The sequence below is a fragment of the Vigna unguiculata genome, chromosome 3 (assembly GCF_037176805.1).
Source record: "Vigna unguiculata cultivar grain cowpea cultivar isolate G323 ecotype 2 chromosome 3, ASM3717680v1, whole genome shotgun sequence".
In the NCBI taxonomy this organism is placed as follows: Eukaryota; Viridiplantae; Streptophyta; class Magnoliopsida; order Fabales; family Fabaceae; genus Vigna; species Vigna unguiculata.
In genome coordinates, this window is record NC_140794.1 from 62,855,880 (window position 1) to 62,999,292 (window position 143,413).

At 31.6% G+C, this 143,413-nt stretch overlaps 14 protein-coding genes and 1 non-coding gene across 19 annotated transcripts; 7 read left to right on the forward strand and 8 right to left on the reverse strand.

Annotated features, from left to right (window-relative positions):
• The first annotated feature begins 799 nt into the window (after positions 1-799).
• LOC114176141 (uncharacterized) lies at positions 800-3,700 on the forward strand. Its single transcript, XM_028061077.2, has 6 exons — positions 800-1,082; positions 1,159-1,283; positions 1,353-1,449; positions 1,549-1,658; positions 2,736-2,810; positions 3,429-3,700. The coding sequence occupies exons 1-6, from the start codon at positions 845-847 to the stop codon at positions 3,477-3,479; spliced, it is 696 nt and encodes a 231-aa protein (XP_027916878.1). The 5' UTR covers positions 800-844; the 3' UTR covers positions 3,480-3,700.
• A 2,500-nt stretch (positions 3,701-6,200) lies between these two features.
• LOC114177210 (uncharacterized) lies at positions 6,201-9,268 on the forward strand. Of its 4 annotated transcripts, XM_028062474.2 has the most exons (4): positions 6,625-6,845; positions 6,967-7,019; positions 7,187-8,580; positions 8,974-9,268. In XM_028062474.2, the coding sequence occupies exons 3-4, from the start codon at positions 7,234-7,236 to the stop codon at positions 8,995-8,997; spliced, it is 1,371 nt and encodes a 456-aa protein (XP_027918275.1). In that variant the 5' UTR covers positions 6,625-6,845; positions 6,967-7,019; positions 7,187-7,233; the 3' UTR covers positions 8,998-9,268. The 4 variants fall into 4 exon arrangements, with proteins under 4 accessions (XP_027918274.1, XP_027918275.1, XP_027918277.1 ...); XM_028062473.2 differs by lacking the exons at positions 6,625-6,845; positions 6,967-7,019 and adding an exon at positions 6,201-6,608; XM_028062476.2 differs by lacking the exon at positions 6,967-7,019.
• A 6,073-nt stretch (positions 9,269-15,341) lies between these two features.
• On the reverse strand, positions 15,342-19,130 carry LOC114176920 (Leucine-rich receptor-like protein kinase family protein). The gene is made up of 2 exons (XM_028062123.2): positions 16,226-19,130; positions 15,342-16,011 (listed from the first exon to the last, which is right to left on the reverse strand). The coding sequence occupies exons 1-2, from the start codon at positions 18,750-18,752 to the stop codon at positions 15,614-15,616; spliced, it is 2,925 nt and encodes a 974-aa protein (XP_027917924.1). The 5' UTR covers positions 18,753-19,130; the 3' UTR covers positions 15,342-15,613.
• Positions 19,131-24,765: 5,635 nt separating this feature from the next.
• Positions 24,766-29,673, reverse strand: LOC146888001 (uncharacterized). Its single transcript, XM_085670240.1, has 5 exons — positions 29,377-29,673; positions 29,232-29,294; positions 25,770-26,048; positions 25,588-25,692; positions 24,766-25,508 (listed from the first exon to the last, which is right to left on the reverse strand). Exons 3-5 carry the CDS (start codon positions 25,965-25,967, stop codon positions 24,987-24,989), a joined length of 825 nt encoding a protein of 274 aa, XP_085526366.1. The 5' UTR covers positions 25,968-26,048; positions 29,232-29,294; positions 29,377-29,673; the 3' UTR covers positions 24,766-24,986.
• Positions 29,674-32,142: 2,469 nt separating this feature from the next.
• On the forward strand, positions 32,143-62,195 carry SCA3 (DNA/RNA polymerases superfamily protein). Of its 2 annotated transcripts, none has more exons than XM_028063348.2 (19): positions 32,143-32,881; positions 34,712-34,915; positions 34,998-35,131; positions 35,538-35,607; positions 36,148-36,206; positions 42,099-42,216; positions 44,719-44,832; positions 45,078-45,209; positions 45,440-45,856; positions 49,291-49,341; positions 50,453-50,523; positions 50,864-50,948; positions 51,030-51,182; positions 52,254-52,328; positions 52,462-52,551; positions 53,482-53,529; positions 53,606-53,693; positions 61,286-61,389; positions 61,580-62,195. In XM_028063348.2, the coding sequence occupies exons 1-19, from the start codon at positions 32,207-32,209 to the stop codon at positions 61,688-61,690; spliced, it is 2,799 nt and encodes a 932-aa protein (XP_027919149.1). In that variant the 5' UTR covers positions 32,143-32,206; the 3' UTR covers positions 61,691-62,195. The 2 variants fall into 2 exon arrangements, with proteins under 2 accessions (XP_027919149.1, XP_027919148.1); XM_028063347.2 differs by having other exon boundaries at positions 32,144-32,881; positions 53,606-53,720.
• Positions 62,196-79,341: 17,146 nt separating this feature from the next.
• Positions 79,342-85,992, forward strand: LOC114178294 (autophagy-like protein). Its single transcript, XM_028064115.2, has 5 exons — positions 79,342-81,334; positions 81,758-83,423; positions 84,210-84,430; positions 85,075-85,288; positions 85,386-85,992. The coding sequence occupies exons 1-5, from the start codon at positions 80,391-80,393 to the stop codon at positions 85,770-85,772; spliced, it is 3,432 nt and encodes a 1,143-aa protein (XP_027919916.1). The 5' UTR covers positions 79,342-80,390; the 3' UTR covers positions 85,773-85,992.
• A 666-nt stretch (positions 85,993-86,658) lies between these two features.
• Positions 86,659-89,475, reverse strand: LOC114178295 (ATP-dependent DNA helicase). Its single transcript, XM_028064116.2, has 5 exons — positions 89,164-89,475; positions 88,535-88,816; positions 88,266-88,439; positions 88,029-88,135; positions 86,659-87,496 (listed from the first exon to the last, which is right to left on the reverse strand). The coding sequence occupies exons 1-5, from the start codon at positions 89,299-89,301 to the stop codon at positions 86,779-86,781; spliced, it is 1,419 nt and encodes a 472-aa protein (XP_027919917.1). The 5' UTR covers positions 89,302-89,475; the 3' UTR covers positions 86,659-86,778.
• A 1,906-nt stretch (positions 89,476-91,381) lies between these two features.
• Positions 91,382-94,664, reverse strand: PRPL35 (Ribosomal protein L35). The gene is made up of 3 exons (XM_028061105.2): positions 94,299-94,664; positions 94,094-94,210; positions 91,382-91,862 (listed from the first exon to the last, which is right to left on the reverse strand). Exons 1-3 carry the CDS (start codon positions 94,539-94,541, stop codon positions 91,785-91,787), a joined length of 438 nt encoding a protein of 145 aa, XP_027916906.1. The 5' UTR covers positions 94,542-94,664; the 3' UTR covers positions 91,382-91,784.
• A 99-nt stretch (positions 94,665-94,763) lies between these two features.
• Positions 94,764-94,847, forward strand: TRNAL-CAA (transfer RNA leucine (anticodon CAA)). The gene has a single exon. It is a non-coding gene; the product is annotated as a tRNA-Leu (tRNA).
• A 1,223-nt stretch (positions 94,848-96,070) lies between these two features.
• Positions 96,071-97,877, reverse strand: LOC114179117 (ribonuclease H2 subunit C-like protein). The gene is made up of 3 exons (XM_028065338.2): positions 97,502-97,877; positions 97,214-97,380; positions 96,071-96,335 (listed from the first exon to the last, which is right to left on the reverse strand). Exons 1-3 carry the CDS (start codon positions 97,836-97,838, stop codon positions 96,282-96,284), a joined length of 558 nt encoding a protein of 185 aa, XP_027921139.1. The 5' UTR covers positions 97,839-97,877; the 3' UTR covers positions 96,071-96,281.
• A 966-nt stretch (positions 97,878-98,843) lies between these two features.
• On the reverse strand, positions 98,844-101,513 carry LOC114176303 (Transducin/WD40 repeat-like superfamily protein). Its single transcript, XM_028061289.2, has 5 exons — positions 100,820-101,513; positions 100,600-100,669; positions 99,851-100,088; positions 99,458-99,531; positions 98,844-99,153 (listed from the first exon to the last, which is right to left on the reverse strand). The coding sequence occupies exons 1-5, from the start codon at positions 101,428-101,430 to the stop codon at positions 99,100-99,102; spliced, it is 1,047 nt and encodes a 348-aa protein (XP_027917090.1). The 5' UTR covers positions 101,431-101,513; the 3' UTR covers positions 98,844-99,099.
• Positions 101,514-104,462: 2,949 nt separating this feature from the next.
• Positions 104,463-105,168, forward strand: LOC114179217 (DNA-directed RNA polymerase subunit beta). Its single transcript, XM_028065477.2, has 2 exons — positions 104,463-104,709; positions 104,795-105,168. The coding sequence occupies exons 1-2, from the start codon at positions 104,492-104,494 to the stop codon at positions 104,925-104,927; spliced, it is 351 nt and encodes a 116-aa protein (XP_027921278.1). The 5' UTR covers positions 104,463-104,491; the 3' UTR covers positions 104,928-105,168.
• Positions 105,169-107,069: 1,901 nt separating this feature from the next.
• Positions 107,070-109,946, reverse strand: HHP2 (heptahelical transmembrane protein2). Its single transcript, XM_028065377.2, has 4 exons — positions 109,578-109,946; positions 109,399-109,473; positions 109,210-109,279; positions 107,070-108,008 (listed from the first exon to the last, which is right to left on the reverse strand). Exons 1-4 carry the CDS (start codon positions 109,790-109,792, stop codon positions 107,331-107,333), a joined length of 1,038 nt encoding a protein of 345 aa, XP_027921178.1. The 5' UTR covers positions 109,793-109,946; the 3' UTR covers positions 107,070-107,330.
• Positions 109,947-119,761: 9,815 nt separating this feature from the next.
• On the forward strand, positions 119,762-122,655 carry LOC114177374 (AP2-like ethylene-responsive transcription factor At1g16060). Its single transcript, XM_028062692.2, has 8 exons — positions 119,762-120,227; positions 120,307-120,389; positions 120,530-120,538; positions 120,622-120,710; positions 120,830-120,903; positions 120,981-121,031; positions 121,161-121,237; positions 121,864-122,655. The coding sequence occupies exons 1-8, from the start codon at positions 120,055-120,057 to the stop codon at positions 122,421-122,423; spliced, it is 1,116 nt and encodes a 371-aa protein (XP_027918493.1). The 5' UTR covers positions 119,762-120,054; the 3' UTR covers positions 122,424-122,655.
• Positions 122,656-126,931: 4,276 nt separating this feature from the next.
• LOC114175230 (gamma-glutamyl peptidase 3-like) lies at positions 126,932-128,155 on the reverse strand. The gene is made up of 3 exons (XM_085670465.1): positions 127,715-128,155; positions 127,236-127,568; positions 126,932-127,145 (listed from the first exon to the last, which is right to left on the reverse strand). Exons 1-3 carry the CDS (start codon positions 128,153-128,155, stop codon positions 127,047-127,049), a joined length of 873 nt encoding a protein of 290 aa, XP_085526591.1. The 3' UTR covers positions 126,932-127,046.
• Positions 128,156-143,413: the final 15,258 nt, after the last annotated feature.

A 143,413-nucleotide genomic window follows, 5' to 3' on the forward strand; every position in this document is an offset into this window, starting at 1 on the left:
ATTAAGGGACAAATTTAAGAATAGATGAGGTTTAAAAGGATGAACGTAAAAAGTCAATAAGAAACAATTATATCTCTGCACACATTAAACAATATAATATGATCATTTGTGCATAAGTAACATCGTTTAAGTGCATAACTAATTACACTTACTATAATATTATCATGCAATTTTTGTTTACCATAAATGTAAAATAATTTTATATATCAATGTAAAATAAATGTAAAATAAAAAAACTAATTAAACTAATTTTTGCACGAAAACTAATTTTATATATCAATGTAAAATAAATGTTTTTCACAAATGAATATGCTGATATATATACTAATAAAAAAAAGTAAATAGTGATTATTTGAATTAGCTAATTTAACTACAAAATAATATAATATGTAAGATTTAAAAGAGAAAATAGTTCATCGAATACCATGTTAATCCACTCAACCAACTCATTCATTTTGGGGTTAAATATACCGAGTCAAATAAGCGTGAGTTTAAAATAATTGATACTTTAATTTATCTTAACATGCTTAATTTAAAAAAAAAAAGTTAAATAAATGATGAAGAAGGTCGAAACCTAAATACTGAACCATAGACCTAACTGTGCGTTAGATCACCTATTCACATCCCTCTCTAATTAAAATAATTGTGTGGGAAAATATAGCGACAAATTATTTTCAGAGAACATTATCATTATTACTATTTTAAAATTTTCAAAAATAAAACCAAATATAAAAAATAAAAAATTTGATTCTGAAAAATCTAATAAGAATTGATCGTAAGAAAGACCTGGTAAGATTTAAGTGAATAAAGGTGGAGTTTGATACAGTGGAGAAAAAGGGAGAAAATGTTGAGTGTGGAGGTGTTAGGCTTCCACATGGCGAAAATAGACCTTTTCAAATTCATTGATGCGTCGCAGAAGAAAGTAGTTGGGAGCAGTTGGGAAATGACGATGCAGTGCTCATTTCTTCTCTCTTTCTCTCTCTCACAGACACACGTTTTTTCGCAAGAAGCCATGGGCAACACATCTTCCATGCTCACCCAATACGACATCGAAGAGGTTCAGCAACACTGCCAACACGCTTGTAACTAACTACCTCCAAATCCTTCAATTTTTTAATTTCATTTACGTGTCTTTGATTTTCGCGTGTGCGTGTGTAGTTACGCAGCAGGAGATTGTTTCTCTGTACCAACGTTTCTGTCAACTCGATCGCAACAACTGCGGTTTCATCTCTTCCGATGAATTCCTCTCCATTCCCGAATTCGCCGTTAATCCTCTCTCTCAGGTCTCTCTCTTTCTCTCGATTCAATTTCCATTCAATTCAATTGAGGTCTTGACATTGATAACATTGCAGAGTTTGTTGAGGATGCTGGACGGATTGAACTTCAAGGAATTCGTGGCCTTCTTGTCTGCCTTCAGTCCCCGCGCCACTCTTCACCAAAAAATTTTATGTAAGTTATAATATGAAAATTATCGATTTATTTTCTCTTTGTTCAATCGAAGACAGATAAATCGCATCATTGTTTTAATTTTGCTTCTTCATTTCGCAGTCATTTTCAAGGTGTATGATACCGATTGCAATGGAAAAGTGACCTTCCATGACATGCTCAGGGCTTTGAGGGATTTGTCAGGATCCTTCATGTTCGAGCAACAGAGAGAGGTCACTTTATTCTTTTGCTGCCTTTTGCTGATGCTGTTCGGTTTTTCTTTTCTTCTTTCCATGTAGTACACTGCAATTTATTGCTTGGTTTGTTTGACAAAAACTTGGTTTTACCAGTAATTACGAAGTTGCTTTCACTTTAGTTTTTATGCACTTAGAGTATAGAAAGTGCTTTACTACCAATTACAAATTCTTATTCATATGACTTTTTAAAATAGTATTAGGGAGTGTTGATTGAGTTATAAACTTTTCAGGGCTTGTTTTGCATTCTTATAAACAAAAAAACCTTTTAAATGTACAAATCAATAAATTTATTATGTATGACCGTTTGTAATATAAATAACACAGCAAAATGTCCCTAAAGATGATGCTATTTGCTCTTTTATTTTCCAGTGTTAAAGATTGTATAGGAAATCAAAAACAAAACGTCATACTTCTGTAATTGTGTGTATTAATGTGTCGTGAAAACATTTCGCAAATCATAGAGGTATTGGCCTTTCACTGTCAACTTTCTGGTTATCTATCAAACCAATGTTTTTGTTCGATTATTATTCTGGCCCACATAACATCAGGGGAAACACATTACCGGTTACTTCTCACCTTTGTTCCTTTGAAATAAAGTTTTGGAATTGGATGTTTCAAGTAATTAGAATTTAGAAGTACCAATGACAGTATTCCTTGTATATAAGAGTATGAGCCACGTAAGCCGGAAACTAAGCAAAAGACAATATGTAACTAAGAGATGAGATAAACCTGTCTTTGAAAACTTGTTATCTTTTACAAGGCTCTCAACTTGTAGCTCTAATTGCACTTTTAATCCTTTTAAGATGAAATGAGAAGAGTGTTTCCTAGCTTCCATGTTGTATCTGTCTATATGTTACCAGGTGAAAACATCTTTATCATTCTTTTATAAAAAACATAGAAGCACAATCCTTTATTAACCAAGAAAAGTATTTATATGAAGTGTATAATCCATGTATGTTCTGTAATATCTCAGTTGCCAAATATATAAAAGGATGATGTGATCTGCTTATAATATAACAGCATAATGCATCCTCTTTCCTTTTGTATATGCAGGAAGTTCTGACACAGGTCCTTGAGGAAGCTGGGTATGCAAAGGATTCTTCATTAGTCTTGTCTGACTTCGTGAAGGTACTGAAATTTGCATGACTTGCTTCTCTAGAAATCTTAAGTTTAGTTTATACAATCTTTTTAAAAGGAAAGTACACACTAAGTGATAGTGCATTGAGTCTTCTATTATTTTTGGTGTTTCTCCTTCATATCTATTATGATCTTACCATTAACTTCCAAGATACGGAAAGTTTACCAGAATATGATTTTAACGCTGGATAGGGCCTGAACATAGATGTAAAGAAGGAAATAAAGTAACAATGCAATGATGAATTGATAATGTCAAATGAGAGTTCTATTTTATTGATTTATCTGTAAATTAGAAGGCACAGTTGCCCATATGATGCATATATATTAGCTTGCAGTGGTAAAGGTCTCTTACTTTCACCTGCCAATATGTTAAACCAACGTAATTATCTTCATTTGGTTCATAGGTTGCGATTAATATTGCATTTTCATACTCATGACTCTCTAAGGGTCATACAACAGAATTCTAGCTCATGATTGCTTGAGGATCTTAAATCCTCATAACCATTCTGGTTTTACACCGTGCATACTGAAAACTTCTCTTAGTTTGACATTTGTTACTGTGCTACCTTTCTTATGGAAATGCTTGACCATCATCCCTTTTGCTGATAGATTCTTGGCAATTCGGGTTTGAAGATGGAAGTAGAGATTCCGGTGGATTAGAGAGAGGATAGCACTATTGCCTAGCATAATTTATATATATATATATATATATATATATATATATATATATATATATATATATATATATATATATATATATATATATATATATACACAACTAGCTATCATGAGTACTTTATGAGTTTGATATCGGACATTATTGGTTCTGGTATTTTGATCTTTATCTTAATGGGTAATTAGATTATTTATTGAGTGTTTAATTACTCCGAAGCAAAATTATAGATAATACAATTTTTAACAAAATGCTTTCAGGAATCAGAATTGAGTTTCTCCATTGTTTTTAATGTTTGGAAATTTTATTTTGTTACGAACGACTTAGGTTTTTAAAATAAGTTCCTCTGTCAATTTATATATACATTAACTTTCAAGTTTCAAATTTCTAATAAATATTATTAAATTCTTTAGGACTTAATATTATTTTATGTTAATCATAAAACTTTATATTTTTTATACATAAAGACAAGTCATCAAAATAATGAAATAATTAACGTAAAAAATAAACAATAGAAAATCAATTATAAATTATAAAATTTTTAAATATTAAATAAAAAAATTTAGTAAAATTCTAAGGAAAAATAGAAACTTAAAATTTAATTAATTCTTCATTATAGACACTTTCTTCGTACTCTTTTTCTATTTCTAATTTTCTTAACAGTAGATGTCTCAAGGATTTCTATCTCTTAATTAGTATTTTTCAAATCCACGACACTAATTATACTAGTATTTTTAAAATACACGACACTAATTATATTTTTATCACTTATATCATTCACATAATGTTTAATTATTTGTTGTAATATAGAAATAAAAAGTAAAATAAGAAATCTTATATATACTTTATTGAAATAAAAGTATTGCATTTGCATAAAATATCCTTAAAACACTTAAAAAAGAAAATACGGAATAAATTTAACGGTGCAAGTCTTCACTATATAATCAATGTCGTAGTTGCAAACATGCAGAGCTCGTAAAATAAGAACATAGTTAAAGCTACATAATTTTCGACAGCTTCACAATATTAACAGGGTAGTTATTTTTATCGGTGTGCTTTTAACGAATTCCTAACAATAACAAAAGCATTAATAGGTATAATATTTTATGAATTAAATACAAAGTAAATGCATTAAACATTTTGATTTCCGAATATGTGTAACTCCTGTTTCCTTTCTATTAAGGAAGGAAAAATGTTCCAAAGAAGTCCTGTTTGTCTGGTATATATATAAATCGTTGGTTGAAATTTATTATCAAATTAACACTACAAAGCGCAGCGGAAGTAAATACTAAAGTTTAAAATGATCCAATCTATCTAAAATTTGGCAACTGTTTACTATTGTTCATTGTCGTTTATTGGTATTATTATTTAGCTTTTTCTTTAATCTCCTTCGCCTCCTACTTTATATTATTATTCTTCTGTTTTTGAACAAGTAGTCCTTCAATATTGACAAAAATCCCTTTTTCCTTCTTCACGGGACAACGCTGTTTTTGGCTTAATATATTTTTAGTCAAATAAGTAATAACACCAAATTATTTCTTATTATAACTTGGCTTAATAAAAAATATCAAACTATTTAAAAGAATTTTTTATTCAATCCGTGCATATGAGGGAAGAAGCTCTTTCTTTTTTTCATCGTCACTCTTCAGTTGCTTGGGTTTGAAGGGTCTGCAAGGCCTGAGGGTAAATAATATTTCTCTCAATATATTTGACTCTGAAAAAATGACAAACTATGAGTAGTGATTTGTGAAAAATAAAGAACCAAAAATATTGGTAATACGTCCTGACCAGAAAAAAATAAAAATATACGTATATATTGATATTTATAAAATGAACATACAGAAATATAATGGACCAAAACAAAATTGGTAAGATATTTATTTATCATAACTAAAAAAAAAGATACTTATTTAATGGGTATACTGAAAATGAAAATTTTAGAAAATTTAACTCCAAAATGTAATATAAATATCTTTATCTCGTGAGTTCGTCCATCTTTAGAGAAAAGAGCAATTGTCATTATAACACTACTTACAACTTTAAGCACATAGAATAGAATAAAATGATTTTTTGATTACTAAATTTTGACAACTTTCTCTTACAATCTTAGGTGGCATCTTTTAAGTGGTTAACTAGTTTTTCATTTTTTCATTCTCAATATGCCAAAATTACTTAAAAAATTGTAAGAGAAAGTTGTTAAAATTTAGTAGTTAAAATATCAGTGTTCAATAAATAAACCTTTTTTTAATAATTTTCATAATACCTTTTCAAAAGTAGTAGGTTAGTTTATAAGTCCAGTACATAAATCTAAACCTAATCATGCATTATTTAGTTATTAATTATTAAAAGATTAGCTATTTAAACATGATTTGTTTTGTGATCTAATCATTTATAATATCATTCTTTGCCTTCTTTAATGCACCGTAGTTACATTCTACACCTAGATTTCATTAATCACACAAAGTTTATGATTCGTAAAGTTTAACCTATACGTATTGAAGTAAAAACTTAGTTGTTATATACCAATACTTTACGCAACTAACTTAACCGTTTAACTAAGATCTCACCGTAATTGAATAATCACAGTAATTTATTATCAGATTTAGCTGTTAAAATAAAAGCAGATAAAACATAAAAGTCTAATTTAATGTAATAATTTGCCATTAAATTTAACAGTTAAAATAGAAACAAATGATTTTGTTTGATGCATGAGGAGGAGGCAAGCAGGGAAGCGCGTGTTGGAACATTTGATTATGCAAAACATCATCATAAGGTGGTCGTGGCTGTGGTTCATTGTAGCCGTTGGAAAGCATGAAGAAACGACTTTTTGAAACACCAAACAGAAAATAAATAAAGAAAGAAAGAATCGAAAAGAAGGGACTACCTATGAAAAGAAAACAAGAAGGGACCTACGACGAGACGACGATGCAATGCAATGCAACAACACAATGATGTCAAGACAAAAACGTTAACGAACCTCCATTTTGTCTGTAATGTAACTGTTGTACATCATAAGGAAACTCACTCTCTGTTTTTTTCCCACCGTATTAGGGTTCCTCTTTTTACTGCATCATTTTCCTCTGCAAAACTCAAACAAACCCCCAAGACACACACAGGTTTCATTCTTTTCTTTTTCTTCAGCCTTTCCTTTTCAATCTTTATACAAGAAATACAGGGTTTGAAAATAAATAAATAAATAAATGAAATTGTTAGGTGCATGCTGGTTTCGGAATATATAAATATGTTAGAAGCGTGGTGGTGATTTTTACGGTTGTGCAATATGTCCCTGTGTAAACCTCGCTTTCTCAAGAATTTTTGTCGAAAGAAAATATTGAAAAGCTCCGATTGTTAAGGTTTTCTACTTTGCCTAGTTTTAGATAGATTTTATATGCCTCAATTTGTTGCGATCGTCTGATATATAACCTTGTTTTGCTTTCTGATCAATGTTGTGTTCTTTTGCATGAGGGTAAATAGTTCCGAGCGACAAACTCGTGGATTGGACTCTGAAAGCTTGATTTTAATTTTAGGTTATGTGTTTATGATATTTTGCCTTGCTTGCGTACCTTAGAGCCATCATGTTAATTTAATTATGAAATTGATGACTTAGGAAAGAAATAGAATTTTATTCTATCCAAGCATTGTTTTCTCGTACTGTGTTTGCAGTGAAATTGAAATTGCTATGTTGTGTGTTCAGGAAAAAGTGATTGGTGATTGGTGATTGCTTCAAGATTTAAGCATCAAATGGTAGAAAGCAGCATGGCTGAGAGTGATATAACAGTCATGAAGGAGACGCTTCGTGCCCAGCAGCAACTTCTGCAGAAGCTGTATGCAGAGTTGGATAAGGAAAGAGAAGCGTCTGCAACTGCAGCCAGTGAAGCCATGGACATGATACTGCGGTTGCAGGGAGAGAAGGCTGCGGTGAAGATGGAGGCGAGTCACTACAAGAGAGTGGCAGAGGAGAAGATAGGTCATGCTGAGGCCACTCTTGAAGTTTTTGAAGAGCTTATGTATCAGAAGGAATTGGAAATTGCTTCTCTTGAGTTTCAGATATTGGCTTACAGAAACAAACTTCTCACCCTGGGATATGATTTCAGTACCAGTGATCTTGAATTCACTGAAGAACTGTTGTTGAGTAGAAGTGCATCAAATGAACAAGGAGAAAATGATCGAGCTAGTAGTAGCACGGTAAGAAGGCTAACTTCATTGCCCCCTATTCCGTTTAAGAATAACTTGAAATCTGCTCGGAAAAGAGAAAGATCACCTAGCCCTGTTCCAGATATGTTTCCTAGAATAGGGGACAGTGATGGCCAAGAAGCCACTTCTCCAAGCTTGGATTTGCCAAGAAAAACAGAAGATTATTCAGATGGAAGTCTTGATGCGTACTGGAACCAGATTATGAAGTTAGATGAAAAGGTGAAAGTAATTTCAGATTGTAAAGAGTCAGAAGGAGAACCATGTACCACGTTGAGGAGCAGAAGAGGGAGATCGGGTTTAATACTTTCACAGGCAAACATTAAGGTAACCTCAGACCAAACAGATACTAGTTGCTCAGGTAAAGAAAATCAAACACAGGACAGAGAGGATGTTGTTAATCCCTCGTGCGCGAGTAATATCCATGATGTGTTTGAAGTTCCACAAACATGTGCACCTGAGAAAAGAAGACTTGAGAAATGGATTTCAGATGCAGATAACAGGTTAACAAAACCAGACCTGGTGTCTGAGGAAATCATTGGATCGCATGTTAAACATGATTTCGACAAGCTAAAGAGCATGCTGAGTGCAAATCTTGAGAGCAGAATGCACAGTCCGAAAGACATGAAGGCCATTATTTGGCAGAAAAGGGAAGGGGCGGATGTGGAATGCAATGCTCTAGCTGAGTTTCAAAAGTTGAATCAGAGAATTGATCAGCTTGAGAGGGAAACAGTCAATACAATGAAAGAGATTATGAATAAAGTGAAAGGGGAAGAGCATTTGAGGTTGTTGAAAGATATATGCAGTCAACTCAAATCAATGGAATCAGAGATGAGAAGAGCAAAAACCCCAAAACCCTCACCTAAGAGGGATAATCCTTTGGATCCTATTCAAGAGGTAATCTATACTCTAATGCTTTTACCTTTTCTTGTTGAGAAAAAATAACTTTCTGTTGCTTGTTGCCCGCAAAATGGAGTCCAAATTCTCTGATAAGTTTTTTGGGTGTTATCTTCCGTTGAACATTATAAATATACAGATGTTGGTGTTTTGAAAATCTTTTTAATATATTTTAAAACATAAAAAATCAGTACCTATTAGTGTATTTTGAAGACACAGCATAAGCATATGAACAACATAGAAAAACTCAGCAAAGAATCCAAATTGGTGTAAAATGTCTCCTTTCTTTGATTCTCTTATGCTGAGAGGGTATTTGATAATGTTTTACATTTGATGATTTTGTTCTTGAATTATTTGTGTTCTTCTTGACCTTTGAAAACATTATATGAACAGGCAATGGTGTACTTCTGGCTTTGATCTAGTAAATGCAGAATGGCCATCTCAGAGAACCACTTAACTGGATGCAAATTAGGTGTAAGTATGGTTTGTCCAGAGAGAGGATAGGTAGAACAGATATTCTAAGCTGAATATTAGTTATGAGAAATGTAAATACACTTTCCTAATTCCTTATTTTACAATTGGGACTGGTGTGATGGTGACTTGACACTCTTCTGTTGTTAAGTATGGTGTCTTATGTTTTTCCCCAAACAATATACATGACTTAGTTAAATATACAAGTGCTTTGATAGATTCTTTGATTAGAAAACACATTACATTGCATTTTTTTATTCAATTAGAAAGAAAACTATTATCATACTAATGTTTCTGACCTTGTGCTGAACTTTTTAGCATATAGCTACGAATTCATATGTTGAAATATAAGCACAACTATAATTCACTAATTAATATATATATATATATATATATATATATATATATATATATATATCTTGTATCATATGCTAGTTATTCTTATGTCTTGCTTCGTTTTAAATTTATGTCAACCAATGTTTTTGCATTATATTTATTTGCCTCACAATGAGAGGTTTTAGGAATGTCTCTGTAGCAAGATAGCTTGATGGAGTTTTTGAATGTGAAATTATATTTATGATTGATTTTTTTTTATCGACTTTCACTAGTTTGTTTTTTTTTTTTTTACTTTTTTCTCATAATTTGGGAGGATAACCCCTTAAGATGGGTTATTTTTCTTCTTCAAACGATCTTTGATTAAAAGGATACTTATAAAAGCAGAGATGCTGAAGGAAAGTATACCAAAATAAACATAACATCATGCTTAAATATGGTAGAAGTTTTGATACTATAAACTAAAAAAAAAAACACAAGATTCCCATTCTCGTGTCACAATGGTAACCTGATAGAGTCTTGTTCTATAGTTTTCTCCTTTGTTATCTTCTCCATAGCTTAAAGTGATTATCCAAATCAACCTACAACAAATTTTGTACTAAAGATTTAAATTTTTTTTGCAAATAATTGAATTGAAAAATATGTATTATCTTGTTTGGATTCATTGATGTACTCTTGAAGAAGTTGATTGACTATATTCACAACAAAAATAATATCTGATCTAATGTAAGATAGATAAATAAGTCTAATATTTTGTACTTCTCAACTTTGTATTTGGATCAAGCATGTATACTTGGTGGTATGCAAATTGTTTTACCTATTTCATGTAGCAAGTATAATGTATTTTTACTGAGATATGAAGATTTTTGTTTTTTAATGAATTATTTCAATTCTTAGTAAATATTTCAATTCTTTGTTGCTCATTTTCAGTTTGAGTGAACCTCAGCCTAATCTTATACCTTCTAATAATCCCATCAGTCCTATATTTTGTTATGTGAACCCACTTGCACCCAATAGTTTTTTTTTCTTTTAAGTGTGGTAGGGTGACTAATTTTCAAGTATTGTTCTTCTCTGATGTTTCCATTTCAAAATCCTTGACTTGTTTCCATTTTTTTAATTAATGTCTCAAACACAAAAGAATATATATTTAAACTTGCGAGAAAGGTTCTCTGAGTAAGCAAAATTTTGTAAAGGATAATTTGCTAAAGTGAGGTGATTTAGTAGATTTTGATTCATTTTCTAAAAGTAAAACAAAATATTTTATCAATTAACAAATGATGAATATTTATTTACTATTTCTCAAAATCCAATATGTTATTTCATTAATTTATAACAATATATAAAGAGATTCTCTCTTCTGTGTCCACATTTCATAATACCAGTTTTATCCTTAATTATTTAAAAATTAATTATTTTAAAAATAATATACTTTTAACCATTATTCTAAAAACCTCTTTTGTTTTAAACTATTATTTTAAAAACTTTTTTTGTACATATCTTATTTTTTTAATTTTACATTTAACAACTATTTTAAAAATTAATTATATATTTATTATTGATCTTAACTTAAATTTTTTAAAAATTAAAAAATATGTGTTCGCTAGTATTTATGAATAAAAATTAGTCTAGTTAATTTTTCATAGTCAAATACCTTATCAACTTTTTAAAAAATTAAGAAATATATGTTTAAATCTATTTTATGAATTTTAATTTTAATTTTTTTCTCAAAATTTAGTTTTAATTTTTAAATGTTGTTTTTATTTATAGATTAAATATCTCCACGAAAGCAATGTTTAATGATATCTCCTTATATTTATTTAGATTTTTTTAATAAGTGACATAATTTATCTTCGTGTTTCACGAAATGTAATTTCTATATTTCTCATGTTTTACTTTTTTTTATTTTAATAAATTTTTGTATGATGATAAATGATTAATAAATTTTAAAGTGTCAACATATGTCCTAGTGTGATCCCATCGAAATAAATCGAATTATATTTTTGTAAAACAAATAAAATTTTTCATTAGATTTTAATGGATGAAAATAAATTAACTTTTTTTTATCTTACATGTGACTGTTCGTAAACGGATAATTTTTTAAAAATAAAATAAAATGTATGTACATGAATAGTGTCTATAACATATGATTTTAAAAGTGTTTAATCATTATTAATTTCAACCCATTAGTTTCAACAGATTAAAATTAAAATCTGACTAATGATGGTTTCAACACTTAAACAAATTAAGTTGACAGTACACTAGTACTTTAATTAACTTTGGTAGTTGTGGTGTGGTGTTAGATAATAGTTTTACATAAATTAATGATGTGCATAGATGCCTAACTTAAGTCTAATCTATTGATAAGATTTTGCAGTGGCATAAACAACAGGACCACTCAGGGCCTATATGTACTGGTGCATGAACCTACCCCTCTATATTTATTTTATCCAACTTCACAATCAAAGGGCTCTGCACTATTTTATAAATTTTTAAATTCACTTTATTGGATATTCTGTATCAATTAATTATGGAATGTTTATTGATTATTGGGAATTAAAATATGAGTAAGAGTCTTTATGGGTACCGAGAAAGACAGTGTATAAAGAAGAAAAAAAAGATTAAATATATTTTATTAAAAATTAAAATTAGTTAAACGATATAAAAAATCTAAATGATATTACAAAAGCATTTGAGACGTCAAGTAAATTTAATAAATTTTGATTAAAATGATTAAATTCATATATTTCAAAAATTAAAGATTAAATTAAATAAAAATTACGTTGAAGGATTAATTTTAATTTTTATTAAATGTTAAGAAATCAAAAATATATAAAAGAAATTATAAATCTATTATTTGATGGTTGTGGGTTAAAGTTGTTATTTTTTTATGTAAATTTAGCTCAAGTTTTATTGTTATTAAATATTTCTAGTAAATCTTTTTCAGACAATTATACTGAAGTGCAGATCTAATTTATAAGTTTATTTATTCTGTAAGAAATAAATTGTGAAAAAAAGCTTAATGATGAAGTGAATAAAGGGAAATCTCATTGGCAATTTTCCTTTTGGGAGGTGGTGTTACAAACCACTGAAATGGCCATGGAAGAAGCATGCGTGAGCGTGATACGCATCGATTACAAATAGATTACATGTAGAGAAAGTTACGTTGTATTTTGTATAATTTTATTATATAAATTTTTTTTTATTTTGTTATTATCATGTAAATTTTTTTTTTTTGTTTAGAATCAATTATATTGTACATAAACATTAATTTTGTGGATGATATATAAATTTGAATTTTTTTATGAACGGTCTGAAGGATTAGATTAGTTAATAAATGATTTGTGATGGATTTAAATATTCACTTATTTATCAAAAGGTTTCTGAATCTGTCGATAAGAATATAAAATTGATTATTCTTATAAAATTTAGGACAATAATATTATGACTCTCATCTTTTGACTTTCATCTTTTATCTCATTTAATGTGAGTCATTGATTAATGTATCATTATCTTCTCTATTTTTTTTAAAGAATTAATGATCCACACTGAATCACCTCATGATAGAAATTAAAAAATATAATCAAAATATAATTTTCCTAAAACTTATATCCCATTATAGAATACAAGACGTAAAAATATATCTGTGAAATACATTTTTCAGAATAACCAAGCAATATTATCTTATAGATTTTTCCAAACTTTTTCAAATAGATCATTCATTGATTTCAAGTATACAATTCTTTTTGAATATCCCTGAACATCTATCTTTTATCGTATATTATTTTTACATTAAGTTATACAATGAAGTGTAATACTGGTCTTTCTCTAAACCTAATGTGACTTTTTTAATAAGACAATTAATAGGACTCATTAAGAGGATTAATAGTGGTATTTTACCAAATGCAGGAATATATTATGTATATGTGAGTACGTATTACATACGGAACTGTCCTTGTGAGTTGGACTTTCTCTTACTGAATATATAAGAAAAAATCTATTTTTTTATGATTTATATGTCAGTTACACATGTTACAATTAAATCACCACGAAGGACAGTTACACTTTCAAGTAGAAATAATGATTGTTTATTATACTTTTTAGTCTATTCATAATTGCTTGATCCAGTAATTGATACCGGAATTAATATCAGATGTTTAACTTCCAGTAATTTTTTTTTTTAAGCAAGTTAGACTTTCCAAAATCTTTATGCTTCAAATTAAGGAGATCTATTACCCTTAACTATAAATATCATAGAAATATCATGAGTCTAGCAATATCATACTATTAATTGTATATGTCTTATATAAATATATAAGAAAACACTTAGTTTAAAAAGATTTTATAAGTGAACAAATGGATATAGATATTTGAATTAGGTTACTAGTTTATGTTATTACTCTTCTTTATACTAAATGCTTTTATAATTTATTGTTTAGGGATTATTTTTGATGTTTTAATAATTTTAAAAAACATTTTTATTAATATTATAGTTCCAAAAATTAATTGATTTCTTATCAATATAAAAAAGAAATATTTATCAATTTTAATCATCAATATAATTGATTATTAGAAAAATAATTTTTTAACTCTTGGAAATCCCACATCGACTAGAGATAACCGTTGGAAAGTATATAAGTGAGGTGCAAACTCACCTTATAAGCCGATTTTGTGGGGTTGAGTTAGGCTTAAAACCTACTTCTAACATGATATCAGAGTTAGAGTCATCCTAGTGAACTTTGTTGGATATTCTGTTCCATCCGCTATCGAACCGCTAACGGACCACCTACTAATTTCTAGTCCTACGCACGAAATGTATATACATCGACGTGAGGGGATGTGTTGATAAGACAAATTCATAATATATAAGTGAGGTACAAACTTTCTCACATAAATTTTTTAAGCAATTTTTCATTTTTTTATTTTCTTGTTTCTCTATATTTCAAAATCATTCAATAATAATATCTCAAATTGTAAAGAAAAAATTATCAAAATATTATTATTCTAATAAAATTTCAAAAGCTAAATTAATAATTGATTCCAAGAAATTGAGACGGGTGTGACGTAATGGAAGGGTTGACAAATAGCACACAACCTCTTCGAAGACCCCACATTCTGTTCTAAAAGTGGAGTAGTAGCCGGCCAAACATAAACTTTTTCGAACACAACCACTTATACATTGAGGAATGAAATTATGGTGAATATATATATATAGATGATGTTTCAACTTATACAATGATGTTTTTTCGCTTCATGTTAACTTTTTGTGACTGATCAATGGTTTGAACAACAGTTTTGGGATCAAAATAAAAATCTTAAATTAAGTATTTCTTAATATTTAATCTTTATGCAAAGTTGTTAGAATTCATTTTTCAATATAGAAGATAATATGAGGCAAGTTTTCCTTCTTTCTACACATATACTTCACCCCATCTTCATTTTATAGGTGAATAAAAGATACCAAAAGTTTTTATTTTCTTCACAATCAACAATGCTGACTCGTTCTTGGAGAAAAAGGTTTTAGAAGCTATAAATTCGAGATCGGAAAAACCAAGACTATTTCATCCTTATTAAAATGATAATGATATTTTGATATAAAAAAATCTGATACTATCCTTCTTTTTTTTTTTTTACGAATACAAAAATTCATTTTTATTAGAACCATTTTATCTTTGTAGTAAATTGTTAGTTATCGGTATCAAAGAATTTTTTCCTTATTAAAATCAACCATGGGAAGGACAACTTGACCTACCGACGTAAACAATCATGGCAAAGTGATTTTCTAGTGTTAAATCATATCTGCAATCTGAATAGGATTCATGTATAGTTCTTTTCTTTTCTTTTCTTTATCAATGTCCACTTCATAACTAATTAACTACATAAAAAATAGCCAGAAAGATAAATGCATATATAATTAATATCAACTTGATAATCTAAAAGAATAGAAATATTGACCCGCGTGTTTCACTCAACTTTACATCACCAAGTAGAACAAAACTTGCCTTCACAAATTGTAGGAACAATCATGTAGCGAGAAACTTCATGATCAATTTCCGCAATATACAAAAACTCACTGAATTAATGGCAATCACAATAGTTTGAATGGGATTAACCTAGAACTAAAAAGAAAAAACAAGTGTGTTAGGAGAAATAACAACACACATTAAAGAACATTTTATGTTTGAACTACTTAATCTTTTGTGCTTTTGTTTTATCTTCGATGCAAAAAGAATTAATGTTGGGATTGACTTGAATGACGGGTGAAGGTTGGCTTAGCGAGGTAGTCCTTTAACCTCTCCATCTCTTGTGCTATATCGTGCATGCTTGGTCTAGTTGAAGGGTTGTGCTGAGTGCAGATTAGTCCCAGCTCAATGAGTTCCAGAATAACATCGCTCCACACTTTGTTCTGAGGATTTGGCACACCAAAAGGATAACACCTTTGAAGTGTTTGTTGAACAAAGCTTTGAAGGTGGTGCGGTTGTGTGTATAGTTTCTTAAGCCACTCACTCAAGCTTGACCCTTCATGGCTCACCACTTCTGTGGGGCGTCTTCCTGAAACCATCTCCAACACAAGCACTCCAAAACTGTAAACATCGCCCTCACTTGAAGCATCTTTTCCCATTCCGTACTCTGTGTAATGGAATACAAAACATTTTCTAACATTAAATAGACATAAAAGTACTAAAAAGTAAACTTTAAACCAAACTTAACCCTGTAATACGATTTGTAGGGTAAGGTTTCTATTTCACTTGTATACTATAAAATTGTTTTATCTAATGTGTAACTTCAAACAAAAAGATATTATCATACTTATTTTTAAGTACAGAAAAATTTAAGTACATACCTGGAGCTATGTAACCAACAGACCCACATAGCAAAGCATGTGTTGAACTGAAAGATGAGGTAGTGGTGGATGTGTTCTCGTCACTTTGTACAAGCCTTGAAATTCCAAAATCAGTGACCAAAGCTGTCATATCTTGATCAAGGAGTATATTGCTTGGCTTGAGATCACAATGCACTACTTTCACTGGAGAGTAATGGTGCAGATAGGCCATTCCCTCAGCTACATCACTGCAGATTCTTACTAGTTGAACCACATTCAATCTTTGGCTTGGATATAGGTGACTCTCGAGGCTACCATTTGGCATCAAGGGAAAAACAAGAGCATTAAATTCTGGCCTGCAACAGATTGTTATGATCCTTATTAAATTTCTGTGCCTTATCTTTTTCAGTATTTGACATTCCCTTCTAAAGCTCCTTGAAATCTCACCATGTGTTGTGTCCAACACCTTCACAGCTACCCTTGTATTATCTTGGAGCATTCCTTCGTAGACTTGTCCAAACCGGCCTGAACCAATTAAGCTTGTAGCACTGAACCCTCCAGTGGCTTCTTTAAGTTGTTCATACGTGATTCTTGGGTACTTTACCTCTTTTGCTCCCTCTTCTACATCCTCAAAATCACCTCTGCTAACAATTGAAATTCGTTTTTTCACTCTTGACTTCATTACTATTGGGTACCTAAAAAGTATGCATAGGAGAGGGGTGCCAAATAGTGACACGGGAATTAACAAGAACACCAAATGATAACTACATTTCTTGTGACATTGTTGCATGCCTTTAAACGGGCCACAGAGAGCACCGTTTCCCAGGAAAGAGTCTATGGTGAGATTTGAAAATGCTCCCTTGTTTGACACTTTCCCTGAGAATCTGTTGAAAGAGAAATTAAGTTCCTTCAGAGAGGGAGACAACTGCATGGACTGTGGTATTGCCCCAGTTAACTGATTTGAAGACACGTCAAGTGCTCTAATATAAAGCAATTGGCCTAATGAATAAGGGAGAGGGCCTTCAAAGGAGTTACCAGAGAGGTTGAGATACTCCAGTGCTATGCAACTTTCCAACTGTGGAGGGATGCTGCCAGAGAGGTTATTCATGGATAAATCAATAGCTAGAACCATGTCCATTTTGCTGAGTTTTAGTGGTAAAGACCCATGCAAGTTATTGTTTGATAAATTCAGGTATAGTTTCAAGCTACTCAAGGCTGCAACTTCTGCAGGAATCAACCCAGTTATGTTGTTGTGAGACAAGTCTAAAATCTCCAAATTGACACATTTTCCCAGACTTGGTGGGATTGTTCCAGAAAGCTGGTTGTCATAAAGTAAAAGCCTTCTCAACTGGGGGAGATTTGCAAAACTGTCTGGTATTGGACCAGAAAGCTTGTTTCTTGACAAGTCTAGAAGCCCCAGATGCTGAATGCCACCAAGGGTTGAAGGAATCTCACCAGAAAGTGAATTATTTGACAAGTAAATTCTTTCTAGCCTATTCATATGGCCGAGGCTGGGAGGGATTGATCCATTTAACAGGTTACTAGACATCTTCAAGAAATTCAGGTTGACAAGGTTGGCAATTTGAGGAGGTATAGGGCCATATATGAGATTCTTTTCAAGGTGGAGTTGTTGCAGGCTGGTAGGAAGATCACCAATACTGTGAGGAAGCTTTCCACCAAGATTATTTCCCGCCAATTCAAGTTCTTGAAAGTGAGATAAATTCACCAAGGAGGCAAAGAAAGGTTCAAGGTTGGTATTACCATCATGGCTTGTAAAATTGTTGTATGACAGGTAGAGGAATTGTAGTTGTGGCCAATTACTTACAATCTCAGAAGGAAGCTCTCCACTCAGCATATTCAACCCCAGATCAAGCCATTTTAGCTTGGTGGAGTTTGAAAGAGCTAAAGGAACTTTTCCGACAAGTTTGTTAGACCAGAGTAACAGGAACTTTAGTTCTTTAAGGATGCAATCTTTGTTCAAAGGGATTTGGCCAACTAAGGAATTGTTAGAGAGGTCTACATAACCAAGTGAAGTACTATTGCAGAAGAGAGATGAGGGTATCTCTCCCTCAAGATGATTGCTTCCTAAGTTAAGGTAATCCAAGTTGTGAAGTGAACCAAACTCGGATGGAATGCGACCCTCAAGAAAATTCCCAGACAAACTGAGTTGTCTGAGATGAACCAAATGGCCTATTTCTTTTGGAATCTGACCCACCAAAAAGTTCCCAGAAAGATCAAGAATTTGCAAGGAAGAGATGTTAGCAAGAGCAGGGGAAATAGTGCCTCCTAGAGACCTTCCACTGAGATCAACCTCTACGATCATGTCACTTGCATTGTTGCATCTCACACCCGACCAATCACAAACATGAACACCGGGTGATTTCCAACTATCTAGAGCGTTTTGAGGGTCTGAAACAATGCTTGACATGAACGAAATAAGTGATTTTTTTCCATTCACGATGCCGGCATTTTCTCTCCCAAGAACTGTAGAATGAACAGTGCCCAGAAAGAAAAATAGGAACACTGCTAATCTAAAGAAACCCATCATGAATCAAAGTACTATCTTGTCGTGTCTCTGTCTTAACAGGGAAAAACAATGAAGAAAACGTTGAAAACCAAAGAAAGATATTTGGGGTGACAAACTAGGCTCAACGTGTCTGAATAAAATGGGAGCACTTAATTTAAAGTGAGGATTAGTGATGGAAAAATTGTGACACCATGTGCCTAATTGCCGTTGAAGTAGCAAACGAACGTTTGGTGCCTACGATGTTTGACTTTGAAACTGACGTATAAAGAAATGACACGCCAGCAACGTTAGGGGGTGTCTTGCAATAGTGATGTACATGTGAGCAGAAGAAGCCTAACATTGATATTTTAGTACCGAAGATATGATATGATATAAAAATGCTGTTATGCAGCTTTGGTTGCTAGATTGAGTTGAAGTAGTGGATTATGTGCTGTTTAAAAGGATAAGCTAGGTTAATAGCACGCCATGTGGGGACTGTGCTGACAATGTTGATTTGGTGTTTTTTGGCTGCAGTTATACATCGATACGTCGTTGGATTTCACTGTTATTTGTTTATTTGTTGCGATGGTTGAAGAGTTCCCATGGCAATGCCAATTAACTGGTAAAGGTGGCGGGACGCGGCGACTTGCCTCTCTTCATTACTCTCATGTTAATAATATCTCTTCAAAAAAATATTTAATATTAATAATTATTTAATTGATAATTTGATCTTTGTATTTATATTTGTAAGTATTTTTATTTGTATATTTATTTTTTACTCAATTGAGTCACAATTTCTGATAAATAGAGTCAATTTTGGTCTTTTCTTTAAATTAGCATTGAGGTGATTATACGGTCTAATACAAAGTGATCATGTAATATAATAAAATGCTTAATTAGTAATTTGTTCTTGTATTTTTTTTTCAATTTTTCTTTTGAGTCAATTGAGTTTATATATTCTTTACATGGATCATGGGACAGAATTCAAAAGTCACAATAAGATTCATATGTCCACCTCTTACAATCTTGAATATGTGATGTTGGATCTAAAAAAAGTGATCTTTGATTCGAACGAGGTGAACTTGATGAGATTTTGTTGCAAAAAAAAAAGGAATGAACATGGAAAAGAAGAGGTTTGGACTCATTCACAATCACTTCCTAAGAATGATAACACAAAAAAGACTATATTGTTCCTGTTTAAAAATATAGAAAAAATTAATCATGAACTAAAATATAACGATAACATTATTAATTAAATATTTTATTAGATTAAGACTTGGTCACCTTTCAAATTATTTATTTAATAAATATTAAGATTGGATCGAGTAAAAAACAAATATAATGAAAAAAATAAATCAAACTTCTAAACATAAAAAGTTAAACTACTAATTAAACATTATAATAATTAAATTATTTTTTATAAAAACATATCAATAAAATGTTATAAAAATTTATTTTCACACCATTTTAGAGCAAAACTTCCTACTATTGTGTAAAATATGTAATAAACTTCAAAACAAAAGCTAATAGGAAATATAAATATGAGAAAATAAAAAGCATAAAGTAAGAATTAAGCTTAACCAGATGGCGTGATAAATACTATAAAAATATGAATTAGTGGAAGATGCAAATATTTTCAAAGACCACAAAATTAAATTTAAACAATATATTTATAAATTGGTAGTGATACATAAACATCCCATTTTCTATTCAACACAAGCAAAATACTATTTTTACTTTATAACATAAAATAATTTAAAATGAATCAATTAGAAAATTAAAAAGAAAAACATTTTTTTTATTTGATATTAAAAAGGATATGAAATTGAGAGGTGTATTTGAAAAAGTTTCCTTATAAATATTAGAAGATATTTGTAAAACAGTGCAAAAGCGAAGAAATAAAGTATCAAAGTGTAATGAAATACTTAAAGGAGCGGAACCAATCGTGCGCCTCATTGATATTAAAAGGGTAAAGTTTCCAATTGGATTTGAATCCAGATATAATCACAATACAGTACTCCAATTAATCTTTTTTTTTATGAAATGAATGAAAATATATATATTTTGGTTTAATTTTTAATATAAAATTATAAATTAAACATTTTAATTTATTGATAATAAGTGTGACGCATTTAATTTTCATATTATATCTTACACATATATTGTATTTATTTAAAATAATGTGTTTAAAGTACTAATATATCATAATAATTAGTTCGAATTTTATAACATTACTTTGGATCAATTTTGAAGAATTGATTGGAATAGGTTAAATTTAACAAGCACATGCATCACAAGGATTCAAACCAATTAAAAAAATCTAAAAGCTATAAACTGGGTGGAGGAAACCCATTATTATGCTACTTCAAAAACATTCATCAAATTGTATTTTTAAATTGAAAAAAGAGAGCCGTAGTTGTGTAACTAATATTTGTTTGCGTGTTTTTTTACTCTGACTTTTGGAATTGTTTTTGGCTATAATTTAGGAATTGACTTCGAAAACAACTGAATTTCAGCTAATTTGGAAAAGTATAAGAGAATATATTGTTTTAAAATCAAATTATTCCAATTAGCCTAAAAGTTGGGAATGAAATTAAGAATAGTGTACGAATACTCTCATATATTCTTGTATACAATATTTCAAACTTTTTTACTCTAATTATTATTTACTTTAGGAGAAAAAAATCAGATATAAGATAATTTTTTATAGGAACTTATAAGAAATAAAATAAATATAAATTAATATATAACTAATTTGTATAAACTTCCAATCTAGTTTATTTCGATGGATATTTTATCTTATGCATAAATTAATTTTAGATTATAAAGAAACTCAATTTTTTTTTTACAAGTAGGGGTGGCAAAACGGACCAGCATGGCCCGTCTGTAGTCTGTAAAAAAAGAGTCGGGTCAGGCTGGCCCGTCAAACAGAAATGGCCCAACAATCATAATTTGTCTCATGTAAGACGGGCTAACGGATCGGACTGGCCCGTCTACTTTTTTTCTTTTTTTTCTAATTTTTTTAAAACTTTTTTAATTTGTTTTTAATTTTTTTATTTTTAAAATCTATTTATATTTATATATAAATTATTATTAAATGCATATTTAATCAAATAAAATATTTTAAAATATTTTAATTGATTAGTTAATGTTTTTAATTAGATAAATTAAAATAATTATTAAATTTACACATTAAATTATTGAATTATAACTAATAATTGAAACTTAATTTGTAGGTGTTAATGATTTAAATTATAATACTATTATATATTTACATATTTAAAAAATATAATATAAAAAATTAATCTTTTTAATTACTTTTATTTTATTTAAAATTTTTAAAAACAGGTTAACGGGTTGACTTGTACTTTGGCTCGTCAAGTTGACAAACTGGACGGGACGGACCAAAACGGGTTGACGAGCGGGTTGACGAGTTGAAATCTTCAATCCAATCCGTCCCTTTTAACACAAATTGATGGACTGACTTGTTGGACCTAACCCGTTTTACGAGTATCTAGAAAAAAAGATATCAAAAGATTGTACGAAAGAAATTTTCAATATTATTATTATGGTTAATTTTTTAGGGACTGAATTCCAATATTTTGATTCAGAGTAATGTAGTTCATCCAAAAATTGAGATATTTTCAAAAGTTGGTTTCTAAACATAGGTGATGGTGAGCATTACTTCAAAATAATGTAAATAAATTTATGTAGATTTTAAATTCATATTGAAAAAAAAAAGTAATTTTACTTGAATGGGTAGAAGAATTTGATTAGGAAAAGAGAAAAAAAATTGTGAATGGAGTGGTCAAAAGTAGCAAAGAAAGTAACAGCAGAAATAGCAAAGCAATGTGATCCATTTGAGCCTGTTCATATATGATGTTAGTAAAAATAGCGCAGCTACACCACGTGTTCTTTTTCATGCATTTTCTTTTGCAAACACTTGCATATTTAATTAAAAGAGGAACTCTACCAAACTAAAATACTTATTTTACCGTCCTATGTTTTCAATATATGATCAGGCCATGATCTATTTTCAAATAAAATATATAAAGTCTGTTTTGAATGTCATTTGCAAAGTATTGTTTGAGAAACTCGACAAATCAAAAGACGATTAACTAACATATTACTTGATATTAATTTTTGTATTCGAGAGAGGGTATTCTTTTAAGTTGTATTTATATAGGTACTTTATAGAATTAATTCCTCTTCTAGTTGCTATTTTGATTGAATTTTTTCGTTTCTATTTTAATTGAAAAGTTATAAGTAGGGTTCTATTTTTATTTTTGTTTCGATGAAGTCATAATTGTTTTTTAAAAAGGATTCAAATGGATATTTTTAGTAGCATCTTACGAACGATGTTACAAATATGTTATATATCAGTTTATAATTTTTATTTTTTTTTTAAATATTTGTTATTATCCTTGTGTCAGGTATGTGATACTGATAGTGTTACATATCAATATAATATTAATGTTAAATGTAACATCTCAAATTTATAATATAATATTTTTATTATATAATATATTAAAATTATATCATTCATATTTATATATATATATATATATATATATTACAACAATAAATTACTTACAAATTAAAAATTAATCAATCAATTAACTAAATATATATAATAATAATAATGTTAATAAATAATAATATTATTATTATAGTAATATTAATTAAAATTTATGAATAAAAAATATATAGTAATATTATTTTTATAAAATAAAATTTTATTGAGTTGACAAGTTGTCTCACTCTTTTCGTTTTTATTTTAATTGAAAAATTACAAGTAGGTTTCACTTTTATTTTTGATTCAATGAAATATAAATTTTTGATGAATCGATTCAATTGGGTATTTTCTATTATTACCTTACAATAAACATGACACATGCTACTTTGTAATTTTTTTGATTTTTTTTTTTTGAAATGTTTTATTATTCTCATATCAGGTTTGATAATGTAACATGTGACACATGTTAATGTTAGTGTCAAGTGTCACCTATCAAATTTATAATAAATTTTTTTTAATATATAATATATTAGAAGTGTATCATATTATATATATATATATATATATATATTAAAATAATAAATTATATATAATTAAAAACAAAACAACCAATTAATTAAAAATATACAATAATAATAGTGATAATAAATAAAAATGTTATTATTACAATAATATTAATTAAAATTTATGAATAAAAAATATACGGTAGTATCATTATTATTATAAAATCAGACGAAGAAATAAATAAAAGAAAAAAAAAAGGAAATGAAAGAAACATTAACAAGATAAAAACTAAGTAGTACATTAAGGAGATACATGGAGAAAAAAAAATCTAACCATGTAATGGTTACCATATTTAAAATAAAGAAAAGTAAACAGAAATTTAAACTATATATCTAATTCTTAATTTCAACTAAAAAATATGTTAAACATCTATAATAATAATATATAGAGGAGATTCTCCTTTATGTGTCCACTTTTTAAAATACCGATTTTACCCTTTAAATATAATAATTTATTAAATTTTTAAAAATTGACCGTTATTTTTACAAACTTCTTATAAAATCAGATGTCTCTGCTTCTTCTCTTCTTTCTTATTTATCAAAGGTTATTCTTTTATTTCACTACAAGAAAAACTTGATTTACCTACAGCCAAAATCCGTATGTAACTAACAAAATCCGTAGGTAAAAGAGTATTACCTACGGATTACATACGGACAAAAATCCGTATATAATATGTCGTAGCTAAATTTACATACGGATTTGTCCGTATGTAATTACTTACGAATTATTCTGTAGGTAATTACATACGGATATATCCATATGTAATTACATACGGATATATCCGTATGTAATTACATACGGATCTATCCGTATGTAATTACCTACGGAATAATCCGTATGTAATTACATACGGATATATCTGTATGTAATTACATACAGATATATCTGTATGTAATTACCTACGAAAGAATCGGTATGTAATTACCTGATTGCTACTAAATTGCACAACTTTCATCTTGTATTAGTTTTAATGAAACTGTTTTGTAGAACACTTGTACAAACCTGGACATAATAGTTTATCATAAAAATTCAAAGTATAACTACATAGCAGGGAATATATATAACATCAAAGTTGTTAAATACAATATTCGTACCTAGGTTTTAACAAACAAAGTCAAAGATCCAAAGACAATAAAATACAAAAATCTGAATACAAAAACATGCAGTGATAATATATAATATAAAAAGAAAGTCTACTAATAATCATGATAAGGACGAGGTGAAGTAGGGGCTTCTTCATGATCTTGTTCCACTTGTTGATGTTGCACTTGATTTTCTTGTTCAGCCTGATTCCCTTGCTCAGTATTTGGCTGCTGGAAAATAGTTTGTGCAACCGCTGCTGCTGGAGGTGGCAAATACTGGATGATCGCACCAATAAAATTTTGTATCGTATCAAATTGGGTTTGAAATTGGGAACTCATTTGACGAATGCGCTCTTCACTAGTTGCTAGTCGCGTTTGAAGTTGAATAATCTGCTCTGGATTTACTTGCTGACTAGAAGATGCTTGTGTCTGTTGTATGTAACTATCAACACAATCATCATTAGAATCAACATGTCCAACCCCATACACTCGTCCCTTGTACCTTCCACCTACCGCTTCTAACCAACATATGTTCCTTAGTCTCTCCTCCTCAGCAGGGTCCATGGGTGTGGATTGTGAGACACCAACAGATGCAGTCTCAGATAATGCTTGAGAAAATCTATTTTGAAATTCTTCCTGTTCAAATAAGAAATGCTTGTATTAAAATAGTAAATAATTGAGGTGTCAAACTGTAAAAAACATGGTAGAAACTAACATGTGTCCGCCTAGATCTCTCATCGACAAAATCCCCTGTAGACTTTCGTATGTGCGTTTGTTCAAAGATTTCATCAACATGGACTGCACGACCAAGCTCCTCTGTCTGAAACAAAAAAGTTTATAAATGAAACAATTCTTATTACGTCATACATGAATAGGACATATATAAAGATGTCATACCAAACGAATAGCATGGTCATGCACGCTGATAGATCCCCCCGTGTGCAAACTCCCACCTTTCTCAGATAATCGGTTTTTCTTAGCTGTATCACATTTCTCTCGATACATAGGCATGTTCCATTTCTCCAACAAACTGTTCCAAATAGAATCTCCAATCCAATTAGGCCTCTTACCTTCTCTTCGAGCCTCTTTAAACATCTCTGAAAGTCTATGAGATGCTTTGGAGTGAAAATTTTTTAGAATTCTATCCTCGTCCTCAACCCTCCATGACACCTTTCTCTAAGATTGCAATGAATATAGGTTAAAATTGTATAATAATAAAGTAGAATAGAAATATCAATATGATAAATGAGTATTGAAATTCAAGAGTTTTATACAAGTTTGAAGAAATATTGAAAGTGTAAGAAGAAAAATGGAGCTTCAACTATAAATGATGAGACAAATAAAATCAAGACGTTGCATCTGTGAAATGAATGACATCTTTATGAATGTAAGATCTATTTCAAATGGAGCAAAGTGCATGGAAAATGGAACATGGATGACAAGTACACAAGAAAGGATTTTCACTATCAATCGCATATCATTATTTATTTTTCAAAAATAGGAGACTCACTATTTAATTTGTTGTATCTATTCTCAGATTTTAGTTTTATTTTAGTAAATTATTCACTTTTAGTTGAATCTGAGACTGAAGAATAAATTTGGCATTGTGTTAATTACTCTTTTTACCAAGAAATTGTTCCATTAAAAAAAGGAATCATGATAAAATCACATGCCAATTCACCTTAATAATTTATTCAAAAAAATATTACCAAATCAATGATCGAAACACAAATTTCATTATATTCTATTGTACTTATAAACATTTTTAAAACTGAACTAGTTTTAAAATTTAGCTGATTTAAAACTAGCTATAACATTTAACTAGTTTCAAAACAAAAACTTTTAGATTAAATTGGTCCCTGTCTTAAGATTAAATTGCTTTAAAAGTTTAAAACATATATAATATTTAACTTACAAGTCACTCCATTATTTCTCATATGAACAATATAATGTTAATGACATATACAAATATCTTAACCTAACAATTATTTTGACTATCTACGAAGTTAGCCAATGGGAGATAATTATGAGAGATATTCCAATGTAGACATAAGGTGGTTTTGTAAAATTCAATTAACTTAAAGTTCACTTTTACTTCTGTATAAACTCATTTTTACATCAAATAAAAATATGTAGTACTTGAAAGTTATATTGATCTTTGAAACTAAGATAATTGCTTAAATTTGTAATCCCTTTAATTCCAAAGAACTCAAATATGTAAGATTTGTAAGTTTGAACATGGATGGGGATGATTCTTGTGTTGTGGGTGTGAAGAGTATGTGATGAAGGAAACTATATATCAAGAACCATTAGTAGATAACTGGATTATCTACAACTGTTTTAAGGAAAGAATACTCCTAATTATTTTTCATAAGAAACTTGAGATTTACTCAAATATAAATAAATAAATAAACAAAAAGTAAGAGAATAAAAAATGATTTATTTTTATGTGAAAAAGTGGCCTAAGCACCCAAAATGCCAAAACATTTTGTAAAAGACGAACCTTGCAGGTTCGTAATTTATGTCTTATAATTAACTAAATCAATTGGAATAATTTGGTCACAACAAACTTTTACTTTAAACATGTTAGATAATCATTTTCAATGGCATAAACTATTGATATAGGATATTTATTGATTTTAAACTATTATTTTTAATAGGAAAATTTAGAAAGCCTCTTTAATCACATTTAGCGAATTCTTTCTTTTCTTTCACAATGTTTTAATGACATTATATTAATACTTTTTCTTTCAAGAACTAAAAATATCCAAACATGAATTGCTTTGAAATTCATACGTACTTTTTATCTTCTTATACATTTTCTTATAATCAACTTTCCAAAGGAGAAGTAAAAGTAAAAATATATAATTCTGCTATGGTTTTAAACTGATGTAACCACACCTTAAAAAACCTTTAACCAAAATCAGTTTTTTCAACACTCTTCTAAACTGACAATTGGATCAGTGTCCCAGTAGTTAAACTAACATGTTGAACAAATTTTGAAAACATGGGAAGGAATAGTTACAAGGAAAACATAATAGGTACTAAAGTTGACAGTTACTAACTATCCTAAAAACTTTGAAACTGTCTTTTTGTTTGTCCTTTTACCTTCTGAATTCAAACCACAGAGACAACAAACAAATTTTTTCATATGCACACACACACACACACTCTTCTAACTCAACTCCACACGTGCAAATACAACAATTCTTTTTCGTTTCTTTTATTTTCTCATTCTTGTTCTTGTTCTCTCTCTAAATCATGTTTGATTCTCTCTACAATCCACCCCTTCTTATTATTCTCCTCATCTGCAGATTCCCTCCTCACCCACCCCACAACCCATCTTTTTGCCTTTCTCTTCATTGCTTTCGAAGCCAAGAATCTCTTTGATTCCTCTCTTTCATTTACAAAATGGGTTTATGCAGAAGTAAAAGTGAACTTTAAGTTAATGCACTTTTGACTTGAAGTCACGTTTTAGTGCTAAAATCCTTTTAATAAATGTGTGTGTGAATACTTTCGTGCACATGTTTTATGTATCATTATGTGTTTATAATGAATCTTTATAATCCCAACATGTCCTTAAAGTACTGTGACCTAACCTAATAGAAGAAAGAAAAGAGGTATAGCTCTTAAAGAAATCCATTTAAGTCAGGTTCGTGTCATTGCCTATGAACTGTAAGGTACAACTCTATCTCTTCCATCCATAAACAAATATGATTGCGTGGTTTATATTTCACAAAACTAGAACACAGTCTCAGGAATTTCGAAAAGAAAAAATAGAGATTAAGTTGAAGGAGAATTAGAATGTTGCGTGTTGAAGGGGTGAGGATTGAAGGACCTGAAACCAATAAGCTACAGTGTAGAACTATTGTGTTTAGTTGGAAAAATTGACAAAACCCCTAATACTTTGCACCAGGCACCCCTGTTTTTAAGGGGCAATTAAGAAGTCGAGAACCAGCCTATGACTCGCTGGTTAGCAGAACCAAGGGTAGCCCCTCAAGGGTCCCACCGCCACCAAAACAAGATTACTTACTTCATCACTAACCAAAAACCAAAATAAACCAGTGTGGGTCAACACACAAATAAACTAATAACTTCAGAGATGGAAAACAAACACCCCATGGCATAAAAGTGTGGAAGACAAGGCACAAAATACTTCTTCTTCACCTCAGTTTCTCGTCTATCTCTCACCCCACACTTCCACTAAATCCTAACCCATTTTCTCGTCACAGATTTTTTATTCCTAAACCATTTCAGCTTCCTCCCATAATTCTTATCGAGGGTTTTGAACAAATTAACAATTTTCTTTGCAACTAACATAGACAAATAAAAAGGAAACACTGAAATTATGAAACATACCTTTAGAGCATTGTGAATCTTCCCAAAACGCAGCAACTCGCCTCAATCCCACGGTAGTGCGCTCTATGCCAATTGTAAGAAAGAAAAAAGGGATTTAGGGTTTTAAGAATTTAGGGATTTACGTAGGAATGCAAATTATACTTACCCGTTGAAAGAAGAAGAACGAAATCCAAAAGAAAGGAGACTGAGTGAGTGTTGGAAGTTGGAAGAACAAGCTTCTTCTTCTTTTTTTAGTGAAAGCGGGGTAGTGAGCGTGAGAGAGAGTGGTGATCGTGAGAAAGAGTGGTGACAGTGAGAGTAGTGAATGAAGAAGATTGAATGAAGAAGAAAGATGAAGAGTGGTGAGCGAAAATGAGCAAGGGAGATTAACGAGCGCAAGAGATTTCTTTCTCTGTGGGTGAGTCAGTTCCAATTTTGTAGGGAGGGAGAGTAGTGAGCGCGAGATAGGGTACAAGCATATTTTGGATTTTAATTTTTATTAATTAATTATTTCCAGATCCGTATGTATGATCAGTAGGTAAAAGTTTTTAAAAATTATCTACCACTCTTATACCGTTACATACGGATAATATCCTTCGCAAAATTTCCCGCTCTCACGCGCCAAAATTTCATACGGATTTTACATACGGCAAATCGAGACGAAATTTATTTAGCATTACATACGGAAAAATCCGTATGTAAATGATTTTTCAGATCCATATGTAAAATCTGTATGTAACAACTAACTTACGTACGGATCCATATCCGTATGTAATTATCTGTAGGTAATTCACATTTTTCTTGTAGTGTTTGTTCTGATATATTTCACTTTATTTTTAATAAATATAATTTTAATATATATATATATATATATATATATATATATATATATTTAAAAAATACATACACAAATGTGCGATAACGCCTTTGTTACGCTAGTGTTTATTAATTGCATTTCATTAAATAAAATAAATTTATCAACTTTCAACTCTTTTAAAATCTGAATTTTGCATCAAAGTTTGTTTATATTGATTTTTGTTACATATACTTTAATATTGTTATTTTATTTGAATTTATATTTTAAATAATTTTATAATAATTTAAAACAAATATTTAAAATTTAAAAACAATTTTAAATAAAGTTGTATATGAAATATAAATTAATATAACTTTAATTTTGTTAAAAATATCAATTTGAATAAAATATTAGTATAATATTATAAAAATTAAATTTTGTTTTAATTTAGAGAGAGACAAAATTGTTAAATTAAAACTAGATTTAAATAAAATTAAAACAAAGAGATCGAATTTAGACAAAAATTTGATATGTGTCGTGAAAGTGATATGTAATACGTGACACTGTCACTGTCACATGATACGATATCAGTTTGACATAAATAACAAAATTTTAAAATTTTCTAAACATAAATAAAAAACAAAAAAATGAAAAATCACAACACGTGACGTATATTTTAACATCATTAGTATAATACTAAAAAGAAAGATCTGATTGCAACCAAATTTTCAAAATAAAAACTAAATTAAGATAAATTAAAAAAACAAATTGATATTTCCCAACAAACATATAATTTAACTTATTATAAAATTATTAAATAATTTTAAAATATAAAATATATAATATTTTTTTATAACTATTAACAGAAAGACGGAAGAAAATATAAAATATTTAAAATATTGAAATAAAATAATGAAATATGATTTTGTAAGTAAATAAATGTGATCTTGGAGACATAAAAATAAATTTTTATTTTATTTTATTGAGTAATAGAGAGTTAGTAAAAGAAATGTTAGTTATAACACATTATTAATGGGTCCTATAAATTTTAATACATTGCCGTAAAATTTAAGCATCATCATATTTAAAAGGTATAAATATATATTTGGTATCCAAACTTTTTCGGAAAGTTCAATGTGGTACCCGAACTTTAGGAATGTTCAATTTGGTACCCAAATTTTCTAAAGAGGTTCAATTTGGTCCTCTCCGTTAAGTTGGAGTTAACACCGTGTCCGTACAGGACACGTGTCAAGCCATGAAATTTTTATTTTTTTTTAATTTTTTTTTCAAAAAATTAATTTTTTTTTTCAAAAAATTTTAAAAACTGCCACGTGTCAGTTTATCATCGTGCCACGTGGCAGCTTACAAGCATGACACGTGGCAGTGTAATAGTTGTTTTCAATTTAGTACCCAATTTTTTAAAATCATTCAATTTCGTCATCTTCCATTTGAGACCAAATTAGTAAATAAGCTTAATTACAACCTATATATACATGTTATAATAACTTTTTATAATATATATACATCAAATCATTTCACCTAAATACTTAAATTATTTTATTTTTTTCATTTTAACCTTTGTAATTTTTTATACATGAAATTTTTTACACTTGTAAAAAATAAAATAATTTGAATATTTAGGTGTAGTGATCTGATGTATAAATTCAAAACAATTATTTTAACATGTTTATATAAATTATAATTAAGTTTATTTACTAATTTGGTCTAAAATAGGAAAGGACAAAATTAGATCATTTTAAAAAATTTGGGTACTAAATTGAACCAAAAATTTAAATTGGGATACTAAATTGAAAACAACTATTATACTGTCACATGTCATGCTTGTAAGCTGCCACGTGGCACGATGATAAACTGACACGTGGCAGTTTTTAAAATTTTTTGAAAAAAAAAAATAATTTTTTGAGAAAAAAAATTATTTTTTTGAGAAAAAATTAGAAAAAAAATAAAAATTTCATGGCTTGACACGGTGTTAACTCCAACTTAACGGAGAGGAACAAATTGAACCTCTTAAGAAAATTAGGTACCAAATGTGTATTTATACCTATTTAAAAGGAAACAAAAGAAAATCTTGAAAAAGGCAAAAAAAAAAAAAATAGAACACAAAGGGAAGGGTTTAAGAAAGGTTTGATGTTCTTGCCATTCTTGTAACATTGTCTGCACTATTCAGACATTGGCTTCAATGGGGTTTGCAACTTTCTTTCCCACCCCTCTCCCTCACAGGGGAACCCCACCAACAAAATCTCAATCACTTAACCCCTTTTTTCCTTCCTCTTTTATTCCAGTAACAATCAAACCCTCAAGATCTCAATTTCATATTCTCTTTGATTCATTCAACCACAATTTCGTCCAAGAACTCGAAAATTGTCACGAACCAGTTAATGGGGTTTATCAAACCGAGTCCCCTGACCCACCCCAGAGGGTATTCATCCAAGACTCACCTTGGATTTTGAACGACTTGTTGATGAAGGATATTGAGGAGGAGAAGCACAATTTGCTGAGGAGGAGGCAGATTCAAATGGAGACCGAAGCGTTGGAGAATATGGTGGAGGAGTACAGAGAGATAGAGAGACAAATGCGTGAGAAGAATCTGATTCCCAATTTGCCTCACGTAAAGGCTCTATTTTTGGGGTGGTTTGACCCTCTCAAAGAGGCCATAGAGGCAGAGCAGAAGTCAAAAAGGACGAAGAAGCACAAAGCGGCATTTGCACCCCACATTGATTCATTGCCTGCGGCAAAATTGGCTGTAATTGTCATGCACAAGCTGATGGCTTTGGTGAGTATGGAGTATCATCATGCTGGTTGTGTTCTCCTTGTGGATGCTGCTGTTCAGATTGGTATGGCTGTGGAACAGGAGGTACATCATATGACAACTTCCTCTTTATTGGTTTATCAATTGAAGGGAGGTGTTATTTCTGGCCAAGAAAGCGGTAAAGAGTGTGTTGGATTGAGATTTGAATTTTTAAAAGACTATTTTGGCATTTTTTTTTTTAGGATTTTATGTAAAAATGCAACTGTTTTGTAAGAATTGTTTTGAATGACTGTTATAATCAATACTTGGTAGTTAATATTTTAATGGACTTTATCATAACAATTGGCAAGATTTTAAAATGAATTTTATGGCTATTAATATCAAACAGACAATCTATATGTTATAAGAAAAAAAATATTAATAAGGGTTGTTATATAAAAAAGAATACAAAATAGTGGGTGATTATAAAATATATGTGTGATTTTTAATGTTTTCTACTGTTGAAGTGTGTGAGTTACTTTTAGCATTAATAGTTTGTTTCTGTTTATTTTTAATTTTAAAATATAACTAAAGGTACGATAGAAATATGAAATGTGTAATGTGTTGTGATGTTGTGATGATTTATTATGCGTTTGTGATGTTGAAGTGTGAGGAGTTACTTTTAACATTTAGATAGTTGATTTCCATTCTTCTTCTTTTCTCCTTTTTTATTTTTTATTTTTTATTTTTAAAGTATATTTAACGTTAGAATAAAAGTATAAAATGTGTACAGTTAAAGGAAGAATCTTGTTATAGATTATAGATTATAGATAGTGTTGTTAGTAGGATATTAAGTGTACTACTATAAGCTGTTAGAAGTTGTTTTTCAAGTAATAGTATTTGAGAAGACTTCTTATATCTTTAAATAAACATTCAAAATTAAAATCATTTCAACCCCATTTTTGCAGAACATGTTTTGGCTTTGAACATTGTATCTAAGTCAAAAAAGCTCACCACCACCCCGAACAGGACCTTTGTTTCTGCTGGTTTTGTGGTCCGCGTGTAAGTTTTAGGGGACCCTAACGAGTTTTGCTTTAACATTAAAATTTAATTTATTTGGGTTTATTTTAGTGTGTTGATTTTTTTTTATCACCTAGTGAGATAATAAGGCTTTGTTGTTGTTATATTATTGCTATTGCTTGTATCGTTTTTAAATTGAAAATGGGGAAATGGGTGAGTTTTACTTCATCATGGGTGCCAAACTTTATGACTACTTGCCTCCGGTTAGGACATAGAATAGTGAAATGATATGTGGCGAGGGACTTCCAAATGGCCAATTGGCACGTTTACAACCTGTTGCAATATCTTAGTAGTTAATCAGTGGTTTTTCTGTTGCATTTTGTATGGTACCGTGCACTGAAGTTTCCAGTAAAGTTGTCTGGACCCTTAGTCTCTGATTGCGTGTTTTGTGACTTTTTTGTTACTGTTTTCACTTGAAGTTTCTGGCATTGGGAATAAAAGTGAAATGAGTTGTTCTGATGATCCAACACTTTACCCTTTGTTTGGGTTGCCGCTCTAAGTACTTTTGCTAAAGGAAAGCATGTGTGTGTATCTCTTTGCTTTTTAGAAGCTTCCCACCAGAAATCCCAACATGCTATTAGTAATATGTGATAGTGATTGAGGTTCAATCCTTTAATTACTACTTTTGGATTGTACCTAGTCCAGGGAGCTCTTTGTCAAGGAATTCTCACATCCAATTTTACTGTTGGGGGAGGGAAGGTACTAGTGGGAGTTTTGTGTCATTGAAGTTTCCTTCTGTGCTCATGCCACTTTTATTGGTTGTTGTTGCTGTAATATAGCATTAATAGCAATGTGAGATAATTGCACTCTTTCTACTTGTTCACTTCGGTTATAAATTACATATTTGTTTTGGTTATCTTATTGGTTGAACTTTAGGTTAGGATTCATAACTTCCTGGAAAAGACTAGAACTCGCAAGAGTAAGAAAACAGAGGCTGACCGTGAAGACTGTACGGATAATGATACACAAAAATTAAGGAAACATGTAAATGGTTTGATTAAAAGAAGAAGACTTAAACAGGTTCAGATGCTATTGAAAGAGGAAGAATGTGGCCCTTGGGGGCGTGATACCCAAGCTAAGGTTCGTTTTAATGTTTGAGTGTAATTATCTTTGACTTTATTGTTTTAATTGGAACTAATGTGAACTCTATGAATCTCTGCAGCTGGGATGTCGATTAATAGATTTATTAATTCAAACAGCATTTGTACACTCTCCAATTAATCAGTCTGCTGACACTCCACCTGATATTCGACCAGCATTCAGGCATAGATTTAAAGTTATATCAAGGAATCCAGAGTGAGGCTTCACCCTTTTCTAGAGAAATTAAATCAATACAATGATTGGTTTAACAGTTTAATCCTTAGTAACTAAATACTCTATCAGATCAGAGAAAGTAGCGATTGGCTGCTTTTTTGAATATTGTGCTGCTTTTAATCAATAATTATTAGTTTAGGATTCTCACTGACAAGCAGAAACTATAAGGTATTGTGATAGAGTAGGATTGTTTCTTTACTTAAGGAAAATGAGAGGATAAAAATCTCATATTTTGAAGAGGGACTCATATTTCACGTGTATGTCAATGATAGATCTTTTAAAGTGTGAACAACAAAATATCTCTAAAGATAGTTTAATGATTTGATGAAAATAGCTTTATCCGTGTGTTTTTATTGTTATATTTTGAATATCTGTTTGATATTTGTAGGCAAAAGATTTTGAAGAATTATGGTGTTATAGAATGTGATCCCTTAATCCTTGCTGGGATGGATAAATCTGTAAGTTGAGAGATCTATCCCCCACCCTCCTGATCTGTTTTAACAATAACTTGAAGATGAATTTGTCCTACTGAGCTGTAAAGGTTTTCATTTTACTGAGCATGAAAGCAAAGCAAATTAATAATTGTGTATAACAATATTTCACTATCCTGCTGTACATTAGTTTTTGAACTTGTTATTAGCCTAGAGAACTTTGTATTCAGATGGAGGTACAGAAGGGCCTTAACACCTGGATTCTTATTGCATTGTGTAAACTTCATGGTGAAGATTTTTGTGCTTTAAAGGACTTTATCTTTTCCTGTTACTCCTAGATAAAAGCATGAAGTTTGTTTTTTTTTTTTTCGTGAAATCATTGAACATTTACATTACTTCTAACATGTTCTTCTGTGTGTTATTTGTAAATCTATTTTCTTTTAAGCATGTTAGTAAGGGGTTATTCTTTCAAAAAGAAGAGGACAGCTCATGAGCATACTGTATTTTAATCTGTTTTTTTTTTTTTTTATTTATTTATTTATTAATCTATGCATTTGTTTTGTGCAGGTTAAGCATATGTTAATGCCTTACATGCCAATGCTAGTACCTCCAAAAAAGTGGAAAGGGTATGGCACATGGAATGGCTCATACTAGTATTTCGTGTTGAAATATCTGATTGGTTAGATTTAATGAGACTTGGCTTGAGTTATTGTGCCATGTTTAAACCCTTCTCAAAGCTGGAGAGAGGTGGACGTTGAGCCTAAGAACACAACATAATATGTTTCCAATGATGAGTACATGGAGTTCTTGCACTTCAGGGCATCATCCTTAGCCACAGTTTCTCATACTTGTAATTCTGTGCTGTCTCTCTCAATCCTCGTTTCTTGACCATTTGATTATGGATTCTTGTGCTTCTAATCTTGTACTTGGTAATCCTTTTCTTAACTCTAAATCATCCCAACTTAAAACTCCTCATCATATTACTTTGTAGGTTGTCAAAAGCTAAAGCTAGTGACATTGGTCATTCACTCTTCTATCTTTATCTCCTGATTATGTTCTTGTCTCTAGTTACATTTTTAATTTGATTTCTGCTAGTCCTCCAACTCGTAGTCAAAATTATTATATAGCCTTCACTTCTGATTCTATTTTTATATGGAATAGGCATATAAGTCGACAATTGGTACATAATATGAATCACGTGGGATTTATTACCTCCAGTCTTCATCATCAGTTGGATGCACCAGTACAAGGTCTCCTAATCTTCTTTGTTGTTGGTTGAGTCAGTCTAAAAAATTTAAAGAAAAGGATTCCTCATCAATCTTATTTGTAGTACTATCTTGTCAGCTAGAAAAACATGTATGTTCTTGTTATCCTTGCAGTGTCTAGTCACAAACTATGCTCCTTTTGCTGTTATTCACTCTAATGTACGATGTCAAGGTTCTGTCACTTGTTTTAAGACAGGTTTTTTGTAACCATTATTGGTGACTTTTCCATTTGTATGTGGATTTTTATCACAATTATATGGTATAATTAAAAATTTCTTTAAAATAATTCTAAATCGGTTTGATTGTTCTCTTTATATTCTACGTAGTGATAATGCAAAAAAAAATCTTCAGCTCCTTGTATTTCTTGTATGGTCAATAGTGGATTAATACTTGTGTCCCTGTCACCTCAGTAAAATGGTATTATTAATATAAACAGTTATATTATGGAAATTGCATGTACTCTACTTATGATTACTATTTCGCCTTTGAAGTTTTGGGCAATATTGTCCTTATTTCATTTTTTAATAAGCAAAATGTTATTTCCCCTAATCAAGACAAGGTGCATCATTCTGTATTGTTTCCTGATGAATCCCTGGTTTATATTCCTCCTCATGATTTTGGCTCCACTTGCTCTGTTCTTGATCTTAGTCTAAGACTTGACAAACTATTTTGCTTGTGTTGTGAAGCATGTTTTCCTTGGCTATTCTAGAGTTTAGAAGAGGTATCAATGTCAGTGTCCTTCTGCGCATCATTTTTTCATGTTAGAAAATATCAATTCCTTTGAAGGTATTCCTTTTCTGCTTCTCAAGCACTACTTATTATTTGTCTCACTTCAATTGTCCATCTACTTTTGTCTTGGATAGGTCAACTCCATTATATTCATAAAGGCCTCCTACTTAGAGGTGTCAATTTGGCCCCTAACCCATGAGCTAGCCCTGGCCCACTCTTCATAAAGCTACCTTTTAGGGGGCCCTCAAATGAGGGGGCCAAAAAAAAGCCTCAGCCCCCAAAGCCCCTCTCTAGTGAGTTAGGGCTAGGGCTAAGGTGGGTTAGGCCCCCCAAATGACATTAAGCCAGAGTCAAAGATCAAGTTGAGCGACCCGGACGAGTCTGAAGACCCAAACAGTCCCGACGAGCCAAACATGTACAATCACCCGGACGAGATCGACTACCTGGACGGGCCTAACGGTTTGGACAAGACAAATGATCTGGACGGGCTCGACAATCCAGACAGGTACGACGACCTGAATAGGCCCAACGATCAGACGGGCTCGACGAACGGGACGGGCCCGATGACCTGAACAGGCACGACGACCCGAACTTGCCCGACAACTCGGACGGGACCGACGACCCGAATAGGCTCGACGACCTGGACGTGCTCGAAGACCAGGACGAGCCCGATAACCTAGACGAAACCGACTACCCGGACGAGCCCGACGGTTTGGACAGGCTGTTGATCCGGACGGGTCCGACGACCCAAATGGGCCCAACGATCCAAATGGCCTGACGACCAGGATGGGCCTGATGACCTGAACAGGCCAGACAACCTCGACGATCCAGATAGACTTGATGACCCGGACGGGCCTGACGATCCAGATAGGCTCGACGACCAGGACTGACATGACCACCCAGACGGGCCCGACGACCTGGACGTGATCGACGACAAGGACGAGACCGACGACCCAAATGTGCTCGACGACCCGAACATGTTCGACAACCCAGACGAGTCAGCTACACGAATGGGCCCGACGACCCGGATGGACCCGATGTCCCGAACAGACACGATGACCTTTTCGTGCTCGACGATCTAGACGGACCCGACCCAACGACCCGGATGGATCCGATGACCTGGACGGACCCGAAGACCCGGACGTGCTTGACGATCCAGACGGTCCTTACGACCCGAACATGCTCGACGACTTGGATGGGTTTGCGACACCGGTGGGCCCAATGACCCAGACAGGCCCAACGACTCGAACGGTCTCGACGACCTGGACAGGTTTGACGACTCGAACAGGCCCGACGGGCCCGACGATCCAAACGGATCATTGGACCCGTTGGGTTCGGCTGGGTCGTCGGTCCCGTCCGGATCATTGGGCCCGTCCGGGTCGTCGGGCTTGTCTGGGTCGTAAGGCCCGTACGGGTCCTCGGTCTCGTCCGAGTCGTAGGGTTAGTCTGTGTTGTCGGGTCCGTCCGGGTCATCAGGCCTATTAGGATTGTCAGACCCGTCCGGGTCGTCAGGCCCGTTCGTGTCATCGGGCCTGTTTGGATCGTCGGGCCTGTCTGGGTCATCGGGCCCTTCTGGTTCGTTTGTTCTGTCCTGATCGTCGGGGCCAACTGTATAGTCGTGCCCAATCAGATCGTCGAGCGTGATCGGGTTGTCTGGCGCATTTGGGTCGTCGGACCCGTTCGGGTCGTTGAACCCGCTTGGGTCGTCGAGCCCATCTGGGTCATTGTGCTTGTTGGGGTCGTCGGGTAGGTCCGGGTCGTTGGGCCTATTCGGATCGTCGTGCTTGCCTCGGTTGTTGGGCCTATTCCACACATAATAATTTATTTTAAAAAATAATATATTTTTCATGTTGAAGATGAAAGTCCATGGGTTGGCCCTGACCCACAGGGCTTTTGTAGGATTTTTGACCCTGTGGGCTTCTTTGATGGGGGCTTTTTTTTTTAATGTAGGCTTTTTTGGCCCTAGCCCACATGGGTCAGGGCCAAGCCCTGTGTGCTGGGCCAAATTGACACCTCTACTCCTACTCCTTGTCTCTTGATAATTCATGAGTGTCGTTTGTGTCATGTCTTTGTTGACACATCTCCCGCAAGAGTTCAGTTGACTTGGCTTTTGTCCCAACCTTCTACTGTGGATTTTCTGGAGTTATTAACTGATCCTTGCATTGCAGTTTATAAAGGTATCCATTTCTCTTCTATTTATGATTTCCCTAGTTCATCACTATTTTTCTCCTCTGCACTATACCTGTGTCTTCATTCTTTCTTATGTCACTGTTCCTAAGTCTCTACTGCTCTTTTTCATCCAGGTTGGCAATAGACTATGATTGATTAGATTACAATTTTAGGCTCCAGCCAAATGTGGACCCTTATTCATTCTCCTCCTGGAATTTGTACCGATTGATGCCACTGGGTCTATGTTGTAAAAGTTGGTCTAGACAGGGTAATTGATAGGATGAAAGCTCATTTGGTGGCTAAAATCTATACCCAAATGTTTTCCCTTGATTATAATGACACTCCATGTGGCTAAAATGACCTGTATTAATTTCTTTCTTTCTATGGAAGCCATGTGACTCTGATAATTGTACCAGTTAGATCTAAAAATGTCTTTAATGGAAACTTAGAATAGGTAATGGAACAGCCTAATGGTTTTGTTGCCCAGGGAAATCCCATGGATGTACATTGTCTTTACAAGGTTTTATAAAATTTAGTCCAGTTGTCTAGCATTTTGCCCTGATTTGGAGGGCAGTAGACTACTCCATTTTTATGTGTGCTCCTCTAACCAATATTTTTATTTGGTTGTTTATGTTCATATAGTCATTTTCAAACTGAAACAATACCGACTGTATCTTTTTCAAACAAAAGATCTAGGTTGGTTGAGGTACTTTCTTGGGATATAGGTAGCTTAGTAAAAGGCAGGAATTGCTATATCTAGTGTACAGTAAATGCATATAAATGTCTTCAAGAATGGGCTTGAATTGATGGTACTTTAAACGTGAAAAACTTTTACCCCTAGATCTTTTTGAAAAGGGAAAACTTTGTAAAACGTCCTTTATTTCTCAAATGAATTGATTTACAAGTTTGAATTGAGTAGCCAAGGAACCTTTAAAGATCTCTTCAAGAATTTAAGCGAATCTCCAGTTAATCGAATAAAAATTAAAAAAATGAAAAATATTAGACAAGAGAGACCACACAACCCTTTTTATATTGATTCACTTTCAACTCTTAAACTACATCAGTCTTGAACAATCAATCCTTGATTGTAGGATTCCACAATAAGTAATATTATGTGTACACTTACAACCTGATCCATTCCAAATCACTTAGACACCTTATCTATAGTACCCCTTGAGTGACTACCTATCTCAAGAACACAATCCACTTAGCTGGAACACAAAATTTGGCTCCTGACTCTTTACACGAATTTGTAAGTAAAAATAGGAAGGATTAAACATACAGAAGCATGCACATCAATATAATCTCTCCAAACATTCTATCTCTCTTTTTAAGTGTAAAACAAGCTTTTTTCAGAGTATTTGAATGATTTTGAGATTTCTCTCTCTTTTTAAGTATGGGCTTGTGTATCATGTGAGGTAGAACTAATATTTATTTATGAGAACACATGTTGTGACGGATGTAATTGGTTACATTATTCTAACTGTTCATACCAGTTTTCCAGAAACTATTCTAAGATTATGTAATCAATTACAATAGAGAACACGTTAATTCTGACTTAAAAAAAATTTATGTAAAATTATCTCGCTTGTATCGATTACAACTTAGAGCTCATGTGTACTTAACTGAGTTATGTTTTACCTTATGCATCGCTTACCATTGTTCATGGTTTTACCTTTGTAACTGATTTTCTTGCTTGTAACTGGATATGATTATTTTGTAATCTATCATTCCAAGGAGCATGTTTTCCGTGACATTCAAGATTCTAATCAATTGTATAATAGAACCTTGTTTTCCAGGATTTTAGGACTTACTCTCTAATCACTATCATCTAGGTCCTATGCTAGCTTGCCATCTTCAATGTTTGTAGCTTACAAAAAGCAAAAACTATCTTCAAAACTTCTATGGCTTTTTCTTTTTTGCTTCAAACATTTGACTTCCTCTTCTTTTATATCTAACACAGATGGTCCACATTAGATATTATGTTTTCATAGGAAGTATTTAAGATTATATAATTTGATTTGTATATATGCAATTAGCCTGTTTATAGGAAATTTGTTGTACATTTATAATTAGGATAGATTTTGCTTCATTCCCCCCTTATTTTTTGGCTTCTTGTATCTATATATTCATGCATCTTTGTACGGTTTAATCCATTAGAAATATGTGTATTTTTAATCTTTTCATCAGGTCTCAATTGAGAATAACAAATTCGAATTGAACAGCGAACTTAACAACTTATAGCCATTTCTTTTTAAATGCAATTTTTCATCATCTTTACAACCTTAAATTCTTAGGTGCTTCTCTCTCCTCTCGTAAGACTGCATGTCTAGCTTCTGACAACAGTCTTTCCAGGTATGAAAATGGTGGCTATTTGTTCTTGACATCTTATATCATGCGCACTCATGGATCCAAGAAGCAGCAAGATGTAATGAAAAATGTTGGAAGGAAACAATTGCGAAAAGTTTTTGAGGTACTTTATATAAATTTTTATTACCCTTTTTCATTACCATGAAAGATCTTAGAATGTAATTATTCATTGTTACAAATTATAGGAAATTAATCATTGATTCCTGATTATCAGGTAAGAATTTATTGTTTTTCATTTTTTAAATTGATATAAATACATACCATGTTGCCTGCATTTGTCACATTTCAATAACATTTTTTTAATATTATGGTACCAGTAGTTTTGGTTTGTTGATTTGCAGAAGGCTCCTGGTTTTTGTTTTGTTTTCTTTTTTTTCTTGGGTAAACAGTACCTGCGGTCACTGTGTGCCCTTTTCCTCCATCACCTAGTGTCATTTTCCTTTGGTGACTGTTAGCGACCAGAATCACCCTCCCTTGGCAGCCACCAAGCTTTGTTCATCACTCCATTCCACTGTCTCACATGCCCACTCAAGCAGCTTCTTCCAAGCGTGTGTTTCACGTGCTTGTATACGCCCTCTGCCTCCTTCCTCACACCTAGTCACATCCATGTGTCCCTTTTGGGTTCATTCCCATGACTTCCAACAGTGCCCTTTAAAGTACCGCATCTCTCCTGCAATGACTTTTACCGCTGTTTCGCCGATTCGTAGTGCAAAACTGGCCAGGATAAACAACTACAGCTCTTGGGCTGCTGCTGTTAAGTTGTGGTTCTGGGGTCAAGGTCATGCCAACCACTTCACCAAAAAGACCAAAGATATACAAACCCATCACTAAACAAACTAGACGGTAGCTTTGCATAGTGTTCTCTGGTTCTCCATTGATGTTAAATTGCAGCCCAATACCAAGTTTTTACTATCTATTATGATGTTTGGAACAAAGCCAAAGAGAGTTTACTCCAATGATGCTCATTGCCTAACAGCTTTGTCTCCAAGCTTGTTTCTATAAAGCTGAAAACAATGATATACAAACCTATCTTGGTAAGCTCCATCGATTAATTTTTGATTTTGATGTAGTCATTCCTTTCACTAATGACACCGACAAACATGATAAACATCGTGGAAAGTTTTTTTATGGTTCGTTCTCTTGCTGAACTTCCTCTTGAGTTTGATTTTGTTTACAATCAAATATTATCCAACACTGTTATTCCATCTTATGACAATGTTAGTCAACAATTAATTCGCCTTGCAGTTTCTCACATGTTTGGGCAATCTCTTGAACTTTCAATAAATTCATTTGCCTTTTACTCCCACTTTACCTACTGGGTGGATGAAGTGGAAATCATGGTGACTATCGTGGTCAACATCGTCATTGCAACTTTTGTCAATTGTATGGCCATATTGAGGCAAATTGACATACAAAGGCCCGATAACAACTCAAGAAAACTAATATTGCTCAAGTCGTTTCGCCAGGAGCATTTGGTGAGGTCTTAATTTTTGTTGATGCCTACAATTAGTATCTCCAATGCGAGGCAGCCATGAAACATAGACAACCTCTTGCCACCGTTGCTCGATCTAGTAATCATGTAGCCTTTGTTTCTTAGTCTTCCTCCCTTGGACCTTAGATGCTTGACTCTAATGCCTTTGATCATATATTTGGTAACAAGTCCCTTTTCTATGATCTATCTTATTTGGAGTCTTTGCCTGTTTCCCAATGTACTTGGTTATTCTTAGTGAAAAATCGTTTTGATGATTTTTCTGTATTCCAAAGTTTGTCAATTGAAATTCAAAATCAATTTGGCACTTCTATTAAAATTTTTATGCATTGACAATGCTTATAAATATGTCTTGCTAGTTTCAGTCTATTTTGAGTGTACAAAGTATTCTTCATCAAACATCTTGTTCTCACATTACACAATTGAATGGTGTCACTGAAAGAAGGAATTGACACTCAGTTGAAATTGCTTGTATACTTCTTTGCCACAATGTTCATCTTTGCTTCTAGGGTGATGCGATTCTCATAACTTGTTATTTACCGCATGCTTTCCTCTACCTTTAATAATTAGGTTCCACATTCTCTCTTGTATCCAACTAGAGGTCTTTACTATATTCCTCTTCGTGTCTTTGGTTGCACATGTTTCCATGACCTTACTCCAAGTAAAGATAAACTTTCTGCCAAATATTTGAAGTGTATTTTTCTTGGTTATTGTCTAAGGGCTATCATTGTTTTTGTCCTCTTCTCCATTGTATTTTATTCTATAAATTGGCATAATACATACTATGGTCTGCATTTGACACACAACATTTAGATAACATTTTCTTTTTATAAAAGTAACATGGGAATATTCCAAATGAGCGGTTCCAATTTTTTTATGAAATACTATTGTTACTTTCTTTTAACTTTCAATTTTTGTAGTCTCCTACATTTAAAGGTGCTTTGGACTTTGCAGTTAATTATATCTTAAAATCTTATTTTGGTACCATTCTTTTTAATTTTCCTTGTACAAAGGCACAATTCTTTTTTACACTATTTCTTTTTTAGTCTCATTTTGATAGTATGCTTTTGGTGTATAAGCTTAACCTATTTTTCTTTTAATGACAAATTTTTGTAGGCCCTGGATACACTTGGCAGCACCAAATGGCGAGTAAATGGAAGATTACTTGGTGTTGTGGAGCACCTCTGGGCTGCAGGAGGTAACGTTGCAGGTTTGATTGACCGCAAAGATGTAAGCATAAACAGTATACAACTTTTAGAGATATCTTTATACGTGTTTTGTCTGTTTTTCAATTTATTTTAAAAATTAGACGACAAAGATAAACAAATGAAAGAAAGTTTAACATAAACTAGTTAAATATATATTCACCTGTATGCTTCCTCCTTTTTTCATCAAATGCTTGAAGTGTGACGAGTTTTCAGCATTACCTATTCTATGTAGTTTGTCTGACCTATATATGCCAAATTCACTTGTAGGTTCCTATACCAGAGAGGCCACCTATAGAGGAATTAAAACAAATTCAGGAATGGAAGTGGAGTGTAAGGAAGGCAGAAAAAATTAATCTAGAGAGACATTCTCTAAGATGTGACACGGAACTCAAGCTTTCTGTAAGACATCTCCTCCAATTGTCAATACTTTTCTATTTTATATTTTGAAGAATTGAAATTTCCAATTTTATATGTTTCATCAGTGACCTATGGTCTTGTCTTGATCTTGCATAGTACAGTGTTGGTTCCATTTAATCATGAGTTTCATAATCTCAACTAAATTTTCAATAATTATTTTCTATTCCATGTTTCACTAACTGGATAATAATTACAATATACATCTGAAACAGGTGGCTCAGAAAATGAAAGAGGAGGAAGGCTTTCATTATCCCCACAATATTGACTTCCGTGGTAGAGCATATCCCATGCACTCTCATTTGAATCATTTAAGTTGTGATCTATGTCGAGGATTGCTTGAGTTTTCTGAAGGGCGCCCATTAGGAAAGTCTGGACTACACTGGCTGAAAATACACTTGGCAAATTTATATGCTGGGGGTATTGAAAAGCTGTCTTATGATGAACGCCTGGCTTTTGTAGAGAATCATCTCCGTGATATATTTGACTCTGCTGATAACCCTATTAATGGAAATCGGTGGTGGTTAAGGGCCGAGGATCCTTTCCAGTGCCTTGCTGCTTGTATTAATCTGTCAGAAGCCTTAAGAAGCTCGTCACCAAATTCTGTTCTCTCACACCTGCCAATTCATCAGGTATATGTTTCATTGGAAGCCTTAGGATTGAAAAATAGATGTTTTAACTTTGTAGACTACTTTTATAAGTTATCAAACCGACTCCAAGCTCCCCCTGTGGGCTTATGATGCATAGAAATTTCTGCCAGATCATTAATAGAAATTATGCTATCTAAATAGTAATACAACCATAAGAAATGTCTGAATATATAAAAAAAAAATGAAATTTTGTACCAAAATTCCTACAATGAATTGCATGGTAGGTTCTTCATATTGGAAATCATTGTCATATGTATCCAGCTTTCGGTTTAATATTTTGATAAAAGGACAGTATCATTTGTTTTGTCAAGTATTGCACTTGCCTATAAAGTGCTTGATGTCAGTACCTTCCTAGTAAAAAAGTAATGTAATTTGCTTGTAGGTTCTAACAAAGCCTGAATGCACCTTGGGGTGATGAGTGAAATTTTGGTAAAATGGTAGGATACCTGGAAAACTTTTCAGGCAACACAATCTATCTTTATGGAATAACAATCCTTTTTAGAGGAGAAATTGGCAAGGGACGTTGTCCACAATGTGACTTGTATAATCAGTCTCGTTCCTTCGTCTGCTTCAGTTTCCTTCTCCCAAACCTCTCATTCAACCAAATTTAACCCTGATAAAGATGCATACATCATATGCTTGGAGAGAACATTGACTGCTCTATTTAAACTTCCTAGTTTGTACTATACTTCAAAGTCAAAAGCGGGAAATTTTGGAAGTTCATTCAAATTGATCCTCCCCAATAACCCTTTAGTCAATAAAAAATTTCAAGCTCCTCTGATCTAATGTTATGGTAAAATGCTGACCAAGAACATAATGTCCCTGTTTCTGCACTGCCATCACAATTGCCATCAACTCTCTTTCATAAGCAGATTGTTATTGGACCCTTGGAGATAACGGTTGCATGAAAAAGGAAACTGGTCTTCCTTATTTTAACAACACTTCCCTCACTCTGGTGTTAGTTTCAACCGTAAATGGTGTGGAGAAATCTGGCAGCCAAAATGGCAAAGTCATGGTATTTTTGAGCTGATTGAAAGCATTTTCAGCCTCATCAGACCAATGAAAGTGGTCTTTCTTGAGCAGGTCTGTAAGAGGTAATGCAATCACCCCGTGCTCTTTTACAAAGTGGCTATAGTAGCCTGCATTCCCAAAAATATCATCAGTCCTTTTAGTACCTTTGTAATTGACTAATTTAGCATTTTTTTCAATTTCTTTGGATCAGCTGATACCCCCAAAATCACACTTTGTTTTATTTACCATCAATTCATTCTTCTGTAATAATTGAAAGACCTTCCTTAGTTGTGTCACATGGACTTTCCTCATCCTTGTTATATTTTAGTATATCAAAAAAAAATTCTGTAAATTTCCTAAGTATCGTTTAAAGATATCATTCATCAAGGCTTGGAATGGAGAAGGTGCATTAGTTAGACCAAAATGCATTATCAAATACTTGTAGTGATTGCCATTCGTCCTAAAAGTTGTTTTAGGTATATCCTCCTCCTTCATTCCCACAAAGCTTGAATCTTTGTGGGAAGAAATCGCAGGAAATCTGGTTTTGGTTCTAGTTGATAACGGGGCAACTCAATTTCATACAAAATTGGTAGAAAGATTAGGGTTACCATTGGCACCTACAGTACCAGAACGTGTGAAGGTGGGAGGAGGGCAGAGAATTAAGACTAGTTGTGCGTGAGAGCTTACAAGGGCAGCTGCGTAAATTGTTTTAATGATGACTTTTATGTGTTGACTTTGGATAGGGAGTACAGTTTTGGGCATGGAGTGGTTAGAAGACATGGGTGATATAAAATCTAATTTCAGAGATTAGACATTGAGAATTTAAAAGGATGGAGTTAAGTGTAGGATTCACAAGTTAGACGCAACAGAAAGGATTGGGATTCTAGCACATGCCAGTGATGTTTTGGAAGAGTTTGAGGAATTTTTCCAAGAAAAACCAATTGTTCCACCAAAAAGGATTCATGACCATGCTATATTGTTGAAAGAAGAAGCAACAATCCCCAATCTCAGGCATTATAGATATCCTCATTTCCAATAATCTGAAATTGAGAAGCTAGTTGTTGATATATTAACTGCTATTATAAGGCCTAGTCCAAACCCTTATTCCAACCCAATTATACTAGTAAAGAAGAAGGATGACAGTTGGCATTTTTGTGTGGATTATAAATAAAGCTTGTAAACAAGGTAACAATTCCTAATAAGTTTCCTATTCCATCTAATTGATGAATTGTTGAATATGTGGGGTGCAGTAATTTTTATCAAGTTGGATCGGAAATCAGACTACGAACCCTGCCATGCTACAAAGATTCAAGCTTTTGAGTTAGCCTTCTGGTATAATCTCCTCTTTGTCTCCGTTCATCAACAAAAAGTGCAAAGACCATCATCTTGTTTAATGAATATGGCCTACGGATCCTTACTTCCACACAAATCTCTTTCTTTAGACTTTTGTGAAAATTTCACAGAAGTAGACCAGCTGGTTGACCTTTGATGAGCTCGCTAAAATCTCAGATTTTAATTTTAAGTAAAATTTTGAACGAGTTTTCCACCATTGTGGGCTGAAACTCCCTCAATTAAGATTCTTTGTGCTAGATTCCCACCACTGTAACCAAGATAGTGATCTCCCCTCCGTGGTTCCCAAGACTGCATGCATCTATTCTTCTTCATTAAGGTTCATTAAGCAAAAATACATTTTAATTCTCCCTAGTGCTTTATCTCCTTCAAAAAGGGATACTTCTGCCTTCCTAAACCGTTCCTCAGTTGCCAAATCTCCTGTTTTGTGATTCAACGAACTGCTGCTTCCCTGGTTTCAATTTTTCCTGTACATTTCTCCTCCCATTTTAAAGTTCCCATTTCGATTCACCCCAAGATTAGAACTCCCTTATCGATTACCCATCATTTCACCAAATTTCTGGATCAACCAATCTTCCATTTGTTTAAGTGGTACCTGTGTCCATTCCTCCACTTTACAAAATTCTCTCTAGATCTTCAATTATTGCATCTATTTTCTTGCAAACCATAAAAAAACACTGTTGGATCATTCTGCTTGGATACCAATTGATTGGATTCAATTGGCAGGATGGAAGATTTTGAAGAAAATAACAAGGAAAGGACCTACATTTTATCAAATGTCTATTTATCAATGTGACCTAGACATACAATAAGGTATTCTAGAAACCTCTTACAACTTCTGAATGAATTCTAACTTCCAACTACACCTCTTATCTTCTATTTATAAACTACAATAAGGTTTTAGGGGGTTGAATTAGGCTTAAAACCCACTTTTTAACAAGTTGTATGTCCCCTCTAATAGCCCTTACATACGCTCTCTTAAACACTGGTCTCCTATCACTTTTACTGGTAACTTTTTTGAAAATTGCTAACAACACTACTTCGATGAATTTTAGGATGGTTCCTGTAATGGCTTACAACACTATGCTGCTTTGGGAAGAGATTCTGTAAGTCTACTTATATCCCGTTTTTTATTCTGAAATCACTCATTACCCTTGAAATAATCCCTTCTTTTTGTGCCCATAAGTTTGTATTTCTTCGATTTTGAAACAATTTTAGTATGATTCATTATTCTATAGCTTTCTTCATCAGTTTCTTTTTGTCACTATATTTTGAAATGTTAGTGTTATTTTGGTGAATTAACATAGCTTGTTCAATGTACAGAAAATGGTATACTTTCTTGTTTTGGGTGCTTTACAATGTTTTTACCTTCTTTATGTTTGGTATTATATTCAATAGTATGACTATGATTTACAACTATGTTGTGGCAATATAATTGATAATCATTAAGACCACCTAGGCCACAGCGACCCACTATTTGGAAAGTTATTCTAGGAAAATTAGGAGCCTGGATACCCTTGGTTGACCTTGACTATTTAGTAGCGTATAATCATGATCTCAAGTAGAGGCTTCCACATGTTTGACCACACCTTTGGAAAATAACTCAGCAAGAAGCTGTAGCCGTAGTTTGATTTACTCACTCTAATTCTTCTCTGAACCTTTCTTAAATTTGACCATTTGAAAGCATGTCCTATGTACCCAAGACCATGTAGGGTACAGTCTACCAATGCCTCTCTGGACACCAATGTCTATTTAATCTATTATAATTGGTGTTTTATCAATAATATTTTATAATCGATAGTTTCTTTCCCATTCTCCCAATTGTTAATCATGAATTTCGATGAGTCAGAGCATCCTTCTGGCTTATTGTGTTATAGAGGTCTAGTCTTTCTTCTTGTTTATTGAATCTAATTAAAGATAGATATGCTTTATACAGATTCTCTATTTCCCTGACACGTGAGTCAGTTGGAACTGTAGTTTTAATACTGAATAACTAATTATATTTCGACAGCAACTAAAGTGTTAGCGAGAAATCAAGCAAAAGTTGCAATCAAAGTGCACAATTAGTGGAGCACATGAATCTCTTTATCTAAGTTATTAAGTTTTTATGTGTTCACTTTAATAAATTATTGCGTTTGATAAGAAGGGAAATTAAACTAATTAATTTTTCTATAATATTTTCTATTCTGACTTTCCGGAATAAAAATTATTTGTCAGCTGGAGGCTGCTGCTGTTAACTTGGTGGCTAGTGAGAGACCAGCTGATGTTTACTCAGAGATTGCTGTTAGGTATGTTAAACCCATTATCAGCAGCTTACACACTTCACATTCAAACCTCCGTTTCAGCCTATATTATTTGAAGCTCAAAATCATTACATTACTACCTTGCTGAAGTCTGAATGCAAAATGCATTTTTTCACAACTGCATTGAAATACCAATACCAGTCATGTAGATTTTTTGGTTAAAATCTGTTACCTCGTGACCTACTTTACTTGAGTATACTTACTATCTTATCATACAAGTAGCAGTTTGTCTACACCCAACAAAGTACTAAGTGCACTGTACAATTGATTTTACCAACTTACTGTGCATAATCAGTATTTAATTTGTACTTGAATATTTGAGCAGGGTTCATGATATTATGAGAAGAGACAGTAACAAAGACCCAGCTGTCTATCCAAATGCTTTGTTGGCAAGAGTTTTAATTGATCAGGTCAATATTGATTAAAATATATGTTCCTCCAATTAGCTATAATCTCTTCTTTTCAGTCACCCAACTTTTGGAAACTTTCAGATTGACAGAAAGCTGGTCAAGCAGACAGTGATGACCTCAGTTTATGGCGTTACTTTTGTTGGGGCACGAGAGCAAATGAAGAGAAGATTACAGGAGAAAGGCCTTATTAATGATGAACAACTTTTATTTACTGCAGCTTGCTATGCTGCTAAAGTAAGTTTCAGCCATGTTATCAGACTTCTGTTAGCTATTAGAAAGTGCAATGTAGCTGATTTATTGTGTTTTTCATATCCTTGCATCATTGGGAGATTATTCCCTACTAGAACACTTACAGTCTATGAAGCATGGACGTGATAAAGACAGTCACAGCGACATTTATAGTCTCTTAAATGTAGAACACGGCGACATGGACACATATATATACATATGTTATGAATGATTTAAATTTTTATTTTCAAATTCATCTAGAAAAAGTTGGTCGAATATAACGACCTAAGCACACTGTTGTCTAATTCAAGAATGAATTTAATCAATCATCTATAATCTAAAAAATGATCTAGTTCATTTAAGACATTTCATCTTCTTGATCATCATTATTGAAAAAGACATCCTCTAACTGACGTTCATCTAAAAATAAATTAACAACTTCAAGAATTCCACAGTATACGGAGATATAATGAGAATAAAATATCTTCCTGCTAATAGATATACAATGTTGACATTTTTTGTTTGTATAGGATTTGCTCCTTGTTTCTATATTGTAGCACAAACTTAAGCAATAATTTTCTGACTTCTGAAAATATCCTTGCTGCGTTGGACCATGTAAAAGCTGTGTCGAAGCTGCAAATTTTTTGTTTTTAAATTTGACATTTCAGCAGAGTAACAGACACAAAGACATGCTATTGAAGAGCCATGTTCGTGTTTCATGGCTTATAGTACACAAAATATTAATTTTTAAACCTGATCAATTTGAAACCTAGATATAGTTTTATCATCAAAATGATTATTTCAGAGAATTTTTTATTTAGTACTATCTGTGTGTTTATTTCTTGATGAGTTTGGTTTTACTAAATCTAACTGTAATATGAGAGGAAATACATGTGAACCAACATGCAAAAACATGCTTATACAAGAAGTCTGCTCTATTCTCTTGTTAGAGATATTAGTTGTTAGAGATATCTCTCTTTGTATTTTTTGGTTAAGTGAATCTTTTAATTTTTCTGTTTTGTTCTTTTTGCTTAGTTGTTACAGATTTGTGTAGTTATATTTTGACTCATTTTATAGGTGACATTAACTGCCCTTGGAGAAATTTTTGGAGCGGCACGTGTCATTATGGGTTGGCTTGGTGATTGCGCAAAGGTTTGGTCTCATAGCCATGTTAAACTTCAAATGATACTAAAATCCTATTGGTTTTGGCACTGTTGTGTGTGTGCCTGCATGTTTTCAAGCTTTCTTTCTATTCCTGAATGGTGGGACCTTAAAATTTTTATAGGTGATTACTTCTGAAAATCATCCTGTTAGTTGGACCACTCCTCTTGGTCTTCCAGTTATACAACCATACTGTAAAACTGAGCGTCATCTGGTAAGCTTTTATATAAAAATGATTCCTGCCGTGCCCCCCTTCCCCTCCTTATTTTGTGTTATAGGCATTAATTTACTCAACAGTGACAAGTTAAAAGCATCATACTAAATATACAATGGAAGATATCCACCTAACTGGTTAAAAGAATGAATTTTGTTAAAAGCCCACTTAAAGTGGTAACTTATGTGACATTATGCAATGGGTTGATGTATTAACAGATTGTCATGGAACTGTAGATCTTTCTTTAACATGTTGCTACCATATGGCTGTAATTGTAGGTGTTTAACTATTTCTTGACCAGTTGTTATGCTAAGATTCATAACCGTTACTCTCTACGAACTACATATTATGTATTACTTGCTTTTTGGTGACTCATCACTTCAGTAACTTTTGAGATTTTTGGTCATTTATTTAACCCAATAGTCTATCAATTGTGAGATGCCTCAACAAAGTCCGGCTATTAGGCAATGCAATGGAGATAGACCATGACCAGTCAGTTACCTGCGGAATATGTAATAAGTTAATCATGGTGGCTGTAAGACTCCACTGCATTTCAAACTATTTTGGTATGACCTTTTGATATTTCCTCATAATGTCTCGGCCATTATAATGCTGTGTGTTTGTCTGCTTCTAAGAGCACAACACAAGTATTAAGAAGCACTTCTTTTAGGCTGTAGAGAGAAATGGTAAATATTCACGTGATATCATCCCCTTATATACAGCTGAGGAATATAAATACATAACGTAAGGCCCAAGCCCGTTTACAGAATATACCTAGCATAAGCTATATAGATTTGCCGGCACTGTGTAATATGCTGTAAAAACCCAAGACAGAACCAGTAATTATACATTTGAATCAAAAAGAATAGTTTAAGGATTTTTTTAACTACCTTAAGGCATGACAGTTATGAATCTCGTCATTGACTGCAGATCAAAACATCTCTTCAATTTTTGGCTTTGAGACGAGAGGGTAACACAGTAAGTGTACACAGTCCTCTTTTTTGCAGCTTTCCTTTCTGTCTGATATTTTCAATTAAAACTATTCACATTCCAGGTAGATGCCAAGAAACAGAGATCTGCATTTCCCCCGAACTTCATACATTCACTAGACAGTTCACACATGATGATGACTGCTCTTGCCTGTAGGGATGCTGGTTTATGTTTTGCAGGTTTTAAGTTCTCCTTTCACTAACAAAATCCTAAAGCATATTAAAAATTTCCATCTAAAGTTGCAAAAATATACAATATTTGTTTAATACTTATCTTTTCTTGTTCCAAGGCAGTGTAAACCTAGGAAGTGATGGAAGTGTATGGCTTCTAGTATTTCTGCTACTCCTATTGCCATGACAACTGGAAAAACTACTTATCTTGGTTTTCCTTTTTTGGAGTTATGGTTCCTTAGTCAAGGATATCATGACCATCTGAAAACAGAAAATCAAATTCTTCACCTATTTTTCCAAATTATCCTTTATTTCATGTCTTCAGGTTTAGGCAAACTTAGCAAAGGATATTAAATGTGTTTTTTGGAATATTCTTGCCTTCAGAGAGGATACAAATGTTATTTTCCAACTATCCAAAGATACTATATGCAAACTTATGTCACCTTTATTATGACATGCCTTTTTTCTCATTCTCCATAGAAGTTCTTGCTTACATTCAACTTGATCTCCCTATTCCAAGCTGTGGTCCATCGATGACTCTAGTTTCTAACTCCAACCCAAATGTTAACCAATCTGGCTCCTCCACCTCCTTACATACCAACACAAGACAAAAATAACTTCTCCCACTCTTCCTAAGGTCTCTGATTATTCAAATCATACTCCAATAGTTTCCCATATCATGGATCCTTCTTGATCAACTCTTTCACATAACACCACCTCAAAGTAACCTGTTGCTCTTAGAATAGGTATTTGGTCTACTTGTAATTCTTATTCAATTGATATTTTTGAGTTATCATTATTTGCCTCCATCTATTCTTCTTTTGTTTCTTCTTCATAAGTCAATATTTTTCTAAAACTATTCATCAGACACTTGACCATCCTGGAAAGTGACAAGCCATGATTGATGGGAGCTTGTTCCTCTTCTCTTTGGATAGATGGGCTTATGTTGTTAAAGTTTGGCTCAGTGGTGAAGTTGATTGCCTTAAAGTTTGGTTGACGGCCAAAGCATATATGCAAATTTATGAATTTGACTAGTGTGATACTTCTTCTCTTGTGGCATAGATTAGCACAATTAGATTTTTCCTTGCTATGGTTACTAATCACCATTGGCCACTTTAACTTAGCATTAAAAGTTCATTTTTCATGATGATTTTGAGGAGGAAATTAACATGGATCACCCTCTTGGATTTTGTTCTAGTGTGTAACTTACACCGCTCTCTTTATAACCTGAAACAATCTCCCCAAGCTTGGTTTGGTAAATTAGGTCATTTTATGCAAGCTTTTGGATTGAAACAAAGTGAGATAGATCATCCAGTTTTTTATTGGAATACTTCTCTTAGAATGTGTGTTTATCTAATGGTTTATGTTGATGATATAATTAGTTTAGGAAATGAGGCCACAAAGATCTCTCAACTAAAGAAGTACATATTCGACCACTTCCGGACCAAAGATCTTGGTTATTTAAAATACTTTTTGGGTATTGAATTGGTTCAATCAGTGGAAAGGTATTGTTATTTGACAATATATATATATATATATATATATATATATATATATATATATATATATTCTTTTGACATTCTTGAGGGGATAGGGTTAGCAAATTGCAAGCCTATTGATATATGGATCCAAATCACAAGTTAATGGTGAATCAAGGTGAAACTTTTTCAGATCTAGAAAGATATAAGAGGCTGGTAGGAAAAACCGTTTATCATACCATTACAAGATTTGATATTTCTTCATGCAATCAATTGGATTTGTTAGCCAATTCATGCAAGATTCTCACATTAATCATTGGAATATTTTAATTTTTGCATTTTAATATTTCAAAAAGGTACTAGGAAGAGGATTATTGTGAGGACAAAGGAAATACTCAAATTATATGGTATTGTGATGCATTGTGTCAGCTCACATTTTCACGAGATCTACCACATCATATGATGTATTCATTGGAGGAAATATTGTCTCCCGGAAGATCAAGAAGCATAATGCTTTTGCCTAACCCAATGCAAAAGTTGAATATAGATCTATGGCTTTGGCCACTTGTGAATTTGTGTGGATTAAACAACTCCTTTAAGAGTAAAAATTTTGTGAAGTTGAGCAAATGAAGTTGTATTGTGATAATCAAACAGCCCTCTATATTGTTTCCAATCTTTTGTTTCATGAAGAGATGGTATACATTAAGATTGATTATCATTTTATTTTATTAGGGAGAAGCTATTGTCCAAAGAACTCTGTAATGGATTTATCAACTCTAATGATCAGCATGCGGACGTTATATTTGAGATTGATTGTCACTTTATTAAGGAGAAGCTATTGTCGAAAGAACTCTATAATGGATTTATCAACTATAACTATTAGCTTGCTGACTAGGGGTGATCATGGATTGGATTTTTAATGATCAAATCCACATTCATTTTGGATTCAAATAATTGGATTAGATTTTCGATCCAAATCCATTTTTTAAGAAAAAAGTAGATTGAATTTTTTAAAAATCCTGATCCAAATATTTAGATCAACTTTAAATCCAGATCTAAATATTTGGATCAAGTTCGAAATCCAAAATCCATTTTTCATAAAATAAATTCAAATTAATTTTTTTAAAACTTGTGTCCATAGGGCTGACACCATAGAATTTGGCAGATTTTTTGTCGGGGCCAATGAGGCCAAATTTCAGCATGGGATGAACTTGGATGACTTTCGAACGAATTTCGGTCGGGGATGACGTGACCAAATTTGGGCCAAGGTTGACTTAACATAATTTCAGTTGAGATCGACTTGACTGGATTCGACTGAATTTCGGCCAGGACCGATTTTGCCTAATACGACCAAATTTTGGCCAGAGTCGACTTGGCCAAATATGGCCACATTTGGGCAACGGCCTGATCAGTCAAATTTCGGTCAGGGTTGACTCCACTAAATTCGTCGACCGAGACCAACTTGATTGAACATGATCAATTTTTTATCACAGCCGACTAAGTTGAATATAGTAAAATTTCGTTCAGGACTTATTCGACCGAATACGGCTAAATTTGGGCTAGTGTCCACTCAACCAAATTTTGGTCATATGACCAACTCGACTGAATTTGGCCAAATTTAGGTCAGGACCGACTCGCCTAAATATGACCAAATTTCGGTCGCGATCGACTCTGTCGAATATGACCAAATTCAAGTCAGGACCAACTCGGTCAAATTTTGGTCGAGGCCAACACGACCGAATTTTGACCGGAGCCGACTCGACTGAATTTGGTCGAATTTCGATCATGGCCGACTCAGTTGAATACGGCCAAATTTCGATCGTGGCCGATTTATTTGAATACAGCCAAATTTCATTGTAGGCCGTCTCAGTCGAATCCGACCAAATTTGGGCCAGGGCCGACTCGGCCAAATCTCAATCGGGGCCAACTCGATTGAATTCGACCGAATTTTGACTAGAGCAGACTAGGCTAAATACAACCAAATTTTGGTCGCGGTTGTCTTGTTCAAATACGATCAAATTTTGTCTAGGTCGACTCAGTCCAATGTAGTCAAATTTGGGTTGGGGTGAACTCAACCGAATACTTCCAAATTTTGTCCAGGGCCAGCTGGGCCAAATTTCGATCGGGATCGACTTGAGAGAATTTGGCCTAATTCAGCCAAATTTTGTATAGGGTCACGCCAACTCAATCAAATACGACTAAATTTGGACTAGTCCGTCTCAATCTTTAGCCTAACCTGACCAAAAATATAAACTGAAAATTTGGATTGGATATTTTGGATTATCCATTTTGAAAATCTAGATTTAGAGTATGGATATACAATCCATAAAATATATAAAATGTTGATCAGATTGATATCCAAATCCAATAAAATGAATTGGATTTTTAACAAAATGAATATTAAATGGATTGGATCATAGCAAACATGGATTTGATCATGAAAATTATATTTTTTTCCCATCCTTAGTTTAACTTTTCAGGATCATTCTTTGCATCCTTCCGCTCATTTAAGAGTTCAATAAATATAAATTATTATTGTTATCCTCATAATTTTTATTTTTATGTGTTAAATACACATTAATTATTACTTTTATCCTCGTATTTTTATTCTTTCAATTCTATATGTATTTAATCTCTTTTTATTAATACATTTTTTTACAAGAGTATAATTTAAATTTGTTAGGACAAATTTATGGATACACTAACAATTCTTTTATTAAACTTCTAAAATTTTCTATTAAATTGTAAGCTTTAAAGTTTATAAATATAAATGTCAAGGTTTAGTGTTTACGGACATCTCACGTCTCACGTCGCACGTCGCACGTCTCACGTCTCACGTCTCACGTCTCACGTCGCACGTCTCACATCTCACGTCTCACGTCGCACGTCGCACGTCGCACGTCGCACGTCTCACGTCTCACGTCTCACGTCTCACGTCTCACGTCGCACGTCTTACGTCGCACGTCTCTCACGTCCCACGTCTCCCACATCTCTCACGTCTCTCACGTCTTTCACATCTCTCACGTCTCTCACGTCTCTCACGTCTCACGTCCCACGTCCCACGTCCAACGTCCTACGTCCCACGTCCCACGTCCCACATCCCACGTCCCACGTCGTCTCATGTCTCACATCTCAGGTCTCATGTCGTCTCACGTCTCACATCTCACATCTTACATCCCAAGTCCCACGTCCCATGTGTCATGTCTCACATTTCACATCGTCTTACGTCCCACGTCTCACGTCTCACGTCCCATGTTGTCTCACGTTCCACGTTGTCTCACGTCTCATGTCCCACGTGTCATGTTTCACGTCTCATTCCCACGTCTTACGTTTCACGTTTCACGTTTCACGTCCCATGTCTCACGTCTGACATCTCACGTCTCACGTTCCATGTTCCACGTCTCACGTTTCATGTCTCACGTCCTACGTCCAACGTTCTACGTCTCACGTCCTACGTTTCACGTTCCACGTCCTACATCCTACGTCTCACGTTCCACATCCTACGTCTCACGTCTCATGTCGCACGTCCCACGTCTCAACTTCCGCATTCCACGTAGCACGTCTCACGTCTTACGTAGCACGTCTCACGTCTCACATTATTGCACTGAAATACTTGATTCTTTCATAAAATAATGGTACTTTGATTTACTGGTTGCAGTATAGCTAAGGTTCTTCTTTACTGTTTATTCTTCTTCAAGTTTCTTATTGATCAAAACAAGAGAAATGACATTATTTCACCGGAAATAGGAAAGCTAACCCTATGCAACAACAAATAATTTGAAGTTTTTGCATATGTCTGCTATCATTACATGAATGATTTTAGAAAATTGTTTAGATGTTGGCAGACAATATTTTTTTATTGGTTTTCTGTTCTGACATTCAATATGCGAAGAGATGTGTCAAAAAATTCTAATCAAGGGTGGGCAAAAAATACATTTTTTATAATCTAATCTATTTTTTCTATGATCTAATCCATTTAATATTTATTTTAGTAAAAATTCAATCCATTTTATTGGATATGGATATCAATCTGATATATATTTTATATATTTTATGAATTGGATATCCATTCTCTAACTCTAGATTTTCAAAATGGATAATCCAATCCAAATTTTCAGTTTATATTTTTAGTTAGGTTAGGCTAAAAGTTGAGACCGAGTAGTCCAAATTTAGTCGTATGTGATTGAGTTGGCGTGACCTTATACAAAATTTGGCCGAATTTTGTCAAGTCAGTCTCGGTCGAAATTTGGCCCAGCTGATCCTGGACAAAATTTGGAAGTATTCGGTTGAGTTCACCCCGACCCAAATTTGACTGCATTGGCCTAAGTCGACCTAGACAAAATTTGACCGTATTCGACCGAGACAACTGCGACCAAAATTTGGCTGTATTCAACCTAGTTGGCTCCAGTCAAAATTTGGTCAAATTCAATCGAGTTGGCTCCGATTGAGATTTGTCCGAGTCGGCCCTGGCCCAAATTTGGCTGAGACGGCCTAGGGTGAAATTTGGCCGTATTCAAATGAGTCGATCACGATCGAAATTTGGCCGTATTCAACTAAGTTGGACCAAAATTCGGCCGAATTTAGTCGAGTTGGCTTCAGTCAAAATTTGGTTGTGTTGGCCTCGACCAAAATTTGATCGAGTTGGTCCTGGCCTGAATTTGGTCGTATTCGGCAGAGTCGATCATGGCCGAAATTTGGTCATATTTAGGCAAGTCGATCCTAACCTAAATTTGACCAAATTCAGTCGAGTTGGTCATGACCAAAATTTGGTCAAGTCGGCACTTGTCCAAATTTAGCCGTATTCGGTCGACTAAATCCCGAACGAAATTTTACTATATTAAACTTAGTCAGCTGTGATTGAAAATTGGTCATGTTCAGTGAAGTCGGTCTCGGCTGACGAATTTAGTGGAGTCAACCCTGACCGAAATTTGACTGATTAGGACTTGACCCAAATGTGGCCATATTTGGCCAAGTCGGCTCTGGCCAAAATTTGGTCGTATTAGGCAAAATCAGCCCTGGCCGAAATTCAGTCGAATCCAGTCAAGTCGATCTTGACTGAAATTTTGTTGAGTCAACCTTAGCCTAAATTTGGTCACGTCGTCCCCGATCGAAAGTCATCCAAGTTCATCCCATGCTGAAATTTGACCTCGTTGGCCTCGACAAAAAATCTGTCAAATTTTATGGTGTCAACTCTATTGAAAATCTAATCCAAATCCATTTTGGATCCAAATAATGGATGTGGATCCAAATTTGTGTTCATAGGGCTGACACCAAAGAATTTGATAGATTTGGCCGAATACTTCCAAATTTTGTCCAGGACCAACTGGGTCAAATCTCGATCGGGACCGACTTGATAGAATTCGGCCAAATTTTGTACAGTGTCACGCCAACTCAATCAAATACGACAAAATTTAGGCTAGTCCGTCTTAACCTTTAGCCTAACCTAACAAAAAATATAAAGTCAAATTTTGGATTGGATATTTTGGATTATCCATTTTGAAAATCTAGATTTCGAGAATGGATATTCAATCCATAAAATATATAAAATATAGATTAAATTGATATCCAGATCTAATAAAATGGATTTTAAATTGATTGGAATTTTAATAGAATGGATTGGATCATAGAAAAAATAGGTTGGATCATAAAAATTGAATTTTTTGCCCACTCTTATTGCTGACATTATCACCCCTTGTCTTAACTTTTTATAAAGCTGCTTTTTTGGGTGTATGTACCTAGCCTAAGGTTGAATGTCATAACTTGTAATGTATTCTTCCCTTTTTCACACACATACATACATATATATGGTATACAGCTGAGAATTAACTCGCCAATTTTTTATCACGTCCAAATTCAAGTGATGTTATGATGTCCAAATTCAAGTGATGTTATGATGCTAATTCTCAAGGCACATTTGTGTTAGTAACCACTGTAGTTAAATCCGTAATCTAGTTATCTGGTTCAGTAAATATATTTACGTCCAACTTTCACTTTATATACTCCATTCTGGAGAAAATTTGGTGGAAAAGTAAATTTATTAAAGAAAAATACTTTATGTTTTGGTGCTTAAGTTTTGTGAAATAAATGTGTGTGCAGGGGTTCATGACTCGTTTTGGACACATGCATGTGACGTGGAGAAAATGAGTCACATTCTTAGAGAAAAGTTTGTGGAGCTTTATAACATGCCAATACTTGAAAATGTAAGGTTTTGCTGTATTATGAGAAACATTGGCTTATGTAATTGGAACACATGGAAAAGAGTTATTTCTTACTTTCTCATCATCAAATATTAAACATCACGATAATAGCATCATTCTACTTAATGCAAATCCTTTTGCTTTTAAACCAATAGAGGGAGAAAGAAAACCTCATTATTTGATCTGTTAACAGTTGTTGGAAGGCTTTGAGACATCACACCCGAGATTAGCTTTCCCTCCTGTGCCAGAGAGAGGTGATTTTGACTTGGGGAAGGTTCTCGAGTCTCCATACTTCTTCAACTGAAAGTTCCTTCAAAGGAAGCTATTACAAGATTCCCTGGAAGTGTTGTTGCCTTCACTTTTGAGGCAAAATAGTTCAGAATCTTCTGCTTCTGAGACAACACTTCATCCGGTCGGAAGTTGTACTTCAAAGAAAGACCCCAAGTTGTTTTTGGGAAAGGCCTGGAAAGAAGTCTCGTGTTGCTAGAATGCTCAAAACAATACTTATTTGGCTGGTTTAAGAAGAACGAAGCTTTCATCATTTTTTACATATCTATTATTGGCGATTTCCTCCACTCAAACTGGGTTTGCAGGAAAGCTTAAGCACAATGCGGAGGAGCTGAAGACCTTAGCTGATTTTGATAATGTAAACCATTTTCTATCTGTTTACCTGTGCTATAATGTATGAATATCTGTATTACATCAAAGATTGAAAGATAGATCGTTAGGCATAGAATAAATCATTTTTGTAACATGTACATAGAGTTATTCATTTCATTAACTTCAATTATATATTAAAATTTTATCAAGATTGAAGTAGATAGCAGAGTTCATCCTTGTTATGTCTATCCGCTTGATGCTATAAATCTGATATAGTTTCATTTCTAAGGCCTGCAAAGAGAATTGTGGCCATATCATCTTATCTTCCTTTCTAATGTCTTCAAGTAACCTTCTTGCTTTTAAACTGTGACCCATGTTTGAGTTAAACCTGAAGGCCATAAACATTGGTTGTCAGATTTTGCTAAACCGGGTAAATTTTTTATTCCTTTTAAATATTTTGTGTTATTTATTATCTTGTAGTTGCTTTATTTCTTGACTTTTCATTGTCCTTTACATATCAAAGACTTGATCATATTGTTGGCAGTTCATACTATTGGCTCATAGAGCTTACAGTAAGGAGACTGATAGATGTCTGGAGCTTTTGAGAATTTGCAATTTCATTTTTCTTGGATGATTTTCTCATTATTTAAAGGTGCTCATTATGTTGATAATCGGGCTCGAAATTCACGAAAAACCTAAATCCCTCTATCCTCTGCTGACTGTTGCAATAAAATTATAGATGTTACTAAATCTATCATGGTTTCCAGATTATCTTTTTCAGAATAAAAATTGGAACAAAAAGAAATTGTTTTAAATTTAACTATTCCAAAATTTATAGCAGAGATTTAACTTTTCTCTAAATATGAGGCTGCATGAAAAACCAAATCCCAGGGTACAAGAAAAAACAGTCCACTTGTTATGTACCATGATAGCTCAATTTATTACCAAACTAACATATAAAAAGCAACAAACTATGCCAACATAGTCAACTTAACACAGGTTTCACACTCCGGCTTCTTGAACCAACTAATATGTTAGATAACGTACGAAACATTGGTTCTTGGGGCAAGCAATTCATAGATTTCTTAACACTGATCTGATATATGCACAAAGACTGAGATCACATTGAAGGCTGAACTTCAGCAGTACTATTTTTTTCTTAACTCGTCTTCATCCTTCCAACTACTCTTTTGTACTATCAAAACAGTTGCACTAATTTGCAGTGGACCACCCTAAATAGATAAACTTTCTTCCCTCATCATTGCTATTTTTTTCTTATATAAAGGTGATATACTCTTACTACTCCTTCCAACAATAATGTGTAAATTTTCATTTTCTCTTTCATTGCATATAAGCTTATTTTATTTTAATTAGTACGCGATTTTTCATCAGTTAACAAATAATTATAAATTTAGTTTCTAGATACACCTGCGTTGAATACTCAGAAATATATTCTGGTTATGAAAGAAAAAAAAATAACATATTTAAGCTGAAAACTGATGCTTTTAATAACATTTTGAGTTAACACCAACAAACAACAAAGTTCTAGAAAATAAAATACGAACTTTAATATTTTTAAAAGCCACATGGAAATCATGTATAAATTGGTATATTAGTTTATGTATTATACATAATAATTCTTTACTTTTACACAATTAAGATTTAAATAATAAATAAATTAGTTCCATATATAAATTTCTGAATCATCATCTTGACGAGTTATTTTCACTCTTAGGTGACTTATCATAAGCTCAAACATTAATTCCAATATTTTTTATATTGTTGTAGAGAGAGAAGAAAAAAAAAGGGTGAGAAAAATGAAATGACAGCAGTTTTGGCATTATTTAGTGAATAGGAAAAGAAACAAAAACCAGCTATAGTGCTACATAGACCACAAATCAGAATCACCCACTTGCAATCACCAATACACTTTGAAGACAACACAACACACCAAACTGTATCATTACTCTGCACACTACTTAGTACAAGGATCCTAAGTTAATAAACAATTTATTAAACATATTGTTGATTTTAACAACTTATAATTATAACTAATTGAGAATATCTAATATGAGTTTGTGTTGTGTCACCATACTTATCATTTTGAAGGAGAGACAGAACATGTGGGCTGCAGCAAAATCTATGAATGTGCACTTGTTGATGTATTCCTATGCTGTGTTCTGCTGTGGTGGTCCTTCTCAATCTTCACGACACCACCTTTTAAGGTCACACATCACTGTCTTCAATTTTGAAGGATAGGAAATAAGTGAATATCATGTCCCAATTTTAATTCTCTGGATTCTAAAATAATCAGAAATTTAACATTTCTCATTTCTTGTAAGCAAAAGAAAGAGCCACGTGTACGGAGAAGATAAGTTTGGATGGAGATTAACCACATGATATTGTGACACGACATGTTCTATTTTGAATCAAAGAGGACTTGTTTCCAGATTATTATAATGTAATTATATGTATATATATAATATTTAGAATCGTGTACATTGAGGTATATTTTTATTCCAACAAAAATATTTGATAGGATGTGATGACGCAGATATTTGTATGATCATATCTTTGTCTGTCTTTTGTTGTTTCTACGTATGCATACACATCAGATACAAGGTGGCAAAACAAATTATTAAATTTTGTGGAAAAAAAAAAGTGAAATATTTTGGAATATTCCATAATCATTCCGTGATGAAATAATTAATGTAAACAAACCAATGTTCTCAATCCACCTTACTATAATGCTTCTTTCTTAACCAAAGCAAATTATTATAGTTTTGAATCCAATTTTCAAGTCTAACTTTTGGCTAAAACAATCTTTTCTTAGACTTACTTTCAACTTTGTCATGTTAATACAAAATAAAATCGTTAATGAAACGAAAATTAGTTTCAATTCCACTTAGTCATTGTAAAATATTTTTATCATCATTTATAGAGTTTAAAATGCATTAATTAAGAAGGAAAATATAATCACGTGATTGAATTGAATTACCAATTGTAGTAGTACTATATAGTTAAACCGCCAAGATGGCGTGCCCACTCCAACAACGTAGCAGAAAGAGACTTCAATAATTCAATATTATGTTCCATCCTTTTATTAGTTAATCGTTGTACTTAACCAAAATCTTTATCAAGTTATTATTAAACTGACACGTAGGAAATAATTATTTATGATATTGACTTTTCCTCAGAAGAAACTCGTTTTCTGAATGATTTAATTAATTATCAAAGTTTTGAGGTTTCCTTGGCACTTGATCGAAAACGATGTCGTTGCCAACATTGACCTTCGTGTTTCTCCCTCAAGAAAACGACGATTCAAAGGAATTAACTTTGGGCATGAATTAGTTGAAAGTGGTTAATTAAAGGTTTGGTTTTATTGAAGACGTTACTCATTGTTGTTACCAAAGATAAAAAAGAAAATGGGGACCACGTGCCGAATATTTGGACATGAAAGTGCAAGTATGTGGAAATTGCTACCCCTTCCTTTCAATATCCTTGTGTTCTAATTTTGAATCCTATCGGAATTAGATTCTTTGGCAGAAATGAAAACAACTTTGAATATAGCATTTACATGTGTTTGTTCTTACGGAAGTTTCCAGGAACTTACCCTTAAGTTTTATTATGAGCCACAAAACATGGACTATCAGATAAATGCCACAACATCATCTCATTGTCGCCAAGTCCAAAAAATATTCACAAAGACAAAATACATTTTTTATCCTGAGGTTGGGATTTAGGCTTTCGTGTTTTTTTTTTTTATAGATTGATTTGGGAAGAGGGTGAGGAATAGATCGAAAGAATTAGAGGGTGAAATTGGTATTATTTTTTATTTTTTAAAAGGATTTAGAATTGATTTTGGAGTGGATTAAAAAATGAAATTTATGAAAGTTCGTAACCGAATTGATTGATGTGACATATTAAAAAAATAATAGATAAAAAGTTATATGATCAAAATGTTCCTAATGTTAAAAATAATATATAAATAATTTTGAATTATTTTTATAAATTTTATTGAATGATTGAAATTATAAAAAAATTATTTATAAAAAAATGAATAGTACAATATATTTGGTATGAAAAGAAATTTAACATTTACATATTAAATATTTAAGTAAGAAATAATTTATTTACATAGAGATTTTATTTTCTTTTTAGTGGTAATAAAAAGGCTTAAATACATTTTTTGTCCTCATTCTTGTTGCGGATGGTCCTCATTTTGACAGAATGTTTAAAATGATCTTCATTTTTACAGAATGTTTAAAATGGTCCTCATTCTCATAATTCGTGTTTTATTTGGTCCTTTTCTGTGACGCCGTTTAAATTATTAACGGATCATTGTACAGGTGACACGATTTGTATTAGGGTGTATTATGTGTACTGTACATGTGTTGTGTTGTGTGATAATTATATATCTGAGAATAAATAAATAAGTTAGGATTTTAGTAAAGAATGTTTAGGAATTTAAATATAAATTAAAAGTCTCACTATGAATATAAATAAAAGAGTTGAGTGTTATATAAAGAAAAAGAAAATAATAAATTCTAAATTTTGATTTTGTATTGAAAGGGACAGCAGATTTGTTATAAGAAACTCAACAGATTTCCGTGCCACTACAAATTATTTGTTGAAAGTGAGTAAAAGAAAAATTTAGCAGTAACATTTAACTTAATTAAAAAAAAAATAGACCCCTTCCGCTATCTTCAAAATGTTAGACTTACTCTGAATTGACAATTTATTAGCCTCTGTAGAGTTTAAATATGAAAGAGCTCTAAACATGTAATATATAATTATATAACACAATGATGAACTCTCGTGAGTCGTAATCTAAAATATATTAAACCTTTTTTTTAATCCAGTAATGCATATCTAAGAATGTTAGAGGTTCGTAAAAGAATAAAAAATATTTTCAGAAGAAAATTAGCAGTAAAAGACAAATTACGTTTATTTTGTTAAAGAGTATCGGTTATTATATTTATTGTAATTCCGCTTAAGTAGCCTCTGAAATATCTCCTAGACATGAATGATTGGTGTGGCTCACGTGGTAATTGTAATTGTCATTTCATAAGGAAAAATGGCTGCACTATTAATTATAATGTTTAAAGATGATTTTGTAAATCAATAATTGTGTTCATTTGTTTGGAAAAGCAACGTATGAGGACATTATTTGTGTTTTCACTCGCTGTCAACTTTCAAATTCTATATTTTATGTCTACTTGCATTTCTACACGTGACTAATTACGTACCTTCATTCGTATTCTTCCATCAAAAATACTTAATCAACTCTATATTTTTAATTGGATTTTAGTATATCATTTGTAGAAGTTTGTGGATACGAACTCGAAGCAAATAGTGACACAATATTTGCAATTTTTATTTCAAAATAGAAAATACAAAAGAGTGTTGCAAACACGATATGCTAAGAACAGCAAATTTATCCAAAAATATTTTATAAGCGTTAATGTATTTCTTCACTTTGAATATGGAAAGTCTTTGGTTGTATTTGGATTGAGGAGATGATCTGATGAAAAGTCGATAAATGAATTTGAAATGACAAAGAAATGATTGTAATATTGTTTGTTGTATCGGATAAATGAAAAAATTTGAAAAAAAATCATAAAAAATTAAGAATAATTTGATAGTTGTGATAAATAAAATAAAATGTTTTGATAAATTAAAATATAAAATTACACTTTTACTTTTATAATTAAAATGAATAAAAAATAAAATCTATTTAGATAAAATTAAATTTTAATAAATATAGCTAATTTAAAATAAAATGTGATTTATTGTAAATAAATTTAATAATATATTGAACTATAAAAAGAATAATAATATATGCACAAAATGTGAACATTCAAGGTGCAGTTAAAATAATATTATTAGTATATGTATATCTTACTTTGCTTTGTAACAGAGACAAAAAAAAAAAAAAAAAGACAATTTAAATCTGTCATTTCAGTGGCTATTTAAGGCAAATTTTCATTTTGTGCGAAAATCATAATCTCTTTTTTCTCTTGCAATTTTATACCTCGAAAAATCATAGCAATATGTTGATCCAAATACTCGGTTTAATATCAATTGGAACTAGTCAAATGCAAAAAAAGTAAAATAAAAAAATACACTTGTTACTTTAGATAGATATAAATAGGTATAATTACTCGTATAGTATTCAGTAGTTTGGTGCTAGTGTGTCAAATAGGTACTCGGTTTAAAAAAAGTGTCAATTGTATCCCAACTTTTGAAAAAGTGTTTCAATTAGGTCCCTATCAAACAGAATTGATTAACATCGTTAGTCAACATGTCACGTGTCAGTATGTGGTTTTTTTAATTTTTTTAATTTTTTTAAAATTTTTGAAAATAAAAATAAAAATGCCATGTGTCAAGTGTCTGTGTGTGACACGTGGCATTGTCAGTGCCACGTGGCATCGTAATGCCACGTGTCTCACTATCAGATGTAATTATGTTGATTTTTATTTAGTCTCCATATACGTCTTTTTGTTTCAATTTAGTATCTAAGTATGTGTATTTGATTCAATTTTGTTCCAATTTTTTTTAATAATTAAAATATTTTTGTAATCCATTTTTTATAAGATTAAAAATAATTAAGTATAAATATTTTTACAAAATTAAGTACTAATATTTATTTTTTTCTTTCAATTTCAGACCAAATTTATTATTTGTATAAATGTTATACTAATATTTTTTATTAAAAATGACTTTTTAACATATTACTTTATTAATTACTTTTTTATTAAGTACTCAGTTGTTAATTTTTATTTTTTTTTTCAAAATAGAACAATATTGTCTCTTACTAATTTTAAACCAAAATTTTTATTGGTATGAATGTAATACTATTTTTTTTTATTAAAAATGACTTAATAAAATGACTTTTACCACTAAATTTTACTATAAATATCAAATACTTAATTTTTGTAAAACTTTTATACTTAATTACTTTTAATTTTATAAAAAATGGATTTTAATTATTAAAAAATATTATGTCAAAATTGAATCAGATACACATAAGTACGTACTAAATTGAAACAAAAAAATATTATGAGGACTAAATCGAAATCAACATAATGGCATCTGATAGTGATACTGACACGTGGCACTGCAATGTCACGTGGCACTGACAATGCCACGTGGCACACACACGGACTTGACACATGACATTTTTATTTTATTTTATTTCCAAAAAAAATTTAAAAAAATTAAAAAAATTAAAAAAAAATTAAAAAAAAAACAAAAAAATCACATACTGACACGTGGGAGTTGACTAACTGTCTGGAAGGAACATAATTGAAACACTTTTTCAAAAATCGGAATGCAATTGACACTTTTTAAAATCGAATACCTATTTGACACACTAGCTCCAAATTGGGTATTATACGAGTAATTATACCATATAAATATGACAAGTTGTTTATATTTCAAAAGAAAACGAGAAAAATAATTACTGCTTTGAACAGGCACAAATATGACAAATTGGAAATATAAAATTTGAGAAAAGCCTTCTATGGTTACTTATGGAGACAAAATTGAATGCGGTTTACTTTGTAGAAAATGAAGTAAAACGGCAGAAGAAAAACAAAATGTGAAATGACTATAGTACAAAATTTGTTGCTATTTTAATAGAAAATTAAATAAAAACAACAACATGCATTTACTTCATACTACTGTTTATACTACTGGTGAAAACACGTATCTATTTAATTTATTATGATAATAAAAAGAAGTATTTATATCATTATTATTTCAAAAATATATATAAAATAAATCATTTTTATAATTTTATTAAAGATGGTTAATTAAATTTTAAAAAATAATTATAAAATTTAAATGATAAAATAATAAAATGATTTATATGAGTAAAAATAAAACTGGTAACGAAATATGTATCAAAATAATTATAAAAACTAATCTTTTTATTAACAGACATAAATAATAATACAAAAAAAAAAACTGTTATAATTAGTAGAGTTACATGCTCCACGAGTTTTCTATTTTTTATGATAATAAAATATAAAAAATATTGTTATTACTATTATAATTATTAAAATAGATGAAAAAAATTATAAAAGTAATATTGTTATTGGAGGTTGTAGTATCTCATTTTAGTAGCTTAAAACTAATAAAATATAACATTTCATCATAATATTCAAAATAGATAAACTTAGTGTATAAAATATATTAATACAGTAATACAAAAGATAGAATTATAAAAATATAACATTTATACACTCAAACTAAACTAATTAATTCATTACAAAGACTACATCTTCCCCATACCTCTAACTAGTGGCTCCTTATTCTTAAGGTGTCTTTAAACTTACAATTTCATTTGCCCATACCTAATAGGTGATTATCGCAAAAGAAAGAGACCAATAACAAAAGAAACAAAGCACACAAAAGGGTAAGCTAGTATATGAAAGAGTTGACTTAAAACCAATAAATAATTATATATATATATATATATATATATATATATATATATATATATATATATATATATATATATATAGCTAAACATGGCTAAAATACAAGGAATAAATTTGCACACAAAACATCTTAACTTAATTGTCCAGATATATGTCATTGATAAAGAATTCATGGAGGTGTATACATGTGATTGTCCCTAAACTCTGCAGAGACTAGTCTCAAGGGGTCATCATCCAACCACACACAAGGTTAATCCCTTGAGTACCTAGAACCCAAACAAGTCCAAATGCTAGCATCTCTTACGATTCTCACCACATAACTTATTCTACTGTATTTAAGATGTGAAAAATTATTAAAGTCAAGGATACATCCTTACTAACATTTCTTGTGTCAAGACATACACTAAGATTATCACCACAAAGAATTTCTCCTTGAAATTCCTCAAACACCATCATCCATGTCCCCAACTATATTATCACCTCAATCAATAATAAACAACATTGTAAACATACATCAACTCCATAACAAGTCTATACCAAACAACCAAAGATGAAAACAAGGTCAACATACAAAATTGGCCTTCAATTTCATTCTTATCGCAAAAGACAACACTTTTTAGCGCTCAGCAGCCTGCAGTTAAAATGCTCCAGACTTGTAGTGAAAAGATGGCGTTAAACAGTGCACTGCTAGTGCACTACTGCCACTTAGCGCCACAACATTCGCAAACCATGACGCTCAGCGGCCTGGAGCTAAAATGCTCATGGACCTACACAAGGAGGTTGACATTTAGCGCTAGTCCGCCACCTCTCAGCATTATATCATATATCAACAGATGAAAATCTTTGATTTGGGGAAATGAGACTTGTTCAATTGATCAATTTGGTACTCCCTTTTAGTGATTTGGTCAAAAATAGTTTTAAAACATTAGGCTCGTACCCATTCGCTCAATTTCTCATATTATAATTCCTTCAATCAACACAAAATCAACCAAAACACTTAAGCATGAAACAATCATCCAAACCATACAAATCAAATAAGCCATACACATTAAATCAGATTCATCATAACCAACCAAATTACCATTCCCAAGGGCAATATTGCAATAACATAAAAAACATCAAATTGATAAACTCACCCACATATAAATACTAGCTTCCCTTACCTGTTAGAAGGGCTCAACAAGCTTAGTGACACATAATCACCTTTAGATCCATAAGTTGCTCTATATACACCTAGGAACAATACAAGAACAATTAGGACATACCATTATCAGTTATGGCTTAAAAGATGCATGCAAGTGGAATAAGACTCACATGAACTGATCGGTCCAAATTGAAGAGTTCACCGTGAGGATCAATCCTATTATCTCAGTTCTTTAATCAGACGAGTAGAGAGGAAGAACTTTTAGATAAAAGTCAAAGAACTTTAGAAAAGTGACTTATAGAAAAATAATGTGTTTCACAAAAGTGTGTTTTAAGAATAGTTAATAAGAACTCTATTTATACTAAACCTTTTTAACTTTTCAATAATTGAGTCTCAATAGTTTTTAACAATTATCACTTCTAAAATGTCATTTTTTAAGTTTTACAGAGTAAATTTATTTCTTTTACATATTATTTTTTATGTATGATAAAAATAATCATTTAAAAGATAAAATGATAAGAAGAAATAATAATGGATATTAAAATAATAAATGATAAGCAGGTATGTGATATATTAAAGAAGTTGAGTGATTTTGAAAGTGTGGTTATTAGAAATATAAAATAAGAGAAAAAAATAAATGCTAAATTGAAAAATAAGATTAGGAGTTAACTAATAATTCAACGTAGTATTATATATATATATATATATATATATATATATATATATATATATATATATATATATATATATATATAAAGAAATATCTTCTTTTGTTTTCACATTTTGTTATTTCAGTTTTACCCTTAATATTATTTTAAAAATTAATTATTTTATAAATAATTTATCTTTAACTGTTATTCTAAAAACTTCTTTGGTCTTTAATTTTAAAAACTTATTATATTTTATTTTTCTAATTTTACATTAGACAATTATTTTAAAAATTAATTATATTTTTTTTATTGATCTTAACTCAAATTTTTATGAAAATTAAAAATTATAAAATGCGAATACACTAGCATCGGCTTGTAAGATGAGGTTTGCACTTCACTAATATATTATGAAATTATCTTATCTATAGTCGATGTGAGACTTCCAAGACTCCCCTCACGTCAAGGTATATTCATATCGTGCGTGGAACTAGAGATGAGTGGTCTGATAGTAGGCCGAGATAGTGGATTGAACAGAATGTCCAAGAAAGTTCGTTATGATAGACTTTAATTTTGTTTAAATAATGGTTCTGATACCATATTAGAAGTGAATTTTAAGCCTAACTCAATCCCACATGAGAATATTTAATACTCTCAATTTAAGTGTTTTATATCATAAACCTTTCATTTACTAGGTAATATAAAAAAAATCTTTACTTATTATTATTCATTTTTGTTTCATATGAAGAATTTTTTTTGTTTCGCTAAAATAATTTTTGTTATTTCTCGACCATTGAATATATGTTGATATTTAAAAAGTTTTCTTATACCTCTAAGGTATTTTTCATCTTATCATACCCTTAATTATACATTTGTTTTTCTTTGTGTGATTCATTTAAATAGTCTCTCAAATTGTTTTTAAGATACACATTTCTTAATTTTTTTAATATTTTTATTTGTTATTTATTTTTATCATGTAAAATACTATTTCGATATATTTTATCTAATTATTTTTTATTTTCCAACTCATTATCAATCATACTCTAATATTTTTCACTATAATTATATAAATAACTTTTAATTACTATAATATAAAAATATAATGTAATTGTCATGAGTATTTTTTTTTATCACCATCCAATATATATTGGAGTTAAAAAGATACAAGATCTATGTCAAAATTTTATTATTATGTTTATTATTTGTTCTTTGCGTCATTTTGATCAAGTGATGTGTTATAACTTTTATTAGTGTATAAAAAAGAGATTCATTAAAATTTAAAAAATTGAAGTAAACAAACATTTAAAATATATTTTAATTTGAATATTTATCTTCCTTTTATATTTTTTTAAAAAAATATTTTTAAATTTTATCAACTAGGTTTGATTAATGTTTACAAATTTAATAAATGTTTTGGTTCTCATACAATTTTATTTGGTATTCTAATCTAAAATGCAAATAATTATAATTTATTTTAAAGTATTTGATATCGAAGAAACAACCATCCTCCTAATATTGAATATTTGATAATATATTTACTTTACCGTAATTTTTTATTATTTTATAAAATTAATTAAAATTAATATTGAAGTAGTAAGAAAACGGGTACGAGTGTGGGTACGAGATTATATCCATTATCTAGTGGAGATGGGGATGAGACAAAAAATTGATATTTGTTGAATTTAAGTATGAAAATGACGATAAATTTTTTCTACAGAGATAAGTATGGGATAGCGAAATTCGTTCTCACCGCCCGTCCCATTGTCATTTCTAGTAACGAAAGTGACAATAAATATATCGAAGTTAGTTGGTACAAATTATTGATCAAAGTAAATATCTGGTCTTGAACCATTGATTTTTTTTTTTCTTTTTTTACTTTGATTAAGAAGAAGAGTGATATAAGTTTAAAATTTTAGAAAATATTGTAAAATAATTTAGGCTTTTGTATAAACGAAATAATTTAGTGTAGGGATCAGGAATAATTCAAGTACATAAACTCATGTTTGTATATTGAATTAAATGGTGGTCGACTCATCATGGCCTTTTCTCTCTGGAATTGGTTTTGCTGCATTGATGGGTCTCTTTCAATTTTTAACAATTTTTTCTTTCTTGCTCGTCCATGGCTTATTCTGATACTGTCTCTTCTGACATCTCTTTTGCCACCAATACATTTGATCTGTACATATATATATATTAATTATGTCAATGTGCACGCATCTAATGATAAGTTAGATGACACTATTTATACAACTTGAGTATCAGACGTTAAACTTTTGATTAAGAGTAAGGAGTATATTGATCATGTTACTCCGAAAGTGATTTTTATTGTTTTTGCTTTTGCTAAAGTTACCTATTAGCAAAAAATTGATGCTCATGTATGCATTGTTCTCAAGGGTACCATTCACTCTTATTTAAAACAAATTTTTTCTTCCTACGAAACATGTTTTGAAATTTGGGAACACGTCAAATTATTATACACCAATGATACTTAACATCTATTATGGTGTTTGTCATGATCCTTTCAATGTTGTTGCTTCTCGACATCAGGATTCTATGGTTTATTACCCATGTCCAAGAAATAGAGCACCAATCAAATTTTTTCATGATATTGGCATTACACGAACTTGCTAATAAATATTTAATGTTCGTGATCAAATTTTGGGTTAATCTATTGTACCAATTTGACTTCTATTTGTTCCACTATTTTGCGTGTACCAAGTAAACCCATCAATGATACACATGTTTCTATTGATGATTTCTCTGTATTGGTCTTCTTAACAAAATGATTTCAATTGCTCTCGCAAGTCGGAAAAAGGACAAGGACGTCACAAGTGTGACCATTATGACAAGATAGGCCACAAGATTGACAGGTGTTATGCATTACATGGCCGCCTTGATATGTTGTTGTTCATATTGTGAGGATGGCCGCCTTGATCTCTTGTTGTTCATATTGTGAGGGAGGACCAATCTGAACAATAACAAATTGAAGATGACGTCCATGTAATGCATACCACCTTTCAATCTTGTAGGCCTAGCTTACCACAAAGGTCACATTTGTGACGACCTTTTTCAGGCTTGCGAGAACGAATGTGATCATCACATTGAGATACTAATGCAGAGGAATCATCAACTAAAGTAGGTGTATCATTGATGGGTTTACTTTGTACATGCAACAAAGTAGAACCATTAAAAGTCAAATTGGGTACAATAGGTGAACCCAAAATCCGATCATGGATATAGAGATATTTATCAACAAGTCTGTGTAATGGCAATACCATAAAAAACTTAACCAGTGATATATTTTTTGGGTAGGAGAAGAGACAAGACAGAATAACTCATTAAATTCATGAAAAAAACATGAATCTAGCACATATAATAAGCCATAAAGTCCTTATGCCAAGGAGCAACAACATTGAAAATATCATGAAAAAAACACCATAAAGACATTAATATCATTTGTATATAATAATTTGGCCTATTCTCCGACTTCAGGAGACTTCTGTCGTAGGAGCCAAAAAATTGTTTTAAAGAAGAGTGAAGGTACCCTTGAGAACAATGCATAACTAAGCATTGGTCTTCTTCTAACGGGGAACCTCAACAACATATGTAATATCAATCACTTCTTGAATAATATGATCAACATATCTTTGACCTTTAACTGTTAAGCCAAAGTTTATTGTTTAATACCCAAGTCGCATAATTAGTGTCTGTCAACACCCAATTTCGTCCGGGTAAATAAATTTATTTTCAAAAAAAATTTAAAAAATATGAAACATTATTTTCTTCAAAGATTTTCAAACTTTAATTTTAGAAAAAAAAAGAAAAAAAAGATGAAAAAAAAGAAAAAAAAAGGAATAAAGAGATAAGAGCCCAATTTGTTATTAATTATCACACTTCTTCTCATGAGCCTAACAACTCAACCTACTCATAAGAAAGAAAAAAAAATGAATAAAGAGAAAGTAGTGATATGATTCTAATGATTAGAAGAAATATTTCTTCAAATGGTTATAATCAATATTACTAATTAGGATTGATTTTGTGCTCTGATTTACTATGAATTTGATTCTCATAATGTGTTGCTATCATAACCAATTTCTTTATTATATTGTTCATTACAATTAAGGTTGATATTGCATTGATATTGCAATGTGCGAGTATAAATATGCACTCTATCATAACCGGTAAAAAAATTCTCTACACTTCTCTGATTCTTTCCCATCACCACTCCCACATACACACCTCCTGTTTTATCTCTCTTTAAAAAAAAGGTTGAAGGAGGTAGAAAAAAGAAGAAGAAGAAAACATTCTCTACACCCTCTCTTTCTCTCATTACCACCCACATAGACAATGAAATTTTTTTAAGGTACGTCACTCTCCATTCTTTCATCTTTTGATTTAGTTTTTTTCAATTTTCATTCTTTTTTTTAATGAGAAAAAATATTTTTCCCCTTTCTTTATTGTCTGCCCGGCCGCTCGTGTCGCATGACATCCAATTTAGACTTTTGTTTTTTCTAAAAATATATACAAATGATCTAAAAATAAAAAAAAAACTTTCTTTGTTTACTCTTTTATATCTATTTGGCTGCTCACGTCGTAATGACATCTACAACTACTTTAAAATAACTTTAAAAAAATATTAAAAATTTATAAATGATTAAAAAAATAAAAAATAAAAGATTAGAAAAAAAGAATTTATTTCAAGTGTCTATCCGGCAGCTCGCGTCGCGTGACACCAATTTTAAAATAATACTTAATTTAAATAAAAAGGTTTTTAAAATTATAAAACAAATTAAATCATTTTTCAAATATTTTTCCAAATAATTTTTTCATAAAGAACCTGATTCTCAATACGTAGGAGCGAGGATTAATCCTCGTTGGGCCCAAAAAAATAAAACAATATTTTTATCTCTTTTGTAAATTCATCTATTATTATTTGTTGGGAAAATAAATATTTTGGAAAAACCACGCAACTTTTACACATTTAATTAAAGGTACCGTCTTAGGACGGACGTTGTGGGGTGCTAATACCTTCCCCGCGTAACCGACTCTCGGACCCAAAATCTGTTTTTTCGTATAACTTGCTCTTTTTTAATGGTTTTCATAGTTTCCTATAACTATGCTGGCGACTCCAAACTCTGTTTTTACAAATTTTTAATTTTTGGTTCGCCGTCCCGTCGCGATTTCGGTTGCAACAGTGTCACCTAACACGGGTGATAATAAATAATTATATTATAAAGGGTAAAATTGATATTATGAAATGTGGACACAAAAGAGGAAATTCTCTTTATATATTGTTATAGATATTATCAATAAGAAATATATAATTAACTTTTAAAATAATTATTAAATATAAAATTAGAAAAATAAAATATACATACAACATAAGTTTTAAAATAAAATAAAATTATATTTATTAAAAAAAACGTGAAATATATCATAAAAAATGAGAGAATAAATGTTGATAAATAGAAAAAAAATAAAATTTTACAAAAAGTTTATAAAATTAACGATCAATTTTTAAAAATTTAATAAATAATTATATTTTAAAAATTAAAATTTGTATTTTAAACTGTGGACACAAATAATCTCTTTACTATTATATATATATATATACTATATGATTTATCATATTATGTTGATTTTAAATTACTAACCAATGTGTGATACGAAATGCTTATATTTATATGTGATAAGAAAGTAATTGACACGATGACATGTACGAATATAAATAATAAATAAACTTAAAAATAAATATTTTCTTTATAATATTTATGTATATTTATTACATTTTCTTTACAAATCTCGTGCATCCGCTTATATTATATATTAACAATATGTATAATATAAAAGAAAAAATGGGTTAGGAATTAGAAAAGTTGGCGTATAAAATTGAAAAAAAAAATATTATTTTTATAGTATCATACTTGACCAAATATAATGTATTCATTATAATTACCTTAAATTATAAAATAAGTATTGCAGGATTTATTTATTTTTTTAAGTATCTATGGCTTCTTAGACAATCAATTGACAGATTCAAATTATAAATATTCAACTGAATAATTAACTTGATGCAATCAATATTGCACAATTTATTTATTTTAACATTTTATAATAACTTAATTTAAATAATCAGTTTAAATGTTCAAATAATAAATATCTCAACTATTATAATTAGCTTAAGTTAAATAATATAATTAGCTTAAACTAAATAATATAATTTTTATTTCCCTTCATTCCTAATAATAATTATAACAAATTTCATATAATATTACTATAATTATAAAAAAATACTACTATATCTAAAAAATAATATTATAATCATTATTAAATATATTATTATAAAAATTATATAATATACTAAATAAATTTCCTATCATATTATATAAAATCAAAACTTACATATATCGTTTAATTGTTTAGTTGATTGGAGTAAATATTCATTATAATCACTTCAATTATTATAATTATATGAGGCATAAATTTATGTGTAAAAAAAAATTTAATGATATTTAGATTAAAATAAATACCTGAATACGGTGATATAACAATAGAATACTCTTATAGTATAAAATAAATAGACCAAATAGACACCATATAAATTACATAAAAGTAATTTTATTAATGGAGTGTGTAAAGTTGTTGTTATTAGAGTAAAATAGGTACTAAGTTCTAAATATAAATACAGTTGAATTATTCTAATTTATTGGTCAGCGCAAGCTAGAACAACAACTTTTAGTTATTATTATTATTATAATAATTTAGTTATTGCGTTCTGTTTAAGTTGACAGCGAAGTTTTATTTCCTTAAAAACATATTAACAGAATTTCTTTTTTTTTTCAGATACATTACAGATTGAATTTTAGGTAAAAAAATAAAGAACAGATAGATTTAATTGCTAAACTAAGAGATCCAAACAAAATGGCGTTGTTATTACTTGGCGTTTTTCAGGGTCAAAAGAATAAAACTAACAGTAGTGGATGCAATGTATCTTAATCTTTGCATAACCATCTTAAATGATTATCATGGCTAAAGTTAAAAGTGATCAGTTATTAAATGCGGATTAGGCTCTATAATTCGATGTGATATATATAACAATTCACTACAGTGTCTGCTTTTTCAATCTGTCCAAACATTCAGCCAAGAGAGAGAAGATAGAGAGAGAGGTTCTGTTATGCGAGAGTTACTTCCCGCAGAAGGTTCTGTGTGGAATCTATAAAACAAATATGGGGAAAGGGGAAGAGTAAATGCATAGGGAGAGAGAGAGACGGGAAGAGAGAGAAAGGGTATATTTTAAATTGGTTGTTGCAGTGATTGATTTCTAAGAAATCATCAGAAGGGGTTTCGTGGTAGCTTTGTTCTTCTGTCTAGCCGAGATTCTGGAAAATCAAAATCTCCACGTCTTCTTCTAACCATATTCTTGTTTGTCACTTCAAGATTTTCGCCTTACCCTCTCCCCTCAACAACCCAACCCAACGGACTCTGTACTTCTCAATTTTGTTATATATGCTCTGTCACGTGTTGAATTCTGACTTCCCTTCACGAACTGGGTTCCGGGTGGGGCGTAATTCGGGTTTTTTCTACGCCCTCGTTTTTGGGGTTTGATAGGTTCGTCTCTTTTGGGGCATTTTCTTCATTATCGCTTTTTGACAACGATAAGGGGTGTTTTAGTCTCGGCCTCATTGATTGTTGCACACGTGGGTCTGTTCTCTGAGTTGGGGTGCTCTAACTAGGGTTTTCGAGGGGATCCGAGGTTAAAGTTTGTGTCTTTCCGCGAATATCTCTGTTGGGTATGTGCAAAGTTGAGCTGTTGATGCAGTGTTAAGGGTTGAATTGATTGATTAATTGATTTTAAAATTTAGCCTAGAATCTGTTTGGTTGTATTTTTCTTCTTCCGTTGGTTGGACTCTTTTCCGGATTCAGTAATCTGAGAATTTAATAGGTTCCTAATCCAGAATTTTGTCCTTGTTCCTCTTCTATACATTTTATCAGGTGAAGTGCGAGTTTGTGAGGTAAAAAAAAAGGTTATGCCGGATTTTCCTTGATGTTGTTTTGTGTTTAAGCTATTGGTGGGGGTGTGATTCGAACCCTGTGTGCTTTTGATTGGTTTAATATTTTGGTGGACAAAGGGATTGTGATTCATTCTTGTGTTGATTGGTGGATAAGATGAGTAGCAGCGTGTCTGGAAGTTTAGTCCATCAGGGCCAGTTGCTTGTTCATATTGCTGAGAATGGACACTCTTTTGAGTTGGATTGCAATGAAAACACACTTGTTGAGGCAGTTATGAGGTCTATTGAATCTGTTACGGGAATTAATTTCAGTGATCAGCTTGTTCTTTGTTTGGATATGAAGCTGGAATCACATCGCCCGCTATCTGCGTACAAGCTACCATCTGACGAGAGGGAGGTTTTCATATTCAACAAATCAAGGCTTCAAAACAATTCACCGCCTCCACCACCGGAGCAAGTTGATATTCCCAACCATTTGGAGCCTCCATCGCCAGCATCCTCCCACGATTCACACCCTCTTGATGATGCTTCAGATCCTGCTCTGAAGGCTTTACCTTCTTATGAACGACAATTCAGGTACCATTATCATCGGGGGCATGCTATATATACTAGTACTGTGATGAAATATGAGCATTGTGAGAGGCTTTGGAGAGAACAGATGGTCCAAGAAAGAGCAATGGAGGTTGCAAGGGGTAATTTGGATCAGTATTATCGAATGATTAACCAAAGCTATTTCGACTTCATGAAACGTTATATGCAACAACACAGGATGCATTCTGATCTTTTGGTGAATTTTGGGAAGAATGTTGAGAAACTAAGGTCCATCAAACTTCACCCTGCTTTGCAAACTGCTAATCGCAAATGCTTACTGGATTTGGTCAAGGAGGAAAACTTGAGGAAGTCAGTGGAGAATTGCACCAGCTCCCACAAGCAGTTTGAGAATAAAGTGTCACAATTTAAGCAGACTTTTGGGGAAGTGAAGCGTCGGGCGGAGGAATTGTTGTCCACCAGGGCTTTCTTGCCCATCAAGAATATAGAACAACCAATTAAAGAACACCAGAGATACATAAATGAACAAAAGAGTATCATGCAATCTCTGAGGTTAGTTTTTATTTTAACATTTTTCAACTATTTTTTGTGTGCTTTGTCCTGTTAACGGAGCATCTAAAGTTAATGTGTATACCGAGTTTGATATGGCATCCTGTTTTTAACTTGTTACTTCTCTCATGACTTCAATATGCAAAATCTGGTTCTCAACTTCTCATATGTTGTGTTAACACTTAGCGGGCCTGAAATAGTTAAACGCCATTTTGCAAAGTTCTTGATCCATTCCATGTTTTAGGAGTGCCTATAGTTCACTGGAGACGAATCAAATGGAATAATACTTTTGCTGTACTTAATGATTGTTGTAATTTGTAACTTAATTTATATTTTATGTTTATATTTCTCTTCTTCTGAGATATTTTCATAATATTAAACTTATCAGAACATCTTATCAATTATGTTTTCATGGGATTTTTGCAGCAAGGATGTTAACACTGTAAAGAAACTGGTAGATGATTGTCTATCCTCTCAATTGTCTTCCTCACTTCGTCCTCATGATGCAGTTTCAGCCTTGGGTCCTATGTACGATGTTCATGACAAAAATCACCTGCCCAAAATGCAGGCTTGTGATCGTGCTATTTCAAAGCTACTAGAATTTTGCAAGGAAAACAAGAATGAAATGAATAACTTTGTGCACAATTACACTCGAAACATAACCTATGTTTCTTATCTCATCAAAGATCAAAAGCTGCAGTTCCCTGTTTTTAAAGAGGCAATGACTCGTCAGGATGGCTTGTTTGTGGATTTAAAGTTGTTCCACGGTATTGGTGCAGCATACAGAGCTTGCCTTGCAGAGATAGTGAGACGAAAGGCTTCTATGAAGCTGTACATGGGCATGGCTGGGCAAATGGCTGAAAGATTAGCTATAAAACGTGAGGCCGAACTCAGTAGACGAGAGGAGTTTTTGAGAGTTCATAGTTCATGCATTCCTAAAGATGTACTAACGTCTATGGGATTGTTTGACAGTCCAAACCAGTGTGATGTCAATATAGCTCCGTTTGATGGTGATCTGCTTAATATTGACATATCAGACGTGGATCGATATGCTCCTGAATATCTAACAGGAATAACTTCCAAGATGGAGAAGCTAGGAAGCTTTAAAGGTTCAACTGCTTTGAATAGTGATAGCTCTCATTTGGCTGAGGATGTAGATATTGCTGCTGACTCCATTGAGAGATATGATTCTGAAGGCTTGCCAGATGGCAGTGAGTTGATTGAAATTGCTGGAACCTGCAAGATGGAAGTTGAGAATGCAAAACTGAAAGCTGAGCTTGCTGGTAGAATAGCTTTAATATGTTCGCTCTGTCCTGAGGTAGAGTATGAGTCATTGGATGATGAAAGGGTGAATAATATGCTAAAGAATGCTAGAGAAAAGACAGAAGAAGCCTTGCATTTGAAAGATGAATATATTAAACATATTCACTCCATGCTTAAGATGAAGCAAATGCAATGTATGTCATATGAGAAACGTATACAAGAATTGGAGCAGAAATTGTCTGATCAGTATATGCTTGGGCAGAAGCTTTCCAATGTAAATGATGTGGCTGGGAAGGAAATAAAGTCAGAATCTATCAGCAGTGAAGCTCACATGCCTTCCATATCTACTTCTGAGCCCATGGATGAGGTTTCATGCATCTCAAGTTCCCTGGATGCAAAACTTGGTTTGTTCACAGAACATACTGGTAAAGTGTTAGATGGGGTGGATGAAAACATGTTGGATTCCTCTGGAGTTCAGAACCCACAGTTGGACTCATCTATGATGGAGCCTCATCGGGAAGAAGCACAGAGTGCTGATAAAGATAAGAAAGACAAGATAATCGGACAATTAGGCATGTCGTTAACAAACAGTTCTACTGGTGAGAACATACCTGTGTCACATGACCTTGTACCTTTTGACCCCACAGTTTCTCAAGACTCAGAATCCAAAGTAAATGATGATAAGGTGTTGTTGGAACTACGAAGTGCACTTTCAGATAAGTCAGATCAACTGACTGAAACTGAAACCAAGCTTAAAAATGTTATAGAGGAGGTTGTTGTGCTCAAAAGGGAGCTGGAAGCTAGTAAAAAACTACTTGATGAATCTCAGGTAACTGTGGAGTTGAATCATACCCATCATTTTAGGGTTGCAATTTTTGTTTTTTAAATCTGTTGTGTAGTTCTCCTAAACTATTTATTTTTTTTGTCTCTGTTTATTGATTTCTCTCACTTGGCTATCTTAATGTCATTTTTTAATTTCCAATTTCTGTCCGTTTTCTTCACCCGTTTCATACATTATAGAAGCATGCATTCCTATTGGTTATTCTTCTGGAAAGTGTTTAAATTATTCTGTCAAAAACCAAATAAATTATCATCTTTGTATTGCTGTTGCCTTGCGACACCCACATTCTTGCTGTTTTTTAGTGTCTATAGATCCCATTGAAGTGATTATAGATGTATTACTAAAAGTAAATTTCCTAAGCAAAATATGCATTAATTTTGTTGTTCTATAAAGCCATGCCATGCAGAGTTTTATTTGACTCTTGTCAGTTTGGAAGTTTACTATAGATAGGCGAGGCTCACAAGGGCATAGTCTTCTTTAGATACATGTTGCAGATCTGTTGGGCTGAACTACAGGCATTTCTGTAAAAAGAAACCAAATTAAGTTTCTTAATTATTTTGGATATTGGATCTGAGATGAAGTTGAATCCGTATGGTGAATTGAGAATTTCGTTCAAAGACTTGTGTATGATCAGAAGGATATTGGATGAATGAACTTTGTACATGAAGTTTTTTTTTGCCACCACGGCTAAGCTTTATGAACGTTATACACATTGTTGGTTCAGTATTGCGCTTGCCTTTCATATTCTAATGAACTTTTTCACTTTCATTACAGATGAATTGTGCTCACTTGGAAAATTGTTTGCATGAAGCAAGAGAGGAAGCTCAGACTCAAAAAAGTTCTGCTGACAGGAGGGCCTCAGAGTATAGTTCACTACGGACATCTGTCATTAAAACACGCAGCTTTTTTGAAAGACTCAAGACTTGTGTTTATTCTCCCGGTGGTGTGGCTGGTTTTGCAGATTCCCTTCGTAATTTGTCGCAGTCTTTGGCCAAGTAATTTACTTATTCTATGCCCATTCTCACTGAGAAAATATAAAATGACTTATGGTGGTAGACTTGTAGTGATGGAAACAACTTCTTCACTTGTTAGAACTTATGAGTCCCACATTTTAGTACTCTGTTTCTTTTTGAGGGTCAGATTTTGAAGTGTTTTTATTTCTATTTATCTGTTAACTGATTTACATATGTATATATTGTGTGGGGTGGATAGGGAAAGAGTCATATTTTATACAACTATTTTATTAGAATCAAGAATTTTTATTACATTTCTTATTTCATACAAAATAAACTTCAAAGAGTTAAACAAGAACGGAGGAGGTAGTAGGAATGTTCTCATTAAGTTTGATGGTAATGAGGTTATTGATAATAGAGGAATTCATTCAGCAATCACATTGTTAGGTTGACGATTGAGACTTTCTGCAATTGAGTAGACAGTTTTCGCTTCTTTTGTTCTCTTGCATGGAGTGGAATCTGATATAAACATTTCCAACAAATTTAATTTCTATGCTATTTTTCATGAAATGGAGAAGATTCCAGGCCTTTGTTTTAGACTGATGCGCTTTCCATTGATATTTTATATTCATTCTTAATGAACTGCAACTAGAAGGATGATGATTGGAACACTTCTCTTTTTTCAGTTCTGCTAATGACAGAGATGATGATGACATTGCTGAGTTCCGAAAATGCATTCGTGTCTTGGCCGATAAAGTTGGTTTCTTATCGAGGCACCGGGAAGAGCTGCATGAGAAGTACTCAAGAACGGAAGCTGCTAATGAACAGCTTCGGAAAGAATTGGAGGAGAAAATAGACCAGGTCAAAACTTATTACAATAAGCATCAACTTGAGAAGCAGGTATTAGCTTCTAGTTTTCTTAACGTGACAAAAAATGGTTGAGCCTCTGAGATGAGGTAGACAAAAATGGCTGATGATGCTTGTGATTTATTTGCAGGCAAATAAAGAGAAGATTTGTTTTGGTTGCCTGGAAGTTCATGAGATAGCAGCCTTTGTGCTCACTTCTGGTGGGTATTATGAGGCAATTACCAGGAACTGCTCTAATTATTACTTATCCGATGAATCAGTAGCCCTGTTTGCAGAACATGTTCCAAGCCGACCTAACTACATTGTTGGACAAATTGTGCATATCGAACGCCAGATTGTGAAGGCGGCACCCCCTCGGGCTGAAAAATTTAGCACCCCTGACAAAGGGACTGACTGGTTGACCTTGAATTCAGGTTCAACTCCAAACCCATACGGTCTCCCTGTTGGCTGTGAATATTTCCTAGTGACAGTAGCCATGTTACCTGATACCACCATTCATTCATCTTCTCCTTCCTGATCCTGCTTCATCCCTCGCAGCAGATTAGACGTGATGGAAGAATTCAATTGTACATAAACTACATTCAAACTCCCAACTGCTCTTCATTATGCCTCCTGCTTTAACCATTTGTACAGCTCATAAACCAATTTAGTTTCAATCTCCCTCTGTAGATATTTCAATCCTTTTATCACATTTTGTATAGATTGTCAATATTATTTACAACTTCTGCTTATTTGGACTTTTGCTGCTCCTTTCCAAAATTCATATTTTCATATCTAAAATATATTTAATTTAATATAATAATACATACAACCATTTTAAGTCAATTGAAAAATATAATTAGAATATGTTAATTGTTAAATGGTTGGTTTTTTTATTGGTGGGTAAATATATATATTTTTTGCAAGAGGTACTTTTCAAATCCACTTGATTCTAGTGGCTGTAACAGAACCTCTCAAATTACAATGATCTTTTATAGTTATAGTCAGAGTTCAGAAGTCACAGTTTCCCCCACCTAACAACTTATTGCCATATAAATATCTGTATGTGGCACTCATCTCAATGTGATGACATTCCTTTAATGTGATGTTAGGTACGATGATATCCACCATTCTCCCGTCTTCAATGTAATAAAAAGTTGATTCACCATAAAAATTGTTAATTTTGTTGATTCACCATGAAAGTGAAGCTTTGATTTAAAAGTTGCTCTTATGACAGTATTAAGTTAAAAAAAATCATTTGTTTATATTTAAAATCAGATTTTCTAAACTAGAGAGAAACATTGTAGAAACAAACCAGATAATGAGACATTCCTATCCACAGAAGTGATATATCTTCTAATACAACATACCTACCTTCCATTGGGTGGTTAAAAACACAAGAAATAATGCAAATTTCGGATTCTTATATACAGGATATATATATATATATATATATATATATATATATATATATATATATATATATATATACGCACGATTTGTTTGCAGACAATATTACTCAGTGGTCAACGTTAACTATGACGTTAGCAGTCACTGTCCTCTTCTGATATGTTAAGCAAGAACTTTGACAGTGAAGTAATACGAGGAAGGTGAAGAAGAAAATCTCCGAAAGAGTCTTTCCTGGACATGCCCCCAGAAACATCTCTGAAGTCCACTTCAGCAGGCTTGACATCTATTTTAATTTTGATGTTGTGCATTGATTCAAGATCATGGCTAAGAAGAATATTTTTTCCATCAGCAGCATTTTCCTTGTCATGTGAACTCTGCAAAGCTGCAGGGTCCGTCTGCAGAAGACAGTAGAGAGAATTGACCCTTGTGATGAGTGATTTTTCATCAGAAGCTGCTATAACCTGATTGTCATTAAGAAGATGCTGTGCAATTTCCTCCAGCATTTCCTGAAAACCTGGTCTTCCTCTTCCATCACAAAAGGACGGATCCCCACAAGTTATTTGTTCCGAAAGGCAGTGTTCAATGTGGCCAATAAAATCACTCAATGACATAGAAGTGCGGAGTCCAGCCAATTTTATCTGATCGCAATTTCTTGGGCCCTTGGAATCAGTTTCAGAGCTTGTGCTCCCTTCAATTACAAGGTTCTCAAAAGCATCTGGTTGTGTATCAAAATGAGGTGAATCCAAGATTATCTCAGGTTGCTGGCTTACGAAATTAAGATGTGCGTCACACTGAACAAGTTTTTCAAAATTCTTCGCTAACATCCCTTGCGGAAATTCCAAAAAATGTTGCCTACAAAACCACATGATGAAGTTCTCAACATCATGGCCTAGTAAATTACAGGACAACAGGACCTAAACATAATAGTATCAAGTATCAACCTTGATACAAATGAAAACTAGGAAACTTAACCAAATAAACTTGTTACAATAAAACCATTATTCACGAGTCACAAAAAGACTTAACACCAGATTCAATTTAAAACCCTAATAGGTTTGTAGATTATTCTTACTTATACATATTATTATATGTTGCTCAACTTGATATTTTTATACGGTGTAAAACTGCGATTCAACCTTTAACATTACGCTTCAAAAGAGTCCTCTAAAGCCAACAAAAGATACTGCATCAAATGCAACTCAACCTCTCTTCCTCAACTATTTCAGTAAGTTTTTCTTGCTCTTATCGAAAGGTTCTACTGAAAACTAGTTTTCCAGCCCAGCTTATGATAAATCAACAAAAACCATGATATTTCTCAATCTGATCCAATGCAAAACTGTTGAGCTTAACAGCCACACATCAGAAGACTGAAAAGAATATATACCTGTGTTTGCCAGCCTCTCCATCGGTAAAATCTGATGTTGTTTGCCATACTGTATGCTTTCTGGGCTGAGGATTAGTCTCCTTGAAGAAAAGAGGTTGTCTTGCGAGCTGCAACACACAAACGAAACCAATAATTCAATGAAAATGAAACTGAACATTCAGCCAAACATTTTGTATCATTGTATTGTAAAAGAACGCTCAAAGTAGCTATATAGAGAGGTATGAGAATAAAAATTACAGCTACTGTCAACGAGCTAGGTCCCGTATCAGGACAATTTGCCTTAAGTGACATGATATCTGACCACTGGATTTCCATTTTGCTCTTTAGTTCACCTTCAAGAACTTCCCAAACTAGCTTTCGTTTAGCGAAGTAACATTTCGCCACTAAATCACCCTCATGTTTTGATTTATACTGCCACAAAGAGAGATCCTTGAGTTATTTAAAACTCAAAGAAAAATTATATTTTCCCAAAATTCTAGAGACAAGTACTTATATCTAGAATATACCTCCCACGAACCAATTCTTAGAAGTGAAGCTGGGAAATTTGAAGCCTTAAGCTTTTCAACAGAGCCTGATGCAGGCGCAGCCAGACTTTCCTTTTTCAAACCAGAGCTTAAATTTTCATTTTGTGCATTTGCAATAAAAACATTCCCTTGAGAAAGCTTCATCTGTATCAAATGTAATAGTGAAGGGCTCTTCCTAAGACGTAAACCCAGAGGGCTAGGCTCATCAAGTATATTGTACTGGGGAGGAGAACTGGAAGCTGCACTATTTGAACCATTCCATTGCTAAACATGCACAAGGAGAAAAGGAAGTTATAAAAAAATGAATACAAACAAATCCTTAAAATCTGCAACTGTTTCATCTGAGTATTCAAACTTGATCTCATCATTCCAGGGACATAATCCTTTGATTTTTGGACTAATATGTTTGACAGATTGTATTCTTAACATGACAGTATATTACAAGTTTTTTAAAAACTTTGTTTGTGATATGAAAAATGCATGTTCTGTGATCTCAGCTTTATATTGCTGACACTGCTCGCTCAAAGATTAAAACTGTTAGACCCCTGACACAGGTGTATCTATCTATCTAAGAAAAGGGAGAACAATATTAAAAAAGATGAGAAACACACCTCTTGTGAAGCGGATGAAGGTTTGAAACGCTTATTGAGAGGAGCATGCTCTTCTTGCAGCGGTTCCTCCACCTCCAACTTCAACGACACCGTTTCAAGGTCGGAACGGAACGTCATGAAACTCGTTGGTAGAACCATGAAAAATTTTCAGTGAAGCAAGAAATGCTGAGTCGCAAAAGCCCTTAAAAAATGAAAACAGAAAACGCGGAGAAGACCAGAGCAAACAAGAAAAAACGGAACTTTTGTTTTGGTTGGAGTGGGTTGGCAAATGGCGGAAAGAAAACAAAACATCCTTCGATGCTTCAGAGGTGCAGCGCGTGAACGTGATCAATGGCGCGTGCGAATCTTTCAACTGTCTAAAGTAAGACATTTGCTTAGTTCTTGTCGGCGCGTGTGCTGGCACACACACATGAAACGAAACGGGGTCATGGATAATGTGGGCCCTTCTTTTTTCACTTTTAAGTTTAAAGTCACGGTGGCCAATGGTTCAAATATTTATGCCAAGTGTACTCTTTGCATTCAACGACCAAACGGATAAGGGGGCGTTTTCACCCCTTGTGTTTTACATTCTTAATTTTACCTTTTCCTTTTGCTAATTACACTTTCAAAGTTTTCCACTTTGTTTTTGGAACATTGTACATACTATACTATGTTTATGCAATGCTTATAAATTAATTAGGGAATTGTGAACTCTCATAATTAAACTATATTAGCTTTTAGCATTCTTGTTGACTATTGTTTTGGGAGGGAAGTAACTTTTAAGAAGTATTATGAAAGTTCAAAGTTGATAAAAAAAATGAGAACCATAGTTTACATTTACTATCCTAACTAGTTAAGAGAGAGAATGGTGACAACTAGTTTGTATTTAATCTTTAACATTTAACATTTGATGGTATTTGATCTAGTTGAAATTTCTTCTATCGACATTTTTTTTTAGTTCAAACTTGTTGGTTTATATCTTAAAGAGTATTTTTAGAGTAAAATCTCCACTTGAAGTCTTAAATATAATATGTTACTTTTTAATAAATCTTTATCAAAAGTTATATTAAAATTTCATGCTATAAAAGGTGGGTTTTTTTTTTAAGAAGAACACTCAAAATCCTTAGAATTTTTTTATATATATTCTTACTCTAAAGTTTAAATTGATAATTTTTTTAAACCAATAAAAATTTACTAGTGAAATTTATTATTAAAATAAAAATTAAATACGATAGTAATCCCTGTGAAATAAACAATACTTAGAATTTTAAATACCTTTTTTCTGTATAAAAATTTTAAGAATTGTTTTTAAGATAAAGAGAAAATATGTGAAGGAAATAGAATATTATTTTTCTTATTTTCAAAAAAGTGGTTCCGACTTTTTACTATCTTTTATTAATGATTTTTTGGAATTTTTATTAATGTTTTTTTTGAATCTTTATTAATGATTATTAATTTTTATCAATGATTATTAGCAATGCATTTTTACTCTTCAGAGCATCCGACCACTTGAGATGATTAAATGATATGAAAATTAAAGTTATTGGCAACAAGAAACTCTTCAGATCGAATTTTGTCTATAAGGATAAATGTATAACCTTATGCAAACACACATATTTCACTCGAATCAATTAACATTTAAAATAACTTTTAAGAAGAGTGCTACAAACATAATTTTTTATTAATTAAATTTATTAAAAACTTTAAAATCAAGAAAAAATCATTATACTAAATTTTATAACTTCGAACGAATTTCAACCGATAAAAAATATAATTTGATCTTCACAGGAAAGGATGAACGCAAAAACCCAGTTTCAAGTTATCTACTCATGTTCCTCGAAAAACAATGATCAACTGTGTATCCCTTAAATTTTACCTAACAAGACGTTAGCTACACACTATTCAGCATATTTTTCATCATTATTAGATAGAAATCATTCGCAAATTCCATCTAACAGTAAATAGTATTTTTGAAAGAATAATTTATAAACAATTTCACTAATATCCCTCTTCAGTTTTTTTGAAATATCCTTCATTACAACGTAAAAAAAAAAAAAAATCAAGATATACGCAAGAAACAAACTTAATTTTTCTTTAGCAATAACCTGAATTCGAACTTCATCCATAAAAAAAGTATGAAAGTTGCACATCCTGAGCAAATTCACTTGTCATATTAGTGTAAAAACCCGGAACACCGTGTTTCAACTTATCAAATCTGTAAAGTAAAACATATGCCAGCTACACACTTTAACTACTCTTCATTATTAGATAGAATTCATGATAGATTCCACATAAGTATATCACGTAACAGTAAATAGTAATCTGAGAAGAAAGTATTGTAGAGTATTTTGTTAATATTCCTCATTCTACATAACTCACCAAATAGATTATGATGCTCACATGATTTATCATAGCTTACCATAAAAATGCAGAGATAAACAGGAAGATGGGAAACAAATAGCAATACTGGGATGTCAATAAATAGCCATTGTTACATGACACAGAAAGGTGAACCACATTCTAAAGATATCGATGTCTCAATTAGCCAAAACAAACTGTATTCATTTGAAAGCAGATTGGAGGCGTCACAATTCACGACAAAACACAGCTAGGCTTTTGACTCAGTTTTGCAAACACGACATCTATTTAGCATTTCTGTTTACTTTCAGATATGGCAAGGCTCCAATTACGTTGTCATAGTCGCTCCTGCTGACCGGATGCTGTAAAAGACGATAAAAAAATTAAGACACGAGAAAACCAAACCCATAATTTAATAAAATAGTCCAAATCCTAGCCAAAAAATAACTCAAGGTCAACAAGAATAACAGCTTAATCCAGCCGTGTCATTCTAGAAATTCAACTACTGTTGAGATGGATATGGATTAGGCAGAAGTCACTAGTTCAAGATGAGAAGAAGCTCAATACCCGGATTTCTCTCATGAGGGGTGATATCATTTTATCTCTTGTAAAGTTTTCAATTAAAAAAAGCAAAGGTAATATTAGTTCAATTGATAATATTTCAATCAGCTTATAGAGTTGCATACTACTTCACTTTCAAGGATGCAAGTTATAGATAGCTGTATTCACATTAAGTTATCACATAAAATTGAAGTAGTTTGTTGATATTGGACAAGAAAATCGTGGATGCTTTGTTAAATTAGGATTTTGAAATGAGCACAGAACATATGCAACTTGGAATAAACTGCTCAAGGCAGTTCAATGACATATGACTGAGACTTTGGCTAAAAAAAGAATCAATGTCATGTTTTGAATATCAGATGCTCCAAAAGGCTTGTTCATCATACATATCAAGTTCAAAACTGTCATAATCTCCAAATTTCAATTATACACTACACAGATCACTCGAAATCAAATAGCTACATCTGAATAGAATGACACCATATAAACAATGATGAAAATGATAACAGCTGAGTGACATTGATTAAAGAATTAAATATGGAAAGCTTTGACGGAGAAGTGTTAGGAAACAAACCTCTCCCCCATCATGATTTCTTATAGAACTTTCTTTTTATTATTCCTTAATCAATCCCCTTAAAGCACTCATTAGTAGGACTCTACAATAATTATCTGAAAGAAGAAACCCATTACAGACAAAGTCCACATGTAGGAGACAAGAAATAAGAATTCTAAACTTGAATTTGGTATTTGGTAAATGTTCGATTGCAGAAAACTAGAAATCATTAAGATAAAAATAGATTAACATTTCATAGGAAAGGGAGGGGTAAGGCTGAATTGAATATTTTCTGACTTATTATTTGTTGCAAGCTCTTTCTTCCATAAAAATTATGCATAAGAGAAAAAATGCTTTCAAGTATCAACATACAGACATTGAATGCAACAAACTATCATATGGCATGCATTAAATAAGGATAAACAAAATGCGTGGACTGAACTGAACTCTAAAAGTGGTTTAAAAAAACTAGATTAAACTGTATAGTTGTTCAGATGAAATAAACTGGGCAATATAATTTGACTGAACTGAGCCAAACTAAACTATTTGGAATTGTTCGAACTATTTGAATTATTACCAATGTATATCTTATTTTAAAACATATTTTTCAATCTTATAAGATGTAGTTCAGTTTAGTTAAGGTAATTCTATTTAAGAACAATTCAGTTTTTAAAATAATCTAAAAGTACAATTCAGGATTTTATGAAATTCACTTGAATATCAATTTAGTTCAATTCAAATTGTTTTTGAACAGTCTTAACTACATGAGTCACTGAAAGCGTGGTTGTATTAATTTGTGAATTGGAAAGTGACAAACTTCCGTTCAACTACAACCTTAATTGAACATTACTTATGCATTGCAGATTTGCTCATAAGGGCAGATGTTTAAAGTTTGTTTGAATAAATTTCTCTCTAAGCACTTATAACAGAAGAAAATAAGAAAGAAAACAAACAGACTTCTCTAATTCTCATATTAACTTTTCCAAAAGATGATTTTTAATTTATATGTATCTAAGCCAACTTTAGTTTATGAAGAAGGTTTTTTTTCATTTAATTTATTTATTTCTTCTATAGGTATTGATGGGAAACAGTATCCAAATATATATCTAAGCTTAAGCTAATGTTCTGGTCAAATGGGAGAGCAGATTAGAAGACAGAATTGACCCTCCAAAGGCAACGCTATTCTTCTAATCTCATAATTAAAACCAAAGCAAAGAAGCTAGCAAACACACTAAGGTTGTAAAGTTCTAATGAAATGCAGTCTAAACAAGGAAAACTAACACAATGCACAACCAAGCCCCAAAGACAACTAGTAAAACAATAAAAGCAGTCATTGGCCATCACAAAATCCATCCAATATCTAAACGCCCAGACAATTCACCAAACACGGGTAACAAAAAGTGCAGTGGGAACATTAACTTGATTAGGTTAAGCAAGGAGAAAATAGAGAGAATAATAATAGGATTAACATAATCTAACCATTTTGGAGAGTCGTAATTTGCGCTTGGTGTTCTTCTTGACAAGCAAATGCTGCTTACCAGCTCTCCTACGCACAATTTTGCCTCGCCCCGTCACCCTAAACCGCTTTGCCGATGCCTTTATCATCCATTAACCAAATTCAATTTCCAAAAACCCGGAATGAAGTCGGAAAAATAGAGAAAGAGAGAGAGAGATAGAAAGAGACCTTGTGGGTTTTCATTTTGTAGCCCTTAGCGGATACAATGGTGAGAGGGCGAAGGGTTGGAGGGAGAGGAGAAGGAGCTGTGCACAGCTTTTGACGAAGAAGTGGAGCGGAGATGGAAGCTGAAGAACTAAGGTGGAGTGAGTTGGCGCTGTTTGATGCAGGGAATCGAAGTGAAGTGTAAGAGAGACGAGTGGAAGAAGAAGAGCAAGGTAAAAGTCCCAAGGCCAAGGAGACGGTAGCCATTTTCAGTGTGAGGTGAGGTTCGTTGGAGCCAAAGTTCTGGTTTATGGATAAAGCTGAGGTGCTAACTGCCTATGCAGCCAGAGAGCTACCTCTTGTCCTCTAATTTTTCTCCCTCACATTCACCTCATCACAATTTCTTTTCATTTTTTATGTTTAGCAACTTTGCTTGTAATAGTTAATATTAAGTATTATATCTTTAACCTTACGCTACAAATCACAAGTGTCAGGATGGCCGAGTGGTCTAAGGCGCCAGACTCAAGTTCTGGTCTTCGAAAGAGGGCGTGGGTTCAAATCCCACTTCTGACATTTTTTTCATTTAGTTGATTTTTCCTTATTTATTTATGATTTGTCTTTCTCCTGTGTGAAAAAAATACCACTTCTGATATTTTTCCTTATTTGTTTATGATTCCTCTCAATACCAGATTCCTGTGTGAAAAAAATACCACTTCTGATATTTTTCCTTATTTGTTTATGATTCCTCTCAATACCAGATTAATCATGTCAAAAATTATGATTAGTTTGTCAGTTAAAAATAATGATTTAATATTATTAAAAAAATTTAAATATTTCATAAGTGTTATACTTGGTTTACATAAAAAGAAAGATTTTTTTTATAGTACATACATGAAAACAATGACGAGAATTGTATACTAAAACCTCCTATCACACGTAATTTGATGTTTTAAATATTTTTTTCAATTGAAATTGAAATTTCACTTTAATAATTTGAACGAAAAAAATTTATTTTAAAAACCTACATAAATGTTCTGCAAAATTTGTTATATGGTATAAAACTCCACATCCAGTTTTGATGGAAAAAAAAATTGCAACAATTATTTAAGAAATCACATTTAAATTTTGTCTTTTAAGTAATAGTATATTAATATAATTTTTAAAAATTACCTTTAAAATTGGAATTCCCTCTTAACTTTTTAACTAAAAAATTAATACATCTTTCCTTAATATATAGTTGTCAATCTTCTAGGGCAGTGGCTTCTAATGACCTAGAATATCAGGTTACTGGTTTAGGCTGCAAAGGCACGGTATTATAACGTTGCTCTACAATGGGACAGAGCATGAAAACATGATTAATTATACTGGACAAATATCATTATTAGGATCCCTTTTTCCCGAGAGAAACTCCTCCCAACCAGCTCCATTGTGTCATCTTTACAGGCATCAGTCCCGGCAAAGAGAAAAGTTCTCTAAAATCTAAAGAATTGTAAACATTATAATTTTGAAAATTTGAAGTTCCAGCCTTTTCGCCTGCAGTCAGAACCTTTTCCCTCCGTCCCCAGCACAAACAAATAAGGTGGTATGACATAGTTAACATATTGTTGTCCTAGTAAAAAAATGGAGTTAATTCGAATCCATAATAATCCTGAGACACGATACTTTTCATAGAATCATTCACAAGCTATATCAACTGAGATCTTTAAACTCACATTCGTTTTTCTGCCTCTAAATATCTAATTCTAATGGATGTGGATTCTGCAGATTTTCTCCTTCTGGAGAGAAACTAGACATGATGGGCATTTGCATGCAGACAGCATGCTATCGTAAAAGACAAATTGTATTAACATGGAGAAAAATGGATAGTTTTCAGTCCAAGGGCAAGTAATACAATAGATTGGGATTGTTGGAGACAACGAAAATGTGCAACTAAAACATAAATATTACAGCTCTAAATTAAGAGTAAATTTGACAGATACAGAATTTCATAAGCAGTGCAGACCATCACTAGAGTGATAAAGACGACGAAGCTAATTCCTCAGGTGTCACAGGATCGTGCAGCTGCACTCACAAGCAAAATATAGTAAGGATAAGGTAAACTTAAAACACCGTGGCAGTTAACATTAATTTGTCTCTTTCTAATATCTTTTGAATCAATTAAATGAATTTGTTTGTCACATGCTACTTTTAGATGCTATGAATGGGAGATAGACACAATAATTGACAAACAACAAATCAGAATCATTTAAATACAAGTTTCTTCGTTCCCCATCAGCATTTTATTTACTTTAAATTTTGAATGAATTTGGTGAAATTCAAAGGCAGTGCGTGAAGAAGGGCCAGAACTTTTGCTTCTGGTAGTGCATCCTATACCCAACAAGAACTTTTCAATACCTAAGAGACGAAGCCGGTAATACATGGGCTACCTTGTTCTCTGCCTCCTAAGTCCTAGCATGCAAACAATTTAAGTTTCTAAACAGAGAGAACAAAGTTCTAAACAATGTAAGTCTGAACACTGCCTTGAGATAATCAAGTGGAGACATTCCAAGTCCAAGCTACCAGCCTAGCCTCCACAAACGACATTGTAGAAGCAAAATCCCCTTAACGTCTACGCTAGTCACAAGTCACAACTCAACAAGCTTTAGGCTAAATCTAAAAATTAATTTTTAGGTTAACATTGTGTGATTGGAGAGAAAATTTTGCATGATAACTACACCTTTTACAGCAGACCTCATAACATATAATCAAGAAGCAATTTCCCAAATATATGGCAATCAAATACACACACCCTGGATTTCCTAATGCATAATGAAGAAAAACAACACTGAAAAATTCATCATTGTACAAACAGTAAATACTGAGTTTTAATCTAACCAAAATGTCCAATAACTAAATCAAACTACCGCACTCCCAAAGTGAGTGAATCAGAAACGACTTACAGCTTTTGCAACAGTAAGCCAATGAAAAGCTCGGAGCAATTCATCGTTATGGGAAGGAACGTAGTCATGGTTCCAATAGGTTATATCCTGAAACGTTGCTTTGGTGACCCAAGAATTCGAGTTTTGTTTAGACGACGGAGGCGATGTTTTCTTAGCCAAAACAAAACCTACCGAGCCACAAACAGGAACAGAAAACATTCATCCATTTGCATCAATTGTTGTCAACAACAAAGAACAGTTAAATTTAACATATAAATATGAGAGATGGAGACAGAGATAATGATATACCAGTGTAACCGTGAGGAAGTTGGAGAGTGGTTCCCTGGAGTAGCCTTCCTCTGAAATGCGCTTCCTGTAACGGCAAACCTTCGTCCGAGACGCCGTTGGGTTTGGGTTTGAAGTAGTGGGAAACGGAGGCGGGACCGTCGTGCTTGACGCAGCAGGGGAGTTGATGAACGCGGCCGCTCAGATCTTCTCCATGTGGCTTAAGATTTACGGTGGCGTTTTCCATTTCGCCCTTTGTTCTTCCAATCCACACCGTTGGGTTCCGTCGAGAGAGGTACGACACTGGAGGCGCGTATTTTGGTTTTGCCGCTAAAATCAAACCCCAATTCTTAATTAACATTCTTTCCTTCCCTCTGCTTTTCCCTTTTATGCTTTTATTTCCTCCCAAACCAAACAGGACTCAAACAAAATTAATTAAAGAAACCTTACTTTAAGAAAATAAAAATAGGCGAGTAAACAATTTTAAAGAAGTTAACAAATTGTAGTGAAGTCTGAAACTAAAAATAAATTTTAAATTAAAACACAACTGGTTTTACTATAGTGATACAAAGTTTGAATGAGTTGAGTTTGTTATATCTTGCTAAGTGATTGAAATTGAATCAATCGAACGGTTGAATTAGTAGTGGTTGCGTAATTGGAGTGACTGGTTAAAACTTCACTATATTCTTAGAATTTGAAAAATCTAAAAAATACAGTACAAAATATTAAACTAAAAACCATAATTCATAGATAAAAATAAGAAAACAAGACTAACATTGTATGATCATTGATCAGTATTCTTATTGCATATAGAATTCAATAAATATATACTGCATATAATCAAAATCTCGCTTCCAGTTAAAAAAGAAAACCGAATTAACTCACGGCATTGAAGTATCACGAATTTTCCTTAATTTATTGGTTTGTTTGTTGCAGCCAATATATGGAGTAAAAAGGAAGAGATGGTGCTGCAGGGGATGGGCTTCACATCAATTTCAAATCCTTGGTAGAGAAGGATTCACATCCATTCTTTGCGTTTTCGTTCTTTCTTCTAAACATAAATTAAAAAAATAAATAAACCCTCGTGTTCACATGCTCATTTCCTGGAATTCATTTCAAACAAAATAAATAAATAAATAAAAATCCAAAACCCGGGATACCTTATGGTAATTGACCTGATAAAGTAAGTCCATAAATGAATGTCAAGGTTAAAAGCATGAAATAATTTATGCTTTTGCAATTCTCTAAACAGCACTGACTACGGAATTGCCGTTTCAACTCTTGTTTTATGTGATCAGGTTAAAACAGCTCACGAATAAGATAGTTGACAGTTATAGTGACTTTCAGCATAAAGATCCCACCATCATTAACAAGGGAATGCATTTTAGGTAATTCGGGTGGTAGTAGGAATTGGTAGGATGTGCCTCTTTGAATCACTTTTACGAATGCTACATATTGTACAATCCCAAAATCCATTTGCGTGCAAATGGCTTTACAAAAGGAATAGAACATTGCGGAATACATAAAAAGCATAAATAGTCCCTTATAAGCTCCACTCCTCGTATCAGTTGCAAACTCATCCTTTCTGAAATTCAAGCCACCAATGGTAGAAACTCTGAATGTTATTGTCTTGTCAATATGGCCACTGCTTCCCATTCTAAACTACATATCACATCCTGCATAACATCAGAAAGTAAGTTACCACTTTCTTCATTTTTCTCACTTTCTCTTTCTACCATTTCTACTTTGTTAATGTAAACAAAAACCATTTACAGTGCTTTTGTTTCTCCATTTAAAAAATCCATGGATGCAAACCCAAGGATTTGCTCACTTTCCTAACAACCAAGGATAAGTGTGACAACGAAGAAACAAGCACACTTGATCTGTTTTTAAGAAACGAAAAATTAAGAGCTAAAAAGCAACAACAAAATAATTCCCTCATAATAGTAATGCAAAGAGTATTAGCTGTCAGTCACTCACCGATGGATTGTGTCGATCAATATCAAAGCTGTTGATTGCACAAGCTTCAGCTAGAAGCTCAACAGGTTCCTCACCTATACAATAAAGACATCACACAAGCACCAAATCAATCCCACCATTTGAGTATATTAAAAAGCTGTTTGATTTGAAAAAATGTTAGCTTAGCTTTAATTAAAAAAAGGCCACTTCATTTTTACCATTTCCTGCACAATATTAGAAAACAGAAAACAAAACGAAAATGCGGTAATATTTTGGTAATTAAAAACAAAATACAAGCAATGAAAACATAACATTAAGAAAAAAATACTGTTCCTAAATTTTCTGGTTCCACTGACTTGTAAACAGACCGTAAATTGCACGTTAACATATTGCAAATCTAATGAACATGTATACCTTGCTCAATCACAGCGAGAATTCCATCCTCGGAGCAGATCATGGAAGGTAAGATCCTGGTTGATGAAGTGTTTGATTTTATGCAACGGTCATACTGAACCTCCCAAACCTCACTTTCAGATACTGAATGGACCATAGTGTTGCCGGCCCCAGTTCCAGCCCCTGCACCAGAAAGTATAATTGGTTGTTGCTGCCACCTAAGATCCCAGGCAAAAACAGTACCCAAGGAGCCACCAGCCTGAGCATATATTATAATCCCAGATATGTCAGCAGCATGCAAGAAAAAGTATTAAGCAACTCTATGGTTCCAAACCACCAGTTTGATTTATTAAAATCTGATAAAAAATCAACTATCATTCATTCTATTATTCATTTATGTCAGAGCAGTTGTTAATGCAGAAGTGAGACAGATAACAGCTCCCATAATGTCATTAAACCACCCCTAAATTTTGTTAGATCGCAGATAAAGCACATTAACAACACATCATAGAAGAGCATTTTAGTTCTCTCGGCATTATGCAACATTCATAATTCAACTTTAGCTGGGTAATAATACTTCTATTCATTCAACTAGTAGTCTACTGCTGAGCATAAAGAAGTAACAGCATCAGCCATCGAATGGGAAAATAATAAAATCTAAAAACCTAAACAACGCTCCCAGCTCTTTGCATGAACATTCACAAAGAGGCATGTATTTGTTATGTTATGATCAAATCCACAAAATAACAAGTGGAATACACGCATCTTACCAGACAGGTGTGCTTTCGGGACGGATGAATGTCAATGGAGTGCACAATCCCTGAACTCAATTTTTTATCCCTGCAAACATAATTATATGGCAACCATCAAGTAGATTTCTAACACAGCCATAAATTTCTAGATGTAAAGCATTTGGAGGGAGACATGGCATCCATTTCAAATCACTGATGAAATAAATGCGCTTTCACGGCCGTAACATTTTTCTCTTACCAGTTACCCTTAAAATTAGAAACCGGTCCTCCCGGTTTCCGTTGGTCCCACCACTGAAGGCTGAAGCCGTACCCACCGGTAGCAAACTCCACCGACGAGGCCCACCTGGCCGCCGTGTAAGACACCAGGCCGCCGCTATCAAACAACCTACGGCAACTCAAATTCGACTCCCCAACACCAACCAAGTTGACCTTCCCATCCTCCCCGACGGTGACGCACTCGACGCCACCATCCATTAAGTCGACGGAAGAAGCGGGGACTGAATGAAGCGTACCCTCGGGAAGCGATACCTCGGAGTCGAACGAGGCGTCCGAGGAATCCGCGAAGAGGAAGTGAAGAGAGCCGGCGGCGGTGGAAGCGACAATGAGGGGCTTCTGGAGGAAGAGCGAGGTCTTGAGAGAGGAAATGCGGGACGGCGAGGACCACGAGAATTGGGGTTGGAGGGAGAAGGGGTTTGAGGCGAGAGAGTGGATTTGGATAGATGAAGCATCGGAATCAAAATCAAATAGAGCAAGAACTGCAAATCGATCTAATGGAGATAATTGAGGAAGCCAACGAACTGCGTCTACGTATTGGTATTGCGGAAACTTGTGTATTGCCGTAGCTGCCATTGCCAGGGTTTCTCTGCAACTGCAACAACTACACGCAGGGTTCAAAACCCCAACGGTGACAAATTGTTTTATGACCTGTGTATCCTTCGGTGTTTAGTTTTCTTCTATGAGAAATGAATATTTTAGTTTTAGACAAAAATTAAGAAATATGATTGATATTTTATATTTTTTATAAAATCTACTATGTAATTTGTTATATATTTTTAGCTTTTATATTAAATATTTCTTTCATTTATATTTTACTCCTTTTAATAAATGGTTCTTGACCTAAAAAATATTTAATATTTTGTTATTTTGTAGAATAACAATTAAAATAAAATAACATGAGAAAACGAATTTTACAAATTTGACTTTTTCATCGTTTCATAACTCAAAGGCTTAAATACCATTTTAGTCATCATTTTCGTAGTGTTTGTTGCGGATGGTTCTCATTTTAACAAAATGTTTTAAATGGTCCTCATTTTTGTACCGAATGTTTAAAATGGTCATCATTTTCATAATTTGTGTTTTATTTGGTCCTTTTCTGTAACGTCATTTAAATCATTACCAACATTGTACAGGTGACACAGTTTGTATTAGGATGTGTTACGTGTACGGTACATATGACTAATTAATGTTAATTTTTCAATTTAGGGGAAATTTGCAATTAGGGAAATTTCTTCATCTTTCCCGTCAATGGTGAAGTCTTATGGGAAAGAACTCCCTACCCTGACGTCCATCCACCATATAAGAGGATCTTACCAGGAAGATCCAAGAAAAAAAAAAGTTGGAAGAGTGGGAGTTAAGAAAGGATAACACACCAATCAGCAAAGGAGGTCATAGAAAAAAATGTAGCATATGCCATCAGATTGGACATAACAAAAACAATTGCCCAGATAAGCCTGTGGATGAGCAGGCAACACCTGCTGAGACGACGCCAGATGCCCAAACGGCTAAGAATGCACCAACTGCTGAAACTGTTGAGAATGCACCAATTGCTGAAACTCAAACAACTCAACCACCAAGGAATGAAGTGGAGAGTCAAGCAGCACCACTACCAACACCAGAAGAACTATCTCAGCAGTTTAGGATGAAATTGCAAATTAGAAGGAGGCCATGATAGCAACTACAAACGTCTTACTTATTTTTTGGAATTTCTGATGTAAAATTCATTATTAATGTATTGCATTTTGACTTTCCTTACACTTCGTTCAATTTCACTTTTGCCAAACATGTAGTGCATTTTGATGAGGATGAATTAATGTTATGAATTTAACTTCTTCCAGACTTAGATCAATTTAATTTTTCTCAAGCTTAGATCAATATCACTTACTTTAATGCTCATATTAAGATGTTATTTTGAACATGTTGGGACTAATATCAACATAATCAAACTAATTTATTTCTTCATTTAACAATAGTATAAAACAGTTCGGACTTTAAAAGATTACACACAATAACAATACGAATAATACAATAACGACACAAGTGAACTCTATTACTAATTGCAACCTCTTCTCAGCAACCTTCAGTGACTTCTCCAAATCATTAATCTGTCTCATTTGTGTCATGATGATGACATCTTTTTCATCAACACCCCCCATTTAAAAAAGTTGCAGTCCACATTATTGGAACCACCACTCTGTAAATCAATAAACCAAAACTTAAAACCAATTTATTATTAACACAAAAATAAAAAACAGATTGTACCCAGAATTTTCTACCAATATTCTTTGGAATTCTTGCCATCCTCAAAGTTGTCATCACTCCGCAACTACAAATCAGGGTTAATCAATTTCTCGTTGAACCACCAACAGTGCACGAAGTGATACAACACGGTTGCCTTCAACAATTACAACCCGAGGTAAAGGAAGAAGATTGTGACCGTAACATATCTATATAATGGGATTGCAGGAAGAAGAAGATTGCAACAACGCCAATTGAGAATGGAGGAACAAGATTGTCAAAACTTACCAACTGCCCAAACATTCCTTACCAAAATCATAGCTCACTTATTTATCCCTAAATATCTACAACTGCCCAAACATTCCCTACCAAAACCCTAGCTCACTTATTTATCCCTAAATATCTAATTACCACACATGTAAAGACAGTACACGTAACACACCCTAATACAAACCGTGCCATCTGTACAATGTTCCATTAATGATTTAAACGGCGTTACAGAAAATAACCAAATAAAACATGAATTGTGAAAATTAGGACCATTTTAAACATTCTGTAAAAATGAGGACCATTTTAAACATTCTGTCAAAATGAGGACCATTTTAAACATTCTGTCAAAATGAGGACTATCCGCAACAAACACTACGAAAATGAGGACCAAAAAGGTATTTAAGCCTAACTTAAAACTACTGTAAAGAAACATTTACAAAAAATAATTACATTATAATAGATGAGAAAACAATTAAGCAATTTGTGAAGGATAGAATAAACGATTAAATATATTTTTGGTTACTTATGTTTTTTTTGTTACTTAAGTTTCAGTAAAATTTGGAATTAGTCTATCCTTAAAATTTTGATTAATTTAGTCATTCATTTTTAAAAATACGTAAATTTAGTTCTTTTAATTAAATTTTGTTAAGTTTATTTGACATTTTAAACGCGTTTTATGATAATATTTGATTTAACATTGAAGCGAAGATGTGTCAAATAATGTAAACAATTCAAATATTATCATAAAACGCGTTTAAAATGTCAAATAAACTTAACAAACTTTGGTAAAAATGACTAAATTCACGCATTGCATTTCTATAGATAAATGACTAAATTAGCATAAAGTTTAAAAAGAAATTTACTAAAACTCGAATATCAAAGAGATATTTAACCATGATTAACTAATATTATAAAATAAAAGTAAAAAATAGGATAACTTTTTCTGCATCAAATAAAATGAAAAAAACTAAAAATAATTATCACTTCCTCTAAAAAAACAAAAATTGTATTCAATGCGATTGGTGTAGTTTGGTTCTCCCAAATGAAAATTACGAGGTTACCCTTTGTGTTTAGGTGACTTATTAAACTCAGATAACTTACTGTGAAAGGCCGTAGATAAGAGGAAATGGTAGGCACTGGAATGAGGTGTGGAGTTTTGGGACTCAATTACTGTGTTCCTGTGAGAAAATTTGGAAGAAGGTTTGGAACAACGCTGGCTAGAAGGAAGGATTTTGAGGAGAATGATAAGATCCAACAGCGACCCTTTTCGCCTCTGAAGATTTCGAAGTCAATTATCGCTCGCGCTGCCATTGGAGTGTTTGGATTAGGGTTCATTGATGCCGGGTTAGTTAGTCAGGAATAAGATGTTTTCTTTTGTCTCTGGTTGAGTCTGTTGATCATGGAAATGCACAAATATATGTTGTTTCAGGTACAGCGGTGATTGGTCGAGAATCGGAGTAATAACATCACAGAGTGAGGAATTGCTTAAGGTTGCAGCTTTTCTAGTTGTTCCCTTGTGTATTTTTCTGGTTTTTTTCTTGCCCACAGACACAGATTCTTGAATTTTTCAGCCAAATGAAGTGTGAATTTGGTTGAAAATCTTTTAGACATGGAATCAATGGGCGCTATTGTTAATTTTATAAGTCTCAGATCATGCTTAGGATATGAGTAAGCTCAATCCTCCCACTTGAACTCTGCTAACTGAGTTGGATGGTGAACTGACAGATCCAGAAATGCTAAAAGGTTTGAAAGAATGTTACTTGAATGATCAATTACAAATAATTAAAAATACTCTTTGAATAATCATTTGGGAGTTGATGGGTGTTGTTATACCAGTTCCTAGATTTAAATAAAATTTTCAAAATGTCATTGAAGTTAGATATAGTCTATAATATTAGTTAAGTAGATGTTCTCCTTAGCAAATGTTAATGTCCATGTTTGTAAAACATGTTGTCAAGGAATAAGTGAGATATAATATAAAAAATAGGGTTGGTTTAAAAAATATACTATATTAAAATTTAGTTCAAATATCCATATATAATCAAATAAAAATAAAATAAGTGTTTTTTTTTTTCTTAAGACTCATATTTGCTTATATGAATTGTCTGTTTTACACGTTATTTACATGTTATAATAAAAATAATATCTATTTAATATATGTTTTTGAAAAGAATCATTAATTATGACATTAAACTCTATCTAATATGACAAATAATTTTGCTTGTTAAATTGAATTTTAGTAAATAATAATCAACAATTATTAAGAGATTTTCTTATGAAACTTTATGTGAATGTACCTTATTGTTGACACCAAAGTCTCCTACTTATTAGCAAATTGGTAAGATTTTTTTTAGTTAAATATGTTTATAGTCGCTTAGAATTAAAATTGAAATTTGTTTATATTTTAAATTTTGATAAATTGTTTATTTCAAACTTTAAAATTTAATGAATATAGTTTTCTTAATTTAACAATGTTATTATTTTTTTTATGTGCTATATTTTAGTATGATGTTTAAACTGGACGTGTCGTTGTGTAAATAACTCAAAAGTCAATCGTGGTTTGATACATACAAAAAAGTTAAAGCAGTTAGATTATAGTGATTATATCTATTCATTTCTAAAGTTTGAAGACTAAATTGTATTAAAGTTTAATACAAAGATGAATTCTATTTTAAAATCAAAGTATAGGAAGTAAAAACATTTTTGACATATCCTTCTTTCTTATATAAAATTTATTGGAAAACTCTTATACTTTATAATAGACCTCATATGATATTTCCTTTGTAAGCAAATCATCTAAATCAATATCTTGATACCCTAAGCAAATATAAGATAAAAGGTTATTTTCACAACAAAAAATGGAAGTAAACAGAAATGACTAAGAGACTCTGATTAAGCTATGTGTTAAAGATCCCACGTCGATTAGAGATAAGACAAGTTCATAATTATAGTATATAAGTGAATGCACTGGACGATCTAAAACCTTAAGTTAGTGGGGATAAGTTAATTAGTGTATTTATACACTCTCAACTACACATAAGTTTATTATAAAGCAGTGACCAACAAGTTTAAATATATAAGATCAAAGAGAACAAAATAATTATTTTTTTAGATACTTAATAATAATTTTAAAAATATCATAGGATGCACCTACACATCCTAGTGTACGCGTAGATCTATCACTGAGTGAATGCAAATCTTATCTTATAAATCATTTTTGTAAGATTGAGTTAAACTTAAAAATTAATTTTTTAACATAATATGATAACTATGAGTTAAAACCTATTAATTTGATCTTTGTTGAGCCTAATAAGTAAAAGAGAAATTATCTCCAAATCTTCTTAAAAGCAATTACCCAAGATACTTATGAAGTCCAATAACTTTTGTATCTCTTGCATTATTAAACACATAGGGATAGTCATCATTGTTTAAGATGAGATTCAATAAAAATTCTATATTTCATCTCTGTCTCATCATATTTAAAATAGCATACATTTTGACCACATTTTTTTGCTCTTTTTATCTTTTCAAGAAGTTTGAATTTAAGCTTAGCATTGTCTCTATTTGTCTTTTTCTCTATCGATAATATACAGGTGTATCTTTTATTAGAATTAACTGATTAATTTTTTTTTTTGTTGCATGCATTTTTTACAATTTTTCTTCGCAGTATTATTGTTAACAAGACGATACACTGAAACATGGAGTACTTGAAAATACAACATTCTTCATAATGCCCTTATTTTCTGTTGTGAATACATTTTCTATGACTATTTCAATGAGTAAAAGTTGTCAAAAAAATCAGAACTGCAAAAACACAAATAACTCTACTTTGCTGAGAAGAAAAGGTTGAAGGGTCTCTCTCAATGACCCAACCATTTCTCACTCCAATAATATGACAATGCATGCAATAGGAAACTGATATAATATCTCCCTCAAGTGTTCTAAGACATGTATATATTAATTGGCTAATCCGCACAAGTAGGTAATCTCAGTCGGAAATCCAATATGACTAGTGTGGCAACACTATGGGCAAGCGCGCCGAGAACAACAAAGACATGAAAAATTTGATGGCTTTGCCCTGCGATGTCAAACGCACCAGGCTTCCATCGTTCTGGTATTCTAGAAACATAAAATCCTGCTCCAGTGGCATATAGAACGGCCATAGCAAGCTCATATCCAAGTGCAACAAATATATGGGGCTGACCCCAATACAGGAAAACAGCATGAGCTGCCGGAATGACACCTGAAAAGCCCATGGAAAGGAATAAGGTGGCTCTCAGGGGTCGGAACCGAGGGGTAGAAAGTGAAGGTGCAAGCAGGGTAATGATGGCAAGAACTCCAAGCAGAGATATTGACGCCAAATAAAATAACCTTGAGTAAGGATTGCAGAAGAAAGCATAGTAAATAGGAGCAAAGAAGGAACACACAATCATAAGAGAGATCCCAGCATAATCTAGACGCCAGAAGAATAGGTTAAAGTCTTTAGAGTGGCAGGCCAGAAGATGGGAAAGAGAACTGCAAGCTAGGCAGCCCATTCCTCCAGCTAAGAAAACGAACCATGGCCATCGAGGAACTGTCTCCACTCCAAATCCTCTCATCCCACCAGGGATGGATGGGTCCATAACTTGTCTAAAATGCAAATCCTGAAAAACATAACAGAAAAACAAAACAAACAATAGATAGAATAGCTAATGAGCTCTTAGTTATATTATGTTAAGGGGCCCACATTGTCCATCATAATAATTATAGCAAAGTACAATCTAGAAAATATGATTATAACTAATCTATAAGGGGATGAGTAAGATAACATTATCCTCTATAATGCTATATAATAGATTGTGATGAAAATCTAAAAGTGGAAGACGGTATGAACCATTAAAAACAAGAAGTGATGCTTAAACTTTAATACAAAATGTAGAAAATCTCATTAGCAAATAAGTGAAGCTAAATTGTAATCTTAGCACTCTGTTTCATTACTGATTACTGATTCCTACAGTGTTCTCCAATTTTTTCTGCCATTTTAGTTCCTGAATTTTTTTAAATTCACAATTTTGATATAATTCTAAATTTTTGCACATGTTTATTTCTTTACTCTATATTTTAATGGGTTAAATTATTTTCTGGTAGTATTTTAAATTAATATTTTAGGTTTAAAAGATTCAATTGAACCAAAATAAAAATAAATATAAGGTATACATGTGCAAAAGATAAAAGAATTACACAAAGATCATCGTTTAATAGATGAGGAGTAGAACAAAAGGACCAAAATCAATCATAGATAATTATGCCACAATTAATGTTAGAAGAAAACTGATACAGTTGGTTAGGTATTGATGGTGTTGTTTGTTTCTAATCAAAGTTTGATTTTTCTCGGTGAATTAAATAATTGATAATAGGATGAAACTTCAAATTTGATTGAAAAGAGATAAATATGTAAGATTTGTCCTAAATGTTAATGTACAATCTTTGTCGTATCTTCTTAGTTTCTTTAAAAGATAAAGCAAATGCATTTAATGTTAAACATAAAAAAACACTTCATTCTGCCTTAAATAGGAAGATTAATAAAAAAATTGTTTGGAGATTTTGAATCGGAGAAAATACAATAGGTGCTTCTAGCATTGTTTTTAAATTTATATGCATAAAATATTCCATGTCTACCTTCCTTTCCTGATCAGAAAGGTGACCGCAGACTCTTTTAACTAATTTAATTTATATCATTATTTTATCAAACAATAAACTTTCTGCAATTAATTTTGCAATACATGCATAATAAATTAACAATCACTGTCACTATTAACCATTATTATATAAAAAAAAATTAAGATGAAATTTGAAAAACATTACCAAGAATGCGTCACTGTCAGAGCTATTAATCTCCGTCGCCATCGTCGGCGATCCGAGCGCCGTGAAGGATCTGGCGGTCCCATCTCACATTCACACAACATCAGTTCATTCATTCATTCACTCTCCTACCGAACTAACACTATACAGAAACATCAAAAACGACTCGGCGATCCTGCGTTTATAGCATACCTGAGCCAAATCCAGAGCTCCGTGGTGGTGCTCATAACCGCCAACACAGCAAATATGAGAAAGCCTCCTACATGCCTGCAGCCAGCAAGCGCGAGAAATTAAGCATCAAGCAAATGGAACAATCGCGCTAAAATTGAAATGTTTAAGGAAATAGTGGTGGAATTGAATTGGTCACGTACGTCCAAATGTTTAGGGTTTCGTTGTGCCATGCGAAGATGCTCCACAAGGCTTCTTTCACGGGCCATTCGGAGCGGTAATAGTCCAATATGAACTCGCTATCCTTTAAGTACTCCGGAAGCTCCTCGAACTTCACCAATCGCCGTTCGAATCGCTTCGATTTCGCCGGCATGTTTCCACCGTGTTTCTTGTTGCCGCTCCGGCGAAGGCTTTTCATCCTTATCGTGCACCTTCGCCGGCGATTCTTCGCTCTGGTACAGATCTATTTTACTCTTTGCCCCTTCAGAGGCACTTCATTCCACAATATCTTTGATTCCTGTGGTATTCACGTTTTCTATAACAGTATTAAACAATCTTTAAAACAAAGTATTTGTATTCATTTCTTACTTTAGATAGGAATTATTTGTAACTTAATTTGAATTTATATAGACACATTTGCATTATAATGTCTCAGGAAAAGAATTTGTATGAAAATAAAATATAATAAACTTAGTTCAGCTAGATTTTCTATTGTCTGTTTACCTCCAAAGATAGATGTAGAAAATGAATGGATGAATTTTGAATGTAAAATTTTTCTTGTTTATTTTAGGCGATTTGATTTAAAGGCGAAAGCGAGTAATAAATTTAAAGTAAAATTTGTAAGAATTGATAAATAATTTAATAAATATGATAAATAAATAAAATTAAAGATAAATATTAAACATTGCAAAATTACCTTATTATTAAAAGGGATATAAAATAAATATTTAATTAAATGAAATTAATTGAAAATAAATAGTAATGAATAATTTTAAAATAAAAAACATAATAGGTGTAATAATATATATATATATATATATATATATATATATATATTTGGTAAAAAAATAAATGTTAAATATTTAGATTACAGTGATTAAATATCATATTGTGAATTTCTTTCTATAGTTGATGTTACTCTTGCCAATCCTAATCCTTTAAAATCCCATAGTTAATGTCATTTTAATTTAAAATTTTCAAAATCTTCAACATTCAATAGTTAAAAAAAAAACACTCTTTATTTTGATATTCAATTGAAAGAATGTAATTATTACAACTAAAAGTAGTAAAAAACTTGATGACATAATCAATTAAATAAGATAATGAGCAATATTTTTCGCACATCTCTTCAAAATGTGTGGATAGTTCTACTCAAATCCGTACGAAATTACTGAAACAAAAGAGAAAACAATTCTAAACCTTTTTTATTTTTAATTGTGTAATTTAAATAGCTGATTTTTATTTTACTTGTGGTCTATTTACATCTACCTTATTACTTTTCATTTATTCTTTTCTTTTTTTTTAATCTCAACCACATGCACCCTATCAAGGTGTTAAAAAAGTTGGCAACTGATATGGATATCGAAAACTTGACATTATTTTACCATTTTCTTCTCTTGTCATGTCATATCATATTGGTACTTGTGAATTAACTAATACACGAATCTCTGTAAGAAAAATATGATACGACTTTTAGTATGGTATCAAATTCATAATTTTTCTAAAAAAATAAGTTTAAATATTATTTTATTCTTTTTTCCGATTTATTTAATTTAGTTTTCTTTTTCGTTTAATTTGATTTTTTGTTTGGTAAATTATATTCAGTTTTATCTTTTTCCGATGACTTGTTTAAATTAATAACGACAGAACGTAGACAGTTCATCCTTACATTGTTTATTATGATTACTTCTATTTTATTTATATATATTTTCATTAGTTAAATTTATTTAATTTAGTCTTGTTTAATTTAGTCTTATTATTAGTGAAGAAATTTAGACAAAAAATTTAGGGACATTAAATTAAATGTTACATATAATTTTTTAGTTAGATTTTTTTTTATTTTTTCTCTTTATTTCTTCGGCTTAAAACAAGCACACATAATGGTAAAATTCAAAAAAATATGACTATTATTCGTTAGGCTTAAATATACATTTGGTTCATATTTTTGTTAATTTTATTCAATTTAGTCCCTATTTTTGTTTTATGTTCGTCCTTTTTTCGTCAAATTATGGTTAATTTGGTCATTTTCACTAACGGTGTTTAAATAGTTAATGTTTTTGAACAGTACATGCCACGTGTCAGCTCCTGGTTTTTTTAATTTTTTTAATTTTTTTTTAATTTATTATTATTTTTATTCAATTTAATCCCTATATTCGTTATTTTTGTTCAATTCAGTCCCTATATTCGTTATTTTTGTTTAATTTAGTCCCAAATTTTGTTAAAATAAAACCATTTAATTTTTAAAATTGACATTATTATTACTTATTTTTTAAATTTAATTATAAATTATAATATATAATTATTAATTGAATATAATTTTTAGATTCAATTATTAAATAGAATATAATTATTTAAATATTATTAAAATTTTAAAAATATATATCAACATTTGTAAAATTTACATTTAAATTTAAAATATTTAATATTTTTATTGCATTTTAGATATTAAAATATAAAATATTTTATATGTAAATGTTAATTTTACAAATATTAGTTTATTTTTCTAAAATATTTTGAATATTTAAAATATTTTTATATATCAATTTTAAAAATATTTTAGAATATAAATTGTAACATCTCATTTAATAGTTTTTCATACTATCAAACAAAACATTATATCATGATCAAACATAACAGATAGTAGGAGTGGCAAACATACACACATAATATAAATACATCTAGTACAGTCCTCCACACTGCTACATCTATGAACTCGTTTACACCAGGTAAAAGTAGGTAGAAAGGATGCTAAACTACACCCAAACCCTCAAAATATACAGTAAAAGTCTAAACTATAGTGGGCACTCCTTGCCAGGCTCCAACTCCTACTCAAGAGGGGGCATCTCCATCTGGTTTCGGCTCTGCTCCCACCAAACATAGGTGATCATTGCAAAGGGATAATATGCAAAAGCATACAATACAAGCAAGAAGGGTAAGCTAACTGAAAGAAACAACATCAATACACTTCACAATTAGAGATGTCATTTATAGCATATAATTCAATAAAAAATTTATAGACTCAATATCCAGATTGTGTAAGTGACGTTGGAGCTCTTGGTGGCTTGCACCTGTAACGGTTTCCAGACTCTGCAGAGTTTCGACACATGGAGTATTCACCTGACCATTCCCAGGGTAAGTCCCCTCCACGTCTAAGACTTGATCGAGTCCGATGACGAGGACCTCCTGCTACTCCTCACGACATAATCCATTCTACTCTATCTGAGCTTGAATGATTATTGGAGTTCCAGGATACCAACCATTTTAGATTCCTTACATCCTTACACACACTACAATTCCCACTTGGATTTCCCTTGAAATTCCATTTAAACTTCATCTTCTCATAACTTATTCATCCAATTAAATCATTCAATACATTAATGGTATCATTCCAATCATACAGAGTCTAAATTGCACAAAGATGCATTAAAACATATATTTTTACCAAAGAAAAAAGATTTGAAACACTACCACTGCAGTACCTTTCACTCAGGCTAAAAAGTCTAGCCTAGGCGAGAGGTTATCTCGCTCAGGCGAGTCAGTCTCGCCTAGGCGAGACACTAATAGTGGCAAAAGAGAAAATCTGGGTGAACTCTCGCTCAGGCTAGACTGGTTCGCCTAGACGAGATCGCATCTCGCTTAGGCGACTCCAGCTTGCCTAGGCGAAAATACCAGGTCACAAGCCTATTCTCACATGCATCAGACCAGTTTCTAACAATCACCAATTAATTTTTCACCAATTCACGCAATACAAACACAAATTCATTACTCCAGGACATAATTCAAGTTCATTCCTGCATTTTCTATTCAAATTTGAGAAGAGGAGTTAGCTTCCCTTACCTCTATATATAATCCTAACTAGCTAGGGTCCTCCCACCCAAGAGCACTTCAGTTGTACCACTTAGTGAGCTAAAATTGCAAATTCCAAGTATAAGAAGGGTTTTCAGAATGGCTCAGCAGAAATGGGTTCTACAGATTTCGAATTTGAGAGGAAGGTAGAGGTTAGGAGTAACTTACATGGAGGAAAAGGGATCGTAGCAGAGAGGAGGAGTCCTGAATTGGCCTCAGGTCTGGATTTCTGCAAATCAGAGGAGAGTGATTCAGAATTCTCTTTTGGTAGAGAGAAGGCAGAGGAAAAGAAGAGGGAAAAGAGGTGTAATGTTGTGTAATTGAAGTTCAGTGGTGTGGGTGGCAGAGAGAGAATAGAGATTAATGGCTAAAGTTTTTGGGTCTCCACATAAATATGAGAAAAAAAATTAATAATTATATTCTTATAATATTTAAAATAATTATATTCTATTTAGAAATTAAATATAAGAATTTATTCAATTTATAATTAAATTTAATAATTTATAATTGAATTTAAAAAATAATAAATTTAAAGGTCAATTTTAGAAAAGAAATTAGTATAATTTGTATAAAAGATATTAAATTTAGTGTCAATTTGAAAAGGACAAAATTGATTTATTTTAATAAAAATTGGGACTAAATTGAACAAAAATAACGAATATAGGGACTAAATTGAACAAAAAAATAATACTACCACAAACTGACACGTGGCACTAGCATTGACATGTGGCACAATTGTGACTTGACACGTGGACCATTTTTTTTGAAATTAAAAAAATTAAAAAAAATTAAAAAAAATTAAAAAATTAAAAAAAACCAGGAGCTGACACGTGGCATATACCGTTCAAAAACGTTAACTATTTAAACACCGTTAGTGAAAAGGACCAAATTGACCACAATTTGACGAAAATGAGAACCTAATTGAACATAAAACGAAAATAGGGACCAAATTGAATAAAATCAACAAAAATAGGGACCAAATGTATATTTAAGCCTATTCGTTATTATATCATACTATTATATCATGATATAAACTATGAATATCATTTTGATAAGCCCTTTGTACCTCATCAATTTGATTTTTTTTGTAAGTATTGTCAAATTTAAGGACGTTTTTTTCCGGATCGTATTCTAATGAATTTTTAAATTCATTATAGTAACCCTAGAAAATTTAGAGATTTGTTTTTCATTGTCTTGAATTCTTAGTTCTCATGAAATTTCTTAAGTTTAGTTAATGTAGATGATTTTTTTTCAACTTCATCACAAATCTTCCTCTTTCCAAAAATGAATCAATTCTTTTACTCTTTATCATAATCTTTCTAATCTAAATTTATCACCTCTCACCTATTTAGAAAAAGAAAATTTGTATTCACAAATCACAATTATCACAATGCAAAACATAACAAAATTCATACAACTTTAATTAAATAAGCAACATTATAAAAATTCAAAACTTTTAAAAAATTTACCATAGACACCTAAAAACATAAAATCCCTAAATTTCATAATTAAGGGTTATAATAATTTGGAAAAAATTATAATTAAAGTTCATAAAACAATCCCTAAAATCAAAATTAGGGTTTATACTCATTTGGAATAAATTTAATTTGGGAGAAACATCCTAAAAAAAATTATAAATTTAACATATATAAATTATAATAAGATACTAACCTTGATATGTGAGAGATCATCCGAGAATGTGTTCCCCAATCTCTGTTTTCTAATCTATTTCTTTATATTTATGTCTTCTCACATATTTTCATGATAATTTACATTATGGAAAGTTCTTATAGCTAAGAAAAAAACTCTAATCTCTTTTATAAAATAATGTCTCTATCAGTAGTAGCGGTGGTGAAGGATCATAAAATGGAGAGAAGACTAAATTAAACAAATTTAATTAAAATAGAAATTTATTTAAACAAAACACAATCAATCATAATGTAAACAATGACGTGTCATGTGATGTGACCTGAGTCAGCCTATATCATCATCAACTTAAATTGTGTCCACGGAAAAAATAAAATTAAACACAATTTAATAAATCAATTGACCAAATTGAATGCAAAAAAAGAAGAATCAAATCAAACAATTCGGACAAAAAAATGACAAAAAGAGTATTTAAACATTTAAAATATCAATTTAGTTAAAATTAAAAACTGGAAACTGTTTTCTTAATCGGTGTAAAAATACTATTGTTTTCATATTTTGAATGCGAAAACGATTTCGTCGTGATAAAAATCAATGGCTCTAGTTTTTAAATACAGATGTTGGTCTCAAGATTACGTTTCCCTTTTATGTTTTTAATCATGTTTTCGTGTTTCTCGTAAAAAAAGTGGGAAATTCTAAAGAATATACACTCTTTTCTATATTATTTAAATAATCATTTCCAAAAGAAAAAACATTAACTAAATTTCATCCAAATAATTTTCATCTGGTTTTCATCATGAGTTTATCTGTTTTAAATATTTAAAAAATAAAAAAAGTTTTTGTTTTCTCTCAAATGTACCAGGCTTAATTTTAGTCCACCTGATTATATTTTTTTCTATTTTCAACCCTTTATTTTTTTAAAATGTACTTTTAGCACCACTTAAATAAATTTTTTTTCTCCCTTTATCGTGTTATCAAAACCAGGATTAAAAGTAGTGCACTGTAAAAGTTAAAGACAAAATAAAAACATTTTTTAAAAGTACTAAAACAGAACTTAATTTATTTTAGATAAAATAAAATAAAAAAACATATTTTACCCTATAATTACTTATGTTGAACCATTACGAGGAATGTTTGAGCTTATGCCAATTTGGTCGTAATTTAAAATTTTTACACGAATTAAAAAAGATAATAAATATGTTCTTTTTAATAAGTTTACTAAAGTAACGCCACCACCTCCGACTAAATATAGATAAAATAAACAATTAATCTAATAATAAAGAATTAATATTCCGTTGAAAATTGAAAACAACAACTGAATTTTATCTTTTTTAATATATTAAATCTGTATAGTTTTGAAATGGTAGAATAGTTTACTAGTCATATGGATGAACTTTATGCTCTGATAATAAATAAATACATAAATAAGTCGAGATTTATACAATAAAATAAATCGAGTGCAACGGAAAACTCGTTAAATCCTATCCTCTGCAAATTTCAGATGAACTTTTTGTACAGAATTTTGCAGAACCTATATTTTATTTTATTAATAATTTTTGCTATGAATTTTTAATTGAAAAATAAGCCCCAATGCAAACAACAGAAAGGTACCTTTACTGAGATAGCTCATGTTGTGTTGGGCTTTTTCTTACTGGGTTTGACGCTCTGACAGGCTTTCCTTTTGGGTTTTACTAATTGCAGTGATGTGAGGGTTTTTTTTTCTTGGATTGTGAACTCTGGTTGGTTCTACTATTTTCACTTAAAAAAGTTTAATTTTAAATAAAAACAAATGAATAATCAAGATGACATTTTTGTTTTGTTTTAATTTGTTACCTAACGTGAATTCTATCTTTATATAGTAGTAGTTTTTAATACTTAATCTCACAAAAGTGAAAATTCACTTATATATATATATATATATATATATATATATATATATATATATATATATATATATATATATATATATATATATATATATATATATATATATATAAATATTTTGAGTCTTATTTTTATTTGATATCAAATATTTAATACACCACGTCATGTTGAAAAATGTGTCCAATAAATTCAACTACTTTTACCATAAGAAGTCAAAGGAGCATACACTTAACTAATTCATATGTTTAATTTTAGCATAATAACTATATTTATTATGTGATCTTAATTCTTCCTAAACTAATATAAATTTCCCTTTTCCTGAGTTGTAAAGTAGTTAGAGCGAGAGAAAAAATTATAATTACAAATTAGTCTTTCTGACCCGTATAATATACATTTTGAATTTTGTAAAAATTCATAATTAATTATTATAATAAATAAAATCTGACCTAACAACCATTAACAACCATTAATATAGTTTTATTATATTTAAAAATAAAAATACGCTTAAATGTTATATAACTGCATTTAATATTTTAAAAAAATAAAAAATAATTAAATAATATTTTTTTAATGCTGTTAAAAATTAAAATATAATTAAACATAAAAAAATTTAAATTAACAAAAAACCAACAAAAAATAGTGTTAAACATTTTAAAGTGAAAAAAAAATATCAATTTGAGATTTCATTAAATCTCTTTACTCTAACTTGATAACCTTTTGCAACATCTCTGTTAACTCAACAAATCATTGTATTAAAAAAATAAACAATATTTTAATATCTCAAATTATTAATTATAAATAAATAAATTTAGTAATATAAAAAAAATTAATTACTTAGATACCTTAAAAATTTTAAATTATTTATTTTGTATTTAAAAAATATGAAGGACAATTTTGTCTTTATAAAAGTTTTTATGTGTATTTATATTATTTTAATTAATGTACTTAATTATTTTAGTTTTTAATGTAAAAATAATAAAATAAGCACGTGATAGTTTTTGTAAGGTGTATCATGTAATATAGAAGGATAGTATTCAATTAATTGGAAATTTCTGACAATCAATTATCAATAAGGAATTTGATTATTTCCCCCAACCTTTTCATTAGTATTCTTTCATTTTTTTTTTCCAACAACATTATCGATATAGCATTAAATATTGATGAATAACTAATAGAAATATAATAATAGGATATAATAGAATATCCTCGAAGAACCTCAGTAAAATAAGTTTTGAAATGAAAGTAGAGTATCGAGAAAAGAAAAACGAAGATGGGTAAAAATTGTGGTGGAAGAAAGAGAGTGAAAAAGGGGTTGTTTGGTATTAGGTGTAATTTAGGTGAGTCTAAGTGAGTGGCAGTGAGAGTGAGTGTTTGAAAAGGAGCCAATGTTTGCTTACCAAATTTCTACTAAAACAGCGATGCATGACTAATTAATGCACATCTTTTTTTTGGTCGTAAAACGCAAATGTGGTTTACTCATGCATGCCACTCCATGTTCTAATTCTTAGGCCCCCACCACAAACATTAAAGTGTGCAAAAAGCACGCGATTTTCAGAAAATGGTGGAAAAGAGGAACACTCCCAAACCCAAAAACTGCATCACCCTTTTAATCCATCACATGGGGTAGTTACACCTACATCCTAACATGGGGCAACTGCTCACTGTTAAATTCCATCTCTAAGGAGACAACATTAGCTAACTTACTATTATATTATACATTTCAATTTTCTCTTTCGGAAAAACTGCAAATAAATCTGCATCTCTTCATAATTAGGTGTAACAACGCATGTTTATATGCTTCAAAATCACCCTCTTTAGTTAAGCTATACATTTTCAACCGGATAATGACTTTAAACATGTATAACACTGTCATGATCCTTTTTGTTTGAAACGTGAATCTACTCATTCAACCCAATTAAAGAATAAATGTTTTTACTTTTATATTCACAATCCACTTTTTAGGAGTGTTTTACTCATTAAAATAGTTCATTTTTGTATTTGTAAAGAAAAATAATAATAAATTTAAAGTGTGTGTAAATTTTTATTGAGTTTCAAAATAATAAAAGTAACAATTTTTAATATATATTCTTCCATCGATATATAAGTAGGAAATTAAACCCGTGTATGTACATAAAATTTAAATTTAATTATTTAGAATTCCCTTGTCATCATTTTAATAAACTATTGTTTTGAAGAGTTTAAAATGAATCGAAAGTTTTACATTTAACAAAAGTCAGTCAGATGAGTAATATACAAGTAGAAGGATTTGTAAATCTAAATTTTGAGTTGAAAATTGTGTATTAATATCTTATATGATTTACTGATACTGAATCTCTCGATATCTCCTCTCATGAAAAATCTTACAAGTGAAGATCTTCTCTCGTGAAAAATCTTACAAGTGAATATCTTCTCTCGTGAAAAATCTTACAAGTGAATAGTAGATTTATATAAAAGATGAGAAGAGAAGGAAGGTGGTGATATATGAAGTATAATGATACTATGACTCTCATTTTTTACTCTTATCTTTTACTTTCTGATATAATTTAGTGTGAGTCATTGATTAATATACCATTATCTTTTTCTTTGAAAGAATTAATGACTTATACTAAACCACTAAACCACCTCAGGAAATAAAATATAAGAGTTTAAAAATGAAATTCATAATATAATTTTCCATATATGAATGAAGATAATAAGCGTTAATAAAGTAGAAAAAAAATGATAAAATTAAGAAATAAAAGAGATATGAAAACGTATTGAAAGGTACATGACATGCAGAAAGTGAGAGTGAAGACAAGAGGGAAAGAATTTAACATAGAGCCGATTTTACAGACGGCCAGAAACATCCATGTTTGAGCCGGCTATCCCCATCTTTGCCAGCACAATCTATTCTAACCCATCCTTTACCCCATTCCTTTATAAATAAACCCTCTTCATCACTTCAATCACTACTTATATATATTTCATATTCATACATTTCTATATATACATATATATAAACTTTTTTTTTTTCTAATTAACCATTAATATCATCAACATCTATATCTCATTCTTCTTTTCCTCTCGCATGGTGCAATCTTTTCCATGGCCAAAAGATCACACTCACAGCTTCGAACCCAGAAAAACAATAATGCAACCAACATTGCCAACAATCTTAATGCGACAAACACTGTCCCCACCAAGGTCAAACGAACAAGGAGAAGTGTCCCCAGAGACTCCCCTCCTCAACGCAGCTCCATATACCGAGGAGTCACAAGGTTAATACATCTTCTTCAATTCCAATAATTTTACGTATCATTAGCTAATTCCATTTAATGGGTGTTCGTTCATCTTCAGGCACCGATGGACTGGTCGATACGAAGCTCATTTATGGGACAAGCATTGCTGGAATGAATCACAGAACAAAAAAGGACGACAAGGTTTCATGCTCTTTAAATACTTACATGTGTATATGTGCAGTTTTAATGTTTGATGAAGTTCGCTAATGTTTTTAATGTAATTTACTTCCATGTGGTGTTCACAATCTTGTGGGGGTTCTTGACATACGTAACTATCTCAGTTTACCTTGGTACGTGTATTAGATTATATTAAAAAAGAATTAATCAGCATGTTCAGTTACATGGATATTAAGCAATTGGTTCTGTAATTCAGGTGCTTATGACAATGAAGTCGCAGCAGCACATGCTTATGATCTAGCTGCACTTAAATACTGGGGTCAAGATACCATTCTTAATTTTCCGGTACTTAATAATATTCTAACTAATCTATGTTCTGTGGTTTTTCATATTACATATATGTATGCATCGTGCGTGTGGATTAATTTAGAACAAAACACACTAAATTTGTGTTTTAATCGCAGTTATCAAACTATCTGAACGAACTGAAAGAAATGGGAGGTCAATCACGAGAGGAGTATATTGGATCTCTGAGGAGGTAAAAACATGAGATTTTGCAGAAAAAACTATTCCTTATATATGCAGATCAAGAACTTATTCAATATTAAACTGCAGGAAAAGCAGTGGTTTCTCTCGAGGGATTTCTAAATACAGAGGGGTTGCAAGGTATATTTATATCTATATTATGCATCAAAGACAACCATTTTGTATTTGGAGATCAACCATGCATCAGTGGTAATGATCATCTTAATTATAGTTAATTAATCATATTTTCGTGATTTTTCTCATGATTAGACATCATCACAATGGAAGGTGGGAGGCTCGGATTGGCAAAGTTTTTGGCAATAAATATCTTTATCTGGGAACTTACGGTACGTTCATCACCCAAAATACTTCTAGCCAGCAATGAAATAAGAAGAAAATGAAATACTATAATATCATTAGTACGTAATTAATACACGAAAATGTGCTTTGGATCTTTACGTAACTAACGCTTTGTTTGTTCTTTAGTATCTTCTATTATATAAAGTTTAACCTTAGCAATTATCATTACAAATAATATTTAACGTCTGACTTCTCAAAGATGAAGTTTTTATTTTCATTTCGTGAATTAATAAAACAAGTGCCATAAAATTATCACCATTTGAAACTTAAATGAAAGAACTTTCAGAGTGAGTTTTGTGAACCAAAACCATTGAATGAATCTGTTTGGTTTGATCCATCACATTCAATTCGGTTATTATTTAATTAGCCTATTCCCATGGCATGGGTTTGCATGGGTCATGTATGGCGAATTTATCAGCAGTATTCAATGGGGGCAGGCAGAAAAGCCACCAACTCTTAACTGATTTGTTAACTTAACCTTTTTCTGCTACGCACTATACAATAACATGTCATTATCATTAATAAACAAAGTTTAAAAAATTGATGATTTGATATCAATCATTATAAAAATCTCAAATCTGTCATCTTTAATTTATGTATATAATTATCACAGCTACCCAAGAAGAAGCTGCTACGGCCTATGACCTCGCAGCTATAGAATACCGTGGACTCAACGCTGTCACCAATTTCGATCTCAGCCGTTACATTAAGTGGCTTAACCCTAATAATAACAACAATAATGAGCAGATTAGCATTAATCTCAGTGACATGAATAACAATAATTGCAGCAGCAGCAGCAACTTCACCCCAAACCCTGATCAAGAACATGAGCAAAAACTAAGCTTCCTCCACAACCAGGATTCACTGAATAGTACTGTTGTAGAAGAAGCCACGTCGGTGCCACATCAGCCCCGTGCAGCGGGTGCCACGTCAGCGTTGGAGCTTCTGCTTCAGTCGTCGAAGTTCAAGGAAATGATGGAGATGACATCGGTGGCCAATATGTCGACACAGATGGAGTCTGAGTTGCCACAGTGTGCGTTTCCCGATCACATTCAAACGTACTTTGAGTATGAAGATTCCGACAGATACGAGGAAGTGGATGATCTCATGTTCAAGTTCAACGAGTTCAGCTCCATTGTGCCGTTTTATCACTGCGACGAGTTCCAGAGTTGAAGTGAGGTTTGCATAATCAATGCATGCAGAGAAGAAAAATTATATGTTTGTTTATTTATTTAATTGGTTGATTATATGTGTTAAAGACCACTCTGGAATCTTCTTCACTCAAGTTTAAGGTTTTCGAAGAGGGTCACCATTCACAAAAATATTATAATAAGTGGACTTATTTTCAATCTGTGAATATTAATTGCTTTGGAAATGGATCTGAATTGAACCATGTTTGTGATAACTCTATATTCCACTAGTCAATAATTTTTTTTTATAATAATACTAACATTTAATTCAGTTTAATGAGTTATTGGCAAATACTTAAATATATAATAACAGTTTAGTTTATTTTATTTTTTAAAGAAAATTAGGAGGGCTAAATCTTCATTAATCAATGTATTTCTATACTTCTCAACATATTTAAGGCTCTAGAATGCAAGCAAACCATATACTTTTAATCACATAAAATCTTATTAACAAATTGAATCTTTGGATTTATTCCATATTGACTCTCTTAATAAAAGAGTTAAATTTACATTATGTATACAAGGGTTGATTATTCTAAATAAAAGAAAGCTTTTATTTGTGGTCAAGTTCTTGGATTTTAAAATGCAGAAATTTCTTGCAGTTGAATGACTAAAATGAAATTATATATGTACACTTTTGGCTTGTACTTCAAGTGAGTTTGAATAAGCTTTGTTTAATCGTTTGTGTTATAGCTTTTTAAGAGTTTACACAATTACGAAAACTGATGAGCCAATTTGCAATGTTTGGCCGTTGAAAGAGATGTGGAAGGACATTCTTTGAAACTACTGAAGGACAAAAACCTGTTTTCATAAAATTTGAGGTACAAAAGTTTGATGTTACTAATGAATATGCATCTAACTCTGGTACATGTGTTTTCTTCTGGGTTAAGGACCGAATTCAACTGCTCCATCAAGTACTTACAACTTATCCTTTCACACGCTAATGTTTACCAAGATTAAACCAACAATCACGAAGAAAAAGGATGGTGTCAACCATTTCAGGCTAAAATTGAAAACTCCAAAAAAAAAAAAAACTGTACTGAAGATTTTTTTTTGTCACAGATCCCTAAAAACAGCATCCAAATGCAATTTTATTTTGGCATGTAATAGTGTTACCATCTCCATATGGAGAGTGTAAGAGCAGTGCTTGTTCTGACTGGAACAGCTGGCATATCTGATGATTGCATTCAATTATAGCACCTTTGCTCAGAGCAACCGATGGGGTAAAAATATTGAGCTCATAAATTTTGTGGCTCTGCTGGTTTTTCTGTTTCATAAACATGATGTTGAATGAATAGAGAGAAATGAATTTACCTAGAATTCATTTGTCTGGGACAACCTTTGCAGTGGCTGCAGCTGACCCAGGGAACATCACATCCAATGCCATTCTGCACATAAATTTCACTGGAATACCCAATTGCACCCTTGTAAGTAAACCCCAAAATAAGCCTTGGTTTCAAAACTAAAGCAAAAAACAGAAGATTCAGTGCCTAAAAAAAACCTAACTTTGAGCTTTAAGAAAAACAAACTACTCTGTTATTTGTTCGGAGGAAAAGAGATGACATACACACATATCTCTTGAATATGAAACATCAGTAACACTCTATAACAACTATTGATGAATGATGAGAATGATAGCTAAAACCATCGCTTTCGAGAATTTGAATTCTTCGTTGAATTTTGTTCTGCTATTTTTTTTATCTCTTCATAATATACATATTACTACTAATTATAATGTATTTTTAATATTCAGTAAAAGACAACGTCAAAATAATCGATAAAGAATCTGGATTCGGCTTTCATGTCACCATTAAAATTAATGTATGACCTGTTCTAATATATCTAGCAAGCACCAATCTACAGTATCATGTACAGCGCCCCATCAATAATTTTATAATCCTCTCGTTTCTTTGAATTAAAATGAAAAAAAGGGCAAATAAAAGTGGAGGGATAAAATAACGGAAACACAAGAAAACCAGTGATCGAAGATACAAATCACACACACATATAGGTGATAGCCCTTCTATAGAAACATGATTTGTTCCACTAAATATTTTTTATTTAACTTCTAATTTAAATTACCAAAGTTCCAGAGCCATTAAATACTCATTTTAAGAAATATATATATTCCATTTAAGAATGGTATCACACATTTTATCAAACACCCCATCAACTTTATTTATTACTTTTTTTAAATTATTCGATTTTCATTTTTATTAGGGATAGCAATCCATCTTGTACGAGCAGATCAGTGTCTATTCACTACTTATTCTATTAAGAAAATCTATCTCATTGGTCGTCTTCTTATATTGTTGATGATCCGTGAAAAAGTATTTGAGGTTTTTTCATTTTTTATACTTACGAGAATTCTATATATATTTGTGGATATTTTTATATTTTATTTCTTAAAACTTTAAATAAAATTATTTAAAAGTAAAAATTTAAAATATAAACTTAGATAATAAAATTTAATTTTAAGTACAATTCGAATCAAATAACTCGATAAAATATTATAAATTTACTTTTTTTCTAAAATAAAATTTAATAAATTACATTAAAATATATAATTTAAAAAAAAGACTACTATTTTACAAATTAATTTCAATTTTAATTATTTATATAAAAATAAAAATATATGAAGTAAATTTTTTTAAGTAATTCCTTTGTGATTGATTTTTTCACAAATAATTTTATTTTAAATACTTAAAATAAAAAAATACTCAAATAAAATTCATGGGTAATATTAATACTTATTACACACATTAAAAATGTTCATTTAGTATATATCACAAATTTTACACATAAATATTAGCAAGTACAAATTTTTTTTATCATCTTTAATTCTAAATGTAAAAATAAGAATGTTGATCGGATTGGTTATTGGGAATCATGTAAAACAAGTTTTTTTATTTTTATTTTCTGGATCGAGAAGAAAGAGAAAGAACATAATTTTTGTACGTATTTTCACATGGGTACTATAATTTCTTTCTTTCACTTACTTTTTCAATATACTTAATTTAACTCCAACAAATTATAATATTGTTGACATCTACAAAGTTAAAATTTTCATGACATTTATATACTCTTTTTAATAATAGAATATAATGGCTTTAACACACATATATATATATATATATATATATATATATATAATTCAAATTTTTGCTAACGATCTCCCATTGATCACAAATAAAAATATATCCTTATAAATATGTTAGACTTTATAAGTTCAAAATTTTTATTATATACTTAAATATATTCAAAAAATCTTGTATATTGATTATGAACCAAAATAGCTTTAATTGCATTAATCCCAAATGAATTTGACAATAATAATTAATGTTCACATGACCAAATGATATGGACTCATCTTAAGATGTGAAACATGAAATGTTAGTGAAAATGTCGTGTACACTTCTACTTCCAACTAGTCATTACTTTAACTCAATGAGATCAATATAATAACTTTAGTATAAGAAGTGTTAATCATTTGAAAATATTATTTTGCTCACTTAATTTATATTTTTGTGATTAATATATTAACTTTTTATGTTTTGGTTTGAAACCGTGTTGGATAAAAATTGTTATGATGACCTACATGGATGGTAGTGACAATAATGTTTAGTTGCCTAAAAAAAGAGAAAATAACATTAAAGTATGATAATATTGTTATTTAATATATTTCTATAAAATTAATAAAAAGCACTTGTAATCTCACATGGTTAACAATGATATTATTTTATATAAATCTCATATTTTCCTAACACTTAAAATAAAATAAACAAGATAATTAAGTAAGATGATAAAACTAAATAATAATCACTTTATTAAGTTAAAAATAATAAACAATAAAACTTGGTTAAAAGATGTAGAAATTTAATCAAACTTTTAAATGTTAAAGGATGAAATATATATTTAAAAATTTAGTGGCTAATATTGCATGTCGATAAAACTAGTACATGAAAAAAGTGAATAGAAGTTTATGGAGAATCTTAATTAGAATCCTAATTTAGTTTCATTATTTTTATATAATTAATTTTATTAATTAAAATAATATAAATATTTATAATAGTTTTTATAAAAACAAAAATATCTTTTAAAATTTTTAAGCAAATAATTCTCTGATACAAAATTAACATTTTGAAAATTCAATAAAAACTCATATTAATACTTTAATTATTATCTTTTTTTAAACTTTTTATATGTTTAATATTATTTTTTATTGATTTTTTTGTTAATTTAAATGTTTTTATGTTTAATTATATTTTAATTTTTTAACAACATTAAAATATAATTATTTTATTATTTAATTATTTTTTAAATTTTAAATTTTATCTATGAATATTAAATAAAATATTAACACAAGTATACAATATTTTTAGATATTTTTTTTTTAAATAAAATAAAACTGCATTAAATCAAATTTTATTTAAAATCACAATTAATCATACACTTTTGTGAAATTTAATGGGTACTAATTATTTTTAACCTAGTACCCTTAGTTAATTTTAGCACCATCCTAAATTTATTTATTTATTTATTTATATGTTTGCTAAGGTCTTAAATGTAAGTGCATAGAAGGGATAACAAGTGCTGGAGTGGAGATCTATTTCCCCTTAAGAAAGCTCCTACATATCATCTTCCAGCATTCTTGGTCTGGCTCAGCAGACTCAAGCTGACACTTCAAATCTTCTGCTAATCCTTTCTATCATAACCATAACAAGCCTCCACTCATACATTCGAACACCAAAAACAATAACAAAACTGTGAAATGAATATGGTACTTAAATGTTACCTCAATGACATCCATGTCGCGAAGGCGATCAATGAGATTAAACAGTATATCTGTGGTGTACTCAGGATGACCCTGAATTCCAAGAATGTGGTCTGCAATTGCAAACATTTCCACTCTAGTTTTCTCTGAAGATGCAATCACTTCTGCACCCACAGGAACCTCATAAACCTCATCTTGGTGCACCTCTATGATCGAAAGGAATGATGACATTTCATGATGATCAAGGTACCTATAACATCCACCTACATCTTTCATCAAATTCACTTCTCTATACCCAATATCCCACCCTGTCTTCGATTTCCCTACCCTTCCACCCAAAGCCCTGCACAGTACCTATAACATCAACATCATTCACAAAATTACAACTCTCAACTATGCTTGTTAAGATAATTATTACAAAATGAACAAACTCTCAAAGTTTCTAATTTGATGACCCTTTACTCAGAAACTAAGGTCCAAATAAGCATTAACACATATACCTGGTGGCCAAAGCAAATGCCAAGGACCTTCTTCTCCATGCCAACAATGATTTGCAAAATGAAACAAAGTTTAAGGATCCAGTAATCGTTTCCATAAGCATCACTAGGGCTACCAGTGATCACAAACCCATCATATTTATGCAGATCATTGAATTCGGGAAAATCCCCCTCATACACTCTGAACAAATCCCACACATCTCCCTCTTCCCCAAAGGCTTGTACATAGACGTTGTAGTAGCCACCGTACACTTTCTCTACATAGTCAGAATCTTGCACTGCTTGCAGCATAGCATATCTTCTACTTCCACAATCAATTGCCATTTTTTTCAGGCTTGAAAAAAATGAGTTGTGGTTGTTAGAAAGAGAAATAGAGAAACCAAATTTTTGTGTGTTGGGTCGCTGAGCAAAAGGTCTTATATAGATGGTAATTCCCCAGTACATTATCTAAATAACTTGTTTTTTTTAGGATCTCTAAGAGCAGACATGTATATTCGTGAAACAATGTCGGAAGAAGTCTCATACTGTGGTTCCCACTTGTGGCCCATGCAAAACAGGGACAAAACCATAGCTCATTTTTTTTAAAGGTAGGTTGAACTTAATTCAGAAAGAAGGTGAATTGACGCATAACACATCAAACATAATATTATTAATTTTTATATATTTTTTTAATTTTTTTATTATAATTATTTATTATTTTTAATTATATAAAGTTAAAATTTAATATTTAAAATCAATATACTTTCATTCTAATACAATAAATATATAAAATAAATTTTAAAAAAAAATTATTCGTAAGTGGATCAATTTATTAATCCACCAACACTCTTACCTAAAATACAAAATACTTTTTATTTAAATGTTATGATATTTAAATTTAATCTAAATCTTTCAAGTACCTTTCTAATAATGCACACCATTAGACAAACATTCAAAATTTCTTATTTTTATAATTTTTTTCACCAATAGCATAAATCACATATATATAGTTTTTAATTCTCCAAAATTAAAAAATCATTGCTCATTAAAAAAAAAATCTAAAACCTACTTATTTGAAAGATAGTATTTGATATGAACAAACCACGTTTCAAACATCATGAAGTATAAGCTAATTAAGGATATACGTGAGATGTCATTAACGAGCATCCAATTCTTATTCTTTGCTAAATCCATCTCATCTATACGCAATGCTGACAGTATTTAGTAGCAAAGAATGAATAATTTAGTTAAAGTCACTAAATACGTATTATTGTTCCAGTATAGATTTTATTCGAATTTAAAGAGATGTAGACAGAATATTTTTTAAGTATGTGTCGTAGACTAAAGTTTAGTAAGTCAAATTTTAAGTTTTAATCCTTATAGTGCTACATCTCTATGTTTTGGAGATTGAAGTCAATCCATTTTATGGTATTGTGGGTGGCCAATATTAGGAGGTATTGTTGTGAGCAATTGATACCTATTCAAAATGTTTTTTTTTCTTTTATTGTTATAGAAACATCAAAATACACAAAATATTAGTAACATTAGTAACGTATATTTTTCTTTTTAAATTATCCAATTTATGTATAGTATAAAAAGAATACTAATAGAAATTTGAAGTTGGTAGAAAAAAAATAAAACAGTACTCCTCCCAATTTTGATCTAGTGTATAATTTCATTCATTAATTGAATAAATAACTATAGGACAAAATAATTCTTTAATTTTTTGAAATCTCATTTTATACGTAAAAGAATAAAATAAAAGGTAAAAGTGATTTTTTTTGTCGTATATATTTCATACTTGTGGAGATAATAAAAAAGGAACAAATAAGTTTCTCGTTTGAACAACTATTTATGCTTGAAATATATTTAAGAAAAAGACATGATATTTAATTTCTACGTTTCATGATTAAAATTTCATACTTTACCATTTCTTTTTAAAAGGAATAGAGATTTGAAATGAAGATAATGAATAATTTATTTAAGATTATATTAGAATACAAATAAATTATATATTTTATAATTTAGTTTGGATAAAAAAATTATTAAATGAATATTACCAAGAAAAAAAAATGAAATGAAAAGGTCACGTGATCCAAGACTGTTGTTGCAGAGATATTGAAGAACCCAAGAATGTTGATGCAGAATGCTCAATCTTTGATTTCAAAGACCTTCCTACAAAAATGATACATCAAAACCAACATCAACGCTAGACCATTTAATTTACTTTGTCTTTTTCCTCTAAATATAAATAATATTATATATAATATAAAATAATATGGTATGATATTATGTCCTATCATTAAGGATTACTTTTATTTCATCATAATTGGTATGAGATTTCTACTATTTAGTTTTTTTTTTTCGTATTTATGAACTAACAAATTTGTTAACAATATTTCGTTTATTTATTTTTAACATGTATGGAAAGCTCGAATTAGAAAAAAAACCCACTAATTTAAAAAAAAAAAACATAATCAATTACATATTGTTATCAACATATAATAACATTATAATTCATTAGGTTAACGTACATTATACATAATCCAATATAATCAAATAATGTGGTAAACATTTTATTACTATATTTTTTAAATTATAATAATAAACAATTAAAAGTATTATTAAAAATAAATAATAAATGTAATTATTATTTTATCTGATTCATACAATTTTATTTTCATTTCTTGCGTCTTACTTCTCATATGAGCTAATCTACACAGCATAAATTAGGTTAGAAAACACTCTTTCAAGACTTATACGCCTAAATGAATGTATCTTTAGGCATATTAAAAGTAAATGGTAGGCTAGTGGAATATATTACTTCTTTTTTTAAGTTATGGCTAAGATATTAATATTAAGAACATTAAGATTTTAAAATTAATTTGTTAATGTCCACAGAATAAGGTTTCCATCACCCTAAGTTTTACAGACTTAGGTTTTGATGCATTATTTCGTGCTACATAAAAGAATATGACCAGAATAGTCAACCATTAGAAAAATATATATAGTTGTTTGTGCTATAAAATCAAACTACCCGTGAAAGTTGTTTTTTTGTTTTTCAATTTTAGCTCTTAAAAAAGTGAATTTGAAGCATAATTCTCACTATATTAATTAGTAAATAATGTTGCATTTGTATTGGATAGACAACAAATTTTTAAATTATTGATGCTAATTGTTTCATATTTGTTTTTGAAAGTTAAATACATGTAACGTTGGCTAAATCGATATTAATTAGTTACAAATACTTAAATTGTTTTTAATTAAAATAATATAGTGTCAGTTAAATCTAGAAAAATTACGTTTATTTTAAAATTTATTTAATTTAGAGTTAACTAAATAAAATATATTTTTAATATCAACTTAATTTGTACCAATGTAGTTAAAGTTAATGATAATATTTTAAAGAAAAATTATTGTCGACTCTTATTTTTTACAAAAAAAAAAATGGATAAAACAGTAAAAAATAAAACATGTACTTTTAGCCTAATATACTAACTTATTCTATTATTGTTTGAGTCTTTCCAATTTCATTATACTCCATGTAAACATTTTAATGAGAACTTTTTCAAATTGTGCGGTGATTTTTTTTTTAAAAATTAAAATAGATGACATAAGAATGATATAAGATTTATTAAAGATATGGAGGTTAAGCTCAATAGTAATTTTTGTTTTATATTTGAAATAGTGGTTCAATATTTTTTTAGTATTATTATGTACTCCTATTTTTGAAAACAAAAAGTCTCATTTTGTGGTTTTTTTCTATTAGATTATAGCTTTAACATAATTAAAAATCGATGTTAGAAAAAAAAAATAATAATATAATGATAATAATAATAATACATTAATATGGATAAAAAAATTGATTTAGTCAAATCATTATTAACAAAGAATATGTAGGATAAAATTATAAATAAAGAACATATTACAAAGAGTTGAGAATCAGACATGTATAATGACAAAATAAAATGTACTCCTCTTTCAAGATATATGGTTAGATCGATAAGCAAAAGATTTTTGAACATTATAAATACCACAAAGTTTCAAAAGGTAATACCGAACAAATAAATTGAAAACACTTTTGTGTGAGTTATTATATTTGTTGTGAGATAGATATTTAAATCTTTCTACATCTAGCCTATCCATCTTCTGCATGAATTTACTAGTCCAGATTCTTTACTAGCTTTTTTGTGTTGTCCTCTGTTGAACATTAAAAGTATACTATATTTGTATTTTAAATGTATTTTTAATATATTTTAAAACGTCAAAATTAGTGTTAATAAGTGTATTATGGAGGCACAGTAGAGGAACAACACAAAAAAACTTAGTCAAGAATCCAAATTCATGAATTTACATCAATGTGGTGCTCTCATTAGATTACAATATTGTTAAAGGTCAGTGATATGACCTATGCTAAGTCATTCTTTTTTTTTCTTTTTCATTTATGCTCCCTTTCTTGTCCACGACTTTAAACACTTTAAACATACATACATTAAAGACGTTAGGTAAAAGAAAGGGGAATGAAAAGAAAAAATAGACATGGATCCTTGGTAGGGATGATGATGCAAGGTAGCCCATGTGAGCCAACATGCACGTCCACACGAAAAAATATGGGGTGGGCTAAGTATTTTAGCTCATTGGTCCCCCCACCCCACATAATTTGCATCCCACATCGGTTAACAATAGACTGACTCGCATTTGGCCCACATAGTCTGTATTGACTTAAATTCCTAAAGCACTAGTACAACATGTCTATATTTTCTCGTAAGTAATTTGTTCACTCACAATTTTTTTTCCACCCAAAAGTAGTTGGCTGATTCACGTCTAACACATCCAAAAATAGCTCCCTCTTTCACATTTCTTCTCTTGTTTAAATATAGATCAAAACAATTTTTATTTTCAGTAGGCTTGTACTTAAAAATGATAAGTTATATAATTATGAATATTACTTGTCTTAAGAAATGACCTTATAGAAATTATTATTTCTACTAATTTAATTAAATAAAAAAGTTATTCAAATTTGTATATGAGCCGCAGAAAAAACGTTATGCATGGCAGGGCAGAAAAAGTAGTCTGAATTTTTTATGCGAGAGAGACTAAAATGGGGTTAATAAACTTGTATTGTCATCCCTAATCCTCTACTACGTACAAATTATATACGATACATACTACTCTCTTATGTTTTGACAAAAAAAACACACTACTTGAAAGAAGTATAGAAAACAAAAATCCACAAGACATATGCGCAGAAAGGCACAAAGGTTTATAATATGTCATGGACAAAATGTGAAAAAACAAAAGTATAGGAAATTGAAACATGTAGATACCTATCTTCGGAGCCTCAGGCTTATGCAAATATGAGGATCAAACCTATTTTCGAAACATGAAAAGAAGTGGAGGTTGTCAAGGACTTTTCTTATTAGTGAGGGAAGAAGTAGGAGGAGGAGGAGGTTGGAGCATTGGTAGAAACTATGAAGCTTGGGGAAATAAGAGAACTAGTATGGAAAAGAATGGAAGCACAAATAAAGAAAAAGAAGGGCTTAGGAATATGAAATTATCATCTTTTAACGACGATTTAATAAAAGATATCACACTAAATCTTTTAAAAAAAAATATAAGAATGACATTGAGTAAAAAATAAAGTAAAGAAAGATATATTGTAATTGGGACACGAAGAGCAGTGGAAGGTGGAAAGCGATAGACATGTTAGGCCCCTTTTTCTTCATTTGACCACAACTCAAACATTTCCAACATACCTACTTTGGGCCTTTCTGTTTCAGACCTTATTTTCGTAAATTTACAACACTCTCGACTTTCTTCTATGTTGTATTAATAAATCAGCATTATCATGGTACTTCAACTTCAATCCTACACATGTGTTTTCTTACTTTTCCTATTCAAGATAAAAACTCTTCAAGCTACAACAGTTTCTTCTGTTCAACCTTATCTCGGTTTAAGTACCCTACTCTCTCCAAAAAAAAGACTTTTCCTCACACATTCTGTCTCTTCCTGCTCTCCAATCAAAACTTTGAGCTCACCGTTCTCATTTTTCACCTAATCATCTTCCAATCTTCCAATTCCCAAGAAAAACAAAAAACAAAAAACTCAGTTCTGCTGCTGCACAACAAAAATAATAATAATAAACTCATCTTTTATCATGATTGTTGACTATTAGGTGCATAAATTTGAATTAGTTATCGGAGTTACTTGGTCAAAAACTAGTCATAATTAACCGTGAGTTGGGTAAACAAAAGGAAAAAGAGGATTAGTTAAAGCCTAAAGCTGTGCTCCCTTTAATTCAAAGTATTTATATAATTGGTGAGAACTATAATGTTCTATTAATGAGTGTTTTTTAATTATAATAAAATACTGTGATAAAGTTGAGTTATGTGGAACTGTGTTGAATTATTTTTGAAAAATAATATTTGTGTAAAACGATTTGTTAAGGATGCAAGTGGGCTTTTTTTGGGCTTATGGGCCCTCCACAGGTGTAACAGTTGGATTGCATTAATGAAACGGAGATTAAGGAGATAAGCAGTTGAGCATCCCAAGAAAATAGAAATTGGGGAGCGAATGAATGTTATGTATTTGGTGGTTATCTCCACAACTTTAACCTCGGCCCAAGCGCTGTGTTTTCAATATATATATATACAATACCGAACCAAACTTTCAAAATTGGTGCTGTTTCTGTTTCTGCTTCGTTACAAAAACCTAACCATTACATTACAGTGAGAACAGTTCCACCCAACTTTTCCTGCTCCCGCAAAATCCTCTCATTTATTAAACAAGTAATAAAAACATATATTATTAAAAATTAAAATATTATAAATAATTACCAGAATTTATTCATCTTTGTGCAACGGGTATAATTTTATGTAGATTGCACTCATATTTGTCTAGTGTTCCATTAAATATTTAACTTCATAACATTTTCGATAGATTTTTAAGTATTATTTTAATTAGAATAAATATTTTAAATACAAAGTTTTATTATGTTCAGTTTTTTTTTTCTTTTCAGAGACACCTTCTTTCAAAACTTTAAAAGACTTCTCATCTTTTGAATCATATTCTAATTATCATAAATTGGAGAAAGAGACAAATGTCTAGTTGGTAAGGTTTTTGGCATTAGATAAAGAAATATATTCGGTTAATGGCTTTAAGTTCTATAAGGGATCTTTAAAAAAATTAAATAAATTTTATTTAAAGAGATTATTTTCATTTAAAAATAATATAAAGGGTAACTCGTAATATTGTTATCTTATTCGGGTGTTATTACGTAGAAATACATTTAATTGATCAATTAACACACGAGTAAAACCCAAATTAAACATTTTATATTAATCCTACTTAACTTTCACCGTTATTCTAAAAAAAAATTGACGATAATTGTTATATAAAAATATATAATAAATTAACATATTACAAATATTTATTAAATAATAATCTTCACTTCAATATTTAACTATATAATTAACCTATGTGCCTCAAACTTAGACAAAATTACAAGTTTTGTATAAAAATCGAACAACTTTTTGTTTGCAAATATGAAAAACATATTTTACCCAAACTTATAAAAGTGAATTTTTTTTTAATCAAGCATCAAGTCATATTGATTGTTGTCAACTATATCATGCACACATCGATAATAAATGCATGGAATGTGACATGTATTTAATATTATGACATGATTAGATTGAAAAATGTATAGAATACAATAAATATGCAGTTGGGTGGTTGAAGATATCCATGGTACTTGTTTTATTTTCTGTGGGTTAGTACTAAATTTATATGAATTAAATTGATTATTTTACTATAGAGAGTGAAAGGATTAATATTAATTTTGATTTTAATGTTTTTTTTCTTAATATGGCTATCATATTTTTTAAAAACGTTTTTTAGAAATACAAGTGTGAGTTTTAATAAAAATGAAGAATTTAAGTACTGTATAAGAAAAAGAATTATAAATTTATTGTTTAAAAATTAATTGTCTTCAAAATTTAGGTTAAAAGTGATATTAAATTTTTTATATGGGTTAGACTCTTATCATATAATCTCTTCTTAATGAATCTTTTTTAAAAAATAATCATTCATGATATGAGAGTCTCGTCTTGATATTTGGCTTAGATTGTTATGATAAAACAACAATACAACAATGTCACTGCAACAACAATAACAATGGGTGTATAAGTAAAAATTATTGTACATGTTTTAACTTGAAGGAAATGTACCAATGTAAAAGGAATTCACTTTTGAAGGGAAAAAGTAATATCAATCTATTTGAGAAAAACTTATTAGTAGTATCAAAGTACTTGTTTTCACTTAAGGAAAATTGTTGATGTAGAAAGGACTCTCACCCTTTAAGAAAAAATGTTGGAAATTCAGGTGTGATGCTTTCATTGGAAGGGGACATGCTAATATAGAATAGACTCGTTCTTGAGAATAAAATATTTGAAAAAATATCATATTGGATAAACAAATGAAAAGTTGAGTACAATATGCGAAAAAAATACTCATAAATCCATTACCTAAAGATTTTGAATTAAAAGTGATGTCAATCACTGATGACAAAAATATCCATGTCCGTAAGTATTTGTAGCGGTTAATTAGTATTCGTAAGTATTTATTACTCACGAGTAGTCAGTAGCGTGTATTTTAATATTTGTTTATAAAAGAGGTCGGATGCGAGTAGCGTGTTAACTATTCATGTAGATATTCGTTATCCACAAAAAAACTAAAAGTAAAACTAAAATTAAAATTAATTTATATTTTATTTAATTAAATTTAATTAAAATTAAAATTTAATTTATATTTTATTAGATTAAATTTAATTAAAACTTAATTTAATTTGTATTTTTTTCATATTTTTTTGTAATTTGAATTAAATTTTATTTTAAAAATTTATGAAATATCTTCTTTTAAAATAATCGCAGGTATCCACGGATACTTGTGAGTTTTCTGAAACATACAAGTATTTTTTAAATAAAAGATTATAACAAGAAAGATATCAGATAAATATTTTTGTTGTGAACCAGATTACGGATAGATTATACGTCCTAATTCGATCTATTCTTATTCTTGTAGATACGAGGTTGGTGTTAACCTCGTTCAGAGAATAATAGTAAATTTTTCTCATTTGGTGTAGTTAGGTTAGGTTCCCTCCTCTCTTCCTTTTTTTGAGTTTGGTGTAGGATTATTGTCACGTTTGGAAAATAAATGAAAACCTTAATTGCGTATACACAATCACGAAAACTCCCACACAAAGATTTAGTCTCTAAACTTTTAATCTCTAGTAACTCACGAAAACTCCAATTTCATTAATCCTTTCAGTATTTAAAAAAATAAGATGGTTTTTACAGTTTATCATATGTAGGTCATATTTCACTTTCATCATTACTCATTGTAACAACATTAACTATACCACATTTATTATTTTTAATAAAACGAAGACCACATTACAAATTAAAGAATTACATTAAAATCTTGTTAAAAATATTTGAAAAAAAAATACTATTAATACTTATGTTGTCTTTTTACTTCTGCTCTTACGATTCTACAACATTCAAGTTTAGTTCCATATATATATATATATATATATTTTAAACTTTTGTTGGACTAAAAAACTCTTTATTTTATTCGACTAATGTTCAGAAAAAAAAATTAATAAAAAAAAAGTAGCCGTACAATTTGAAGTAAAAGGATAAAAGGGTTTGGCATAGTAATTGGAGATTTAAAAGCATATATAAATGAAAATGGAGCGTAAATAGTAGTATTGTATGGTGAGAGAGATGTAGGAGGGAGGTTGGGAACTAGAATCCAAAGGGAGAAAAGAGAAAAGTAATAGAAAAAGAGAGGAGAAGCACTTTTGAAGAAGGAGGGACCTGAATGGAATTATGGTGATTGAAGAAGGCGAAGAAAGGAAGAGAAAAGAGTACAGAGGTTGCTTGCGCAAATCTAGCTAATCTGGGCTTCTGGGCACCCACTGGAGAAACAAAAGGATTGAGATTTGAGTTGAGGTGAGTTCAGAGTTCTCAGAAACCAAACCAAAACACAACACAACACAACACACAGAAAGCACAAGACAATTATCTCCATGCGCAAACCGTACACAAAAAAGGCACACCAACCGTTCGTTTTCTTTTGCCCACGTTATGTTTGGCCAGACAATCACACAGCTTTCTTCCTTCACCTCTTAGCTTCTTCTACTTACCTCACCTCTTCCTCATTCCACCACAACCCCTTTTCACCCTTTTGCGCCATACACCATTCTTCTTCTTCTTCTCTCACTCATGCTTCCACTTTCACCACCACTCTGGCGGAGCCCCTCGCTCTGGTGCCACCACCACCACCACCACCACCAAACTATGCCCACACGCTACGGGATCCAACGCCAATGCTATGTCTTTCACTCCACCATCGCTCTCAGGCAAAAGGGTTTCCCTGAACTCCAATTCTCGCCTGTCACTACGCTGTTCTTCTTTTTCTTCTCCTGATTATACATCATGCTGCTGCTGGTGATATTGGCTAGATGGCTCAATCTGTTAGTTTAGTGGTATTAGCATTTAGCATTATTTTTGTTTACTTACTCTCTCTGTAACCAATGTTAATATGCCAGGAGTGGATATTTCAAATTCAAAGCAAATCTTATGTTGCTTTGCCACATTTTTTCTTTCTTTCTTTTCTTGTTTCTCATCATGATCTGAGTTTGCTAACTTTTTTTTTTTCTTTTGGGTTTGGTAAAAAGAAACAAATTTTGTTTTTTTTTTTTTTGCTGTGAGTGTTTTGAATCGAAGATGGTCTGGAGAGAAAGAAAGCAAGTGAAGGAGGTAGACATTACTTGGTTTGAGCTTTGGGTTGCTACATTTTTGCAGTAAATGGGGATGCACCTAATCCTGTAGGATTTTAGTCAGTGATGCTTTAAATTTTGGGGGTCCCTTGAGGTACAGACTACAGACCCTTCAACATCCAAACAATCTTTTATTACCGTTTCAAATTTAATGTCAGTCTTTGCTTCTGTCTCTTTTGCAAATTTTATTGATTTTTCTTGGGCAATGTGGGGGCTTCCTCATATTAATAACAAGGGTCAAAAAGGAGACCCATTTCTAATAAATTATTACCTTCAATCATGTTTAAACTTTAGATTAATAAATCATCACCAGCCTCTGCCTTCAACACCTTATTTTTCTGCTGTGATGTTGATAATAATATGATGTTTATGGAGTGTTGTTGTTTTTTATTTGAATGTATATTGTCCAATCAGTGTGTGTTTATGAGGGTGGGTGAGGTGACAATGCAACAGGTGAAGTAGGGTCTTGGGTTGCAAAACACTGAAATTGGCAGTCGAAAGGAGCCTGTGTTGAGCACAATCATAGAGCATTTTATTTTATTTTTCTTGCATAGCGAATTAACTGGGTTAGTATAGTAACGCAAAAACAGACACAAAGACAAAGAAAGTTGAGCTTCGGGTGACGAATGCTTCTTTAGTCTATTTGCAAGTGTCCTATCAATTGTGCTCCCAAACTCCTCTTTTCTCTCAATCCTTTTAGTTTTAGTATGCACGTGAAAGTGGGGATTCTCCCCTGCACCATTAAAAGGAATAAACCTTCAAATTTTAAACCAACTGGATCCTAACCATTCAACTAAACCAAACCATTTAGTTATACCCTTTACGCCACAACCTCAATTATTATTAATCTTAATCAGCATTTAGCGTGATAGCAAACAACACCTCACCAATCATTCTTTCTTACCAAATTTTCATTCTTATGATGTCTGGTCTCTGTTCCATTTCTATTTTTAATTATTTTCTGTCTCCCTAGCATTATTATAGCATGCTTTTGTCTCTGATATACTGTTTATAGACGTTCCTGTCATGTGTTTTCTTTATTTTTAATCTCTCTCTTTAATGTTAGGATTCTTTGGTAAAGTAGTTATGTGGCTAACTGGTGATTTCCTTTTTTCTTTTTTGTTTTTTTTGAACTATGGCTTGGGTCTTGTGCTACCCTTTTAAGATGGCATTGATGCAATTAGAACGCTCCTTTTTCATTTCATATGAACTTGTTCAAACAGAGAAGCAACAAAGGACAAAAAGTAAAGAAAAACATCACATGCACTCGTTGAAACCAGCATGCATCTTTGCACATGAACTACAACAACTTTCCAAACAAGCCTTACCATTTCCATTTTCAAGTCAGTAGCAGAGTAGCTTTCACATACCAAACCAAGGATTTTAAAATAACCAAAAACGATTCAGCTGAAAAGGGTCATACTTCAAAGTGACTCAGATCACTACTGATCTCAGTGTGTTTAGATAAACACAGGGATGAATTCCACTCCACAAAAACCATGATATTCTTATGAAAATCTTTTTTTTTTTAATTATTTATTTCTTACGTAAAATTATGTAACTCTTTTAACCTTTTATCTGAAAAGTGATTAGAATAGTGTGATTGTAAGGAACCAAGTGGGTACGGTCCAATCGACCATAATTTAGAAGTACTTTGTACATTGTCTTCATAATGAGTTCGTTCCCTGCTTCTCTTTTTGTTTCCATATTGGACTTGTAATAAAGATCCATGTTGCCTTAGCAACTTTGAATTTTGGAGTCAGGTTTAGCCACGTGACTTGATCCCAACAAAAATTTCCATATTAATTGGAAGTTAGCAGTAGCAGTGTTCGAACTTCCAAGTTTAGGTACCAGAAAAGTGAAAAAGAAAAAAGAGACTTGCAGAACAAAAGCATATATTTTTTTTTTTTATGAATAACTAATGCATCATTTTGTATGGTAATGAGAGCTAATGAGTGAAAGCATAATTATTTCATTCACAGTCGTTTATTTTCATCTTGATTGCCTCAAATTTTAACAAAATTAACTTCAATCCCAGTTCACAAAGCCAGTGAAAAAGTACATGATATTTGAACTAAATAGCTTGAGTTAATTATAGTATCATTCTTTCTCAATAAGGAGCTCATTAATGAGTGTGTTATGATGACGAATTACCGTAAGAAATTAAAAAAAAAAATACTATTTTTACTCTCAGTTACAGTAAGGGTACATTACAAAACATAACAGAGCACATCAATTACTGCCCCTGCACATCAACATTTATATACTTAATGGGAATGGTTAAATTCATTAAATTTCATGACATGTAGTTTCGTTAAATAAAAAGTGAAACTGAAAACTTTTCAATGAATATCAAATGATAAAAGGTAAACTAAAGGAAGATATCGGAACCCATTTCACTGTTCCAAAAGAGGAAAGCAGATAGAGAAAAGAATAGAGGTAAAATAGTGAGACCACAATCACGATAGGATATGCTACATGTGCATTCAATATGTACATATATAGCAGTAAAATTGAAGAGACAAGGAGAGAAATATTTTTCTTCATTACAAAAGCCAAACCAGATGAAAGGATCATTCATTGTTAATCATCTACATCTGCATTTTCAGCATTTGCTTCCATTAGTATTATTACAACTAATGTTAACTTTTATAATTATGTTTAAAGTGTTGATGAACCAGATTAAATAGAATTAACAGTGCAATATGATATTGCAATTGAGGGGCTCTATATTTGTGATTTGAAGAAGTGAATCGTACAGTGGTTTTATCTATGAAATTGGGCTGCAGCCTACAAAAGCTAAGGTCCAGGAGAAGGGACAGGCACCATTTACGGCAAAATAGAAAAAGAAAAAGAAATCCCAACACGTTAAAGTTTAAACTGCACATGAGGGTGCAGCAGTAAATATAATCATCAATCAACTTTATCAGAAATCTTTTTCACATTTTAGTTTCTTTTGTCTGTCTTTCTTTTTATCATTATATCTGTCTGCAGCAATCACAACTTCACCAGCAGAAATTGCACTTGATATTAGTGCCTTTTTTATGATGCATTCTTCTTGTGAATTTGATTAACTCAAATATCTCGACATTTGGCTGCATAGAATGATACCAGTTTCAATGATTCGCATAGTGAAAGCAAATCACGGTAACCAGATACGTCAGAAGATTGTTCATGCGAAAAACCAGCATTGGCTTTGTTTGAAGTCATATACGTGTCCCTCACTCACTAATTCTGAGTTAAGAATTGAATTATTTTGATCTCAACATCAGTGACAGAAAGTGGCAGTGGATTTTACGCATAAGAAGAAAAGAGAAAATAGGTAGTGGCAAAAGAAAAGATATGCAGAAGGAGTAGGTGGCGCGTGAGAGTGAAGTTTGAGATAGGGTTGTGTTGTGTTGTGTTATTATTAGATAGAGAATATTGAAAGTGAAGGTGGTGCAAGGACGGCTGAACAGGCATAATGTAAATAAGAAGAAGTTGAAAGCAAGAAAGTGAGATTTTGTGGACCATAATTATTGGAGAAGATTGAATCTTAGTTTTATTATGTTTGGTTCCTTAAAGGGTTTAACATTGTGGTGTGGATATTGTGAGAGAGTTTAACCAGTTATGCAAGTATTATTATGCAGTATGGAATGAAAAGTTTTGTTGTGCACATTTTCATGCTATTTCATACCATTATCAACACTTGATTTAGATTTAGTGAAAACAGAGACACACATGATGCTGCTTCTACACCTGGTTACCTTCATTTGTCCCCACTTTTCCATCTTTCAGAATTTGGTGTAAAGCACATACAAACGACAATGACTTCCTAGTGCCACCTTTTTCTGTACGATAATGCCTAAACTATGACCACTGCTTCGTCTCAATAAAAATACATGTTTTTTCTTTTCTTCTACAAAAATTCACACATGGTAACAACAACTTACCAAGCTCTAACTTTAAGTTTTTTACCATTTTTTTTAAGTCTTGTGCAAGAGTTGAAAAAAAAAAAACAGATGAATCTTTACAGTAGAACAATCTTAACTTTTGAAAATAGCTCAAAATGACATCATATATAGAATGTCCTTGATTCAATTTCGTGGAACAGTGTCTTGTCTTGTGATACTTTGGCATCCAACAATAAAGATATATAGAGCTAAGGTTTTTTTGTTGCTCCCACAACTCCATGAGCCCAACAAACACTGGCCTGCTGGCCTTACAAGTTTGTTGCATAAGACTGGAGTATGCATTACGTTTCTAGAATATGAAATGTTCAATAAAATATTTCGAGACTTTTCTAATAATATATTTAAAAGTGTTTAAAAGTGTATTTTAAATTTAATTCAATCATATAGATAATTGACTTTGTTTTTTATGGTAGATGTAGAATTTACAGGAGAATTTTGAATAATTTATATTTATCAAAGATTTAAAATATTTTTATGATAAAATATGTTATTTGTATAATTTTTTAAAAGAGATTTAAATTATGGGAAACTATGAGAGGAATTGGATCAACTAAAGTTAGATGTTTTAAATTTTACCTTGAAAAAGTAAGAAATTTTAATTTTTTTTTCTGGTTAAATTTTGACTCGAATATCGTTCATTTAACTTCGATTTAGACGGTTTTGACTTGGTCAAAGTTGAAGCATCATCCACACAACACTATTTTTTAGGTTAATGTCTACGTGTTTAGGTATCTAGGTTAAAGCTAATCAAAATTATTTTTTAATCAGTTATCTAAGGTTATCTTTTCACAAAACATACCAATGTTACTAAATTTTTGTTTAGATTTTCTCTATTAACATTAGTGATTCAATCAACTGTGATTATTTTTAGTTGATGTGAGTTGAGATTGTTTTTCAACTAACATTGATTAAGACGTCATTCACCTG

What these genes read in the sequence shown, in the direction of transcription:
- LOC114176141 (XM_028061077.2), top strand. Translation starts at nt 845, where the DNA reads ATGTTGAGTGTGGAGGTGTTAGGCTTCCACATGGCGAAAATAGACCTT. An exon ending in TCTTCACCAAAAAATTTTAT is followed by an intron (nt 1,450 to 1,548) that starts GTAAGTTATAAT and finishes TTCATTTCGCAG; the next exon opens with TCATTTTCAAGGTGTATGAT. An exon ending in TCTTGTCTGACTTCGTGAAG is followed by an intron (nt 2,811 to 3,428) that starts GTACTGAAATTT and finishes TTTTGCTGATAG; the next exon opens with ATTCTTGGCAATTCGGGTTT.
- LOC114177210 (XM_028062473.2), top strand. Translation starts at nt 7,234, where the DNA reads ATGGTAGAAAGCAGCATGGCTGAGAGTGATATAACAGTCATGAAGGAG. An exon ending in CTTTGGATCCTATTCAAGAG is followed by an intron (nt 8,581 to 8,973) that starts GTAATCTATACT and finishes TTATATGAACAG; the next exon opens with GCAATGGTGTACTTCTGGCT.
- LOC114176920 (XM_028062123.2), bottom strand. Translation starts at nt 18,752, where the DNA reads ATGATGGGTTTCTTTAGATTAGCAGTGTTCCTATTTTTCTTTCTGGGC. An exon ending in TGTTGGTTACATAGCTCCAG is followed by an intron (nt 16,012 to 16,225) that starts GTATGTACTTAA and finishes TCCATTACACAG; the next exon opens with AGTACGGAATGGGAAAAGAT.
- LOC146888001 (XM_085670240.1), bottom strand. Translation starts at nt 25,967, where the DNA reads ATGTTTAAAGAGGCTCGAAGAGAAGGTAAGAGGCCTAATTGGATTGGA. An exon ending in ATGACCATGCTATTCGTTTG is followed by an intron (nt 25,693 to 25,769) that starts GTATGACATCTT and finishes TTTTTGTTTCAG; the next exon opens with ACAGAGGAGCTTGGTCGTGC. An exon ending in AGAGATCTAGGCGGACACAT is followed by an intron (nt 25,509 to 25,587) that starts GTTAGTTTCTAC and finishes TTATTTGAACAG; the next exon opens with GAAGAATTTCAAAATAGATT.
- SCA3 (XM_028063347.2), top strand. Translation starts at nt 32,207, where the DNA reads ATGGGGTTTGCAACTTTCTTTCCCACCCCTCTCCCTCACAGGGGAACC. An exon ending in CAAGAGTTTTAATTGATCAG is followed by an intron (nt 50,949 to 51,029) that starts GTCAATATTGAT and finishes GGAAACTTTCAG; the next exon opens with ATTGACAGAAAGCTGGTCAA. An exon ending in GGCTTGGTGATTGCGCAAAG is followed by an intron (nt 52,329 to 52,461) that starts GTTTGGTCTCAT and finishes AAATTTTTATAG; the next exon opens with GTGATTACTTCTGAAAATCA.
- LOC114178294 (XM_028064115.2), top strand. Translation starts at nt 80,391, where the DNA reads ATGAGTAGCAGCGTGTCTGGAAGTTTAGTCCATCAGGGCCAGTTGCTT. An exon ending in AACTACTTGATGAATCTCAG is followed by an intron (nt 83,424 to 84,209) that starts GTAACTGTGGAG and finishes CTTTCATTACAG; the next exon opens with ATGAATTGTGCTCACTTGGA. An exon ending in AGCATCAACTTGAGAAGCAG is followed by an intron (nt 85,289 to 85,385) that starts GTATTAGCTTCT and finishes ATTTATTTGCAG; the next exon opens with GCAAATAAAGAGAAGATTTG.
- LOC114178295 (XM_028064116.2), bottom strand. Translation starts at nt 89,301, where the DNA reads ATGGTTCTACCAACGAGTTTCATGACGTTCCGTTCCGACCTTGAAACG. An exon ending in TAAGAATTGGTTCGTGGGAG is followed by an intron (nt 88,440 to 88,534) that starts GTATATTCTAGA and finishes TCTTTGTGGCAG; the next exon opens with TATAAATCAAAACATGAGGG. An exon ending in CTAGCTCGTTGACAGTAGCT is followed by an intron (nt 88,136 to 88,265) that starts GTAATTTTTATT and finishes TGTGTGTTGCAG; the next exon opens with CTCGCAAGACAACCTCTTTT.
- PRPL35 (XM_028061105.2), bottom strand. Translation starts at nt 94,541, where the DNA reads ATGGCTACCGTCTCCTTGGCCTTGGGACTTTTACCTTGCTCTTCTTCT. An exon ending in ACAAAATGAAAACCCACAAG is followed by an intron (nt 94,211 to 94,298) that starts GTCTCTTTCTAT and finishes TGGATGATAAAG; the next exon opens with GCATCGGCAAAGCGGTTTAG. An exon ending in AATTACGACTCTCCAAAATG is followed by an intron (nt 91,863 to 94,093) that starts GTTAGATTATGT and finishes CGTCTTTTACAG; the next exon opens with CATCCGGTCAGCAGGAGCGA.
- LOC114179117 (XM_028065338.2), bottom strand. Translation starts at nt 97,838, where the DNA reads ATGTTAATTAAGAATTGGGGTTTGATTTTAGCGGCAAAACCAAAATAC. An exon ending in ACTTCCTCACGGTTACACTG is followed by an intron (nt 97,381 to 97,501) that starts GTATATCATTAT and finishes GTGGCTCGGTAG; the next exon opens with GTTTTGTTTTGGCTAAGAAA. An exon ending in GGCTTACTGTTGCAAAAGCT is followed by an intron (nt 96,336 to 97,213) that starts GTAAGTCGTTTC and finishes TTGTGAGTGCAG; the next exon opens with CTGCACGATCCTGTGACACC.
- LOC114176303 (XM_028061289.2), bottom strand. Translation starts at nt 101,430, where the DNA reads ATGGCAGCTACGGCAATACACAAGTTTCCGCAATACCAATACGTAGAC. An exon ending in TCTCGCTGTGATTGAGCAAG is followed by an intron (nt 99,532 to 99,850) that starts GTATACATGTTC and finishes TTTATTGTATAG; the next exon opens with GTGAGGAACCTGTTGAGCTT. An exon ending in TTGATCGACACAATCCATCG is followed by an intron (nt 99,154 to 99,457) that starts GTGAGTGACTGA and finishes GATGTTATGCAG; the next exon opens with GATGTGATATGTAGTTTAGA.
- LOC114179217 (XM_028065477.2), top strand. Translation starts at nt 104,492, where the DNA reads ATGGTAGGCACTGGAATGAGGTGTGGAGTTTTGGGACTCAATTACTGT. An exon ending in TTAGGGTTCATTGATGCCGG is followed by an intron (nt 104,710 to 104,794) that starts GTTAGTTAGTCA and finishes ATGTTGTTTCAG; the next exon opens with GTACAGCGGTGATTGGTCGA.
- HHP2 (XM_028065377.2), bottom strand. Translation starts at nt 109,792, where the DNA reads ATGAAAAGCCTTCGCCGGAGCGGCAACAAGAAACACGGTGGAAACATG. An exon ending in GAAACCCTAAACATTTGGAC is followed by an intron (nt 109,474 to 109,577) that starts GTACGTGACCAA and finishes TGCTGGCTGCAG; the next exon opens with GCATGTAGGAGGCTTTCTCA. An exon ending in GAGCTCTGGATTTGGCTCAG is followed by an intron (nt 109,280 to 109,398) that starts GTATGCTATAAA and finishes TGGGACCGCCAG; the next exon opens with ATCCTTCACGGCGCTCGGAT.
- LOC114177374 (XM_028062692.2), top strand. Translation starts at nt 120,055, where the DNA reads ATGGCCAAAAGATCACACTCACAGCTTCGAACCCAGAAAAACAATAAT. An exon ending in ATATACCGAGGAGTCACAAG is followed by an intron (nt 120,228 to 120,306) that starts GTTAATACATCT and finishes GTTCATCTTCAG; the next exon opens with GCACCGATGGACTGGTCGAT. An exon ending in TATATTGGATCTCTGAGGAG is followed by an intron (nt 120,904 to 120,980) that starts GTAAAAACATGA and finishes ATTAAACTGCAG; the next exon opens with GAAAAGCAGTGGTTTCTCTC.
- LOC114175230 (XM_085670465.1), bottom strand. Translation starts at nt 128,155, where the DNA reads ATGTACTGGGGAATTACCATCTATATAAGACCTTTTGCTCAGCGACCC. An exon ending in GCATTTGCTTTGGCCACCAG is followed by an intron (nt 127,569 to 127,714) that starts GTATATGTGTTA and finishes TTGATGTTATAG; the next exon opens with GTACTGTGCAGGGCTTTGGG. An exon ending in GCGACATGGATGTCATTGAG is followed by an intron (nt 127,146 to 127,235) that starts GTAACATTTAAG and finishes TGGTTATGATAG; the next exon opens with AAAGGATTAGCAGAAGATTT.